Source organism: Anas acuta, chromosome 5 (assembly GCF_963932015.1).
Source record: "Anas acuta chromosome 5, bAnaAcu1.1, whole genome shotgun sequence".
Classification (NCBI taxonomy): domain Eukaryota; kingdom Metazoa; phylum Chordata; class Aves; order Anseriformes; family Anatidae; genus Anas; species Anas acuta.
Genome location: NC_088983.1, coordinates 39865257 through 40009435, shown reverse-complemented (window position 1 = coordinate 40009435; position 144179 = coordinate 39865257). Strand labels below are relative to the sequence as shown.

At 37.8% G+C, this 144179-nt stretch overlaps 1 protein-coding gene and 1 long non-coding RNA gene across 4 annotated transcripts; both read left to right on the top strand.

Annotated features, from left to right (window-relative positions):
- Positions 1–49168: 49168 nt before the first annotated feature.
- LOC137857613 (uncharacterized) lies at positions 49169–57178 on the top strand. The gene is made up of 3 exons (XR_011097179.1): positions 49169–52683; positions 52784–52853; positions 54962–57178. It is a non-coding gene; the product is annotated as an uncharacterized lncRNA (long non-coding RNA).
- A 12203-nt stretch (positions 57179–69381) lies between these two features.
- SPRED1 (sprouty related EVH1 domain containing 1) lies at positions 69382–128929 on the top strand. 3 transcript variants are annotated; one of them, XM_068684326.1, is made up of 6 exons: positions 69382–70304; positions 104206–104380; positions 111877–112045; positions 113348–113397; positions 121140–121298; positions 125795–128929. In XM_068684326.1, the coding sequence occupies exons 1-6, from the start codon at positions 70273–70275 to the stop codon at positions 126452–126454; spliced, it is 1245 nt and encodes a 414-aa protein (XP_068540427.1). In that variant the 5' UTR covers positions 69382–70272; the 3' UTR covers positions 126455–128929. The 3 variants fall into 3 exon arrangements, with proteins under 3 accessions (XP_068540427.1, XP_068540426.1, XP_068540428.1); XM_068684325.1 differs by lacking the exon at positions 69382–70304 and adding an exon at positions 71908–72165; XM_068684327.1 differs by lacking the exon at positions 69382–70304 and adding an exon at positions 72089–72227.
- Positions 128930–144179: the final 15250 nt, after the last annotated feature.

The window sequence follows — 144179 nt, the reverse complement described above, 5'->3', positions numbered from 1 at the left end:
ATTGGGAGTAAACACATGAGATATAATATTTTATTCAACAACACAATGTTGTACGTTAAGATGTCAAAGTTATATAAAAAAAGATTAAGTAACTTGCGCTAAGTCTAAGGGAAGTAAAAAAAGCACTGGAAAATCCTACATCTTCATGTTGTGCTTGAACCAGAAATGTTACTGCATCTGTGAGAGTATAGAATTTTTATTTTATTTTATTTTATTTTATTTTATTTTATTTTATTTTATTTTATTTTATTTTATTTTATTTTATTTTATTTTGAGTAAGAAAGATCATGAAGTTAGTAAAATACACAGAATATATATAGCACCCCTACTAGAAACTCAGCTGCCTGTAGTAATGTTGATTCTGAAAAAAAAAAAAAAAAAAAAGATCAAAGAAATGGGAGACACTATCATTACTGAGATTGCCTATGTAGCAGAGTAACAAATAAATGCTCAGTAATGATAAGGGCCAGTGGTATCAAGGCACAGATACAAGCCTATTATGATTATAGCCAAGTGTCACAGTAATAAATATGCTCTAATGAGGTTTTGAGTAAAAATAAGCCTTATCTATCATCTTCTTTGTTATCAGATCATCTTCAAGATAGTGCTTTTAGCCACACGTATTAGATTTGATGAAAGATTGCCCTTGGCTCCACTGTAAATATTTTAATGCCACTCTGCAGATGATCCAGTGGTTTACATAAGCTGTCTGCCAAAATGCAACTCATACCTTATCCATTCTACATATGTGTGTATTTACAGACAATACAAAGAGAAGATTCAGCCTGGCAAGATACACTGTGCCACCATATCATTTTGTTATTAATCTTGATTTAAGCAAATTGTTTGACATACTGTTAGAAGAGGATTCAGATAACAGCAGTAAAAAAGTAATATGGATTTTTAGAGATAAATACAGTCCAGAATATATCTCTAACACTACACTAGCCAACAGAGAAACATTATATTTCATTTGATAAAGCAGCCCCTATAAAAATCTATGATCACTGTTTGCTCAAAATCAGGCATTAAGACAATGTTTCCATATGTTGGTATCTTGATAACCCCTGAAAGTCATGCTTACTGTGACCAATTTAACAGAAATATATATCTAAATGAAATAGAGCAGGTTGTAAAGTTCCATATTCCGGGATAAAAAAATACTTCTTTTTTATTACTTTTTTTTTTTTTAATCTATATGGTGTTGAGCAGCCTTGTTAATATGGCATGCAGCTGACCAAATTAGGGATGCAAATGAATAACGCCAAAATGTCTTACTACACCTGTTAATTACGTCTATTATATATAACAACTTAAACTGAGTATTCTACTAATGTTACAAAATATTTTCTGTGTATGTCAGCAGGAATGTCTCTCACTCTCCTTTCCAGAAAGGAATGAAACTTGTTTGTATTTGCTACAGTTGTCATTTGAGCTTGGAACTGGCATGGATAATTTTCATGAAGCTCATGCTTCATGTTTATATATATGTTCCTATACATATGTATGTATACTTACATGCAAACACAAACTTGTATATACACCTACATGAACAAATGGAGTAATGAGAATGGGACTATGAAACATAATCTTTCTGGAATGGCCTAGGAGTAATGCACTGTAGTAAATTTAAACGAGAAGACCTTTGTTTATTTGATATCAAAATCTTGGTTTAATTTGTTGCCTTAACAGTGTTCTCTGTTAATAACTGGAACAAATACCCTAAAAAGCAATTTTGAAAATAGGTTAATTTTAACTTTCTCCAAACAGCATTCCAACAATCTTCATTGGTTTAATATCTATAGCATTGTTTTATAGGACTTCATTATGTGATGAATTTACAAGACACATTGTCAAGGTGAGTAAGATTCAGGAAGCCATTTTCTCAAAGTTAAATATTTATGGTTGATAACATCTCTGCATTGCCAATGATTGAATGGAAAACATAGAAAAGAGAAATCACTTTTTTCAAATCTGCAAGCATAATACCATGTTTTCTAAAATTATGAAAACATATTTTTGTGCCACAGGTAGCTTTAGAATAAATGCATGTTGGTCACACAGCAGATTTTGGTTCTGCAAATCCAAAAACAGAGGATTTCCCAGCATCATCAAGCTTCCAGCATTCAGGCAGGGGCTCAGGATCTTAGGCTGATTCAACATTAACAAATGTTGATAGCAATCTTTTAGACAGCTATAGTCCAAGCCATTACAGGTATCTTTATAAGAGAACACTTACACGTGAACTGAAATACAGGGGCTCTGTTGGAGAACTAATGCTTTCTGTGCCACCTAACAAGCTACTACTATCTTTTAACTTTGTCACAAATTTTTAGAGGAAGTTATAGTGATTCACATCGTCTTTCTGCATCCTGAATTCTCTATGTGTGAAACGGTGATGTTACTTCATTTCACCCACACATTTCTTAAACTCCAGGCTGTTCAATGCAGGACAGTATTATCACAGCTTTCAACCAAATTACACCACTTTTTTTTTTTTTTTTTTTCCAAGTACAACTAATATATCATTCTTTTAACTGGATTAATTAAATGAATGAATGAAGGTAGAATGCGTCCCATCTAATTTTAGCAACCTAAATTTAGGCACTGAGTCTAAGCTAGTCATGTACATTTCTGTAGTAAATGAAGAGAGGTAGAAACTCCCAAGGGGTGATTCATCCCATTCTAAGGTAAGTGCACAGAAGGAAGGAATTGCTGTCTCTCTCTTTCCCTGCCCCTACAATGAGCAGGGACAGCTGGTTGACTACATACATGCCTCTTTATAGATGAAAGTAGTTGAAATGACTTGTTTTTTTAGTACAGTTTTTAAAATATGGGCATTCATCTTTCCCAGATTAATTTGCAGTAGATATAAAGCCAAAGAATAAATTTCACCAGCCCAAGGATTTAGACAGCACATGGTTAACATTCAGTATGTGAGTATTGACAGGAGAAATGTGTACTGCTTTGTTGGATAGAATTGTTTGAGGAACAAAGTTAAGTGCATGTGAAATGGATAACCAAGTTGAGGCCTACCATATCTTCAGTTTTACTTTTGAGAAAGAGAAGTCATTGCAACCACATACATTTTAAGCTTATATTGCTTTGAAGATTTATGTAAACACACACTAGTTGTAAAAGAACTGGCAGAACTGAAAATCTCCACCTATTTCTATACCACCGTGTTAGTCAATAAATCAAGGCTAAAAAATTAGCTGATGCATCTACCCAAGGTACCAAATTTGGTGGTGCATTTTGAAGATACCTGCTTACTGGAGTTCTTAGTGTTGCTGAGTGGTTGCTCTGTGTCAATTACAGGATTAACAACAGCAACCACCTATCATGCTAAAAATGTTTTTGCATTATCAGAAATAAAGTACTGAAATATTTTCACTGCTTACTTCTACCAAAAGCTATAAGTACATAACACAGTATTATCCCATCATACATGCATATAAATATACTGGACAGATTGCTGTAATTATCATGCTATTATATCATCAATTCCCTTTATATCACCAATATTTTGGTTATTTCTTTTTTAAGCTCATAGTTTTCTGTACATTTCATTCATTTACCAATACATAGAAATTTATTGTTTTGAAGGGAATGGACACAGTTGCATTTCTAAACCTCAGGTTTGCTTTGGGTGCTGAGAATGAAGTCACTTACCACATTATTGAAACTCATTTTTGCTGGAGTTATCCAGCCATATCTTGTGCATATCTCCAAACTCATGCTTGAGCTTTTTCAGAAGTGCATGGTAAAATAGTCAATATTTGCTGAGTGAAAATTATGTGGGATCCATTTCCGTTCTTCTCATATTATCTGATAGTTGTATACTTAGAATCAGCTAGCACAACTCTGTGGACATACCAAAGTTCTGCCAGTTCCTGTGATTTTTAAAAGAGATGTGTAAGAGCGTTTGTTGTCCAAACTCTAAAGTATGGACTATTTTCCCTTTGCATAAATATGTCTACAGAAGTTCCAATAAAGTTATAATTCAAACCTGAAAACATGAAGAAAAAAAATAAAAGAGAAAAACACAAAACACGAAAGGCCATGCAGTGCAGTCAATGCTCTCTAGTTCCCAAGACAGTGTACTAGTCTAAGTGAATTCACTAGTATAAGTGAATCTTGTCCATCTCTTTCTCATTGACTGGGAAAGAGCTGTTATTGTCAAACATTATGAAAAATATTTATGCCTTTACCACTAAGTGTGACTAACTTCGAGTTTTAAACATGGGAGTATGAGCAGTAGTGGATACAGGAAGTTCATGCATGAGATGTTGATGCAAAACATGCATGAGATGGCTTTTGACACAGTTTCCCACAGCATTCTCCTCAAGAAACTGGCTGCTCTTGGCTTGGACTGGCACACGCTTTGTTGGGTTAGAAACTGGCTGGATAGCCGGGCCCAAAGAGTCATGGTAAATAAAGTCAAATCCAGTTGGAGGCCGGTCACTAGTGGTGTTCCCCAGGGCTCGGTGCTGGGGCCGGTCCTCTTTAATATCTTCATCGATGATCTGGATGAGGGCATTGAGTGCACCCTCAGGAAGTTTGCAGATGACACCAAGTTAGGTGCGTGTGTCGATCTGCTCGAGGGTAGGAAGGCTCTGCAGGAGGATCTGGATAGGCAGGACCGATGGGCTGAGGTCAACTGCATGAAGTTTAACAAGGCCAAGTGCCGGGTCCTGCACCTGGGGAGCAATAACCCCAAGCAGAGCTACATGCTGGGAGATGAGTAGTTGGAGAGCTGCCAGGCAGAGAAGGACCTGGGAGTAATGGTTGATAGTCGGCTGAATATGAGCCAGCAGAGTGCTCAGGTGGCCAAGAAGGCCAACAGCATCCTGGCTTGTATAAGAAACAGTGTGACCAGCAGTGCTAGGGAGGTGATCGTCCCCCTGTACTCGGCTCTGGTGAGGCCGCACCCCGAGTACTGTGTTCAGTTTTGGGCCCCTCGCTACAAGAAAGACATTGAGGTGCTTGAGCGAGTCCAGAGAAGGGCGACAAAGCTGATGAGGGGTCTGGAGAACAAGTCCTACGAGGAGCAGCTGAGGGAGCTGGGTTTGTTCAGCCTGGAGAAGAGGAGGCTCAGGGGCGACATTATCACTCTTTATAAGTACATTAAAGGAGGCTGTAGAGAGATGGGGGTTGGTCTATTCTCCCACATGCCTGGTGACAGGACGAGGGGGAACAGGTTAAGTTGTGCCAGGGGAGTTTTAGGTTGGATCTTAGGAAGAACTTCTTTACCGAAAGGGTTGTGAGGCATTGGAACGGGCTGCCCAGGGAAGCGGTGGAGTCACCATCCCTGGAAGTCTTTAAAAGACGTTTAGATGTAGAGCTTAGGGATATGGTTTAGTGGGGACTGTTAGTGTTAGGTCAGAGGTTGGACTCGATGATCTTGAGGTCTCTTCCAACCTAGAAATTCTGTGATTCTGTGATATGTTCATGGCCCTCAGAGCTGTCTTTCATTAGCTTGAAATGCATTACGTAGAAGTTTGTTTCCTGTGTACAGAACTGCCATGTACCCCTTATTTATAAACTTTTTTCATTCTATAAATAATTATTTGATGAGGCTTCTCTCCACTGTTGGGTTTTGTAATCTGCTTCTACATTCCTGAAGCAAACTTGATGTTACATCTTGCATCTCTTTTTCCAGTAAATGTCAAGCATAGCCTAAATTCCTTGGCTTTCTGTACCTTTGCATAGTACTAAACAAATGCCTTATATCCTCCCCATGTGTCTTTAACACTATTCCCTCCCTGAACCAGAGTCACTCCAGATAGCATGGGGATAGAGATAGCATGGGAGAGTTTCAATGGACCTGTTCTACTGTTTTGTATATGCTTGCCTCAGTTTTTGTGCATTTCTAGCATCAGGTATATTGCATACCAGTAATTCTCTACTGTCCAAGCCTGAGCTTTGAACAGCAATTGTCATGTTTCCAAATAAATTCCTGCCTGCTTTGAATATGCAGTTTCCTTTCCTCATGTGAGATTGTTTGTCCATCTGTTGCTTTTGATTTGGCTTTTTTAAACTCTGTCTTCAATGCTGGGAGAACATATTTATGGAAAGCTTATCCATCAACACATCTTTCAGTATATATTTCACTATGTGTTTCCCTTTGACACCAGCAACACGAGCTGCTCCTCCAAACTCAGCTTTCAGCTTGCAGTAAATAGTTTCTGCTCAGAAAATTTATTTACTGAGTTTTATGTGGCATCTTATGTGCAACTTGTCTTTCTGTGAGCTTCTATTAGTTCAGCTGAAAAAAAAATCAATCTATGCAAACAGTTTATGGCACACAGTATTGTCTACCTGAGAATGTTCAGTGCTTTCTCCCATGTTATTTTTATCCTCTTTGTCTTAGTTTACAAAACCATAATAAGGATCCTGCCGTGCTGACAATCCTGCCAGCAATTTGTACTTGTGTGATTGCACAAGATTACTGTGCCTGTCTTTCCATGAAACCTTCATCCCTTCCTCCCATAAGAAACACTTCATCTCACTTGCTGTTGCACTGATGGGAGCCTTTCTTTTTCTGTTTCTACCCTGAGGTATGCTCCACTGCTTACACACCAAACCGTTCTGGTCCTGCAGACATACAGATCAGGGTCTGGCATGTAGTTTCTAGCCTATATGTTTGCGTTTCCTTCCCATGGAAACAAAAGACATGGAAAGAGAAAGGAGATGTTGTTGTTGTTGAATCCACACTTGGGTACTGAGATGTGAATTTTACGTGCATTCTGTGATCATGTGCCTGATAGCCCCATCTTCACTGTTCAGCAAAATAGGCATGACACAAAAGGTATGTATTTTAGACTGTACTAAAAAAAAATCAGGACATCATTAGGAGAAGCAATAGCAAACATGCTAGCAAATGTATATTATGGAATTAAGTGACCGTTTTACACCTCAGAAAAACTTTTTCAGGCTTTTATATATAAAAAGACTCCTATTAACTATACCATTAACTATCCACCTCAAACTTCCCAACTCCAATACCACCAGCCACCTGCCTGCTTGGACCATGTGAAATGTAGATGTTCAGTGTTCTAGTATATTTTCTCACCTTTGACTCCATCCAAACTGCACTTTCCAAAGGAAAGTCTGTTGATCACTGGAACAAAGGTAAGAGTTCCTTTTGTTAAAGTGAATAGGCAGGTATTTACCAATTCTGAACTGTCATTATTTATTTCTGCAAATAATTAAATGGCATGTCTGTATTCTAAATCTAATGTTTACATCTTTCTGAATTTTCCATTACAAGATATTCAATAAATATATGCATTTCTATCCTGTGAGGAACACACCTTTATAAAGCCCTAGTGTAAGCCATTCAGAATTGATTGTTATCATGTGCAGAGAATTAAATTATGCAAGGTATATCAGTAAGAACTGTGACAGTTAATGAAACAGACGTCCTCCAGTTCCTTGGCTCTAAGTAATTTGTGAGCAACATATACAAAAAAGGTGTTTTGAACGCAAAGGTAGAGCAGCTAAAAACCCCAGCATAACAAGGAAACAGATTCCCTGAGATCATGAACTGCAGTGAAAAAAAAAATGTGCCTAATCAAAGTCACCAAATTAGCAACCTGGGAGTATTAGCATGCAAAGATGTCCAACAGATATGGAGAGTTAGTTAACTGCAATACAAATGCTGTCTTGAAGCACTCAAAGAGGCAATAAGGTGATGCTAATGTACCAACTAATACAAAGTTAAATTGTCCATAGATAATCCAAATTTCAGGCAATAGTACCTTTCTTTCATCAGAATTGGAGGACAGTAGTTTATGCATCACAGTCATTAATAATTATTAACTGTCAGTATACTCACAGAGAAGATGATCCATGGACTTAATCCATGGTCATAGAAATTTTCACCTTACTTATTATTACTATTCCTCTTTTGTTTATAGGAGGTGTATTACTGAATTATAACCTGTGTCCAAGAAAGTGGATTTTTTTAACTAGAAAAAATATGATTTGAAATTTAGTACAAGGCTGGGAGATACTTTGTGATTCTGATCAGCTGTTTGGGAGTATTTAACAAATATGAAGTGACAGAATCTAGTAAAAATTCTAACTTTAAATAAATCTATAAAGTTTGAGGAAGCATGGACTGTGACCACCAGAGCATCTACTGAGAAAATGTTCCTGGAGTCATTCGTTAGTGTTATTCTATATGGTAGATGGGCAGCGTATTTCTATCCTCTCCAGTTAGTTTAGAAAAGATCTCTCAATGCTAGAGGAGTATAAGATTATGTTTTCTTGAAACTATAAACATACAAAAATTACACTAATTCAGACATCTGTTTAACAGAAATTAAATCAAAGAATGCCAGCATGGGTAGACAGCAATGTCTTGTGTCAATGGCTGTGGACACATATAAGATGGACAAAATTTGATTATTTATTGGAATCCCAAGGCTTGGCCCTACAGGAAGAAGTATTGTGTGTATTGGTCATAGACTGCCATTACAAATAGCAAGAGGATCACAAAAGAAAATCATATGTTTGCACATGGATGTTGTTTCAAGACAGACACTTGTTAAAAAAAAGGAAGTACAGGAGGAAAGAAGCTCAAAGTGGCTTCGGTAGGATTTGAAGCAAGTGATCTCCAAAGTAGGTTGTAAACCAGGCCATCACATGGTTAAAATTTATGGCTTTACCAACATCTTTAAAAATGTATTCTTGGATACGTAGTTGTCTTTAAGATATGTTCTGCATTGGGACTTTCTGTGTTATTGTAGATTTGACTGTGCAGGATATTTCTCATGGTATGGGAAGCAAAGGGGAAAAGAGGATTGTGCACTGTAGCCAGTTTATCCCAGCTTTGCGAAAACAGAGGCCTTCTGAAATGTTTTCAAAATTCACACCTGCCTGCCAAGTTTCTGCATAGAAAACAGAGCACAGATTCTATAATTATTTTTTTCTTCTGTATGAATAAGCCCACTGGGAATTAAAAAAATAATAATTATGTTGTGACTTACTGCTTTGGATGATGACTATTAAAAACATTTTCCTTTTTTCTTGGAAGTGCAGTAATTCCTTTGGAGTAGATCAACCATGCAATGAAATTATTTCATCAGAAGGACATGAGACATTCAGAACTGTAATAACTTCCTTCCAAGGTTCAGGCCTTATCATCATAACTCAGAGTACTTCAGACTGTTCATCATTCTTCAAAGTATTTGAAAATTCTTGCCATTGTACAGAATATGAAGACTTTCCTCTATTAAAGGTAACAGCAGCTAAACTCCTATTTGATTCAATTTTCCCTCAAGTTATTAAGCTGTAGCTTTAAACATACATCGCTGCGAGGACTGCATTACATAATGTCTCTCTCGGTCTTACAACTACTATTATGAGACAACACCTATTCAAAATATGAAATGATTTTTTTTTCCCTTACAGTATAGCAGACTGGAGACAGAAGTCTTAAAGTTTGTCTGCTGAAGGGTGTGAGCTGCATCCCTGGTTACTAATTTAGTATCAAACAAAATGATGGTTTAATTAAAAGCAGCACATTGCCTTTGATAAACAGATGTGCCCTTTATTTAACTGTTACCCACAAAGTTAGTACAAATAGATTTTTTTTCTTTGTCACAGCCATTTAATTTCTGGCCCTTGGCCATTGTATCCAGATACAGGTCCAAGAGGCACAACATTCCCAATTAATGTGTATTGCCATAAATATTAGTTCATCCTTGCAAATCTCTATAATTTCCTTAAAACACTGCATCTAAGAAGTTGAACTTTTCTGGATGGACTGTATGAGTAACAGTCCAGTAAAGCCACACCTAGTTGTCAGTAGCCCGGGATTTGGGTAAACATGGTCCAACCCAGCACTCATGTGTCCAGTGACTTGGTAAACAGTGGAGCATTCAGGATTTTAGGGTCCTACCTGCTGAGTGAATACGACCCCACCTTGCTATTATTGCCGTAACAGCAAGGTAAACAAAAACTCGACATACAACTCAAAAGAGCTGCCATTGGGCCTACTTAAAAATAATTCTGTGCAATTGCTTGATAGGTTGCTGAGCAAATAAAGGCTCGGCTTTGTTCTACTTCTTTTGGGCCTAGGTAAATAACAAGTGTAGAAAAGCACTCACGAGTTAATAAGCAAATACAGCTTTTAACTTTTCAAAAATTATCTGTTAGATACTGCAGCAGATGTTATCATGAATATATTACTGATTTCACCAGTTTATGAAGAATGCTTTGCCTTATTTTTTACATTGTGTTTTATCTGTATGTCTTCAAGAGCTACATATTTTTAGCATCGAGCAAAAGGCAGAAGGTCCATCTGTGTTACACTGAAGCGAAAAAAAACTAGATGTACTTTTAACAGTTGATATTTGTCATTTGATTACTTTTTAAGTTCAGCTCAATTTCTGTCCCATAATGTTCACATAGACCAAGACGTAATACTTACCAAGGATGGACATGAACTGATGTGTTTAAGTTGCAATCTCTAGAAGGCTATCTGAATGGATTTGGTTGAATATGCATTTGTGGCAACATTGTTCCAGATTTTCAGAGCTCAGCATCTGATGTACCAGTCAGCTTTGAGAAGCTCTCTTTGGATTACATATTTAAAGTTTCATAGAAAGCCCTCTGGAAAGTCCCGCATCTGAAATTCAAAGTCTGCAATGTCTTTATTAACAGTTCTGAGGTCTAGTGGGCAGAAAATCTTCCTTTCAAGCACTCCATCCACCTCTAATTAAGAGCATTCACTTTAATGGTATTTCTTGCAGGTACATAATAGTACAGTTTCAGTTATTTTGTGCTCATGAACAGTTAAATATCTATGACCTGATCTTTTGGGCAGCTGAGCACCTCCTTGAAGGTGGTGAAGTCAACATGTTGATGGCTACTTGAGGGTTGCAAAGTAGAACTGTTGCTGTGGCTGTGCTTGCTCTAGTGAAATGCAGGGGAATAAAAGAGTTTCTTTGCCTTTATTTCCCTCAGCAAACACGCAGCTGGGGCCTGTGAGTGAATTGCAACAAAGCAAGAGTTCTATCTATCCTACATCCTGTATTTATTTACCCCAATGGGACTTTTTGTTTGAATAAGGGCTGGTAACATAAGCATTTCCAAAATCAAGTTGTAAGGTTTTCCATGTGACTGTGGTGTTTTTTGTTTTGTTTTGTTTTTGTTTTGTTTTGTTTTGTTTTTCATTACTGTAATCAACTGAAACAAACATAAAGGAAATCATATAGGCTGTAGGAGCCACTGAGTCTAAAAACTTCTGTGAGGCATACAACCAGAATACACACTTGAGAATCAAGCAAATCACAGCTATGTGAGGAGTTAAGTGATCACAATAGTAAATAGCTCTGCTACTGCAAACAAATATTGCCCTTTTTATTACATAAAATAGCTTAGAAAAACAAGTTGTGCCACCAGTAGTAATATGTTTTCATCTTAATACTTGATACAGTTCCTGCCTCGCGTTTGCGATACTGTTCTGTTTTCTCTGAACTGACTAACCCGAAGTCTCACTTATAAAGAAATGTTGTCACTGTAAATATGTACAAGGTCTCTGTAGAAGAGAGTTTTGAAAAAGAGCTCTCTGAATATTGCTTTTTCTAAAATGAATTATGAAAAGAGATGAGAGGATTCTTCATTAATAGGCCAAATCCAACTAAGCATAAACTGGAGAAGGGTATTCCCCACCTCCAGTTAGAAGATAATATGACATCCCATAGCTTGCTTGCAGTTTACCCCAACTTGGAAGAACTCAACTTACATTTTCTGACAGCTTTCTTAATTAGCAGATGGGGATTTTGGCCCACAAAGAAATTGAGAAAAGTGTACAGATGAAGGGCGAATTTGTCAAACTTTGCGACGTACCAAAGAACTTGTTTAGTGAACAGTTCTGTCCTGGGTGCACTGCAGTTCTGCTGTTACTTACAGCTTGGGTGAATTTTCAGATTTGCAGGTACTCTTCAGCCATTGTAAGATTTTTGCCTTTAACAGCAGGCCTTGGTTCTGTTTTGCAAGGTAACCATATGAAGTGTTCACATACAGTCTACACTGTATTTTAGCTTCACTTTATGCTTTTGGCTGCTCTGGCTGTTACAGGCAGGAAAATATTGCGCGGTAGGAAGGGCTGTTTTTCAGTTGCCAGAATTCCTCCACAGTCTTAATGGAAAGAAGCAGGACTTTTTGGGGGAGCCAGCATCTCATTTCTATTCCGCTCTCATACAGCCACTGTTGTATCTGCAAAGGCTGCAGAGTGCAGCCACTGCGGCTGGAGGAACAAAGACACCATTCAGCCGGGAGAGCAGCTTCCCTTCCGCACCACTCTCCGACCACAGAGAGGTTGGCTGGAGCACGCTCTCCGACAGACACGGGATTCACCAGCTGAACAAAACTCCCCGTGGACGCCCTCTCAGCATGCTGAATGAGCCCACTGGGATGAAGACTTCCTTTTCAGTGCTGGCAATGAGGGTCGGCTGTAGCTTGTCCCTGTTCCTCCACTCTTCACGCACACAAACGCATCCTGTGGGCTTTGCAAAGCTGCCATTCCTGAGCACTAGGCTGGCTGGAGGCACTACCCCAGCAATGCTCTCGGGTGGTATGTTCCAGTGCTACACAAGTTATAAGAAGACATTGTGTCTAATCTGCCACCCTGAAATCCCATTGCAGGGGTCATTTCCTGACTTTTGTGTTGCTGCAGCCCAGTCCTTTGGAAGTTCCCACCCCCTGCAACTTTCTAACTGAGTATATAATTGAGGCATCTTCCTGTATCTATTTCCTAGATTATACCCATAAAAGCATTTTCTTTAGTTTAGGATTTTGCTTAAGAAAATTAATGTAGGCATTTAGTGATTTAAATAATTAAAATAGGATTAAGTTATAAATAAGTATTTAAAGAAGAAACACCTTATTCATAGTGTTTGTTCTTTTTCAGACTTCAAGTAGATGAAAAGCATACAAAAATTGTTAAAACTTCTTAGCAAGAACTCATGCCAACCTTTAACACATCTGTTTCTTTAATAAGCAAAACCAGGTCACAGCTTTCATTTTCAAGCCCAAAATTACATGGTACCAATACTAGATTTGCAAGTCAAGTATTGCTTTGCAGATAAACAACAGATATGGCTGAGAGAGGCTAAGCCACCATAAACACAGTTTCAACAGAGTCACCATTATGAGCAATGGCAATACAACATCAGAAGTCAGCAATTAAAAAGAAAAATAAATCAGGCTAGGATTAGCGAACCAACTAATCCATTGAATATCATTGAAGCAATTGAAATTTAGATCATGGAGGAATAAGGCCCAGCATGTCTGCAGTGTAACTACATGTCATTAACAGATATGGTAGAAATCTTCTCCCAGATGAACCAGTTTAGCTCCATTGATTTCAGGGGCATACTTTTTATTTAAACTGCTACAATCAGTGCAATCAGATTTCTGGTGCACTGCTAGTCTGGCATATAGTGCAAGCAAATCTCTGATTTGTGCAGTATGTTGTGTTTCCTTCTTTATTTCCCAAAGTAAAATGAATTTATTTCTACTCATCTGCACTAAATGTGTACATCAGTAAAGCATGAGTCGCCAAGACTTGGTGGCTTAGTTCAGATATGCATGCAGAAGTTCAGTAGTTTCCAGAGTTTCCTGATCTTATCCAAAGATCAGTTTCCTGATCTTATCCAAACTTCTCCAGTCTGGAAACTGGATGGCAATCTCTTAAAAGCAGACTGTCTTGTGATTTTGCAGTACTTCCTTGTTTCATTCAGGTCAGCTGTAGTGCAAGAACAGCCTTTCTCACAGTATTTTGGCATTTCCTATTTCAGTTCTGGCTGAAACAGAGAAGTGCCGAGGCATGAGAAATAACTTTGCAATAGCTTGCAAAACATTTTTAAAAGACTAGATTTGCTTCCTGTTGGCTCAAAGTTCAGGTTAATTTTATTCTAGGTAGACTGATCTAGCCATTTCCTTCCCACACAATAATTTTTCTAGTTTCTTTGCTGACCAAATATAATTTGTCCAGTAGCATTTTCCAAAGAACAAGGCACTTTGAACAAAGTGCAAAACCTAACTGGCACATAACATAGAAAGATTACTGGACTGCTGACAAATGATTTTCTGTTCTTTTTTGCCAAACTTTAAGTTGTAGTATACTTGTCCTTAGACTAAGTGGCATATCTAGATTTATTAAGGGTACTGTTACTGACTTAATTATTTATACTACAACAAACTAGAGGTAGAATCCTGCTGCACCTTACTTGGCGACATTCTCATATGAAAGTTCTCCAGTTGAGTGAAGAAGGATTTTTGAAGCAGTTGCACCAGCATTCCAGTCCAAGATAGGAGAATAATCTTTAACAGTGATATTACTGAAAACTTATGTCTTTTAATTTATTTTTGTTGTACTTCTTATATTCCCTGTAAAAGAATAAAGAATCTTAGTCATTAATAGAAGTGGATCGATCATTTGCATAAAATGAGTAATCAACTTTCACGCTCTTCAGAACCGATGTAGGGTAAACTGCAAATAGGCAGTTAAAAAAAAAAAAAGTTTGATTTGTCCTTCATTATTTAATTTGCTACTCCAGTTTTCTGTATTTAGACATAAACACACACACACACACGTATTTGTACTTTGTTTTATGAAATCCGGCTTATGCAGGCTTCACTTAAAAGGTACACACCTGCACCACTGTTAAGCAGCAGTCTGTTACACAAGTGTCCAAACAGTATTCATACATAACACTTTCTGATAAAGAAAGCCCTGGCAATGTGGCAGGTGTATATTTGCTGGATGTGCAGACTCAGTCAGTGAATTCTAATGGAATCTAATAGGGGCACTGCTGTCGGACTACAAGAGTGCTGCAAATTTTGGTGACTGCAAAGCTAACTGATTGTTTCAGTTTTATTTCTCCTTCTTCCCTCATACTTTCAAATGACCAGCTGAATTCTTGTTAGATGTTTGTGATGAAGAGAGTTTGAAGAGAGTTTGTGACGAAGGAAGTTTGATTTAAAAAAAAAAAAAAAAATTCTTCAGGAAGAAGTTTTCAGGAAGCCAAATGATGCAACCAATATAATGCTGCTATAGTAAGGATTCCTTGCTAGGCTTGAGGAGCTTGCAAAGAGCAAGGAATTAGTCTTTCCTGTTTCACTGGGACAGAGAGCATAAGCAAATAAAAAGTCTGTCTATTTTATTGTCTTCTCTTCTGACCTTTCAGAATGTTTATAAATACATTTAAAGCTAGTTGTTGCTAGTAGATTTGCAATAGTTGGGACACACACTTTTTTTGTTGTTCGGAGAAATTAATCAAAATGCAATCTTTTCATAGAATCATAGAATGGCTCATGTTGGAAGGGACCTTAAAGATCATCCAACTCTCTCTGGTCACACCTCTTTTGATGCAGGTTTGCTGTATTGTCTATTAATCACCTGAGGAAAAGAAAATGTCCTAAAATCTTTTATCATAGGAAGTTCTTTAAAACAGTTCTCCAGACCATCTAAAACCAAAAAAAAAAAAAAAAAAAAAAAAACCATGAGAAAAAGCAACCTTGAATCTTTGTTAGTCTGATGAAAATTTCTGAGCAGCAGTCAAGAAGGAACTTATTTTTGGTGGTATTACCAAGTTTCAGATCAGAAAGTCTTCACAGAACCTGTATAAGAAAAATAGTTGACTATGCTTCAGGAACAGTCATAATGGTCCTGTCCCGCACAACTCTCATGGGACTTCAAGCTGGCTGAGGATTTTCTATCTACATGTTTTGGCCTCTCTTTTCCTACTTATGGAAAATGTAATGATGCAATACCTTTTGTTTGTTTGTTTGTTTTTTGTTTTTGTTTTCTACAGGAAAAAACGTTTATGTAGATTCCCTCCATTTTCCCATCAGGAAAACCAAAAAAAGAAATAGATACTTTCCAGTTGGCTGAATATGAAACCAAATATTCTGGTTTGCTGAACAAGTCTGAAATGTTTCATTTTAAGTCAGCATATGCTGAAATGCATATCCCTCTGCAGCTGCTTTGCTCTCATACCCATGTTCTCTCGTATGGACCAGTGTTTCTTGGTCAAACTCTCTCTTTTCAAATTAGATGGATGATGCTTCATCAAAGACATATGACTTGGGTATTAAATGCATGACTTCAGTTTGGCCATATGAAAATAATTCAGTTGTGAAAATACTGAAATTAAGTATTACCTTATTTTTGTACTGGATTTTTTTCTAAATATTCTGTTCCATAAAATAAATTGGAAATTCAGCTTTTGTTTCACTCTGAGATGAGATAATTTATTGAAATATTATAGTCTCAAACAGATGACATGCTGATTTTCATTCAGCTCAGGTATGATTAGAAAAACAAACAAACAAACAAACAAACAACAAACACCAACACCACCAACAAAAAAAATCCTCTCCTACTAGTACGAATTGAATCATTCTGGTCTGTGTACTTTGGTCCTGCATTTTCTTAAGAATCCCATAGATTTGAATAAGGTTTCCATAATCAGAAGAAGACAGCTTTTATGTTTCTTACAGTAAGACCTGAGACTGTTCCCACTGAATTCAGTGGTAGTTTTGTCACTGACTTCAATAAGAAGGGATCATCTTAAGTGAATATTTATGGGTACAAAAGGAAAGGCACTGGGCATGTGGTTATCTCCCTGTAACCCACATCCTGCTGTGTCTTTCTGCTTACAGGCATTATAAATAGGCACTGTATATATACAAAAGAACCTTTTAAAGTAGATGTACTTTTACGTACTTGTGATTAAAATTGCTATCTGGATATAGAGAAGAAGACCACTAAAAACCTGCCTTATTCTAGGGTGTATCATGGCTTCTGAATGGCTTCTGAGAAGACAGAGAAACGGAATCTGCAAGGCTGTCCTTTACCCACCCTGATGATTTTTTTTTAAAGTGTAACAACATATAGAATGTCCATCTATCACTAAAAGTACCTCCATGAACTGATGCTTAAGCCCTTCATAATTTGTTGTGGGTTTTTTTATATGTTGTTATTTTCAAAACGCTCACAACTATTTTTTCTGCTTGAGTAAGAAGTGTTTGCCCAGTACAAACTGTGTGAGATCACTTAGTTTTTAAAATTTATTGTAAGTAACTATTGATCATGTGTTGTATGACAGTGGAACATTTTTTTTCAGTATTAAGTTGAATGCCTTGTAGAAATTTAAAACTTTTCTCAAAATATTAGCAGCCTTTATCAACCAAATTTGTAATATCTTCTGTATTATTACCATATTCCTTTTGCTTCCTCGAGTGGAAATCTATTTTTTAGCTCTATGTGGTATCAAATTTTTCAGAAGGGCAAGGCAGGCCCTGATCTTGATATCCTTGAGCACTTTTAGGAGGAAGCTAGTGCCCTACTTCTATGATGCAATATTGAGTCCTGGTTGTGGGACATTCCGGGTGCTCAGCACTCCCCAGGAAGTGCTGAATTTTTTTCTTTGATAACGGTAGAAGATAAAAGATAAAGCTCAGGTAGGATGGCAGTAGTAAGACATCTGTCTGTCTTTGTTTAAGGTCTGCAATCCCAAATCTTTTTTTTTTTTTTTTTTTTTTTTTTTTTTTTTTATCGTAGGCTGTATTTTAAATTCAAGTCAAGGTGATGAGAGTTAGAAATTCATTCAGTCACAAGAAAACAGAAATTCAAGTTGGGGAAAAACCCTATTAGTCACTTATTCTGTGACCTTTCAAACTCTTCCCTAATTATATTTACTTCTAAATTTACTCACAAAATTCATTCTATTTGTTATGTATTCAATCTAGTTTTAGACATGTTGAAAGATGGGCTCTGATACTCTGACAAGCCTATTGAAACATCTCTGCATTCTGGGTAAGCCTCTAACTCCTCGCCCAAGCCAAATTAAGTAAAGCTCATTAATTCAAACTCCAGGAGACAGAAGGCTAAAGATCAGACTTTTATAAATATGCACGTGCAAAACCTGGTCTCATAAATAAAACATATATGACATTTCAATATCCATCATTCTTCCTAAACATAGTTTGCATCTTATATAATGCATCTAGCTTTAAATATTTGAGACTGAGTGCATCATGCATATAGTCTTTTCTTTTAAGAAAAGGTCTGTAGTCATTCCCAGAACAGAAGTAACTGTCATGAACTTTGTAAAGATTGTCTAAGCAACTGGTGTGAGTATTGAAAACTGCTCTCAGTGAGCTTCTCAGCATTGCTTTGGAATTCTTTCATGTGCTCCCCTACTTTTGTGTATCAAGAAAGATTTATTTCCAAGCATTGTCAACTTCACTGAAAAGCACTTCATGTTTACCTTTATTTGCTCATGTCAAGTAATTTTCAAGTTGTTCTGAGGCAAAACTTATCAAAGAAGTGGAACTAGAGATTCCATTGTGCAAATCATATCACCATTCCACAGCAGCAAAATGCCATCTTTTCATTCTTTTGTAGCACTGAAGAACTGGATTTTTGACAAGCTGAATTCCCAAGACTAATATTGTAACTGACCAGTAACACCAGGAGCAGACATAATGTTTTAGCATTTGGTGGGATGCTATTAGGTAGTTTACTATAATAGTCATTGCTGTTTTCTTTATGGAACCTTGGAAGCAAAAATGGAAAACTATAGGGCAGTGGCCATATAAAAGGAGGATACCTACCCACACTAAAAATAAGATCAATGTAATAATGTCTTACATTCATATTCTTATATTTCTATAATTATGTTGGACCATAACATCTCTTACTTAAGTCAGCTTAAAACACACACAGTCCTTTGAATTTTCCTTACTAAGGTGCAAGAGATTCAAATCTTTGACCCAGGATTGGTCAAACAAAACAAAACCAAACCAAAAACAAACAAACAACAAAAAAACACCTACCTATCAATTTTTGGCTGGTTCACAGTCTGTTCTATACTATTTTATTTTCTACTTTGGCTTTTTGGACTGACTAATTATGTTACACTGTTTGGCTTTATCATTATGTAGAAATGAAACACGGCTAATATCAATAATAAAAAATCAATAAGTGATTTTTTTCTTTTTACATATTTTCTGGCTCTTGAAAGGGGAGTTAAGTTACTGATTTCATACTTTTTTTTAGTGTCTTCACCTTTTCCCATTCATGGGTATTTATAATGATGAGTTTGAAGGTACTGGTGCACTCTAAATGCACCATTTAGATGCATGATTTATTGCATGCATTTTCATGAGTATTTATAATGATGTCTTAAATGATTATTCTTGGTTTCAAATTTACATATTACAGTGTAACATCTCTTTTGTTGATCCATAAGAAGAGAGGAGTCTAACAGGATCAACTTCATGTTACCTAAAGCTTCCCAGGAGGATCCTGCTGAGTCTCCTGTTTCAGGACAGACACCACTCTTAAAGTTTGTAGGCTAAATCATTTCCCTAGAATCTGTGGTGGTTTTCTGAAGAGGTCAGACTACAGCTAGAATGCCTTCACCACTAAAATAGGAAACTGTCACTGGTCTGGTGACAATTTCTGCTCAGAGAAAAGTTTCAGCAGTTAGTTTGCTTCTTCAGCATAGATGGGTGTTCACATTACCTGCAGTGTGTCCAACAGCTAGTACTCAGTCCATACATGCTGATGGAAACCTTGGCTGGGAAGGCTTATGCCAGATGGCATGGTGAGCAAGAAGGCAACACAAGGAGCAGTAAGGACGATCTCAGCTGGAGACCGGGTTTTCAGTGCTGTGCACTTACCATTCTATGCTGCTCCTCCTTAACTGCGAAGCTGCCGTGCTGCTCGGTTTATGTTCTCCTTGTTGTTGTTGGCAATTGCTAGATTGTGCAGGATGGATTACAGGAGCATGTGAAACCCAGGTAAAGCTATTTACTGAAGATATAACCTCTGTGCTATTACAGAAACTGTACTTACACAAAAGTATCATTAACATTTGTTCTAATAACAGGAAGGGTTGCATTTGTCCTGAGCAAGTTAAGGAAACCTTGTCCCTCTCTAGGCTTTGTGGTAGGACAGTGTTACAGTTCGGTCTCTGTCTATTGACACTCCAGAGTCATGAGAAACATCTGTAATAGAGATGGTCCTATGTTCGTTCTCACACAGAGAACAGAAGTTAATTCACTGTTGGTCATGTTTGTGATAATGATTAGTGATATTATTTAGAACACAGGAGATACAAGACTGATGCCTTTATCCGCCTACAAGGTTTGTAAATCTGCCTTTCCCTTCTCTCTGTGGCAGTTGTGTATTCATCTGCTGACAAATTGTTCTGGGTAAGATGTGGTGACACTGAATTACCAGTGAACTACCAGGTAGAAAAAAGTTATTCTTACAGGGTAAAACTCAACCAAATTTTTTTGTTGTTGTTTGTTTTTTTTTTTTTCAGCATTGAATTATCCCAACTTATAAGTACAGGGAAACTTTTATCAACATGACATTCCATGCTTAAACATAAGTGATTGTATAAGTACTGCATTGAATTAAGAGCTGTCCAGCATCAGTTTTCCATCAGGCATGATAGTTACATGGTCAAAGTATTTTATAAAAACTTACAAATTAATTTTATCCTTGCAAATGTGAGATAGTAGAGCAGTATCATCATGCTCAGTTTTAAATAGAAAAGCTGACAAAGGACATTTCCAGGTCTGTGCAGCTGCAGTGACACTGTTAGAACTCTGGGTCTTCTGGTTGTAGGATCTGTCTTTCTTCACACCACAGAATGGTCCTGCAGGTAGTTTCATCTGTAGAGAGTTCCCATGTTCACAATCTCACCAGTTATTTTTAATCATATTTTACATCGTAGAACTCCATTTCTGCCTGACCAACTTACCCTTCTGTAGTAATGCTCTCTAGTTCTGCCTCTGCCATAGGTGCAGGAGTATGAAAAGATTTCAATACTCCAAACTTAAGCTTGATGTCTAAAAGTGTATAACAATACCTTATAACAATCAGCCAACTGATACATGTTACTGTGCTGGCCTGGCAAATACTACATAGAGCTGTAAAGGCATCTTAATTCTCCTTGTACCTTCATGGAGTCCAGCAAATGGAGTACCTAGAGGATTTTGATCTTTTAATTAGCCATACCATCCTTAATCTTAGGGGAATACTAGTGTTCATTTACGTTGGTCTGAGGAAGAAATGAAGGAATGAAGGAAGGAATTCCTATGAAGGAATAGGAATGTTAGAACAAACCGAGATTACAAATGAAAAACTGTAATGAATCTATGCATTTAGAGTGCATCAGTACTTTCCAACTCAGATTCATGAAAAAAACTGATATTTATCACAGTCACTCAGTCACTATGGTTTTATCATGTTTTTGCCAGCATCTATGTACAGGAATTTTATCCTTGTATCAAATTCTGTCTTCATCTGTGTGAGATCATAATGTTATTGGCTTTGTCTGTCTTTAAAACATAGCCAGATTTATAAGTGCAATATTATATTATAAAATTATAGTAGTGCATTATACAGTTATAAATACAATAATAAAAAAATCAAAATCTCACAACTATTCCTATGCTTGGATGCAGCTGTACCAAAGAGCTTTGTGACCTTGGTTCTTCCACTGAAAAAAAAAAAAAAAAAGATCAGTGACGGCTATTTTTTATCAATATTATTTGAATCACTGCAACACCTTCAGGCACCAGTTAGAGACCAGTGCTCCACTGTCCTCAGTATTATACAGACATAAAATAAAGACTGTCCTTGCCTGAAGTTTCTTCCTGTTTTTCCATCCAATGTTAATGATTTGAAGGGGATATTTTTTCTCTTTGTTTGTGTTTAAAATTATATATATCAACATCTTTTATGGTGGCTGGGATTCTGTATTTAGACTCATGTAAACAGATCCCTGCTTCCGTGAATTCAGTCAAGTTCTATATAGGAAAAAGAATCAAATTAAAAGTTCAAGGTTTATGTGAGCGTCAGCACCAATCTATGGCAATGGCACAGTTGCTGTATGGGGAGTGACATGAAAAAATCTGTCTAGTTGGGACAGGAAAATCCTGAGCACTTTTTTCCTACCACTCTAATTTCGGCTTCTCTTCTGACACATATCTGCTGTTACTGCTGTTACTGCCTTTTTTTTTTTTTTTTTTTTTCCTTTGTGCTTTTTTTGTTGTTGTTAGAAAAGCCTGCGCAAGGCAAGATTCACTTTGGGTCCTGCCTGTTAGAACCAGGTAATTTCTTCAAGAACTGAACATCAAATTCTTCTTTTTTATTTTCCAGTTAACTGGAAGGTCAGTTTAATTGGTGGTACTCGATCACTTCTTTATAGTTAAAAGCATTCCTGAAAGAAACTGGTATTTAAAATATGTCTGATCCCTGTAGTAGACTACATCTTGCCCAGGTCATTCTTGGGAGGGGAGAATGGAAGAAGGCTTCAGGGCATTTAAATAAGGAAAAAAATGGCTTGTGCTGTAAGAAGCTCAGTGTTGCATACCACTCACAGGCCTAAAATACAGATAATTTTCCTAAGTCTGAGAATTTCCTGAAATCTGTTGTAGCTTTTGAAAAGACATGGTATTTCTCTACACTCATTTTCCTATGGTGGCAGAAAGAAATGGCAGTACTGACCAATCTCAAAGGTGAGCATTTAAGATGAATAAATAAATGTTTATATAAGGTTTTGAACACAAAAAGTGGATTCATTAGTAGAACAGTATATGTGCATATACAGTTACTATCTGTTACTTAAAGTATCACAGTTACTGAAATCTCAGCTCTTAAAAAAAGTTTAAAGAGATTTCAAAATTCAGAATATGACTCAGAATCCTGTTTTCCTCCCGTTCTCCCCTTGAAGATCCATTGCGCTGTGTAGAAGATCCACAAAAACAACAAGGAAACAGACTTTATAGGCAAAGAAGCAAAAGTGCTGTCAAAAGCTAATGTAAACAAATTTAAAGTAGGGGAAAAAAATATATGTGTTTTGCCATTCACTATGACTCAATGGTGTGTTACATCTAGTATTGTCAGCATATGTGTTTTAGGCAATGTGAATATGTTTCAGCTGATGCTCTTTCTTTGATTCCACAATATACTTGAATTCTTCCCAGCTCTGTGTTATTCACCAAGATAAAATATTAAAGCAAATGAATTGAATTTATTGCATTCAACAAATTTACTGTTGAAGACAGTAAAAGCAATGTAATCAATCTGCTTTCTTTTTTTCTAGTTTCTCTCTTTTGTTCTATACACTTCACTTTTTTCTAACAAGGATAAAGGGTAGTTAGCAGGTAGTGTAGTGCAATATCATTTTTACTGTATTTCTTTGGGTCTCATGAGAGATGATGCATACAGATTTGTCAGCTCAGTCCACTTCCTTACATCCGGCATAGCTTTGGTGTCAGAAACAGGAACATGGAATGGTTTAGTACAAAAGGGGGCAAGCAGCAGGAACAAAAATTAGATACGTGTGTGAAGAATGTGCACAACTTGGGAGAACAGTCCCTTTTCCCTGAAGTTCTCTGGTACATTTGTTTCTTAGGAAGTCACAGCTGTCTAAGTTTACAGTGATCTCTATATGAGTTGGACATTTGGGGATTTGTGAAAAGCTGACTTAAGTTGGAAAAACAAATAGTATTTATAGCATTGTGAGATCAGCTACTTGTACAGGCTTTGATTTACTGAAAAATAATGCTAATAGATGTTTCTCAGTCACCTGAATAACCAATATATTATTAAAGCAGGAGCAATAAAAGAGAAGAAGTATTACTTAATTCAAAAGTCAACATTTTTCCTACTTGTCTAGAGTAAGTTTTGTGTTTCACCCCGGAGATGGCTGCACTGCAGTGACAGATACATAAGGTTTGGTTATGAAGTATATGAGCACTTCCAAAAGAAGATATACACATTAATATAATGAATGAAGGATTTTTAAAGAAAATGATCCAGAAATGCTGTTCAGAAAAATTGCTTTCAAATTTTTTTTTTTTCAGAAAGCAGAAAAAAGAAAAAGTGAACAACAAATAGGCAATATATTTATTTTTCTACAAAGCTAGAATAGTCGGCCCTAGTGTGTTTCTTCCCCAGATGGGAAGAAACTGGTTCTTATAGGACTTTACTGGCTCTTATAGGACTTTCTTTGATAATCGGGTAAGTAGGTGTACCACTGGTGAGTTCAAATGCCCTTACCTCATGTTGATTACAAAGGATTAAAAATGTATTTTCTGAGGCAAGGTTTAGGTAGAAGCGATCTTACAAGATCATTTATTTACTGATTTAATTTCTATAAAAATGAGTTATTCCTAATATTCTGAAAGGCTTAGGGAGGTTTTGTAATCGATCCTGATGATATAGCCCAAATTCTAAAATGATCATGCAAGCCTAGAGTGCAAGGGGTTTAAAATTAAATAGGAAAACTCTTAGCCTGAGCTTTGTGATTCAGTGTTTCTTATGCAAGTAATTTACTATAATTGCAAAGAGAACACTGTGTCCTTACATGCCTGATGTAAATTTGAGCCTAAAACATGGGATGTCCCTCATAATGAAGTATGGGTTTGGGTGTGTCAGATATGTGTGTGGCTTCATTTGAAATTAGCTCCATGGCTGAACATGACAGGGAAAGAATATGCTGAAGTTTCTTCTCATACCATAGCAGAGAATGTCACAAATGAGTGACTCACTGCCAAAGCTATATTTTCAGTTTCTGTTGTGTTTGGTCATCTTTCTGCTGTGTGGGAAGGATGGCATGCCTGGTCTCCAAACCCCTACTTTATGTGCTGTAGCAGAAACATGCCCAGCTGCAAAAGTGAGGCAGTTGTCTGTAGGTATCTCTTCCCCTTATCTTTCCAATGCACACATTTGGACCTACATCAGAAATCAAGAAAACTTTCAATGAAATTTCATTGGCTTTATGCTCTCCCACATATATTCTTCAAAACAGAGATGGCAGGATTCTTCTTGTTGGCTGCAACCCTACAATATGCTATACAGTGTTTCCTATAGGCACTCAAGCACCCTAAAAAGAACTGAAGATCGTAATCATCCCATCACACCTGTGACAGTTTGCATCCCATCTTTTTTATTATTTTGAGGGGAAAAGATGGCATGTTTATGTCATTTCAGACAGAAGTACCCTTCTTTTAATATAAATAACTATACTCTCACATACAGACAGCACAGTTTGTACTGTTTCTGTTAAGAAGATGATTTTTTAGGGAAATCTTTCAGGACCCTTTAGAGTAAATGGGAAGAAAAACAGAATAATCATCATTGCACTATGGATTTTACAGACCACATTCTCTCTGTTATCTACCTTTACCACGGTACAAAAGTCACAGGATTACATGGAGTGAAATCTGAGACATAATTTCTGTCCAGTCCTTTTACCTAACTTTATTTAGCCAGCTTCACATCCTGTCCAGTGCCCTCATTATCCCTGAGCTGCACTTAAATATGTGTATCCAAGAGTCTGTGTAGTCTGACATATTTTTTTATTTCAACAGAAGATCAATCAAGTCTAATTCAAGCAATGCTGCCAAGCCAGCAATTGCAAAGGTCCTCGGGTCAGCATGACACTGTGGGTTCCCATGTACTGGCCACTACCCACTGTCCAGTACTTCAGGGCGTGAAGAGCAAACTCCTGTGTATACAATCAAAGTTAGAAGTAGGTGAACACAGCACAACAAAAGCAAATCTGCAAGTGATTAACATGTGAAACAGGAAAGAATACTTCCATTTGCATGACAGCCTGATATCTGTTTGCTCTCCTTTTGTTCCTTCTTTTGTTCTCCTTGTGCTGTCACACAAGTTGGCTGTTTTACCTTCCTATATTCTCATATTTATGCACGTATATCACTACAGTTCTTTGTGGACTAGAAGCTGAACCTGAACTTCCCTTTTGACTGTTGAAAAGATGTATCGTGTGTGTGTATGGAGAAGGGGTAATTTAGGGGTTTCCTCACTATTTTTATTGTTTTTCTGTTCCTTCTTTTGATTTAACACAGACACGGAATGTTATCACAGTAATATTTATTCTATGTAAAAAAAATGTATAGTAGCACAAAGGGGCTGATATATTTCATATCTCCTTCAATACCTCATTTTTCATCTTTACATGGCTTATATCTTATGTGTACTTAACACAAAGTGCACCTTTCATTCTTTGTTCTTAGGTGCCATCCTCCCTGCTGAGATTTGGTCCATCTCATACATAAACCTACTTCCACCAGACTTCTTTTTAACTAGTGCCATGATAGATAGTGGGACAGTTTGTAATGGGATGATCTTTCTGGCTCACTTCATTAATTTCTGTTCCTTGATGATCATTGTGAGACACATTTCTTAATCTCTGCTCACAGAACTCATTGTTTCTTCATACCTGGATGTTGCCTTGTGTGCTCAATCACTTCTTCTCAGTGGTAAATTTGTAAGACACAGATGCAGTCACTTATGATATTTCTTAAATTCCATTGCACATTGTATTTCTGACAAATTCTACATGTTCACTCCAAGGCATGATGCAGTGTTAGTCATCTTTATATATTCATACTAAAAATAGCCAACCCCACAGCCAGCTACCTCTCGGTAAGTGGAAGCTGGCTCTGTGACTGTGGAAGGGTGACTAACTCCTAGTGCAAACATTCTTCAGAATGCCTCAGCTTAGTCAGCTCTTCTAGGACATTTCCTCCACTCTCTGGATGATTAATGTGCTAGCCATTGTCTTAAACATTAGCTTTGTATTGGCAGTGGTAGTGAGAAATATTTAATATGAAACTTTGCTCCAAATTTAAGAGATACTCTAAGAAGTTAGAAAAGAGGCTGTTTACATTTGTCCTGCCTCATATTCCATTTTTGCTGAAGTACATGAGACCAAGTATGCCCCAAGGCATCTTGCACTACTGTTACAACCTAAAAACTGTGCATTGGCCAGTAACCAGTGACTCCTGATTGTTTCATGTCCAAAGCCACAATTGGATCACCCTGTCACTATAAAACTAATGGAGTTTTTTAACAGTCTTGAGGTATCAGTTGCTGATTATCATCACTTTGCATTTGTCCCACAGAAGACAGAAGAGATAAGTTGACTCACTACACTGAGTAATAAGCAAAAAATTAAAACTGTGTAAGGGAATGCATAGAGTTGTTTCACAACTACTTTTGGGAAAAAGCAGAGTAAAACAATATAGCTAGAGAGGAGGTGCTAACTTTTAAAATGGTCAAAAATAAAACAAAGGAATATCTGTCAGATTTTAACAGGCACCAGAGAAAGGGCCAAACTGATAGAAAATTTGTATATCTACCAAAAGAAATTGAGAATCTTCCTGGGAGCAGAGAGGACAGCAGCTGTGGGTTTTTCTGTTCTGAACTAACCCAGATCTCCACAATGCCAAGTAATGGTTACAGTAGTAACAAAATGTAAATTGCCACATCTATTATACATATATACATGTTTGTATATGTACATATATATACACATATGTTTGCATGAGTGTGTAAAATACTTCAATATAAATACACACAGTTCATCCATATATAAATATAGACAGATACATATAGACATACAAAATATAGAGAAATCCATACACATAAAAGAAAGAGCATGTGGATGAAAGCACCACAAAATATCTGAGGTTCATAAAAACGTTGGGGAAAACATTTTTAATCAGCTAATTGAGTTCATATGGTTGCCTCCAACTCTTATCTATGACAAACCTCATTCCAGTTCTTAGTTCTGAGTCACTATAGGTCACTATTTACCTGAAACATATTGTCAGAATCCAGGCTAGCAGATGTTAAACCAACCTGATTAATCAGAAAGTTTAAGAAAACACCATATTGAACTTTCATCCAGGACTCTGATAGACCTGAAGCTGTAGGATTGGAGCCATAAATACCTAAAATTAGTAAGTTCCCAGGAAATAGACGAAGAGCTACCCTACATATAGGATGTTCAGTGTTTTGATGGAAGGTGGTTAAAAGGTGTCAGCATGGAGAGGGGGCTGTACTTTCAATCCTCACATTTAGAGCTAATCATGTGTATCTATATTATATTTCTCTTTTAAATGAAAGCTTGCACACTCAATGAGTGTGCAAATCTTGTACATATTCTTTCAAGAATTTAAACAAATAGAGCAGATGAGAAACTGTTTTTAGGTCATTTCTTTTCATTGCTAGCACTTCTAAAAACAGATATCTCCACAAGGACCTCAGAAATGAACAATTACTGCTTTTACTGCATCTTCAAAGTAATTATTTTTTATTGTTACTAAATGTACTTTTTGTCAAGGACACACTGCTCTTGACTAGTTTCCTGACTGCTGTTGACACAACAAAGATCTAGAACAATACTAGCATGACAAACAAAAATAATATTGAGGAGCCTGATATACAAAATAAGTTAATGGCTTTTTCCTCACTGATAGCCCAAATTGTCTAATCAGTAAGTGATACTCTGGCTTCCATTCAACTCCCTGCTTGTGGCCCTAATAATGATGTCAGAGACTGTGTTTCAATATATACACTGAAAAGATATACACACAGACAAAAGAAAAAAAAAAGTTTGTAAAACCATATTTAGCTATCTAAACAGAAATAATTTCATTTGGAAAAAAAAAAAAAAAAAAAAAAAAAAAAGGAGCAGAAATCCCTCATCTGGTCTGTACAACAGAATTTTAAAGTAATATACTCCAGAGGATCGAATTATCCAGGCAGCAGAAAGAGAGACAAAACAAGCAGCCAAGGATTTTGAATAAATACTACAGCTGTGGGAAATGAGTTGCAGAAATAAAAGGAGGAGGGACCAGCTACAGAGTTTGGAGGGTAATAACCATATTAAATCTACAGGAAACACTCAGAACAAAATTTACTCTGATTTATACCCTAAATAATTTCATTGAATTCATTGGCGTTCCACAGGATACCAAATCTCAGAAACTGGTTACTATGTGATGGCTGTGAACAAGGAAAGGGAATTCTGCAGAAATACCACTGCTTTTGTCTTACCATTTTTATATTCCACTTTTTTTTTAGAAAACTTGGAAAGTGATGATCTTGGAGTGGTAGCTAGAGCCAATGGTATTGCAAGCCGGTGTTGCACAACTCCCCAGCTCCCAGAGCTCTGGTGTTCTGATTTCATCCACTGCTGCTCTACTTTTGGATTGCTCATGAAGGACTTCAGGCTGTTAATTCTGTGGTGAACTGGCTAGTGTGCATATTATTCATACAGATGTGAAGCACTGACTAGAAATAAATCTCAGGATTTAATTCAGTTTAGGCATGCTGACCTTCTTTTGCCTGAGCCTTTCTGTAAGCATGGATGCTTTCCAGTCATACATGCATGTAAGGTGAAAAACAGAATGGGCTGAGCCACCCAAGAGTGATTCTCACCCAGGGACCCTTTTTCTGCTTCTGCAATTCTGTTTTATGCCCCCTTCCTTGCAGTTAATTTCACTGCTTTGGATCTCTCAAGATAGTTCCAGTGAGAGGATTTTGTTGCCTTCCATACGTATTTCCTCCTCACCATCCCTATATGTTAGCGTATGACGAGGCTAGAATTGTTTCAGCCAGAATCTTACCTGCTGTCTGTCATAAGTAGACAGTGCTTCTCTTTTCTGCCAAAAGGTAGAGAAACAAATAGTTAATTCTGATTAGCAGGGAAAGCATGTTTTATTAAAGCTATTTTCTGTCTGAAAAGATACATGCAGCAGTAATTTTGACTTTCTACAGCAGGCTTAAATGTCTCTGTGCCTGAGCCATCCATCTGAAGTGGTGCTTTAAAGTTTTAATTATTTTAATTATTTCCTATGAGCTTCTACAATTTTTTCCTAGCTGTAATAGAGACTGGAGATGGAAATATGACATAATCCCAAATAAGGGGGGTTACTATTCAGAAAGATCAACAGCTGCATAGGCTTATTTTCAGGTGTTCTCCTGCCTGATTGTTAAACCAAACAGGTGGAATCTGTGCCAAAACCCTCCTTTCTTGTTCAAATGATCTTTTGGTGCAGCTTCAGGGGCCTGGAGAACAAGTCCTACGAGGAGCGGCTGAAGGAGCTGGGCTTGTTCAGCCTGGAGAAGAGGAGGCTCAGGGGCGACCTTATCACTCTTTATAAGTACATTAAAAGAGGCTGTAGCGAGGTGGGGGTTGGTCTGTTCTCCCACGTGCCTGGTGACAGGATGAGGGGGAATGGGCTCAAGTTGCGCCAGGGGAGTTTTAGGTTAGATGTTAGGAAGAGCTTCTTTACCGAAAGGGTTGTTAGACATTGGAACAGGCTGCCCAGGGAGGTGGTGGAGTCACCATCCCTGGCAGTCTTTAAAAGACGTTTAGATGTAGAGCTTAGGGATATGGTTTAGTGGGGACTGTTAGTGTTAGGTTAGAGGTTGGACTCGATGATCTTGAGGTCTCTTCCATCTTAGAAATTCTGTGATTCTGTGATTTTATCTGCTTTTTATGTACAACTTAAGCCAGGTCCAGATCTTTAAAGCTAGTGAAAAACTAAAAGCAATTTAGGACAGACTGTATCGAAATAACACTTTGTGTGTTTTCAGTCTTTATGTTAAAGGTGAAGAAACATTGCACAGTTCATTAGAAAGCAAATGTCTTCTAAATAGAATCATAATATTCTAATCTTCAATTTACCTGATATCCTCAGTGTTTCCATCATCCCTGGATGTCTTTAAAAGACGTTTAGATGTAGAGCTTAGGGATATGGTCTAGTGGGCACTGTTAGTGTTAGGTCAGAGGTTGGACTTGATGATCTTGAGGACTCTCCCAACCTAGAAGTTCTGTGATTCTGTGATTCTGTGATTTAGAAATACAAGGTTACTTCAGCCTTATGCTATATGTCACCAGACATAATAATGGAAAAATTTATGGGTGTATATTACCAAAGCTGAGACCAGAAACATTTAAAAAATATATATTATTAATAGGGATCTAATCACTGGGCAAAAGACATAGTAATGGAATTATATCCCAATCTTTTTGGATATGGTAAGGCTACAATGCCATTTGCATTGAGAAAAGACTATAAAAATAAAATGTTGCATTGGAAAGCAGGGTTGAGGATGAAATCCTGTGAGAAACATATTGTTGGTGAAAGATAGGGGAAATGAAACACACTACCACCACAAACTGAAAAGTCATACTATATTACTCGTCCCACTGCTATTCACTAGCAAAACATTGCTTTTGCTAATTCTCTTGAATTTCCACAATATCTGCAGAACAGACATGGAAAGTAGATACATACTAGGATGCCTGAGTAATACTGGTGGTCTGGGTATTTTTAGGCCAAAATCCACTATTGATAAGTCTGGGAAAGGCTTAAAATCAGGATTTTCATATTGATTCATGCTGTTGCATTTACCAATAGCTGAATATGATGTTCATTAATCGTGCCATTTGTAAAAATTGTCTTATCTGTTAGTCTGGCTTTACAACACACGTAGTAAACAGTGAGGGCCATGGGAATGGGCTAGTGCATGGAGGCAGACTCTACTGCTAATGTTGGGCAAGATGAGTCAGCTTAAGCTGTTATCATTTAGAGTAGAACCAGTCTGTGCAGGAGATTGACTCAGCTTCAGTGCTGAATGTACTGCAAGCAAAGCCTAAGTCATGTGTTGACTTTTGCCTACAGTTTCTTCAGAATGAGAATTAACTCCATGTGTGATAGTTCAGTCACAGCCATAAATACTGGGAGTCCAATGTGTTTGGTACTCGGGCAAAGGGTTAGAACAAAGCAAATTAAAATAGAGGAAAGGATAGTACAAGTAATGTTTTCTACTTATCACCCATATTTACAGATGAAATTTCAATAAAACACAGTGAAAGCATGAGCTGGAAAGATATTTTCTTTCTCACTAGAGCTATTTCTTTTCTGCAGTAAACTACTAAGAGACAATACATGTATTGGTAGTATTGGCATCCGATGAAGTAGGCAAGAAAAAGCAACTGTAATGTAAGCTGTTTAGGTGGGAGGATCTTTTCAGGATGAACTGGCAGTCCAAGAGGTTTGCCATAAAGACCAGAAATCAACGTAAGGGAAGGAAAACACTGGTCAAATATCCTTGCAAACTGTGTCATTACAATGACCTGGTCTCATGAAATCAAGGTGAAATCCATAGGAGCAATGAATATGCAGGACTTTCAGATCCTTGCTTAGATGCTTAAAAGCAGAAATACAAAAGGCAGTGGGCACACACTGGAACACAAGAGGTTGTCTAAACATCAAGAAGTGCTTCTTTACTCTTCAGGTGACAAAGCACTGGCACAGGTTGCCCAGAGAGGTCATGAAGTCTCCCTATTTGGAGATAATCAAAAGCTGTTTGGACATGGTCCTGGGCAACTTGTTCTACCTAGGTGACCCTGCTTCAGCAAGGAGGTTAGACCAGATCTCCTCCAGAGGTCCCTTCCATCCTCAACCATTCTGTGATTCTATGAAATATAGCTTTGAAAACTTTATAGTTTTTTCTGTGATTCATTGAAAACCATTGTGAATATACTTGGAAAGCCAATTGAGGGCTTCATGCCACTGGGTTCTTCTACATATCTTATGATGTTTATCATCTTTAACTACAGGTGTCTTTGTGCAGCATTCCATCATGACTTCAGGAGAAGGGCAAAATACCAGTTTTATCATCTCCTATTTCCAGAGGCTTCTCTCCCAAGGACCACCCAAAAATCAGACCCTATATCTGAGTGCATTGTCCAAATGCTTCTTGAACTCTGACGAGCCTAGTGCCATGTCCACTTCCTTGGGGAGCCTGTTCCAGTGCCCAAACACTGTCTCAATGAAAAATCTTTTGCTAACATCTGACCTGAACCTCCCCTGGCTCAGCTCCATGCCATGGCCACAGGTCCTGTTGCTGTCCCCAGAGAGCAGAGCTCAGCACCTGCCCCTCTGCTCCCCTCGTGAGGAAGCTGCAGGGCACCATGAGGCCTCCCCTCAGCCTGCTCTGCTCTGGGCTGAACAAACCAAGGGACCTCAACTGCTGCTCATACATCTTGTCCTCTAGGCCCTTCTTTGGGCACTCTCTAATAGCTTCATGCCCTTCTTATATTGTGGCACCCAAAACTGCACACAGTACTCTTGGTGAGGCTTCACCATGGCAGATCAGAGCAGGACAATTCTTACCCTCAACTGGCTAGCAATGCCATGCCTGATGCACCCCAGGGTACGGTTGGCCCTTTTGTCTGGCAGGGTATGCTGATAGCTCATGCTCAACTTGCTGTCAAGCAAGAACCCCCAGATTCCTCTCTGCAGGGCTGCTGTCCAGCCTCTTATCCCTGTCTGTACACATATATATGCAGGGTTGTCCCTTCCCAGCTGCAGAATCTGGCACTTACTTTTGTTAAACTTAATGCAGTTGGTGATCGCCCAGCCCTCTAGTCTGTCAAGACCTCTCTGCAAGGCCTCTCCACCCTCGAGAGAATCAATAGTTCCTCTTAATTTAATAGCATCTGCAAACTTACTTAGTATACATTTGAGTCCTATGTTCAGATTATTTATAAAAACATTGAAGAAATCTGGCCCCAAGATGGAGCCCTAGGGAACCCCACTAATTACTGACCACTAGCCTGATGTAACCACATTTACTACATGTGCATGTATAACCCTTAAAGCCTGACCCATCAACCAACAGAAGTTGACAGTATCTGCATGGCAGGAAGGAAGGAGGAGCCTGTATCAAATATGTGAAAGAAAGAAGAGGGGGGTTTTGTTTGGTTTTTGTGTGTGTGAGTGTGTTTTTAAGAATAAAAAATAGAGTCTTTCCTTTTATATTCTTTCTTATATGGCCATTTGAAATATTTTCTGCAGAACAATTTTTAAAGATTATACACATACATACACTGAGGAAGCTTACAGTCCACACATGGGAATTTGTTCATGGACCTCAATAAAAAGGAGAAAATCCTACTCTCACATCTGGCAGTCATTTGTTCATTGTGGAATTGTGCATCTGAAGGTATTGCATAATAAATATGCAGGGCCAAAATCATCCTGGGTGTAACAGTACTGACGTCAATTCCCTTACACCACGAATGAATTTTCTGTGAGGAATGCAAACTGTTTTCATGACAGACAGAGAAACAGTTTAGTACGGATACTTCTTATTTTCTTTAAACAGCTGGCAGCTGGTAGACGCTGGCGTGCTGGCCAAGTGCAATAAATGAGATAGACCATGAAAAAGAACAACAAAGAAAATTAAGAAGGTTGCTCAGATAAGAATGGGTCTGTATGAGTTTTCCTGCTTGGAAAGAGAAGGGGAATATGGGAAGATGGTGAAGAAAAATGATAACATCTTATCTTTTCCAATAAGCAATTATAAAATCAAATTTTTTATCACAAGCAGAAGCAGAGTACTATCTCCCATTCCAGACACTTCCAGACTAACTTTCTTCTTAGTGTGGTCATACCAATTAGTGCCACAGCCAGTGCTCCATATTATTTAGCATCTTCATTAATGATCTGGATGATGAGAGTACTTAGAAAGTACTCTCACAAGTTTTGCAGATGATACAATATCATGAGGAGTGGTTGACACACCAAATGGTTTTGATGCCATTAAGAGACATCTCAACAGGCTGATGGAAGTCTCATAAAATTTGACAAAAAGAAGTTCAAGCTCCGTCACCTGGGGCAGAATAACTTTGTACACCAGTACAAGCTCAGGACAATTGGCTTGAAAGCAGTCTAGCAAAAAAATGAGCTGTACATTCTGGTGGATAATAGCACAAGCCAGCAGTGTGTCCTTGTAGCAAAGAAGGTTGGGCTATGTTAGGAAGAGCATTTCCAACAGGTCAAGGAAGATGAGTATTGGGTAAGTATTGGAAAGTCCATATTTGGAGTGCTGGGTCCAGTTATGGCCTCCCCAGTACAAGAGGCATGGACTGAGTGGATCGAATCCAGCAAAGGGCCATGATAATGGTTCAGGGACTGGGGCATCTTCCATGCAAGGAGGGTTTGACAGAGTTGGTATTTTTCAGCCTGGAAAAGAGAAGGATGGAACAAGACTCTTCTCAGTAGTGCTCAGTGAATAAGCAATGGGCATGAACTGAAATACAAGGAATTCCATTTACACATAGGAAAAAACTTACTTTGGAGTGAGTTGCCCAGAGAGGTCATGCCGTTTCCATCCTTGGAGATACTCAAAACTCAACTGACCCTGATCAACGTGCTATAACTGACCCTACTTGAACAAGGGGTTGGACCAAGTGACAAGAGGTCTCTTCCAGCCTCAGCCATTCTGTGTTTCTATGAAATTCAGCTAAGGTTTTTGTGAGCCACAGCACAGAGATCATTACAAGATCATACAGGTGTGGCCAACACATAATATAAGGCAAAGATTTTGTTTATCTTAGGTTGGAATGTTGTAGCAACATGAATCTGTTTCCTTCCCTACTTCTTCATGTCTTTGGGCTCCTGATCCTGCACAAAAAAGATTCCCAAACTTCACAGAACAGAGGCTGAGTTGCTGCTGGTACTTACAGTAGCCACAAAACTAAGAGGTTATGGAAGTCACAGCTTAACCCAAAATGCTACGATCCTCCCAGACAGGAATATTACTAAATTGAAATGATTTTTTTTAAATATGTTTAAGTCCTTTTTAAAGTCCATGTTTGTAAATGCAGATCATTTGTATACTTTTCTCTCAAGCTTCAGATGCTTTAAAATGTTCTTTCTTTGATTCTACTTAGAGGGGAAAAGATCAAGATACAGGCCCTGGATCTGTATCTGTATATGTAAAGAACACATAAAGGATATACCCTTAACAAAGAATACATTGGAATTGACTTCAAATTTATGTGTGTGTATTGTTCAGCTAATTTGCTTCAACTGAAGCTTAATTAAATAGAGCTACAGCAGTATAAACCAGTCTACACAAAGTAAAAGGAAAATTGTGTGTGTGTATGAACAGGTTTTAATTAAAACTGAGATTTTAAAGATTTTTTTTTTTAATTGAGCTATTTCGGACTGCAAAAATCAACACTTGCAACTTCAAACACAAAACAAAAAAATAACATCCTCAGTCTAGTCACAGTTAACCACATAGTGACTAAATATAGCATCAGCTAGTCCTCAGGATATGTCCACAATAACAGATTACTCAAAATGTTCTGCTGCTATTCCCTACCTAATATTATGCTTACAACAAAATGCGGAAGTTTAAAATATCTCTGTAATTATGGTAAACAGACAACAATCAGTAAAATTGCAGAGTACTGTCTGCTGTTCCTAACCTACAGGCTGTATATAGAAAGCTAAATTAAACAATTTTGCCTGCCATGGGTACTCATATGCATACTAGATTCCAGGTGCTGGTGAAGCATAGGGAAATCATTCTGAGCTGGATATAAACTATAGTCCAGATTTTCTTGAAGATTTTTAGACGATTTCTAATTCTGAATAATTAGTGTGTGTTCCTTACTAACTGTGTCAAGAATTTTCACAGATATTTTTAAATGTAGGAGTCATTAGATAGAATGACACTATTTCCTTTTGCTTTCTTACTTTGGAATTGTGATATTACTCAGTGTCCAAAAACCTTTATGCTACACTCAAGCCAAATTCCTCTTGGAATTGAATACAAAAAGAGGAATGTATCTGCCTGAGGTTTCCCTCTCCCTGTGTTTTGAGGAAAGCAGTATTTATTTCAGGGCACGGCTTCCACCCCTGCCTGCCTGCGACCCCCCAGATGGCCTTCTGCTTACGTACTGCAGCCTCTGAGTGAGAACAGGAAGAGGCGAATCAAGGAAGCAGCTGTTCTCTGAATCACAATCCTCTCTGGATTTCTCTTTAAAAGAATCATAGGAAGATAACTATTAGAGCAGAAATATATTCCTTGAAGCTACCTCTGCAGCTGCTACCAAAAGGACTCACTAGCATGGTGGTAGAGGTGCAATTGTGAGCAAAGAATTGCAATTTGCAATTGTGAGCAAAGAAGTTTTGCTGTCACAGATTGAGAAAATCTCTTTCTCTTTGGTTGGTAGGATCTACAGGGCTGGATGGCTACAACTTCACAGCCTGTACAAAGCTGCCTTTGATTGGCTCCAGAGGATTCCCTTGTATCTCACCCTGAATAAAGACTTCCCAGTCAGGGTTGCTGGAAAACTTAACCTAACAATAGATAGAGCAAAAATTCATTAGGGATTTCAGCATCCAGTGATCAAAGTGAAACTCGGGTTTGATAACAATATCTTATATAGGAATAAATGGATACACTTTACATAACAGAGAAACAGAATCATGTTCTAGCATCTCAAGATGCCAGAATGCATTTCGTTGTTGGTAAGACTTTCATCTTTAGTGACATATTCCATATTACTCTGTCTAGCTATTGGTAAACATTACCAAAAAACATGAGTTTTTGTTGTTATTGTTGTTGTTTTAATGTGGAGAGACAAATTTCTGGATGTCTCATGGGCAAAGAACATCCAGTTTGTGCTTTCTTTTAAAAATTTCAGAATTCTTCAATAGCGTTAAAAAGGTGACTAAAAGCTAAATTACAGAAATACTTGCTCTATTAAGGACATACAGTAGACATAAAGGAGTGCACAAGTCCAGTTTCTGGAAATCCTTGAGGTGTGTTACATACTCACTGTACAGCAGAGTTTTCCCAATACTTCCCTGGGGGGCTGCACTTCTAATATTTTCAAAGTCTATATTGAAGAGTCGTCTCTGTCTTAACTCAGCTATTCCAATACAAACCCATGCACAGCTGGATTTGAAGAAAATATAGAAACTGTATCACTGTTTAATTGAGCATGTAGAGGCCAAAATTGAATGTCAATAATGGTGAACAGTTTTTGGTCAAGATACCTATGAAAAATATAGATTTTGTTAGTCATTCTTCAAGTTTAGGAAAATCTTTCTCATTTTAGAAGAGAACAACTTCTGAAGGCAGATATTATTTGTTTCTTAATTACCCCCAATGTTTATTTTATGAATGGAGCTATAAGATGTACTGAATTTCAGAGTAAACCTTTTGCCTTTCATCTCACAGATGAACTAGACCATTTCTGTACCAGATACTCTCAAGATATTTGTAAAACAGCCAAAAATCTGAGCCATATGTTCAGAAATGCTTAAAAACAGCACTGAACTTGTAGTATCTAAAAATAGCTTTGGTTTTCTGGTCTGAGACCTGACATTCTATTCAGTTTTTACTTGGAACTTTATCAGCATTTGGAGATAGCTAGCAAGAGCTAAAATAGCAAAATGAGTATAAGAACTCCTACATTATCAGAGCCATAAATGACTGTGCTTTTGCATCTTCCTTCAGGAAATTATACCAAAAAATGACAGGTACATTAATTCACAACAGATCAATTCCCATGTAAACTCCTGAAAGCTTCTTATACTTGATTCCTTCTCAGATCCTCTCTCAGCCTTCTGAGATCCATTTCCATTATGTTATTTTAAGGAGAGGAAAAACAACAACAACAACAAAAAAAAAGACATTACTGGCTCTCCTTCCTGGCTCATAGTTCCTTCCTGCCTTCTTGCCCTTACTGAGAAATTGTCTTGATCTGGTTGAAAGCTAGAGTAATACAGAAATTCAACCTTTGTAGCATTTATGCATAAATCAAATGCAGATTTAGATAGATTAAGGGATTTTAATATTCCCTAGTTATGCCACTTGTTACGTGCTTCCTCAATATAGCTGTTAGTTCTGAAGTTTTACCTATGCTCTCCCTCTTTTCTATTTATCTCGGGATGTTTTCATGGTCAAATGAATTTTCATTTACAAAGTCCAGGAACTCATTTCAGTGAGTCAATATGAAAAGAACTTCATATATGTAGAGGCTATGTACAGGATGCTGAAATTGGATGTTTGCTACTTTGTTGCTTGCTATCAGTAAAAGTCACCAAGGAACTTTGGAAACCGTTACTTCTGCTCACTGTATTTTATATGCACAGATATAAATACATTTCATAATTTACATTAGTAGAAGACAGTGAAAAAACAAGTTTCTCTGTTCTGACATTATTAAAATTGCATTTTTAATTCCCATTCTGTTAATTTCTAGATACCTTTTCCCATATATTTTGTATGTGTTACTAATATGGACAGAAAAAAAACCTTTCCTACAAGCTTAGTTGGTGACCTCAGATGACACTTTACATTTCAGTTTGAAAACAGACCCAGTTAATTACTCAAAACATTTATTTCCTTGATTAAACATCTCGTGAAAACAGAACATCAATTTTCATTGGAACTTAGGCTTCTGAATGCAGAAGTCACTTTTGAAAAAGAGCTTAGATGCCTGACCTGGATGTTTCTTGAAAATCATGCTTTGTTAGCTTTAGCATTAAAAAAAAAAAAAAAAAAAAAAAAAAAAAAAAAAAAAAAAAGTGAAGTACACATTCCTGTAATATTTCATCAAGTTCTGACTAACAGAGAAACAGAAATGTTCTAAAATGTGCAATTACAAACAGGCATAAACTTTGAGACATTTTTGTGGTTTCAGAGAAAACTGACTTGAGTACATACGTCTGGAAAGTCCCACCAAGAAGCCACTTCTGTATTTTCAGGAAATTAAGTAAAAGGGCCCACTGCATTTTTTTTCCTATTGTCCTGTGTTTGTTTATTTTAAGCGACAAAATAAACAGACATTTGTGATCATAGGTACAGAATTTATACCAAAAGACACTGTTTGAAGATAAAAAGGTAGTTTATGAAAACAACAGTTCTTAAAAGTTTTGAGACCATTTGTAATGGTCTTATATTCTGTGAGACTGTGAATAGTGGGGGGATTTCAAAGCTCTGCAGTTGTGGAACCAAGCCACAATCGCAGTCATTCTCCCAAGTACTCCTTTTTTACTTCCTTCTTCTGGAATTACCCACAGAGATTGCTTGACATATGAAAAGTAGTAGGATATACCACAAGATGCCCCTGAAAGGTTATGATAAGAAAGGTGAGTGGAAAAGTACTATCCTGAATTAGATCATCATTCCTGAGCATGAGATACTAGATCAGAAGGTCCCTGTAGCTCCATGTCCTGTCTCCAGCACTGGTCAATAGCAGATACCTACAGAAGAATGTAAAAGCAAGACAAGCATATTGTCCATATTCTCCACTATTTGGAAGACCCCCATATTCAGTACCTCGTAATTCAGAGATTTCTTTACATAAGAACAGAAAAGCCTTGTTGGTTCAGAACTAGGGTTTGGCCCTTGCTAATAAATGTTGAAAAGATTAAAATTACAGTCAGTTGGATCCTGATGTAGCTCAGAATCACATTTCCCCTTTTTACAAAGCAAGTGGCTCCATAAGCTCCATCAGGTCTGCATTGTCAGAATAGACAGCCTCTTTCCTTTCTTTTGGAAGGTCTTCCAGATCAAGGGCTCTTTTCATTCCTTCAGAATTTCTTGATTTCTAAATGCCCCTGGCAATCCAGAAGGCAGGCTGTCCACTTGAAAGATTTCAAGCACGAGTACCTTCCAACCTTGAGGCTAGAGATCTGGAAGTCTCAGAAACAAGACTTTTTGTGATGATAGTGATACCAGGCATCAGGAGACTCACAACTGCCACATGCACTGTCCGATCATGCAGAACTCTGTCCCTGCTGACTCCTTAGCAGTATTGCAAAGCTGTGACACTTGGAATGAGCCCTGAGCTGCACAATTAGTGATCATGCCAGAGGCATCACAAGTGAAGGCATTAAATAGAAAGTATATTTCACATTGTAGCTGAGCAATCTTTGCTGCTTTGTGGTGAGGAAAATGGGAATTCAATGGAACTAAAAGAAAAGGAAAGAAAAGGAGAGTATTCCTCACATTGGCATCTCAAGTTCCACTGGATTCCTGCAATGTTTCTCCCACTGAAAGAATGATGGGATTAAGGTACTTCATGTAATCATATTGTATACTTGCCTATACATACTGTTGAATGTCCAGCAGTAATTAATGATATTGTTCCTTTGTTCAGCTCTTCCTTTAGTGTTGTGAAAACAGTCTTCTAATAATATACAATGCTGTTTCATGTTAATATCTTACACTTAGTTCTTCCTTTCTGTTTTTAAGAAAACAAGCCCAATGTCCTTGCTAAAGGTAAGAGGTTGCCTAGAAAAAGCATTTTCAGAAGGCTTTAGTTCAAAAAAATGTAAGCAATGATGAAGAGTTATGGCAGAACCATCCTGTCATACTGCTGCTGCACCCTGCTACTCCCACATAAAGCACGGTGCTAGGGGCAGCATCACGTCCTCACCTCGCATAAGCCTCTGTTCCAACAAGATGTGACAGCTGAGCTCGCAGACACAGTTATGTCTTACTGAAATATTAGGGTTTGTTGTGCACAGTGACATGCTGAAAAACTCTTAATTAGCTGCTATTTACAGTATCTGCTTTTACAGTAGATCCTAATTCATTGCCCTCTGCCTATACTATGTCTGTATATGCCAAATGTAGATTATATTGCAGCTAATATCCTCTTGTGTATGCATATACAAAAGATGATTAGCTGTAAAGCCTTCTGTGAGACATGTTATGTGGAAAACTACTTACAAAATATATCAGGTTGCACCAGACAGCTGCCTAAATTCTGGAACGAATATCTGCTAACCATTTATATGCCAAGATTGTTGTATCTGCTAACCATTTATATGCCAAAATTGTCATTCACAGTTACTTTGTAACTGTATCCAAACCACTAAAGCAAAAACTTTATTTGGCACATAACACATTTCTGATCCACGGTTGCACTGGTACTAAATAATATACCAGCCTAACACAAGCATGTTATTATGCTTTTTCCTTGCTTTACCAACCTCTGTGGTCTACCATGCCCTCACTCTAAATTTCAGATGTCTGTTTCTAATTGGATGCTTCCTTCTGTAATGATAAAGATGATTCATATAGTGTCTTAAACGTATACAAGACTTTTCGGAACATGCTCAATACTTCTGCTTTAAGGCTGCTCTGTGCTCTTCCGTAATTATATAAGGTCTTCTCAAAAGGGGATTGGAAAAGGCTGTACTTTCCAGAGAACAGCAAATAATGTGATTTATAAAGAGATCGATGTGAAAAAGATATAAACACAAATTTGTTCTCTTTGCAGTGGAATCCATGAAAGCTTTTCTGATACTATTCCTTTCGTGACAGTATGTAATATTCTAGTCTTTCTTCTTTCAAAGAAATATGACTTTCTTTTAGAAAACATTATTCTGTAAAGATACTGAATACAATTAAACTTTACCTAAAACTTAGAAGCTCTTTAGGGCAGAGATACCTGTTATATTTTGTCTTTAAGTAGAAATGAACACAGAGAGAATCTGTGCCACTGCTGGAGTGCCTTGGCACTTCCACAATAAAAACAACAGTGACTGTGGTGAGTAATGTGACCTCGACTTTTATTTATACTGCCTTTTTTGTATTTACACTTGTATTTAAATTTCCCTCCTCTTTAAACTTCTCTCCCATAAGTCATAATTTGTTTCCCCAACCAGTCCTTTATTTTGCATCTCAATCAGTGTGAGGCTTATGAAGGGGGAACACTGGAGAAAGAAATGAAAAATTGTGCTGGCTGTTTTACCAGAACACGGGAGTTTTCCCTCTTCAACTACCAGGAGGCTTTGTCCATGAAACTCATGAGTGGCCCTGTAAATGCACAGATAAACTACTATCCTGATTTCCTAAGTTTAACAAGGTGGAAGAGGGTCAGCAAATAGGCCCGTGTCTTGTGGCAAAATTTAAGCATTCATTGATTTCTGTGAGTGCTTGAAAGGACAGGTAGAAATAATATTCACCCCACCTTACCACCCACCTACATTGCCCCTGTACTGCTTTTCCTTGTCTAACGGATGTGGCAGTGACTGCAGAGCTCTCTTAGTACAACTGCCAAACCTTCTTTTCCTGTGGGAGCTGGGAGACCTATTAGTAAAGGCATCTTCTGCATATTCAGATTCAAAGGTCATTATCTGCCTTTAAGTTCAAGATATACAGCAAGCTCAGTATATCTCAGATCCTTTCTTTGAAGCTTTAGCCCCAAAAGACACCATTTCCATTTGGCAGCAGAAGCTGATTCACGTGTTATCAGAAGCCGGCCTTCCTCTTCTGGGAACTGGAGGAAACCGGATTTGTCATTCAAAATGTCAGCAGCCTTTTAGGTAGCAAAAATTAAAAGGCAAGGGAACTAAGGCCAGTAGTTTCAACTTGTATAATAACAGTGTCAAGACATCTGAAAACAGGAAGAAGAACAGGTCTTGGGATGTTTTAAGTTAGGTGCCAACCTGGTTTCAACCTATGCCTGTTAAAAACTACAAGTCATTAGGAGCATAAAACACTGTTGATTTATGCTTCTTATTCTCCTCCCAATGTCATTTTATTCTCATTGTACAATTGACTTTACAAGCTCCAGCTGAGGACTAACATCACCAAGGACTATGGAAAGCTCTGCTCATGTACAGACACACACAGAGAAAAGGCTGGTCTACTCTCTCAAGAGCAACTGTACCTATTTTGTCCTGGTGTGAGACAGGAACCTGTCATGTACTCATCATTGCCAAAATATGCTCAAAAAGAATAAAAATTCAACACAGAATGGTTTTCTGTAAAGTATTTTGTTAACAATCTGAGAACATTATTATCGGGCAGTCAGAAAATTAGTTGTTTTTGTTGTTGTTTTTTGTCAGAATAAAGTTAATTACAAAATATAAAGCAATATTTATAACATTTACAAGCATGGGTGCTTAATGACAGTGCAAAGAACTTCTATAGGGGGCAATTCTATTGTCTATTACAGGAGTCTGATTTGGCCTGATCTCAGGAAATCGACCTTGAATCAGGTCAGCAGTCTGGTGACTTCACCCATTACTGAACCACCTGATACAAACAGACATGAAACTAAGGACTCCATAAAAATAAAATCTGTGGAAAATAGAGTCTGAGAGCAGCACTCAAAAAACTAAGGTGAATGAAATGTTTGTAGATGTAGGAGTGTTACTTCTTTGACACAGGATGGCAGATGGGTAAAGGTATGATTCATAGGCATTTATCAAACAGAGGATTAGCCTCAATATTATAAGTGAATTTGTGCTAGAGAAGAATGTCTGAGAGGAACCATATGGCTTTAAGTCATGAAAATAGCAAGTTTGCTGTCCTAAAAATAATAATAATAATAATAATAAAATCTTAGTGAGGTATGTGGTTTTGATGGCAGATTTAGAAAATGATTGGTAAACTACGTTAGATTGTAATTTTAAGAACCACTGAATTATCCTACATTGGTGGTACTTGTCTTTTATTATATGGTCTGAATTCTCAGCGTGGCTTTAAATGTTTGTGTCTACTCTAAGTGCTTTTTATGATATTCATTTTTGGCCAAAAAGAGGATATTTTTATTTAAAGAGATGTGTAAAGTGTCAGAGATTATTTTAATTTATACATTGAATGTAGCTTTATTTATTTGGAAGACAGTTTCTAAAAGGAAATTATTTCCATTTGGAAATGTGAATAGTTAACAAGACAATTCCGCTAGTTTTGCATGTAATTCCTTTTTATGGATGCATAATTCCAAGTTTGGAAAAAATGTAAGGTGGACATATTTCTTCCAGTTTTGGAGGTGAGAACACTTTCCCTCACAACACTTGGAAAAAGTAGTTGGGGTGAAATCAGTAATATTCTAAATATGTTCAGTGTTTATACAGGAAAAAAATAAAATGTCTGACTTGCATCCTACAAAGGAACTGACAGTGTTTGTGGAAACTGGTGGTGACAGCTGTCAAACAGGAAACGCGTAGCAGGGAACAAAACGTGGCAAAATGGCCTCCAGACGTTTTCTTAGAACCAGGAGAAAGGGAGTTCAAGTCATACTTCAGCTGTGCAAGGGACTCGAGAGCTACTGGACAAAAGTGCATTTGGTCCTTTCTGTGGAGAACACCAGCTTGGCGTCCTTCTCCAGTGACTGCACCAAACATGAAGGGAGCCCCAGCTGTGCAGGGTGGCCCCGTGTCAGCTGGAAGGGCATGCGAACCCCCAGACAGCAGCCCTAGTGAGGAAGAGGGGAGGTGTGGGGGTCCAGCGTGCCATGCCCCCAGCCAGAGGACATGTTCCAGGTCCCAGTGACACTGCATTTCCTGCTCAGCCTGGAATGCATCTTTCCTAACCATACCCACACTACTGACAGACACGAGCAAATTACATGTGTGAAGTCTGCCTTTAAGCAGATTTCCTGCAGCAGTAGGGATGTAATTTGTGACGCATCTTCTCAGTACTTCACCCGAAAGTAGACTGGCCAGCTGAGGAAGAGAAATGAGCAATAGTAATTCCCCTCAGAATATAGTCATCCTCTTCCCAGTACTTCCTCATGGTCCTAGTTTGTCATCTTTTCTTTCTGAATGTAGAAATTCAAATATATGCATGCATAATTCAGTATTTCATTGCATAGCTTCTTCTGTGATTTTTCCTACTACCCTTTTTTTGCCTTAGCAAGAATCTTTCCATGTTCCTCAAACATGGGACTAATCAAGGAAAAGAAAGGCCCCTTTTTCCAGGACTAACATAGAAAAAATAAATCTGAAGCACTTCCCAGCAATTTTGGCACTTCCAGGATGATCTGCAGTCTTCAGTGTAGCTCTAAAGAACTTTTATCTGGTTTCTCAAAATCTCTTTTGACCACTTCTATAAATCTACCAGGGGTACCAACTTGAGCACATAACAGCAGTCCTAAGTGCCCCTAAATTACCTTCAGAAAATACCTGAGATGCCTCTCTTCCATTTACATGCCTGATTAAGTGCTTATTTGCTATGTAGAGCAAAGCTCTTGCTTTGAAAATTCTGTTTACTTAACAATTATCTTTTTGAACTAGAGCAATGCTAGACGTTTCTACTCTGGTATTTCCAAATCCCTCCTTGGCTCAGTTAATCAATCCCAAAGCCCTTTTCTTCTTTAAATAGAAGACTGGATTTATGAACGCCACAAATCAGGGGTTTTTACTTGATGTTATAGCAGTCTCTACATTTCTCTTCTGTAATATGAAGACACTGACCCTCAGGCAAGTTTAGCAGCTCTGCATTACGACAGTGAGACAAAAACAGTTTTAACTGCTGATAGGCTCTGTATAAAGACAAATCTCAAGTTCTCAGGGGCAGTTCCTGTGCCTACGATAGCTTCCACTTTCCCTTTTCCAAAGACTTGGCATAAACAGTTATCTGGGAGAAGGTTGAGTATGTTTCTGTCGGCTTCATTGTGGCATGAAATGCAGTGGTTAAGTAGTTGGCCAGGAGTGGGAGTAGTGTTTTTTTAATTTCTCTGAATTAAAAGTCTTTTGCTTTGTCCACTCCTTCTTCTCTAGAATCACTTCATTTGAAGTCAAATGGGACCTTCTGGTGAGACTGGATTGTATTGTAGCCATGACATTTAGTAAAAACAAAGACTTTTTTTTAGCTGTGTTCATCTCCCTTTTCTGCTACCCTCACTTCCTTTGATTTCAAGCATGTTTTACTGTTAGCCAGTATATATGACACAATAAGTATACTTTCATTCTTCCAAAAATAACCATAAATCAGCTGGAGACTGATCTGAACTGAGACCACAATTGAGATTTAAAACTCAAAATTGCAAAACTCATGGCAGAATCCAATGTTTGAATCTCTTCTATGCAAAATGATATAAAGCCCTTGTGAATGTGGCTAAAATACTGAAATACACAACAGCTTCAATTATTTCCTGTCTCTGCTTAGCTCTTTTCATGGCCTTGGTCTCATCACTTTGATTTTCTCACACTCAATTTCTCCATCTATAAAATAGTGTTAAACTTACTCCTTTGTTAAGTATTATGAGATAAACTAGTAAAGTGCTTTTATAGTACCTGGCTATTATAGCGAGCATGGATGATACTTAGAAAATAAGTTAGCCTAAAAATTGCACTGACTATAAGCAAAAGATTCTTGCTCAGAGATGTGGGTTTATATAAAGCAAAACAAAACAACAACAACAAAAAGCCACCTCCTTTGGACCAGCCTAATGACTATTACAAACTATTGTTTAGGTAGTAAGGCAAGATTTTTTTTAAAGCTGAATATATTGTAAGCTTGAGATACGTATATTTACTCATCAAGGTGAGAAGTAGGATGACAACTATACAAGAAAAGAAGAAATATTTAAATGTATGACTCATCATAGGCACAAAACTAAAGCATTTTTGTGGGTGTCAAAACTGGCTAGGCCACATTTGTTGCCCTCCCAGTAATTACCCATTCATGAGTGATGGACATACTTGCTGGCTGATGTATAGCATGAAGGAGTAGCCTGATGAGTTCCAGCAAAATGGATACCCTTGTTCACCTTTAGTCCATTATATCTGGCATATAATTGAAAAGTCAGTGGATTTAAAAGGTTTCCACATTGGTATGTGTGTTTGTAGGACTGAGACTGGAATTTGTAAGGTATTTTTTTAATCAGAAAGTACTTCCACTTTAAAAGGCAATGTGCAGATCTGGCACATCTGGCTTCTGTTGTAAGGGACAATGAATGAATCCTTAGCTGCTTTGTACACACAGGACATTGACAATTATGTAAACAGAGTAGGTAAGAAACCAAAGAATCTTAGGTGGGGCAGTGTTCTTTCAAGAATAAATAATTCAAATAATAATAATAATAATAATAAATAATAATAATAATAATAATAATAATAATAATAATAATAATAATAATAATAATAATAATAATAATAATAATAATAATAATAATAATAATAATAATAATAATAAATCCAGTGTAAGAGAATTAGGTTTATTTTTTTTAAATTACAATTTTTGCGGTGAACTCAGTTATCCAGCCCTTGCATCATGTTGCCTTACAAATTGGCTACACAGTTATGCTAACCTAAATTACTGGTTTGTAATTGGACAAAACCTTTGAAAAGTTTCTCATATAGAACTGAACTTTTTATGACCTGTGTCAAAAACCTCTATTTGAGAATAAAAGCTCCAGTTTCAACTGATGAGTTTTGCTCATACAGATGCAACAATTGATTTGGCAATTCAATTTACATGGAGGTCATTCCAGAGAGGGTTTTACAAATGGGACAATTATAGATTATTTTTATTTCTGTGACTAAAAAGTTAAATTTTCAGGGGTCAATTGGTAAATCTGTCCCTCAAAAGCATTTCAGGCAAACGACCTTTCATGTTATATGAAGCGCATAAGAAGTCCTCCACCTAGGGTTTCAATGCAAAGACAAGGTCACCAGCCTAACTGCTCAAATTGGCTGGTAGGAATGGCCTTTGTTGCAGTGATAAATTGGTCATTTGCTAAATAAAACTATTCTGTGCTGCAGATTTACTTGCCGATGTTGGGTTTATGTATGGGTCATAGAACAAATTTGATATATAGCATACAAGATGACTAGTTGCTCTTTGTTTTAATAACAAATATATGTAGAATATTTGGCCATGCCTAGTCTATAACCTGAATGTCTGTGCTGTTAAGTTACACTGCCCATTGCAGATTTCTCCCAAACAACTCCTAAGCACAATTTAGGAGTAAACACAGGAGAGTAACCACCTGCAATAGTAGTTTGCAAGCAGCCACTCTGATTTGGAAGGATAAAGAGAGGTTAACAGTACTGAGAGGACCAGACCATGCCAGTTGACTTAAGGCCCAGAGGATACACTATGGTACTATGCATTTTACTAGTATGGATGTAACTTTAGCCTAAGAGACCAGATAAATAGCTTAATATGCTATTACCGAACAAAAAATAGGGTGCATTGATGCAGCATCTGAAGTCAAGATATGTTCCTTGATATCTGTAGTCAAGTAAATAGTTTTGTCAATATCTCCATGTTATTGATGTAAATAGCCTTGTCCTCAAATCAAGATTTATGTCCTATGTACACAATAAGCCTGAAAATGTGGATTTTGTTGAACCAAGATGAATCTGGACCCAAGAGTGTTCAGAGGCTTTATTACTTGCCAGCTAGATCTAGACAAGCTCTCTATGGGTCACATATAGAGATACATAGCCTGAAAAGTAGGGAGGCAGTGGGTAGGACGTACTTCCCTTACAGCTCTTCTTCAGGCTATCTCTCAGGATAGTGTAGAGAGTCATTAAAATCAAAAATCTACTCAGCAGAGTACGAGTGACTCATATAACCAACGGTTTGCTGAATCATCCATTTTTACAGTTGAAAGGCTTCACTCATTGTTCTTCTTGCATAGCAATTGCACAACTGCCAGCCTAAACTGGGTATAAAATGCTCCTAACTCTGGAGATGCTATTTTACACTCTGCACTCAGTACTAGTGCAAGTCATTGTTCAAGATAAAGAACAATGGAGAGCTGGGACTTCAAAAAGTAGTCATGAAGTCTCTTTTTATACATGCAAGGCAAGTATTATTCTGCTTACACTACAAGCTCAATGGGCTGAAATATGTACAAATCCAAACAGAAACAGAGGATTGTTTACTGTCATTTATTTTTTACCTTCATTATTTGGTGTACTGCTTTGAGCCAAATATTCTATTAATCAGGGCTTAGAAAGTATTTTATGTTTATGAAGAAAAAAGAAGGAACAAAATGGATTAACTGATTGATGCTAACTTAGCTTTAGAAAGATCTTGTTTTTTAAAAAAAATAAATCTGAATATGTTCACTTGATTAATTTTTTGTTGGTAACATCATTTTTGAGTTGTACTGCGGGTATTCAGCACACAAGTAAGAACTGAGTTTCTTCTTTTTAATTGACTTACAAAATAGGCAGAGGGAAATCATGTTTCAGAATATCAAAGGATCACAGTAAAAAGTTTTGTTACAGAAAGCAATTTCTACCACCACTATGCCTTTTACCTAAAAACTTTGTTTTCATTTGTCTGTGTTGTTCTTTCTTTCATGTGCAAAACACCAAAGAGCTTCTGAGTCCCAAGAATATCCAAAGGTTTAGTGTCCCCCTAAGAAAAGTTGGGCCACCTGACAAAAGCTAACCAGCACTGATTTATAGCAGTGTGGAAGTGCATAGGTTGCTGTGGTTACAGAAATACCAAAACCTAGCTTGGGTCTTTGACTACGGTTGGAGGGAAGCACTGTTGCAGGTTTCTGTTTAGAACTAACCGTGTTACCAGCAGCAGTTTTTGTAGGATGTATTTCCTGAACTCTTAAAAATAATGTTCTTAAGATAAGTGCTAACACATTAGCAGCCAGATGCTGCTCGTTAGGAAAGAAGAGTGACTAAGCTCAAATCACCAGCAGTATCAGAGTGAAAAAAAAAAAAAAAAAAAAAAAACTTTCTGGATTTATTTTCTTTTGGGGCAACACAATTATTTGCAAAGTTCTGTCAGGCATCAGCTGGCAATATATTTGTGCTCAGTTTTAAAATGTGTCTGTATTCTGAAATGGCCTGTTTTTTTTTTTTTTTATTATAATCAAATAAAATCAATTAATGTATTTTTCATCCTTTAACCAAAACTAAGCACTTTTTGAAACCCCTAGTGACTGTGCATTCAGCACTGCATTCCCTCTGGGAAAAGCTGCTACTCTAAAGTCGTGACACAATTACATTGATTCACTTTTCCTCAGCGCTAAAAATGGGCAAATCCAGGTTAACTGTGAGCATAAACTCTACAGCAAAAAAACTCCTTCAATGAGCAGCCTAAACTTTCCTTACAGGGGCTTATTTGAATATTCCTATCCCTGTTGTAAAGAACAGACAATTGATGCAGTCTGCTTCACTGTGGCAGAACTATAGATAAAGCTTTTGCCTTGTCCTTAAGGTAGCATTCTCTTTGTACGCAGGTGTCCTATCAAGTTACTTATTTACAGCTGAGTTACAACATTCCTTTCCGTCTTCCACTGCATACGTGTGTGCGCGTGTGTGTCTACAGAAACACACACTGGAACGAAGAGGGGTAAATATGCACTGATATCCTGTCTACGAATGGCACCCAAAATTGGTAACACTTGAGTCTCAAAAGTCTAACCCGTTTGATCTTGTCTAGGAAGCAGAAGTTCCAGGATAGTCATGTAATGCACAAGCAGAGTTTTTCCCTGCTTACTGCATGAAATGTGGATTTAAAACTTAAGCAATCTTTACTGTATGTTCCATTACACTTAACTATAGCTGAGGTCTTTTAAACAGCACGATAATTGCTAATGAAATGATCAAGTTTTCAGTTCATTTAACATGTAATATTTGTATGATTAGGCATTATGCATTTCCTTAACATTCTTATACTTAGCCAGTGAATATACTATGCAGAATTAATGAAAGAAATTATATGATTTTCTCTGTAATGTTTATTCACAGTATTATCACCATGTGATTTAATTATTCTGATCAGTATAGGTCTGACTATCATAACACTCATGCAAAGGAAGGGCAAGTGTTCAGAGCTATAACAGTAATATTTTATCTGCTCTGTACAAAATTATAGAAACACTTAAATGTCCATGTGAACTTAGAATACTTTCAGCCTGAGAATACTTTTGTTTTCTCAGGTTTTCAGGACTTGGGGTTTGCTTGTTACCCTGGTAAACAGCATTATTTTTAAGTTAAATGAGTTCCTTTAAAAATAAGACTTTTGCACATGTATGGATTTGTATTTGAATGTCTAATAAACAGCTTTTGTTTGGGAATTAAAACTGTCAATTGATTGGACTGTTCTAGAGAGTGACGCAGCTCCCTGAACTAATCAGAGCTATTATTGCTTGTCCTGAAATAAGGAAGTGCAAAACTGCAGTTCATATACAAGCACCTTTCTTAGAGAGCTAAATGACAGTTGCCCTTTCATGAACTTGAACTTATCTGCAGTTGAGAACAAAAAAAGTGATAAAAATCTGGGTAATGAAAGTGCATTGGTTTCGATTTTCAGTGGTTTGTTTGAGAGCTAATCTTGATCTTTCTGAAGTTGCTGGTAAAAATATTGTAAATGAGTTGTGTGGGTACAGCCTATGGTGGATTAAAAAGTTCTTGCTTGTACCTGGAGATGTCAGCTATTGGCCCACCTGAAATAAAATCCTGTGTAAGAAAACATTAACAACCTGAGCCTGAGTGAGAAGTCTCATTCAGTGTTCATGCTTGTGGCCTGGGGAGCATGAGGCGATCTGACATAAGATACACAAGCCAATTACTACTTAATGCTTACTGAATAATTCACTGAAAAATGGATCGTAGAAGTGTGCTTAATGCTTTACTCAATTCTGAAATTGTGATTAAAATGTGTGACTGAACCAAGCAGAAGCTTGGCACTAAATCTGCTTGTTAGTATTGGCAATAGATTATTATTGTTGTTTTTTGTTGTTGTTGTTGTTTGTTTGTTTGTTTGTTTGTTTTTGTTTTTTTAAGAGGAAGAAGCTCAAAAGAGCTGGAGTATTTTGATTTGAAAATTGGCAAATGTGATTGCCTGAGGGGTGGACAGGGGTAGAAACTGTTTTATTGAGTAGATAAGAATTCTGAACACAGCAGGAAACATAATCTACAAAGCTTTCCAAAAATGCCAGCACTGATATTAAATATGTATGCCTCACCCCATTTGAGTAATAAGAGTACTGTGAGTTAAATTTATTTCTCACAGTGGTGAAAAACACATCCCACACAGATATGATAAAGCACCAGAAGAACAATGAGACAACCTGGGGGATGAGCACTGCTGTGCTACCAACCAGCAGGGCTACGGCCCCTCCAACCTCTTCCCGCACCCCCAGACGAAGAGAATCCCAAGGATAAGGCTGTGGGCAAGGTCCCTGTGCTACACGGCTCCCATGCACTTCCTAGAGCCTGCCTGGCCCAGCTCCCTGGACACGGGAACCTCCACTACTTCCCTTGGTGAGCTCAGCACAGCCCCACGCATCCGGGCTGCAGGATGCTTGACCTGACCCGAGGCTTCTCACAAGGACAATGTGGTTTTGTTATTGGTCTTTTCCAGGATCAAAAGAAAAAATATGCTGTCCAAAGTACTCCGCTACATGCCACAGGCAAGCAGACCATCCTGCACAGTAAGCAATGCTCTCTTCTCCTTCTCTCATCTGTATTAAGTGATAAATGGAGGGGGCTAGAAAGCACAGCCTTGCCTTGACTAAGAGGAAAACTTTCTTACGCAGTAGTCCCATATCACTGGACTGGGATAAAGATTTATCACTCTTTAAGCTGAAGTATAGAGAAAGCAGCCATCAAGAATTTCAGCAAGGACAACATACTTCCAGTTATGCCTCCCTGCGCTTGGCAGATGACAAAGGCATTGAATGTCAATAATTAAACCATATGGACTAAATTTTTTACCCTCTCCACTCCCAGCTCCACACTTTTTCTTGTGGCAAAGTATGGTTTCAGCATTTGATCTGTTCTACTCACCCCTCCCATCCCTTTGAGGAAATTAGTTGCATATGTAGATTTGGTTTTGTGTTTTCTAATCTCAAATAGGATCTAAAACTGTGTTTCAAACAAAAGGAAGATGAGTGGGCACAGAGCATTACTTTCTATCAGTGTCTTTCACTGCCAACTTCTCACTGATCTCCACAGACTTTTTTTTTTCTTTTTTCCTCTTCATCATATATCTTGCTTAGCTTTTTGTGTGTTGGCTTCTGGTAGCTAAGCCTCCTGCAAATGAAAACTTAAAAATTGAAAAAATATACAAATGGCATTAAGAAAATCACAACAGACAAATATGATCCCACACCATTTCCTAATTTGTTATGTATGAGGGAGTTATGGACTTCATGTTTTAAGTGTTTTATAACTCAACCAAGAAATACAGATGGTATTATTGCAGGGTTATTTCAGACCTCAAAAGCCTAAAGATGGCCATGCCAAAATAGAAAAACATGGAAGAGGTTAAAAAAAAATGTGAGAGAGAAAGCTTTCTCATGCAAACAGTCTACTGGAAGTCTCAGCCTAGTGTACTAGTGTATGTGTCAATCTTAGTGGAAAGGGTTTGCATTTCTATTCTCTGTGAAGTTACAACTCCTCTTTCTGATTGTTAGGAGCTTGTTTGTTCACATATTTTTGCATTAGAAAACCTGACAGATGTATACATCATATTCAATATACTAAATCATTAATGTATTGCAGAAGAGTGTCTGAAGTAGAAATTATGATCAGTGAAACTGTGAAGAAAGTATCAATCATTTGTAGCTTTTTTCATGAGTATTACTCTAAATTTCACCAAATCCAGTTCCCATGTAAGAATTACAGACCACATTTGTTTGGAAGAAAGGATGTGTGGTACACAAAACAATGATTCACAGAAGAAAAGATAGAAGAGAGAAAAACCTAAAACTGATAAAAGGATTGAATGTTGAAGAACAGAATACAAAATCAGAGAAGTACAAAGTGAACTCAGGAACAGTTTTGAAATCTAGAAAGACAGCTTTCAAGTGACTATGAACAAGAGTAGAAGAAGTCATACCCTGTATAGTGGGTCTCTCCTGGAAATATTTTCTGCAGGCAAGGTGATCAGGAAACAGATTTTACGTTAAATGCTGGTCACACTTTGTCAGGTGCAGTCTGAGAATTATGATATATGCAAAGAGCTCCCACATGAGTAACGACATACTTATTCAGGCTCATGTTAAAAATCTAATACTAAAAATAGAGAGAACTATATGAAGTTAGAGAAAAACACCAGCTCAGAGTTCTTCATCACATTGGTTGAAGTATATTGACTTTCCTGCCTTCTGTGCATAGCTTCATACCTTCTACTGCATTTTCCAGCTGGTGATTATTCAGTTAGCAATCAGAAGAGAGAGCATCATATCTATTGTCAGCATGGTAGTTATGTGATAGTAACAATTTTGTTCAAAAAGATTCAATGATTCATCCAAAATCATGGAATGGGGTATCCTGATCTGAAGGTGGCACAGAAAAGGCTTCTGAGTCTCTCTGGGTTTTGAGATAAAATACGATTTATTTGTGATTATACAGCAAAGGGAATGTTCTCAGAACTGTTTCTAAGAATAGCAGGATGACTTCTTCAGCAATTCTCTGAGTAATTTGAGAGTGGCGTATATTGTGTGTTTCTCTATCCCATGAGAACCTTTTGATCATAAATATATATATAATTTTACATCAGCATTTTGGCATTTGACTTTTTCTTTTTCATTCACAGTAGCTTGACTTGCCTAAGAAATTTGCTTTGCTCTGTAGTGTTTGAAGAATCTTTGTGGGATTTTTTGTGGGAAAGTCATAACATGCATTAACTCTCGGACTTCACAATTCTTCACCTTATCTGCAAGCAAATAAAAAGTCTGTGGAAGTCTAAATGGTAGATTTGAAAATGAAGGATCTGAGAATGATGGCAAGGAGTAAGAACCACAAGAGAACTGTTCTCAGAAGATTTACTACAATGCTATCAAAGCTTCTTGCATGTACTTCATTTAATATAAGTAATCACCATACAGTAGCGAGCATATATGTAACCAGTATATATATATGTGTACTGTGTATATATATATATATAGTGTGTGTATATATATATATATGGTCATGGCCAGCATAAGAGATAGTAATAGTCTGATAGTTTGGGGTAATCCCAAAGCAAATGTCAGCTCTCACAAATCCTGAAAGCCATTGATTATGACTCTATTACTAAAGGAAGATAAAATAAAAATCAACAGCATTGACATTATAGGAAGAAGGAAAAAGAGTTGTGGAATGATTAAAGGACAAAGGAAAAAAAATCTGATTTAGCTGAATCTGAGTGAATCCAGCTGAAACATCCAAAGGTTTAGTAGTGGGGAGAAGATGTTCCTTTTACATTCACCAGCTCTTGAAGTTGTTTGTAACCGAGTCAGATCGCTTCAGGGCTCCCTTAACGTAAATCTAAATCACAAGATCAAGAGAGTACTTTGTTAGCAAACTATTGCAAAAGTATAAATTCCCAGTAACAGTGTCTTTCCTACTAAATCACAAGATCAAGAGAGTATTTTGTTGGCCAATTATTGCAAAAATATAAATTCCCAGTAACAATGTCTTTCCTGTGATAATGTCTCATGCACTGTTGGGCTGGGCTGAAAAAGATATTAAAAAGATATGTTCTTTAATTTAGAAGAATATGTTCTCTTTACGTTTCATATACATGTGTGGCTGCCATAACCTAATGCTTCTCCAGTAATACAACATCGCATCTTCATACAAGCCAAAATTTGATGCCAATTCTTTTGTAAGCTATACAAAACAGAATAAAATTTCTAAAAGGAAAACTGAAAATTTACAAATAAACATAACCATATTTGGCAGTATGAATGTTTGTACTATTTTTTAGAAAAATTAGATACAGTGGAGGATAGAAATTTCCTGCCAATAGGATTCATAGCAACTGAAAAGCCAATATAGCAATAAAACCTTACACAATTATTGTCTGAAAGTCCAAGTTAGCTGTTATAGTCAATGTTAACTACATAAATGTTAAACTAATAAACCCTGGAAAATATACTGCTAGGCATTGCATCCACTGCAAAATGCAGCAGCTAACCTTCGAAAACTTGTAAGTAATAAGAGCTTTAGCACCAGACCAAAGAAAATGCCCTTACTGATTCATTCCACTATGTCTTTGTCCCAGTTTTTCTATTCCTGGACTTTAAAACACTTTTTAACAGATATAATTTATCCTCTGAGACCACTAACACTGTGAAACATACCACAGCAGTATCTTCCTGATAGTTTCAGATCAAGGAACATAAAACAGATGAATGTGCTAAATGACTGTTTTGCTTGACTCCTCCTCATTCCTGAAGATAAATGTATTTTCTTCTGCTGTTTTGAAACCTGAACTATACTTACAGGAGTGCTGCTGAGATGGTAATCACAATTTGAATAAAGGTAATTGCTAAGTTTATTCAGGAGGACATATCAGCAAACAAGACCTCAAGACTTCATTGACAGGAATCTAAAAAGACAAGAGTTTGAAAGACAGCATCAAAAGCTGTTTTCCATTGGATGACCTTCTGCAGCTGTCCATGTAGTGTCTGTGCTGTAAACAGCAAGTTTCCTTCTAGACAGGTAGCTGAAAAAACAAAGGTTATTTTCTCTTACATTAAAAATGACTCTTGCACACTGGGTTGATTGGAGTCTTCTATAAAATTTATGCCAATCAGCTGCTGTTTCCATTGACTTCCAAGAAAATCTTGCCGTTTGATTCTCTCTTAGGGCTTTTAAAATTTCTTAATTTCCCCAAATGCTTTACCAATCCATTTTCAGTATTCCTACTCTTATTGTTCTAAATTGATTCATAGCCAGTCAAGACAAATAACAGTTCCCAGCAATTTCAGATATATGGCGTCTTCAGGTATGCATTTTCTAGTAACAGCAGGAGAATAATGTGTGGTTAACATATTAGATTGAGATCAAGAGGTCTGGAATCAATTCATGTTCTTACCACAAAGACTCACTACAACCTTGGGCAAATCACAGCAGGAAAAAATGTACAACACAAATCTTTAAGCATGTGATCTAGGTACCTCAGCTACAATCTAGTCTCCCTGTGCATTTCCTGTAGGCAATGGATAGATAATAGTTGTAGGTACCTCCCATTTCTCTCTGCAACCACTATTGGACTTCCATTCTTTATTGGATTCCTCTTCTTTATCTGCATATTCAAGGATGAGCTCAATGATATCTTTGAGTCCTGTAGACACACTGACACCAGCAGCAACAAAGCCTGCCCAGTAGGTATAATACTGTGGGAGAAAAAATGCTGAGAAGGTTTATTAATTTATAAATGCTTCATTTTTCTGGAACCACTGAGATAGGTGTTCATGCATATGTATGCATATCTGTGCAAATCCGTGTGCATGCAGGTATGGCTACATATGCATCTGTCTGTGAATGGCCATGTGTGTATCCGAAAGCTTAAAAACAAGGGCACTTTGCAGACATTTAGGAGAAGACTGATTTAGGGATGGAAGATTTCACCAAAAACACAGAGCACATTTCCCACCATGTGTTCTGCATTTTGCTTGTCTACATTTCCCATTTAGGATGAATAACTGGAAACACTCTGTCAGTATCCCAGATCACAAGAGGAGCAGCATGCTTCTTGACTGCCACACATTCTGTGAAGGAGAATAGGCTGTTTGCTGTAGTGTAAGTCAGATTAAGCTGAAGAGAAGCAATCCTATCACTTTCTCCCGCACGCAGACAATTTACACCTGCACTATTCAGCTATGCTGAAGCATTTTAATCAGTCTCAGAAAATCAAGAATATAATTTTAAACCCCCTTGTTCTCTTATACAAATCAGAGATCCAGAAATTTCATAAGTAGATGTCACAGCTTGTGTGTACAATGGAAAGAATTAAAAATAGCTTCTAAAACCCGATTAAATTTTTGTATATTTGTGAACTAGATTTGGTCATTATATTAACCGTACAGTGGTATTTGTACAGCAAATACATGTACTTTGTTATTTGCAGTGTAAGATTAATATATATATATATTTACACATGGATGATAAGAGGAAATATGTAAAACATTGATATTATCCATGATTCATTGACAACAGGGCAGTTTTTGTCCTTACTTCTTTAGAAATGGTGTTTCCCACGATAGTGCCAACTAAGAATAAGACCCTATTTTGCTAAGCACTATGGAAACAGAATAATCTCAAAACTAGCCCTACCTCAAACAGTTTACAATCTAAGAAATGAGAGAAAGCAGATAGTAGGTGTTCGTTTAGTCTTTATGTCTTGCCTTGTATACTGGAACTGTAAAGAATGATATAAATTGTTGCTAGTTCTGATGCAGCTTTGTGATTTGCAGATTAAACTGAAACAGCAAGTATGGTTTCTGCCCTACTGTTCCAAGACGTGTTTGAATCTCTGGATCTGAATGAACCTGACAACCTTTCTCCTCACAAAGGCTTTATTTTGACTTGCAGAGTTTTGATTCAAACTTGGACAGAAGGGGAGAGAAGCTGTAGATTTTCTCATGCCTTCCAAACTGAATTCTAGATCAGATCAAGCCTCAAAATTATATTCTACTTTATATTTATTCCAAATATTATTTATTTGTCTTTAAATGTCCTGAAATCATTAAACCACTCTGATACAAACAGGTCAACAGCAAATGTTAGCAAGCTGTGGCAGTGGGGGGAACATCGAAGGGCTGAAGTGGCATTAAGGCCTTCAGATGAAAGAATCTAGCCTCTGACCCTAACAAAATGTTTTTTAAAATCTCATTAAAAAAAAGATAAAATACGTGCAGGAGCATTGTTCTCCATGTCAGCTTACAAAGTGCACTTGTTTCTCATCAAATGCTGAAAGCAAAGCATAAAGCTGGAGGGAGGGAACCAGCAGAGTTCCTCCAGTACTGTTCTCGGGATGGGTCTCATTTGCACCTACATGAGCGTAGGGGGTCACAGAACATGTCTGTTGTAACTGCTGTAACTGAAGAAAAAGAGAAATGCATTCATAGGCTGTATTGGAAGGACTAATACCTTTAGTGCAGATCTCTGGCAATATTTAATATAAAATATTCTGTAAAGTTTCTGTGTTTCATGTTCAAGAAGTGTGAATTCAAGCTCCAGGAAGGTGCTGAGATGGGCTGTTCAACCAGTCCTGGAAATGGAGAGCCTGTCATGAGAAGAGACTGGAAGATCGTGGTCTGGTTTATCCAGAAGTATGGTGACTGATATTATGATGGTCTAGAAATGCCTCAAGGGGGAAAATAACTGTTTAAGCTAGCCAGCAATGTTGTCATGAGAATACATGAGTATAATCTGATCGTGAATAACTTTATGCTGGAAATTCAGATGTTTCCTCCTAATTAGGGAATGAAGATAGAGATCAGCTTCCCACTGTGAGTATGGAGGGGAAACATGCTAGGGAGTTGTAACATGAAGTTTGGTTAATATAGAAGAAAAATTATATAATGTGGTTGCTCATGTCAGCACGGCACAGCTACATAAGTCAAATTAATATCTTGCTCCTCAATGCTCTATAGAATATTTTTTGCTTATCTAATGCAACACTGAATTTTTAAATTAGTGTTTCACAGACTGGACTGAAACATTTTAAGGTCATCTATATATCCAACTCCCTTTTAATTCATATAATTAAGATATATGGATTAAAACGTTGGGAACTCAAGCATTTTTCCCCAAATTATTGATGGGAGCCACACTGTGATGTGGAAGCTGAGGGAAAAACTTTTTAGTCGGTCATCTGAAAAAGCTGTGATATTATTTCTAATAATATTGCTTTCCAGGGCCCCCCAATGGACAATAGCTTAGTTCTTTCCTACTTGGTATGTTTATCAACCAGTGTACAAAGATCATCTGTGCAACTGTCAGCATATAAAAATTTTTTATAAGTTTTATTGTTTACACTCTGAAGATGTTAAATATTCCTAGACAGCTGGCGAGCACTCATTTTACTTTCATATTCCTGAAATACAGTGAAAGTAACTAAGATTATTTTGTGGCATTTCCCACTAAACCTGTATGCCTGCAATCATTGTACTATCAGGCACTGCCTCAGCAGCCTGATGAACTACAGACAGCTTCAAAATCTTTTTCATTTGTAGCTGTCTGTGATGTCTCAAAAGAATTAACATGACCATTACTGATTAATTTCTTTTTTGATACAGGAGAGAGAATGATGCAAAAATACTTTTGAGCCCACCCTTTTTTTCAAACAGATTTAGCGTGTCCTTTTTCTTTAGCATTCAGTGCTCCTTGAGATCCAAGAGTACCTTTTTATGGTTCACAAGTTGCTGTTGTAATCAAGTTGGCTGCAGGCCCAAAGCAAGCCGTGTGACTCAGTGACAGTTGCAATCAGTGCACCAGGAAAAAGACAAAGAACCGATACATTGGGAAGCCACAGCTACGGATGAAAATGTTTGGAGAGCTTTTCACAAAGTCTATTGGTTGGAGAGCTTCAGATTTAATCTGAGGTTTAAAAAATTCAGTACCACTAACAATGAACATATGCAGCATCTAATGCTGTCAATTTTTATACTTAAAAAGTATTGTTTGATTAGATATAATATTGTTAATGTCTCATTGTAAAAAAAAAAAAAATATATATATATATATATATATATATAAAAAGCCATCAAGGATGTGCTTAACTTGATGGATTTGCTTAATTCTCAGAAATACCACTGAGATTTAGATGTGAACTAGATAGGAAATAATTTGATTTATACATTGCCATTTACTGTCCCAGAGCCTGATAGATTCTCATGAAAATGTGAATTTTCATTTCACAAGTTTCCTGCCTAGGATTTGACGAATGTTTTGAAATCAATGATATTGTTTCAGTAATAAAGGTATCCATCATTTTTCTGCCCATAAAAATTCCCTGATAGAGATCTCTTTTGTAAATTCTTTCAAATGACTAACAAGCATTTTGGTAGTACTTCTGTGATCTACTTCTGAGAGCCCTCAGGAATCTATGCTAGCTCAACTCTGTAGGGAGGAGCTCAATCAAGGGTAAGATATGGCCAATGTTCAATAGTTACACCTGCTCTGCCCTTTCTTTGAAGAAAGGAAAAATGCACAAAGCATATGAGAACAAGTCAAATATATCCAGGATAGCTCCAGCTTATGTAATAGTACTCCCACCTTCTCTGCCAGCGATTCATTGCTTCTTCATGAACAGCAATGTACTCAGAAGTCACCCACAATCACACATATGAATATAGGCCCACTCGTTTGCACATTTGTACAGCAATTCCTCGAATATTACCTTGTATCAAGCAGCTTAAAAATGAACTTTTAAGGCAGAGTATACAATATACATTTTAAATAGCCTTAGGAACTCAGCGGATACATCAGTGAGAACAACGACATGTACTCATGTCACCAAGAGGCTTCATAAAAATTACATTAAAATTGCCACATTGCCTCACATTCGTTGTCCATCGAGTCTAGAATCCTGTTGGTGAAGGTGACAAGTACCAGATGCTTCAGAGGCAGGTGCAAGAAACCCCCATATCAAACACTTATGTAATAGAGAGGGTTCTTCCTAAAATCAGGCAGTTAGTGGGTGGCTTATGCTTCACAGCAGGAGAGTTTATAATGCCGTGAAATGTTTATCTTCATTATGTAACTGTGGATGTGATTACCCATCTATAGTCAGCTTGGGTAAAAAGTGCCACAGGGCTTTTAATAAACACTACTAATCAAGACCTGGTGTCATTTCTAAGCTCAGAGACATCAGAGCAATTGTGGCTCTGAGATACCCTGAAGTATTACACCGATTGCTAGACTGTTCATTTTTTAAATTATAGGAAGCGCTTGCAAGTAGGGTTCATTCAGCCATCTCAAAGTTGGATGTCTGGTCTAAGCTAGCCACTAAACCAGAGATTCACCCTAGTCCCAGCGCTACTAACTCACAGTGGTGAGATTCAAGGGTTACATGTGCTGAGCTTGAATTGGGGAAGTAAGCAAGAGGACTTTTTCCTTCAAAACCTTCTAATTCAAAAGAAAAATCTCTTAGGCAATTGACATTAAAAATAGCCCAGGTCTGAAGTACATTACAGTTATAAGATAACATTCATAATCTCTATTATTCAAGAAGAGTGAGAGTGCTATTTTAAATAAAATGATTGATTTGCTTCATAGTAAAGGAAATTCACTCCTTTCCTTTGTAAGGCAGGAATTTAAACATCCAATATAAATACCGAAAGCCTTCTATACTGCGTGCTTAATTTTAAAATTATATTGTTGTTTTAAATTGCAAGTCTCCTCCCCAAGTTAAAGCTTTTCTACAAGAGGCAGCACACATGCATAACAATTTAATTGAATTTGTTTGATGTTATAATCATGCCATTAGTTAATTTAGCACAACTCTGTGTGGGTCCTAGGAATAATGGTACACACAGCTTAGTTGTCACACTGTTCTGCAGCACAAGCAAGAAGGAAGGAAAAGAAACAAACCCCACATGGGAAGACTCAGGCTTTAACATTAATTTAAATTAAACCATTTCATTAAAATGAGAGTAGCAGACATGGTGGGAGAAGGTAGCTAGGTGGTGGCAGTGGTACAAGGCAAGTTCTCTGCATTGCCAGTGCTGGGCAGAATATTTCCTGAAGTGCAGGATACCTGCAACATCTGTGTGCACGTGAGCTACCATTCCTTTCAGATCCTGTGTATCCATTTCTGATTTCTTTTTGATAGTACTGGAAAGGAGGAGCTTGGGAGAAAGGGCTCCTTCACAGTTATGTATCTGTTTGAATCTCTGAAGCACCTTTAAAAACAGAGCGGGCACGTCCTGTCTCATGTTTTGAAGTGAGAGAAATTAGGGTGGAGTAAGTATTGTCCTCCCATGGTGGTTACAGCTGCGTAAATGCTCCCTGGCCATTTCAGCACGAAAGAAACAGGTTTGCTGTAACTCCCTTCAATGGCAGGTTTAAGCTAATTTCCAGCTGTGCACTGAAAAGTGTGCATACAATTGACCACAACATCTCAGCTGCAATCTCTTCAACCACATCATACAGCACGGATTTCTACGTGAATTGACAATGATCGCCCAGCCCAGGGGTGGCCAGGCTGGGAAAAGACCCAGAGCTGCTGACAGGGTATACATTGTTCAGTGTATCAGACCACAGTTTCCCCTAGATAACACGTTTCTGCGTATGAGACAGAAATCTGCCCTTGGCTCCTATTTTATATAGACTGAAAGTACTACAGTGAATCTGTCCTCTGCTGCTGGCCAACAGACCTTCCATTAATATCTGAGTATCTTTGGGACTTTCCCTTTTGAGGATCCTGAGGAGTGTTTTTTTCTGAGTGAGCATTGATAATATGGCCCCAAAAGGCCAGAAGATAAATATGTGAAATATTATATTAAATTTAGAACGAGATTCTAAATAAGATTTGTGTGTGTTCTTCACAGAATATTTACTTCTTAATACAACCATTAGCAAAGGGGAAAAAAAAAAAAACTTTAGTAATTTTCCATGTACTTAGATTGTCTGGTTTTTTTTCCTTCTATTTACCCACATTTTGCAGTATTTTGCCCAGTCTCAAAGCAAAGGGCTGGAACTACAGACCACTGGGTTTTCCCACTTGGCATTTTTTGTGTATGTGTGCATCCCATGAATCTGGACAGTGTGGCTTAGTCTAATTAAAGTGACAAAATGCATCCACTATTGAGAAACAATAAAATAGTGTCCTGCTCTGTAAATGCACCACTCTGGGCTTGTAATCACCCATCATGACTAGAAATAACTAGGGGAAGAAAAGGGGAAGGTAGGGGAAAGGTTAGAAGATGAGAGGATATTCTTCCATCTGTGCTGTTCTTTAGCATAATCAACCTTAGCAAAGATTTGGAGTATACTATGAGAGGCATAAATTATTCTGGCTTGTGCTGTCCTCTTTCTAACTTTAAGCTTCCAAATAATCTAAATTAGAAGTATGCTTGCCTTAGGCTTTCTATGGAGTCAATGAAGAGAGCAAAGCATCTCCAGAAGATGACTCAGATATTTCACTGCTTTTGTGCTTGGCAGGGATGGATGCACCTCCTCCAGCCGGACGGCAGCAGGGAGCCAGGGAAACCCAGGGAGCCCCAGTTGCAAGCAGCAGCCACTCTGTCTGTTCCCAAACACATTCAAGGAGTGCTCCTGCACATATTGCAATTACAGTCACAGTATTCACAAAGAAATAGATGGAAGGAGAAGTATCTCTAGCTGAAGGAAGACTGGTGTACAAAGGAGACATTTTTGTTTCCGGCTCTACCTTTGCCTTGAAGAACTACTTAGAATTAAGTACTACTGCTGGCATGTAAACACAGACAGAAACAGGAAACATACATCCTGAATTAAAAGCAAAACATTTTCCTCATCGTATTTTCTGATTGCTTCCCCCGAGCAAGAAAACATCTCTTATTTTTATCCCACCTGATCCTGAATACAGCATTCAGCTGCAGCGCTTGAAACAGCAGCCCAATTCTAAGGCCCCAGTTTGCCTTGTTTGACACACACAAGTGCTGCACTTCAGGGCAGCACAAATTGGCACGGCCTTCATGAAAAGCAGTTTTGCACTACCATCGTTTTCTTGTTCACCCCTCTGTGTTATCCCTTATCTCGGGCAAGCATGGGTGTTTACCCTGTTGCATATTTAACTGGACCTATTGAAAGACTAATCAGGTTTTATTTCCTACACTGGTGTTAGCCTGGGTGCATTTACTAGTGCAGTTCATTGCTCAGCACACAACTATTTGGGCCCCTAGGTAAGATGCAAGGTAGGGAAGGGAGCAGAGTAGGAGGAAGGTGAGGCTGCGTCTTCCAGAAGCAATGCTGACCCACACCTTAGGGCCAGCAGGGCTTCAGCAGCAAGGAGGAGCCAGGGTAACCTTCAGTCTCCCCTTTCCTGCCATTGGCCTTATCTGAACGTCGACAAAAGAAGAAAGAGGTCAAGTCTGACCTCCATACCTAAGCACTCACAAATACCACACGTTTATCCCCAAACACCCAGCAAGAAAAGATGGAATAAAGTTCCTGAACAAGAGCTATCACAGATCACCACTGTGATTGTTGTGCACCACCAAGATTGTTGTGCATCAGAGGCAGACCAGCTGATACATCTGAAAATTCACAAGATGTCCCCCACCTCCCTAGCTGAGCCTCCGTTCTTCCAACACAAAGCACCAATTGCTAGCATTTTTCTCTGTACTGTAAATACTTCTAAGCTATTCCAAATACATAACTGGTATAATTTATGAAATTCAGATATTCTGTTGGGTAACAGCCATCTAAAATACACTAAAATGTACACAAATTATGTATACAAATTGGATTCTAATGTGTTGTGGGTGTTGTTTTTTTTTGTTTGTTTGTTTGTTTGTTTGTTTTTCTTTTTTAAATCTTGCTAGAGAACATCTTGGAGACAGTCGGATCAAACAGAGCATGTTTTTATCCTGTATGCAGTAGCAGGATTCCTGGTTAGAACTTAACAAAATCTGACTTTGCTGAAATACTAATACAGATTTAATCAGCTCACTTTGGCTAAATCCTTACTGGGATGTGTGCAATGACCACCCAGCATTTAACTCACACTAGGACTCTGGATGAAAGCTATTACAAAAGAAATTCCCTAATGACCACTAGTAATTTTACCCCAAGGTGGTGGGGCACCCATACTATTTCCAATTTTTGTAAACTTATCATTAGGATCTGGATATATGTAAATAGATTGCTGTTTTGTGGAGGCAGATTTTGCAACTTTTATTCTTAGGAGTTAAAACCTCAAGCAAGAATTGGTCACTTAAGTTCTGCAATGACTAACTAATCTGGACAGCATTACTTCCACTGATCCTATTATGGATTTTAAGATGTGAATGCCACGCTGATCAGAATTATGCAACCTAACCCCTGTAATACATCTTCTATATATAATTCTTCTGCCACAGATTTGTGGCCTGCTACATGACATGGCCACTCCTGACCATCTGTTTCATTAGAAATATTCACAAACACAGGTGTAGTCATTTTAAGGAATTGTATATAAGCATGTTGGGCCAGATGCATGCTGGCTCTACGTTGTTAATATAGGATAAATACCTTAGTCTTGCTTAGTCAAACAAATGTATTTTCCAATGTTGAATGGATTGACTAAGTCAAGCACTCCTGGTTACCTGACCATTTTGAAGACTAAGGAAGGCAAAAGCAGATGAGTTTTGCATGCTAACATATGTGAAAATTACAACAAATAAATAAATAAATAAATCAGAATTCTGGTTATTATTTCATTTCTACATATGAAAAGGCAGCCTCGCACATTACATGACTTCCTAATTAAATACATTGACTTCATTTTCCCTCAGTGGTAGCTAATGCCCCTCTGTTTCCCATTTAGAAAGGTCTCTAGAACCAGAAACAGAATATTTACACCTCAGAGGTCCACAGCTATTAAAATGTTCCAGCAGAGCAATGGCTTTGAGGTATAAACTAGTTTTTGTAAGGTGGAGCTAAAGATCTTTTTCAAATCTGAGAAGGCCAGACTGCAACTCAGGATGTTTTAACTGCAAAGTCTGTGACAACCAACAGCACAAAGGCACAGACTGGTCCTGGATCTGTTTGAGTTTGTGTGATTACAAAGGAAGACAAGCCCCTGAAACGTGTGACACTTGTGACATGAAGCGGTCATTTGTCTGATGTTTCTGAATGGTGTCACCTGTGCTTAGGGCACTTCTGCCTTGTTTGCATGGGCAGGGCTCACGCATACTTTTCACATAAGCCATGTACACTGAAAATGCCCGATCACGATCACTTACTTCTGCTCAAAAAAAAAGTCCCCAAACCTGGAAGGCCCTGAAACCAACTGCTTCTCAGCAAAAGAACACTAATACTCCAGGACTGTGTTCTCTGATCTTTCCAACCTGGGCCAAGACAAAGAGGATTTTGAAACCAAGACACAGACCAAAACAGATTTTCTGTCTTCTTTGTGACGTTCAGATAAAGGGACGGAAACTGCTCGTAAGGCCTTTGTGGCAAGAGATTGCCTTCAGAAGCTGAAGAGCTTCCCCAGGTGAAGAAGCAGTGGGCCTCTCTCCTCTTACCCTCTCCATGTAGACCACTACAAGCTGTGGGATGAATACCACATTTTCATAACTGAATACACACTTTATTCTTAATGTGCACATTCCTGAAACCTTAAGGAGACTGACATCATTTGAGGTATGTTAGAAAACAGTTAATTTTATTGAATTGTTATGGTGAAAAGCATTATTACAACAAATATATTTAAGGAATTAAAAAACAGCAACAGGTTAATGTTTATTGTCATCATCATGTCTCTTCTCCTGAGCTGGCTCTGCATAGAGCTATATCACCGTCTTACAAACTGAGCTGATTCCTGAACATTCTTGTACAGGATAATGTTAATCAAATTATCTTAATAAACTTAGCTTACAGAATGGTAAATATAATGACTTTGAAGTCAGTAGAAAGTCAGAAAGTAACAGGAAGTCACAGTATCTGCCAGTCACGAGACAGAATACGCTAAAGGAATTCTCATTGTTAAGTAGAATAATATCAAGTCCCCACAGCTGAGCTTCAAAACACTTTTTTTCAAAGGAGGGAGTGAGGTTCCTAGAATCAAATTGTGTATTTGAATCAATGAGAACCATCAAATTGTACAAAACTGGGTTTCTAATGTATTTTTAGTATTTAGCTGAGATTGTGCCATGAATAACTGATCCATTTCAGTGTACCATTTTAGGAAAAAAAAAAGTTTTTATAAAACAATTAGAAATTTTCCTCCAAAAGTGGCCCAGATAAGGAAGCAAGCGTTATTACTGTGGGTTTGAAATGTGTGCTGCTTGAAACACGTGCTACGGGCCATTTATCAGGGCAGGCATGATAGCAGTTTACTATAATTGTTCCATTATGCTCATGGTAGGACTCTTCTACAGACACATGGAATTTTGATCCGCGGGAATATTACCAAGAACAGAAACCACCGAAAAATGCCGTGTGCCTTTTCTTGCAATGTATGATAAAAATAGGTTTTCTGATTAAAATGTTTCAATGCTTTACATACCCCTCCCAGAAAAAAAAAAAAAAAAAAAAAAAAAAAAAAAAAAAAGAAGCTGTATATGTTTTTTTTTTTTTTTTTTTTTTTTCTTACTTTAATATTTTCTTGTAGTTTCAATTACAAAGAAAAAGTCCTCAGGAAAAATCTCGGGACACCACTGAGCCAAATTTTACTTTCATCCTGAAGCAGAAACGAAGTTTTTCCTTAACCCCTGGTAAAGGCGGTGCTGCCCGGAGCCGGGCAGCCAGATGCTGCCAGTTTGCAGCGTGGCCTGCGATGCTGTGAGCCACCCGGGTGCCCTGGAAGCAGCGACACCTCCTTCCTCTGCCTCCTTACGGAAAGCAGCCGAGGCGACCCCCCGGGGAGCTCGCCCCGTCGTTTCCAAGCAGGAAGGCAGAGCTGGGAAGAAAGCTGGCATTTCCAGGGGAAACTGGCACGGGCCGAGAGCTGACGGGGCAGGCTCCAGAGCAGAGCCGGGCGGACGCTCCTGGGAGACGATCGATGCCTTAAACTCCAGAGCCCCGCGGCGACCCCTGCCCGCACCCCGCCGCTACCGCGCCCCACTCCGCTCGCCTCGTTCCTATGGCCCGCGGCGCCTCCGGCTTCACCCTGTTCTGTGGTTTTCACCCCAAAACTGGAAGCTCGAGACGGAGCCGCGCCAGGCTCCCCACGCACCCCACCGGGACCCCCCAGCACGGGGTTCTCCCACCCGGGGGTGCTGCCACCACTGGGTGCTGCCACCACGGCGTGCGCCCACCCCGACCCGGGTTCCCCCCGGACCCCCGCAGCAGGGGGGAGGCGGCGGCTGCGCAGGGCGCGGATCCCTCCGCGGCGGCGGAGGCCCAGGAACGGCGTGAAGAAGCCGCCCCGGGGGGGCCGGGGGGCACGGGGACTACTTTCGGGAAACTCCGGCGCTGGGCAGCCGCCGGGAGGGAGAGCGGGCGAGGGGGCTGCTTTCTTCCCCTCGCTCGTCCCTCCTCCCCTCTTTTTCCTTTCCTTTGCCTTCCCTCCCCCCTCCCTCCCCTCCCCGCGGTTATTTTGGATCAAGCTGTGGCGGCGGAAGGAGCTTGAAGCCAACGCTTCCGCCCAGTTTTCCTGCGAGGAGGAGGAGGAGGCCGCTAATGGAGTTGAGGCCGGGGAGGGAGCGGCGCTGCTGAACTCGCCGCAGGCCGCCCGCAGCCCCGTCCGGCGGCCGGGGGCTTCCCGTGCCCCGCAGCCCCGGCTCCCCTCGGCCAGGGGCCGTGACGCAGCCCCTCTCCCCCCGGCCCCCCCCGCCGGGCTGCCTTAAATCGCCTCCCTCCCCCCGCCGCCAGCCTTCTCCGCGGGGCCGGCTCCGCTCCCTCCCTCCGCAGCTCCCGGCCTCGCTTCCGAGGGGGCGGCAGCGCCGGGCCCCGCCGCTCGGCCCCTTCTCTTCCCTTCCTTCCTTCCCCTCCCTCCTCTCCCCTTCCCCTCCCTTCCCCCGGCCCGTGGCGGCGCCGGCGTCCGGAGGAATTTGTGCCCCGGCGGGGCGCGGGAGGCGGCACTGCCGCCGGGAGGAGGAGGAGGAGGAGGAGGAGGAGGAAGAGGGGGGGCAGCGAAGGCGGCTGCAGCGGGAGATGAGCCGCAGCGGGAGGACGGCGCGGTGCAGCCTTTGGCGGCGGGCAGCCCTGCCTCGGCGCCGCCGCTCCGCGCCCCTCTAGCCGGGGTGGGCTCTACCCAGCGCCGTCTGCACCGGCCCCGGCCCCGGCGAGCAGGAGGGGATCCGCTCCGGCGCCCGACAGCGGGATCTGGGGCTTTTCCCGGATCGAGGTCGCCGTCCCCCGCCTCGGGCCGCGGCTCTGGCCCTCGCCGGGGAGGGCGGACCGGGGGGGTAACAATGGTGAAGTTTCTGGTGAGTTCTTGCTGCGCCCTGGCCGCCTCGGTGCTGCTCCGGCTCCGCCTCGGATCACGGTGAGGAGAAAATGAGCGAAGAGACGGCGGCTTCTAACAACGAGTAAGCTCCGCGCCGCGCGTGTCCGGGTGGCCGTGGGTCTGTGTGTCTGTCTGTGTCTGGCCGTGCGCGTTCACGCGTGGCCGTGTCCACACTGCGCATTTCGCTGGCGGAGGTGGAAGCCCCGAGGCTGCCCTTTGTGAGGGAGCCTGGTGCGCGGGGAGTGCCCAAAAAGCGGGCTTCGGTGAAGGGGGAGAGGCCGGCGCAGGTAAGGAGGCTGCGGGCGGGGGGCTCGCAGCGCCCGGGGAGGTGCGGGCACGGCCCGGCCCCGCTAGCAGCCCACTGCTCGTAGACGTTTCGCATGGAAACTAGTGTGTGGGAGCTTCATCCTGCAGGAAACTGCTCCTGAATTTTAATTGGATGAGTCAGGCAGTGTAAATACAGCTTAAACCTACCCTAAAGCCCTGCTTTTTTCTTTTTTCTTTTTTTTTTTTTTTTTTTTTTTTTAAATGGGCACTTGGGACTTCTTTTTTTAAAAGAGGAAGGGGACAGTTCAAGGATCTCTTAATATTTTTAACGTGACTGGTCTGGAGGAAATCCAGAGAATGTGTATGCGTGCGGCCGTAGCCCAGTGCATGTAATGGCTTTAAAAAAAAAAATAAATACGGGGATAGGAGGGGGAAAATACTTGTCAGAAAATACGGGAGTTGTTTGTGGCCGTGAAAAACAAGCAGAAGATATTTTGAAACTTTTGTTTTATGATTATTAGAAGAAAGTTGAGGTGCGTGGCTGCTCGCTGCCCGGCGGAGCTGCGCGGGGCGGCCCTCTCGTTATGAATGGTGCGGGGCAGCGCCCGACCACGGCCCGGGGGGAGCCGCTCCCTGCCGCGGGGGTCGGGCCCGAGGGGCGCCCCCCTCCCGCACCCCCTCCCGCACCCCCTCCTCCCGTTTCCCCCCTCCCACTCGGCGCGGGGGCGACGATGCCCGCGGGCGCGCCCCGGGTCCCGGTAGGGCCGGGGTTGGGGTTGCTTTTGGGGTTGCTTTTGGGGTCGGGGCCGGGTTGGCGATGCGATGCGATGCGATGCGGGCCGCGCCGCTGCGGTGTCAGCGGGGCCGGCGCTGGAGCCGCCGCCGCCGCCATGTTTTCTTTTTTGTGAATCGCTCTCATTTGCATACCACAATCTCCATTCATAAAAAAAAAAAATAATAATAATGGGATAAAAAAAAAAAAAGCGGCGGCACCGCCGACCTGCAGCCAAGGGCTCCCCGCGAGGCGTGCGGGGCCAGGCCCGCCTTGCCGAGGAGCAGCGGGCGGCCGGGCAAGCGGGCGGCGGGGGCCGGGGGCTCGCCGGGCCCCGCGGCGCTGCCGCTCGGCGCCCGTTGACGCGGTGCTGTGGGAAAGCGCAGCTCGGGGAGGTGCCGCGAGCACGTGACCCGCTCCATTCATAAAATACCTGGCTGCCCATTCACAGCGCGCCGCAGTGCCGGCGCCCAGCGGGCTCCCGGCCCGGACGGACGGACAGACAGACAGACAGACAGCTCGCAGCCGTGAGGGGCTGGGGTGGGGCCGCAAAGGGCTGCCCCCTGCCCCTCTTGTCCGAGGGAGGGCTGCTTCGGTAAATGTCCCCGCGGCGCATTTACCTCCCCGGACCGCCCGGCCCCGAGGTGCTCTGCTCGGAAACCCCCGGGCCTCCCCCTCCGGCAGCGCCACCCAAACGTGGAACAGTGAAAACCGACCTCGGTGTAGGGACGTGCTTCCGAGCCGATTTTTGAACCGGTTTTTGGTCGTTTGTTCCTGACTGAGCTCTGCTAACTCGTGTCTGCATGGGAGCAGCGCAGTGTGGAAGGCAGGCGGGCACACCTAACGAGGCGGCTGCAAACGTTGCCTGGAAGAAATGCAGGCGACGCTGGAGGCTGCTACGTTGGTAGAGATCGGCAATGCAGCCTGTCGTGGGCTGTTTACTTTGAGAATTTGATTGCAGATCAGGTGTCAGCGCTTCTCCTTAACCTATACCTTCACAGAAAGCACCTCTAAAATATCAGAATTACAGAGAGATGTTTTTAACGTGATGTAAGCTATCCGGAGGTCAAAATACTAACTTTGGCTTTAAATATTCTGAAATGTGCCTTTAAAAATAGTTGACTGTAATTCAGCGATGAAGGATCACTACGGCAGGCAGTGCAGTGGTTTGATGCAACTGTTCTATGGTTGCCAGTGTTAAAATGGTGATGTTCATCGCTCGTGAACACACTGTTTCATTATCTTAACAAATTATACTGAAGTGATCCTTAATTATACGTTTGTGGAGTGGAGGAGGCTTTGTCATTATTGAGGGCTAAGACAATACCTGAAAGGTTACTGATCTTTACTTAAAATGAGAAAAGAAAGCTCACATGCAGCATTTAGTTTGAGTTAATCCGGTGTTGCTAAATGTATATAACCTAACAATGCATTATCAACAGCAGGGCTTTTTCTCACAGAACAGATATTTTTACTTCAGTTCTTAGAATATCAAAAGCAGCTCTAACTGGAGAGGAAAAAAAAATATTTCTCAGTTTCCTTTACTGTTTTGACAGCATTTCTGGCAAGGCCAGAGTCGTCATTCCTCTTTGGTTGATTTTGCACGTAGCACAGACTGCCACTGTAAATGGAGGAGAAACATGACTGAAGCTCTAAATAAATCCTTTGTGGAAATAGGGCAGGTCTACAAATTGAAATACATCGTATACTAAAAGTTCACTGTGTTTAATTGTATTGGTATAATTGATATCATCAATGGCCTTGATTTCATTAACAAATCTCTCAACATGCAACGGTGAATACGGGTACTTTGCAACACACTCGTGTCATTGTGGCTACCAGGAATATTCTGGTAATTGAGCATTATTCTTTGTTTATAAAACTTAGTTTCATGGAGTGAGACACAAAGATTTGTGGTGTCTAGAAATTGACCTCAGTTAATAATATTAAATTCTCAATGTCTTTTAAGCTGTAATGTGTGGTGGGAAAGATTAATTAAAAAGCTGCAGTAAGGACTGTTTGGTTTCTTGTCGGCTGTGAGCATGTGGAAGGCAGTTGTATAAAATTCTGATTGCTGTGGCTGAATCTTCTTCAATGTGATTTTTTGATTGTTCTTTTGATTGTGTTTGTCAGTTATGTGTTAGTTAACTGAGAGTACTGCTATACTTTTCCGGATGCGTATCTGTATTTATTTCTTCGGTGATGTTCTGTGACCAGTGTGGTCAGTGTGAACAGAATGTGGTGCTCACAGATGCCATTAGTTTTTAAATGAAGGAATTAGTAGGATGCGTGGCCTTGTGGGTCAATCTAATGTTCATGCAACTTAACATAATAATGTCAAAGTAAGCAGATCAGCAGGCACTGTACACGATTCCTAATTTGATGGCAGATTTTATTGGTGTCTGGAAACGCTGCTGGGCTTCAGTGTTGGGTAATACAGAAGAAATGTTACGTTATGTAGTGCATATTCAGTAGGGATGAAGGATGATAGGATTAAGATGGAGTCCAAGTTGGTCCATTAAAAAGTAGGAGCACTGCTTGTTGACTTTCCTCTGGGGTGCAGGTCACTCCTTCTCTTTCTGAGGGAATGTCTGTGCTCTTGAATTGGATCTTGAAGGGTTTTTATGTACTGCGTTTGTATAGATTCAGGCTGTCGTACATGAATCGTTCTGCTCCTCTGGTATAGGTAACCTCATGCTCATTTTCCTAGATAATTTGATTCTAATGCTGAGTATACACTAATGCTGTGTGCTTAACAATATCTAGATTATGATGGTCTAAACAGCCTCACGTGTTGATTTGAAATAAAATTCTTGCCATATTCATATATCTTTCTTGAATATTAATGAAGATACTTTTATGCTTCATATGGGCTTCAGAATTCCTTGTAGCACAAGCCCAAATGCTGAAAGATGAGCATGAGATCATATCCGAGACAGAGAAGCCATCTAGCTTGTTTTTATTAGTTCTGAAAGGATTTTAACATGTTTCAGCAGGCTAATTTTATTTCTGCTGCTGAGGGCATATACAGGCTTCAGAATTCTTCATCCCTTAATATAAGGAATTTGTGTTTAAAAAAAAAATGTTTGTTTTGGGGGAAATGTCTTCTAAACCACTCAGTTACATGATGAAATCATTGAAATTCAGATATATTTTCTTTTGTGGGGATGGCTCTTTATTTAGAGTCCCTGGGAGGCTTTTCCAGTTTTGTGAATGGCTTCTTGCTGTCTCTTTGGCTTTATGCTACGCAGTGTTGTTCTGAAGGTGAAACTGAATTTACATATTACATAATCTGGAAGCCAAGACTTTTTTTATTTATTTTTTTAAAAGGTTCAACTTAGCAACATTACTTGGTTATTGTGGTACTGCATAAAATACGTTTTCCATCTGTTTCAGTGTAACTGGATCCTGTGATAATATTTGAATTTTGAAATGACAATTTTTTCCTTGTTTGTTTGTTTAAAATCTAATGTGCCTGAGCTGTTAAAATGGCAGTGACGGCATCAGTGTATGCTTCAAAAGTAAAGATGTTTCTTGAAAGGAATATATCTTGACGGGATCAGAAGTCACAGGATTAAAGCCGAGGGCATTCATGGTGTTTTTAGGCTAAACACTGGCATTTTTCTTTTTTTTGTTTGTTTAGCCATTCTTGTGAACATTTGAGAAAATCATATGCATTGGTGATGACTTGATGGGATATGACAAACATCAGAAACAAAAAATACTATTCAGAATACTGATGCAAGTTGAAAAAGGAGACAACAGGAATACTTTTGTCAGTTTGGGTTTTTACGTCTGATTTTGATATAAAAAATAAACAAAACAAAAAACCTATGATGTGGTTTACAACATACATTGTCTTAAATTGAATTTTCTGATGCTTAAATGTTTGCTTTCTCCTTCTTACTGTTCTCTCCTGATTGAATGGGTTGCAGTTTCCTTAAAGGACCCAGAGAGCTTGCTGGGGGTTGCCATGTTGTTGAGGTTTGCTGTTTCTTTATCGGTGTTTTAAAAATGGCCCATATTTGTCTTTTTCCTCTCTGTTCACATGTTCAGTATTTAAGCAAACAGATTTTAACTAGCATAGCTTGCACAGCTACTGAACTGCTGGAATTGGTTGCAAACAAAAATTGAATGGATCTATCGTGGTTCCTCAAAATCTACTCCTCCTTTCCCTTGAAAATACTTGTTACTCAATCTGAAAGCTCTTCTAGTTGCAAAATACTTATTTAATGATTGGTGGCAATGTTTATGTCTTTATTAAAGTATTGTATTTTATTTTTCAATATTTGTACCATGTATTTGCAACATTTTTCTGTGCTTTGATACCTTGTTAAGGGTATTCTCCACCCAGCCTTAGTATTCAGCAGAAATAATCTTCAGCAATACTTCTCATTTAAAGGAAGGAAGAGAACTGGGTGCTCTTTCGGTATGTTGTATTAACCAATATTTCTAGACTTAAGGCAATCCATGCTTTTTTTTTTTTTTTTTTTAATTTACTTTTCCTATTCCTGGTAAGAGACTAAGTCTTCTGCTGATGATTAAAATATGATTTCATGAAATCTGTTGGCTGGCACTACTCCATGTGTATTTTTCATAAATGATGCAGTATCATGTCCTATATGGTAACATTTTATGGTATACAGTACCATGGTAAACATGGTATATCTCTCCTCCTCTTTGAATGGTATCTGTTACAGAACTCGGTCTCTAAGACTATGGTGGTTTTGAACAGCACCTACTTACTGAGCAGACATTTTATGTGCATGTTTGCACATCTTTTCCAGCTTATCTTATTCATTATGCTCATTCTGATGTTTCTTGTATGAATTTGTGGAGAAAATACTTATTATTTTTATATTCTCTGTGTTATATTCACTGTTCTTCTATTTGTGACAAGAAAATATTTTTTAAAAAAAGCAAACAACAAAATTTTAGATATGCTGAGGGACAGATAATATGCATTTGAGCGTTTTGAGTACTGAAATTGATTATAAATGTTCCTCTAATTAAATAATATCAGACTTGTTGCACACTGTTGCAATCCATAATTCCCACTGCTCCAACTTAAAGCAGGCAAAGAATAAAATCCCAGTGCAGTCATGGTATCGATGTAAGGAGCTCATGCATATTTGTCTTCAAGAATTCACTGTCATGTGATAGTAAGTACTTCAAACAAGGAAAATACACCATGGATATGAATATAAGTTTGGTAACAGCAATGCAGAACAGAGCATAAGAAAATACTTTTCTAATATGTGCTGCATGAGAATTGCCCAAATGTATGCCACCAAAACATCTAAACCACATTAAAAACGAGGTGGTAAGTTATTCCCCCCAGATTCTTGTGGTTGAAAAATATGACCACTGTTCCGTGGGATACTTTTGTTGGGTGAGGAAGTCCTATAATCCATGCTTCTACTACAAGTCAAACACTTCAGCTCCTCTGCCTTACAGACATGATGTGAGCCATTTTGCTTGAATGGTTTGTGAGAGCAGGCTTCCTTAAAGTCTATGGAAAGTCTTTTATCTTAAAAATAATTAACAACAAAAAAAAAAAACAACAACAACAAAAAAAAACCTAGATCTTCCCCAAGAAGGTCTAATCACTGTTGCCACGTGCTCTTTTTCTTTGACTTGCACTGACAGGTTGCGACACTGACAGAAGTTTGCCAAAGCAAAAATGAAAGTGAGTTATTTCAGTTTTAGTGAAGTCAAACACTGTCAATAAACGAATGTAATGACAAGAAGTATCAGGAATTTCATTAATAAAACAAATACTGAAAACTAAGGTGCAGTTTATTAAAAATTGCCACTGAAACTGATTGTCTAACCTAATTAAAGGCAGAATTGGCAAGAGAGAGTTCTTGGTGAAGGCTCCTGTCTGCAATTTATTTTTTTTTTCAGAAACTGCAGAATTGTTTTGGTGAAGTGGTATAAACCTTGAGGGCACAAGTGACTTTTCTCTTTAACCTTTTGAAAAGATTAAATAAGGGTAGTGAAAGGTGGGAGTACAGAGACAGCTCTGATGTAGGAATTTTTATGTAGCTTCCTCGAAACTTGTCAGCCTCTCAGACGTGACGAAGTGCTCAGTGCCCTCAGGTATTTCTCTTCCTGAGCATGGCATGCTTGCTCTGGCTCCCAGTACAGCATGCCATAACGTGAAGCCTGCGATTGAGGCCAGTATCTGCTGAGCTTGGAGAGGAATGTGGTTTTAAAAGGTGTAGAGACTAATTCAGGAGTGGGAGTTGGGTCCCATGCCTCTAAAATAGGAAAATCTGTTTGTTTGCTTGTTTGTTTTCTAGGTGAGTGGCTGACCTTATGTATGAAATTTCTGTGTTTTTTAGCTCTAGTTCCTGGTCTGTACTCCCTTTAAGAACAAGAAAAATTGGAACTTTCTTTGTAGGGTAAGCTTTACAATAGCAAGTTTTGTCCCTCTTCAGGGGCAATTATCTATCTCATTACAAATATCGTTTGTAGTTTGAGTGCTGCTGATCTGTGCTGTGGATGTCATAGAAAAAAAAATCTGTCTTCAGTCTTGCAAAATTAAAAAAAAAAAGTAGAAGTTTTTCGATTACTGGTTCCAGTATTATATAATGGGTGTGCTAAGAGAATGCAAAGTTGTAAAATGAAATGCTTGAGAATTTCCAAGCTTCCAAAGAGAAATTGTGAAATTATAATCCATGTGGCCAAGGGGTATGAATTTTGATGATTTTGGTAATGAGACAGAGATAGCACTGTAATCACACAGCCTGGGTTCTGCTCTCAAACCTTCACACTAGGAAACACCCATTTTCCCTTTTTTCAGCCCCTTGCCTCACTTGTTGTTCATCCTGTGCCAGGAATGAGGGCAGCACCTTCTGATCAAGCACAGGTGGTTCTTTCTCATTGAAGACTGCATCTTAATAAGGGTGCAAATTCCGTAACTATTAATAATTAGTAATTAGAAGTAAAGCAATGTTCCTCTAACAGGCTTGTTAGTTTGTTTTTGTTTTTGTTTTTTGGCTTGGTTGTTTCTCCAGTTTCATCTGGTTTTAGTCTTTAATCTTCACATTTCAGCAATGGGAGTATTTCAGATGCTGGTAATATTACTGTAATTCTATCCAGACTTGTTGCCTGTTTCTTATACCCCTTCTGCTAGTGTGATTTTCTTAATCCTTATCTGAAAGATGGGTTTCTCTTGGTTTTGTTGGTTTGGCTTGTTTTTTCCCCTCAGTTTGGAGGCTCTCTCTGTGAGAAGTTATTTGAGGGAGTAATATATTATGTTGAACTTTCCTTCTGCTTTACTTCTTCCAAGGCAGTAACATCTGTTAGCAGAAGTCATGACACTAGCAGCTATGTACACCTTGCGTGTTAGCCATGGTGCCAGTTAGGCTGCTGACATGGGCACATGTGCTGTGGGGGCACCCACAGCCACTACCCCATTGGTGTTGGGCTGTTCCCTAGCACACTACCTGTGTGCTCTCTGTATCCGTGCAAGCGAGCGGTTCCAGCTCAAAATATCTCCCATTGTCGTAGCTGAATGCAGCTTGAAGCATCCTTTCCCAGAGCCCCCGTAGCACCTTAAAATGTACGCACTTTGTTTCCATGGCAATGGGGAAGTATCATGCACGTCGGCAGCCCCGCGTCAGGTAATGGAGGGTCTGCAGAAGGCAGCCCAGCATCTCCGTGGGGCATGCTACAGGAGCCACCTGGGTCTCACAGGGAGAGCAGGTGCTGCTCAACCTACGGGGCCTCTGTCGGGCCGAGGGGACCTCTTCAAATTGAGGTCAGAAGCTCAAGCAGTGTTGCCTTACTGCATGCTTTTAAGCACCTTGTGTCATGGTCCTAGGGTGCTCTGCAGGGGTTGAAGCGCCAACAGGCTTGTGCACAAGTGTTGCCAGTATGTTTGTCACCAGTGCATTAGCAGGTTTGGTTTTTGGTGAGCTCCATTGGCTTCTGGAGCAGGAGTTTGCCACCTTGATTTCTCTCTTGCCTAGTCCTGCAAAGGGAAAATGCGTCCGCATTTATCACCGTGAAGCAAGGCAGAAAACGTGAGCTCTTCATATTACTCCAAATCTGGATGAAGAGCAGGTCTAGTAGAAGAAGTTATTCCAGAATAAGACATGAATTCCAAGTACTGTAGTTTAGTACAGTGTTATTTCCTGTTGAGTGTCTTTATTCTCCTTCTGAAGTAAGTTGTGGTTAACTAGGGGAAAGCTGATATGCTCGGTTACCTGAGGAGATGAGCTTTTCAGGTTCTTTTCTTCAAGCCTTTCCTTCTATGCTACACCTATTCAAACTCTAGTTCCGGTGGTTTTCTTATTTTGTTTTTTGTTTTGCCTTAGACATTTATTATTTGTGGGTGTGGGGTGGTTGTTGTTGTTCCTTGGGTTTTGTTTTCATTTCCTCCTAAAAGTGGCATATCTTTCTGGGTTTTGAAGTGGTGAGGCCGTTTCGGTTTTTGTTTTTTCTTGGACGCTCTGGGACAGTACAAACAGAACCCAAATAAAAGTATGTGTTTCCTTTGTTGTAGAAAGACAAAATGCTTCCCACAGACTATGAGTTATGTGTATAGAATTGTGTGTAACCTCACTTCTGAACAAAATCTATAGATTAAACTCCTGGAATAACCAGAAAGAAGCTTACTGAATCTGTTACTGTTTCAGCTGGTTTTTAGGTGTGAGCAATTTCTGGGAGGTACAGGTTTGGCTTTTTTGTCTTTTGGCTTATCTGTGCTGCATGAGCTTGATCCTTACCACTGAAGATAAAAGTGGAAGTAAAAGCTTTAATGTTTGGTCTTCGTGCTCCTTCCAACTTGTGGGTGCGAACAATGAGCTTTGATCGACATACCATCCCACATAAGGCATGATGATCCAAATCTCTGCCATGTGCTTCAGGAAGAGATTATTTCAGTAGAGAAGTTACAAGAGAGATCCTGTGTAACTTTTACATGTCGAAGGAAGGAAGGAGTATCATTTCTGAAGGGCCAGAGTGATTTTGACCAACTGTTTTCTAAGGTTGCTTCCCTGTTTGTTTCTCAGGCAGTGACAGCAATATTTGGGGCTGGGAGCTGAGTACTCTTAAAATATTCTGAAGAAATATTTAATTGTTTATAAAAATGAAAGATTGCTCTAAATCATTATGCTCTTTATCTTGCATTTGCTGAAGTGTAGAAATTGCCAGATGAGATGCACAAAACCACAGTCTGAGTGTTAAACCAAGTTTTCTTAGTGGTTGTCTCCTTAGGAAGTGTTGGTTTTGTTTTAGATAATTCAAAGTTGAGAAACGCTGCTGGTCTGGGACAAGAAGAACATAATCCTAATAATAACAACACACGTCTGTGATTCAAGTCAGTTTAACTTAATTCTCAAGCTTCAGTGTCCAGGATACAAAACAATAATTCACCGTTTTCCACCCTAAAGTAAAAAATCAAGAATATAAATATACCGTACAATAGTACAAAAACACAAGGAGGCAATATGCCTTCTGTAGTAAACATTACTAAAAAAAAAAAAAAAATGTATTGCAAGGTTACATTCTGGGGTAGATCAGTAGTATATTTAGGTTACCAATCTTGCTACCAAATGGTTACCAAACAGTGCTAGTAAGCCTTTCCTCAAAGGAGGAATGAAATAGTAGTGAAAGTCACTACAGCTTAAATCAGTCACGTTTTTCAGCTTCTGGTAACTTGAAGAGTTAGTTATCTTCACCTTGTGAAGCCCATATGTTATCTTGGACACCAAAGCCAGAAAAGAAACCAGCAAGCAGCTGAGATGTCAGTCAGTGCCTCCAGTGGTATCTGAGCATTTTAGGGGAGGGTTGTTTATACATGGCTTTACTTCTTGTGAAGTTAAAGGTTTACTTTTTGGCAGTGTACAAAATATTTGAAGTTTATCAGCAGTAAGTGTAGCATCTTTGGCAGAGCGCAGATTTCACAGTATCTGCACTGAGTGTAACCCTATAGTAACATGACCTGTTTTCTACTTTTTTTCTTTGACTCAATTATAGTTAGGCATATTTACAGTGGAGAAAACGTAACTGTCATTTCCCAGTTTTAGCATGAACATCTATGATCTAGGGTATGTTTGAGAGGACTTCTTTTTGTATGCTCCCTTATTTTCCTGTGTTGTCAAAAAGGTATATTTTATTCTAAAGAAATGTAATCTTAGCAGTTAAATTGAAAGGTGCCATTCAAGCTTTTATCATTGACTAGGAAAATCAGTTTGTTGTATCATTTTCAGTTAGGATGCAAATTTTGTTGTCTTTATTTAAATGGGAAAATTATGTTCTTCAAAAGACTTTCTGCTTTCCTCTGCCATGAGTTTTGTCAGGGAATGCTTCTTTGGAATATATCCTTTGGCAATAACAGTGCTGGTCTAAAAGTAGCAAGTTCTCTTAGTCTAACCTTTTCTTGGTGCATTACTTCAGTACATCTCAGGAAGTTCAGATTGATACTTCTCAGGGTTAAAATTGGCAGATAGTATTTGTATGCCTTCAACCTCCACAGACAGCATGATCAGAAATTGTTCTAACACGTCAGTGGAAGTAGGCAGGATTACATATTACCTCTGTATCTTTTTTCATTTTTTTTCCTAATGACAAAACTTCTGTTTATTAATCTCCTGTCTTGCGAACTCCATTACATACCATGTTCTTCACCAATTAAAATGTTTTGTGTGTGGATTATTAATTGCAATCTGTAGCCTTGCAATGGCACTTCACAAATCTAGTTGTTGAGGCTGCTACCAAGTGAGGTTCCAAGATCCACAGGAGATGAGATGAATTCAGTATTACTGGTAGCATTTGAGAGTGCATGAAGTTATCTGTCTGTAGTTCTGAAGGTCTGGAAGTTGATATTCCTCTGTAAAGCTATGCAGGACAGGGGTATTCACAAGCAAATCTGCATAATTATGATGTGTAGTTTTTTGTTTTTGTTTTAAGAGGTGTTAATCTGAACTTCTTTTTAAAAGCCTTTCCCAAATAGTATGAAGTTTTTTAGTTGTATGACTGATAGGTGCTAGAGGTGAGTTTGTTTTATTGGGTTTTGATAGACTATTTACATAAGTTGAAATACTTAACTCTTCAGAATATTTTTTTTTTTTTTTTAAATCCTTTCTGTCAAACTGTGAAGTGTTTCAGTATAAGGTAAAGTTACATAAGTACACAAGCCCTTTAAAATAGAAATAAAAAGAATTCCATTAATACCCAGCGTTTCACCAACACTGACAAATCCAGTTTTCACTGAATAAACAGCACTGGTACTGTCATTTTGACACACAAAATAACTTTGCCTCTATGTAGTTAATAGCCACCTCTTAAAGCATCTAAAGCAAATTTACAGTTGAGATTAGTTAATGAGGGAGAGTGGGAGTAGATTTATTTGAAATCCACTGAACTTAACTGCTCACTTGTTTGCTTTTTAATGGTAAAGCAGATTTGTGGTTTGAAACAGTTTGGGGAAGTTTTTGTGACAAAGAAGATGATGGTCAGAACTACCTTAAAGCTGCAAAAGGGTCAACTAAAATTTTTCCTCTCTGAGTTTGACATTGCTTAGAAATGACATTGGAAATCTCCCTTTGAAAATCTTCGAGAAACCCAAGATATTGAAGCTCTTCAGAGATGGTCTATTTGCCCGAAGCATTTAGAGGACATTATAAAACAGTAAAATACAGCACTAAATCATTGCTATTTTAAGATGTTAATGCTTTACATAAAAATGTAAGAATTGCTGTAAAGGATCTGACAAAAATTCTTGTTGACATCCTTTCTCTGACTTTTCCCACTTGCTATACGTGGTTAAATTCCACGCATATCTGTTTCCTCATCAGGATGGATTATATTATTTGTTCCTTGATCCCTTGTTGGAAAATTTTACCTTGTGGTTGTCTGGTAGTACTTCATTTTTGCTTTAGTAGCAGTCTAGCTTTAGATGGTTTATCTGTTCTCAGAGTAAATGTTGTGTTCTCAGGCATTTGGAAGTTGAAGTAAGCTGAAACTGCTATGCCAGATCATTCAGTTTCAGTCTCTTGGTACGCTTAGTTTGCTGTTCATGTTTGTGTATTAGAACTTGAAATTAGTTTTAGTATCTAAATGGATTGTTTCAGAGCATTGTGTACTGCATGGATATTTCTTTTCTCGAAACAGTTCGTTTCACAAGAACCACGTGAATAAGGTGATGAGATGAAAAAGCAGTGTTTCCAGTAGCTACACAAGGTTCAAGGGGAAAACATATCAATTCAGGTTTTGTTAGGAAATGCATTGCATTTATGTTCATGTCAGTGTCAACAGCTTGCTTTCTGATGTAAAGTAATATCCTACTAGGAGGAGAAAGGAAATTGGCAGTACTGGCACTCTTGGGCTTTGGCCTTGAACGAGCACCTCCTGAAGTGGGAAGGGGACTTCTGTGCCCTCTCCTTCAGTTTCCAGGGCAGGCAGGGCTGGCTCATGAGTGCTTCCAAGCTGCTTTGTTTCTACCTCAGCTATCAGAAGGGCAGTTTCATTATGCTTCCAAGACTGTACGTGCTTATCGTCAGATCTAACCTACTTTGTGAGATGCAGCTTCACACTAGATACGTAGTCTGAGGTGCAACGAGAAGGCTTCTAGATTTTAGAAGTTAAATATATCCATATTTATCTCTGTGTTCCATAGGTCGGTCTGTCATTTTTATACCTGAAACAAAATGTATTTAATAGAAATTGATTGAATGAAAGGAATTTCTCTTTGTTTGGGCCAAAGCAATACAAACTGTAAATGTGAAATTGTATTCAATTATGATAGCTGCCAAGTATTTTAAATTACTTTTCCCCCTTGTTGCTATTAATATTGTTGAATTTCTTATACGCAGTTTCTCAGAAGTAAATTGTACCTTAAATCTTGCTGCACACAATGCTTTCTCAACTGTAAAATCTCAAAGATGTATCATCAGCAAATCCGTCTCATTTTTATCAAGGTGGGATTAAAGAAAGGAAGGTATCTCATGGAAAAAAATTGAGTGAAGCAGGGGGAAAAATGGCAGGGTGAGTAAATGTGCTGTGAGAGCTACCTGTGTCTACAAAGTATATTAATTCTTCTCCCCTTCTTAGAGCTGGGCCCCCTGCCATAGAGGTCTCAGCCCCAACCGGGGCTGGCAGGAGTGGTGCTGCCTGCGGGAGGTTATGGATGCCCTGCGTACAACTCTCAGTGGCATTGGCACTCACCAAAGCTCCCTTTTTTTGCTCGAGTTTATCCCTACTGGAAGTTAAAATGAAAGGCAAAAGAGACAGGAAGACAATGCTGAAAAGATGAAGAAGACTGACAAGTAAGGAGAGAAATCTAAGGCCTAGCTTTAGGTATGCATTTAAAAGTCAATTAGGCAAACTACCAGCATTAGGTTTCTAAAATTATTTCAGATGCCTGTCTTGTTATTTGATAGCTCTTCTTGTAGCAGATTTTTAATTTTTTTTTTTCATTGAAGTATAGTACAGTGAACATTAGAGTCCTTTATTAAGACTGTTTCTCGTATTGAGTTATTGCCCTGTCACCCAGTGCATTAGGTTCTAGAAAAATACCTAGTAAACCCCACTGCCTAATTGATGTGCTGTTTGGAAGCTATAGATAGTTTGTCTAAGAACTGCTTCCAGTCCTACCAGTGGTATCCATGGCACTAGTAAGAAGGCATTTCTAGGCAATTTTTGTAGGCTTTATTCATTAGCTTTCTTGCTACTTTAAAAGAATGCCCATACGCTATTCTGAGATTTTAAAGAAAATGCAAAGAGAAGTTTAAATGTCTCTGTGGGCTCTGCAGCTGCCATTCTGTATATGACGAGTGACAGGCTTCACCAGAGCTCCTGCTTCTGAAGGCAGGAGACCACGATTCTGAAACACGTTATAGCGGTGTTATTTATATCCTGCCAAAAGCAATTATCCTGCAAGGCTTATAAATATGTGTTAGCATTTGTGTGTGTGATAAACTCTGTAGACTTCCACAGAGATCTGTAGGTCTACTCAGACTGATATATTTAAATTTTTGCAGGACTGAAGCCCAAATACTTGCATAAAAAGATGTTTCTAGTGCAGGCATATGCTGATTATTCAGTAGTGCGTGGCAGAAGTCTTTCTTTGGGACGGGTCTTTCATGATTAGGCTTATTATTGTAACAAGGTAAATAGTTTTTACATTCAGTAGCATTTGATAAAAGTTGTTTTTAAGAAATATGTTTTGATCCACGAGGATATTTCCAACAACTTCTAAGCTTTAAGAGCCCTTATCTGTCTAAGAACCCCATTTTTAATTCCTGTGAATCCTGTATTTCCTGATGAAGATTTTTTTTATTTTTTTATTTTATTTTTTTTACTCCTTAAAAGTGCCTTCAGTTAGCTACTTTAAGCCCTAAAAGTGGTCTTGTTCTGCACAGTGTCTTTTCGTCACCCTGTGACTGAAAATGAGCTCCACTGTTGGAGGAAAAGGCCTGTGCTTTGGATCTCGGCTACCAAATAGAGCAGCTTTTCTGTTCACCCCGCAGCTGCTGTTACTGTTTCATTCTGCAACTGCTAGAGGATGGGCAAGTAACCATCCTCATACGAGACAAAAATATAACTCCATTAGTCAGCTGGCGTGGGTTGTTGAAGCAGAAATGCAGGCAGTATTTTCTCCTGGTGGAGAAAAATCCATCACATCCTATTAAAGTTGCCATTAGCTGACTATGGGGGAATGTACATTTCCTGAATCCGTGATTGCCTGTTCTCCTTACTTTGATGGCTGTCTACTTTAAAACTTGTAATTTAGTCATAACTATTATAAGATCATGTTACATCTCTGGGGTTAAATCTATTTGACATATAATCTGTCTGAGAAAAGCCCTTAAGAAATAATGGTGCTTGACACTAACTGAACCTTAAATTATTGCGGCGTGAATTAGAGAAACTTGTTTCTAAAGAGCTTTGGTGAGCTTTCTGAAATCTTTATCACCCCGTTGGACTTCTGCATTTTTAATATTTTAATTTTAACTTTTAGACTACTTAATATTTTAACTTGTTGCTGTTAAACATCAATTTCAAGATTTCTTTTGGAGTTTTTTTTAACAGTTGTCTTCTGAACGTTGGAAACTTAACAGGCTAGCGACATCTTCTACTTGCCAGTGTTAAATGTAAGGCTTAAGTGAGGGAGAGTTAACACCCTTAAGCTTTTTCACAGTAGCATTTGAACACTTTTTAAGTTTTTGGATCTTAATCGTTGTAATTCACAACTATAACAAAAAGCAGAACCAAGAAAATAAAAAGGTTCCTTCTTGTAATTGCTGCTTATCAGGTACAAGAAAATTATTTTTCTTTGTTATTCTGGAAGTAGCAATCTTTAGTCATGGCTACAGGAGTGTTACAGTAAATCATTTGCATCTTTAGGGCAAGTACAGCTGTGGTTAGGTTTCCTCTTAGTTTAGGGCTCAATTTTGTTAAAATCTTAGCCACCCGATTCCTTATCTCTGTCCTTTTTTCTTTTTTTTTTTTTTTATGAACTGTGCACAGATAGAAATGTTTGAATTTCTTAATTTCCAGAGGGATAAATATTTGACCTTAATGTAGAGTGGATGGTATTAATATAACAGGTGTCACGATCTGTGATTGCACTTTGCAGATGTACTAGCACTTGTAAATTAAAGGCAGAACAATGTCAGTCATACCGTGTAAGGCCCGTGTCTGTCTCTATATTATGTACAACATTAAATCTGAAGAAGAAATGAAGCAATGGCAAGCTATAGTCAAGCTTCAATTCTTATTGTAGTTATATTTTATTTTAGACAGGCCCCAGGTGTATGTCCAGTTAGTTGGCAGTCACCTGTCTCAGTGTGGGTTTTTTGCCCATTACCCTTAAGCTGCTTTTGGTTTGCTCATCTCTCCCCATGATAAATTTGCTTCTTGGTCTCAATAAGCTATCTATATGATATTAAAGAAGTTCAAAACGTGATACTGAACAGTAAAGTCAAAGTAAGAAAATTAGATTATTGTGTTAGGCAAATATAATTTAATTACTTAATGACTCTACAAGTTTAATTCAACTCTTTATTAAAAAGTAAAAATTGTGCAGTTCTAGCTGAGGGAGCTATTTTCTGGCAAGTCAGCTTCCTGTATGTTCATTTAAGTAATGTTTGCTGAACTTTGGTATGGCAAGGTAGACAAAGTTTTGTACCATTTTACACGAAATAGTTGGTTGCCATGCTAAAAAATGTTGTAAAATTTAATTATTACTTTGTAAGATTGAAAATCAAGTCTCTATAACAACCTGTTTTTAACTTTAAAGAAAAGGAAATGAGCAAGATCCTATTCCATTGTATTTGATCGCATTACCCCTTTTTACCAAAGAGCTAAATACAACTTTATATATGCAAAGGTTGTGCCCCTTTGAGATGCCTACACGTTCTTGTTGAGCCTGGGTAATGGGATTTCTCGTGAGGTCCTGTGACTGAGTGTTGGGTTTTATTGGATTTTTGCACTTTGGTGTTCAATAAAATGTTTAAAATCCATCCTGATGTGATTCTGGTTGGCCTGCCCCAGTCTATCAGGTTCCAGGCAGCAACAGAGGACTCTTTTCAGCTTTCAACCTTTCCCTTCAGCTCTGCTTTCTTGTGAGCAGGATTGTCCTCTGCATGTGTTGTTCATTAAACAGGTACTGGTTTTCATTTAATACGTAATTTTCCTCAAGTCAGAGCCTTCCTGTGTGCTGAATTATAAATCCTAGTCTTCAGTTTTTCTCCAGCTACTCCAAGTTGCATGTAGGCAGCCGGCTAGTTTTGTGTACAAGGGAGAGAAAACCTGGAGCGTGCTGTAAATGTCAGTAATGTCAGCTGCAAATGTAAAAGTGTGAATGTGTGTGTGAATATGGCAAGTGTCTTGCTGTCCTGAAGAATTCTGGAAGCAAAACGTTACCTCAATGGGCAGAATTTAGGAACTGGTCTGTGTGGATGCAGAAACATGAGCGCTCTGTATCTGTAGCTCTCTCTTATCTTGATCTCTTTGGATTGGGCTGTTAGGGAGCTTGTTTTGCCTCGTACAAATTGTAAGAGATTGCCATATGGTCTGGTATAGTTCATGTACACAACTGTGATCCAGTAGAGGAAAGGCAAACTCCCTACCCCCCTACTGCTGTTTCAGAGAGGAACAGACAGGAGGAAGTAGGAGTGAGAACAGATTTCTGGATAGATTGGTAGGCAGCGGGGTGAATTCTTAGCACTTCCCACCAGAAGTTTATTCTAATAGCATCAGTTCTTAACTGTGTAGCTGCTGCTCGGGAAGCTGGAACGTAAGGATCAAGAGCAAATGAATAAACACACTTATAGGGCTTGTTTCAAGTCAGAATGGTAAATAATTTACTTATTATTCTGAAGCAAGGCTGCAGTGTTTTCAGCCTCTAGCTTGATTTTTTTTTTTTGTAAGTGCAACTGAATGTTAGCACTAATAGATATATCTGGAAAACAGTTGTAGCAGTGTACTGGCTGAATGAGATTTGGCTAAGATGCACACCTGGTGGTGGAAGTGTGTGCTTAGTATATCCACATTGATTGAAATAGGTCACATGCAAGAGGAAATTTTTCTTGTTTTCTGGGCCTTTTAAAGGAAAGCGGTAATTTTGAGTAGATTTCCAATACTACATAGAAGGAACAGATGGATTTTTATGTTAGACACTCTGCTACTCCATTGGTCATCAGCTTCAGATTGATTTAAACCAGAGTTAAAGCAGTTTAAAGGAAAGGGGGCTGGGGGAGAACCATTTAGAATTAAAATTTATATATGGAATAGAGAACAACTTTTATGTCTTTCCTCTGGATTAAAGGTGAATTTATATAAATGCAAAAATAATAACAATAACATAAGCTTTTAAATCTGTAAATCTGCATTTCTCGTGATGAAACTTTCAGAGGCAGCCCAAAATGAAGCCCAAAGGGGGAGTTACCTTTGTTTGCATTCACCAACAATGCCTTTGCCTTAGATCTGAGGAGAATGACTGCAGGTGATTGGGGCACTGATCTGTCAAAGCAATGTTTTTGGGTTGTTGGATTTTCTGCTAAGGTTGCGCAACCAGCTCTCTTCACCGTTGCATAATAGTTTGAGCTAACACAAAGGAAGTAGCAGAATTGTGCCCCGAGACTGAGGGAGGAGAAAGGGGTAGGGATTCATTCACGCTGGATTTAGGTGAGCAGGTTTAGTTGCCTTCCTATTATCCCACAAGGTCAAATAATTTTTGCTGCAAACCTACAAATGCTGAATCACTGGTAGAACTCTGTGTATATGACTGTTTAGACAACTCCTTTGAATAAAATCTTACAATTAATCAGGAGGTCTGAAAATGAGAGTTGTATATATCATTTATGTGTTCTGCATGGTATACTGTACTCCTACCATATGACTATTCAATGGAGCATCGCCCTTTAATTTGTCTCATGGCGATGCATAGTCTGTCTGTGTCAAAATGCTTGCATGAGTATAATCTGGAAGCTGCTTTTCTTCTGAGTGCCAATGTACTGGAACTCAGTGTTGAAAGCTTGAAATTCATGAGGTTTGTATTTCCTTGCATTCTCAACAAATACTGAATAACCTTCTGTAAATAATGATCCTTATTAAAGGATGAATACATGAAAACCCTTCAAGTTTTGCAGCTACTTTTTTCTTCTTTTGAGGAGAGGAGATTTGTATTTCCTCTCCCTTATGTGCCTGGCATAATAATGCAGGAACACAAACTAAAGAAGTGGTAACAAGCAGCACTGGTTCATGATGCCAATAGCACTGCAGTTTGGAAAATATGTTGTACCACTAAATTAACCAGTCTCAATTAAAATGTAAAGAATCTACACTACAAATTGTTCACTACTAGTATAGTCATCTTTATCTTTTTTTATCCCTTAAAATGAATAAATGTTTTCTAACAAAAAGGTCAGCTGTCAAATTTTCTAGGTTGTTCTTAAAAGCTACTTTTCTATTTTAAAACTTTTTTTTTATTATTATTTTAAAGGGAATATCCTTTAATGATCGTGATTGTAAAATATATCAGCGAAGATGAGCTGGTGAATCACTTCAAACAAATCATATTTGTATGTTAAACTTTATTCAAAATGCTGGTTGCCATAATTCCTTTCCATTATAAAGGTCCAGAATTGGTATTCTTAAGCTTTGCTAAGCCATTAGAGTTTGGATCCAGACTTCCTAATTTGTACAGTAAGGCTACGAACTTTAGTATTAATTTACTGTAATATTATTAAGAGTAAAATTTTGGTTTTAATCTGCAGCAAGATAGTACTTATTATACTGTTTTAGGTGGATCAGTTATATCAAAATCTAAAGTTACAAGCATGTGCTTGTAATTGATTCTCATATTGTGATGTATTTTCAGTTGTATTTCACTAAAATTGTGGTTTCTTTGCCTCTCAGTTTTCACCACATTGTGGGATAAACTTTTTGCAGTGTTCAGAAGATCCATTTTCTGTGCTACCAGAGCTAATCCCCTTGCATCATCTGGAATCAAGAGGGCTTTCCCTTTGTGTATTCAGTCCTTACATAAAGGAAACTCAGTCTATTTTGTTAGCATGTAAACTAGGATTTACTAAATACAATGAGGGCCAAAACTTCTAGCAGTAAGAATTTATAGAAAGAAAATGTATGTTTCTTGGGAGGAAGAAAACTATTCATAACTGCTTTACACGTTTGGTGCTCATCATTCCACATGTATGAAGCCAGAAAAGGGGGACATTTAAGATTTAAGTTACGTTGATACTGCAGAAAGAATGTGCCAAAATTTATGACTTAAATCTTAAATATCCATATTGGTAGTTGTGGATTAATCTCAAAATCCATACATAATGCAGAGAAACAGCCAAGCTCTGACTGGGCTTTAATGTGACTGCCCCATCCTTTCCTGATCTAAACAGGTTTATGTGAATGAGCTTGGCAGCAGTTGCTGAATGTGAAGCAAGCTCTCATACATGTGTTCAGGCTCTGCCATAGAACTTGTGTGAAATATATAATCTGTTTCCAGAACCATTTTGAGCAGTTACAAGAGAGCTTTGATACCAAAAATCAGTCGTTTACTGATTAAGATTGGATAATTGTTCTGGACTGAAGTTATCCTTTTGATTCACATCAGCATGCTGGTGTTGATTGCTGCCTGCTTGCAGAAGCAGTGGAGAAAGTGCATGGCAAGAATAAACTATTAGGACAGGAGAAGAGTAGAGAGAGGCTGGTACTTCTGGCAACAGTACTAAGTCATTTTACTTTAAGTGCTTGAGATAACAGCAGTATTAGTGCAGGTATGAAGGGGGCCCTGGACCTGTTGGTAGAAGATAGTGGAGAACTATCAGCAGTATTGAAAGACTTTCTGAAATCAGGCTGCAGAAAGTGGTTACAAGAGATAATTCTGACTGCTGTCATTTTCATAATCATGCTTACTTGCTGTATAAATGCATCTTAACCTTTCTTTCCATTCAGTCATTATCCCTAGCAGTTTTCCACCTATGTTATTTAAAAAGATTAACATGATACAGCTCTACATTGTAATAGGACAGCTTGTATTTGTTGGAAAGGATTTAATCCATATGCACTTACAAATTTAAATTTCAGTGTTTCACTTTTTCCCCTATTTTCTGGAACCAATTTAAAACAATTTTTACTGGTTCAGATTTAGCTACAAATTTTATACTTCCCTTTTAATGCAGAAGATATCAGTATATTATAGAAAGTCACTGCACACAAATTGCATGCTGAACAAGGATATGGTTTGTGATTATGTTTCTCCCACACATGGGAGGGATATAGGTACCTATATCATATATACATACATACACACATACATATATACACAGATGCACAAGTAGTGTTTGTGCTGCATACATTGAAGAAGGGCATCCAGTTTTTCCTCATTTCTCTGCTTATTTTTTGGGAAAAAGGGATGTTGTTTGTGTTTGTTTTTTAATTTACGTGGTAGGGAGGAATTTATGCAAGCAGTATTCCCTACCACCACCCCCAACCCTGATCTGTTCATGTAACTGACTTTTGAAACATCTATTACTTCATTTTTGTTACTTGAGTTCTGGCATTTTTAGCTCCCCTTTCTTCCCCTTAAATAACTCTTGGGCAATCTTTTCTTTTTTGCGCTTCCTAAAGAAACAACTGTGTCAGCTGTTTTTCTTTAAACATCAGCTTTTCATGTGGAATAGTCAATACTGGTTTTTACTAAGTCTTCTGTGAAAATGCCTCAAATAAATGGTTGCATTGAGTACCAGTCGCACAACGCTTCCCAGTCAACATACAGACAAAGAAAGTAAGTAGGAGCCACGTTAGTCATAGGTAGTTACAATGCGGAGTAGTGGTTCTGGAACCCGTAAACACAAACCAGCATTTCTCTCTTGATTTTTCTTGCAGTCAATAAGCTTAAAAATAATAACAATAAAAAAAAAAAAAAAAAAAAAAAAAAAAAACAAGTCTTAACCTCTCCTGCAAGTGTTATTTAAAAAACTACAGCCAAATGAATTCTGTCTAGGAATTACTGTATGACTAGGGAGTATTCTTTCATCCATTCAAACACAGTAATTTTTTGTCACTTGTGCAACCAAATTCAAGAAGCAGACTCCTCAAAAACCCCCATCCACCATGACAAACTCAGATGTGACGAGTGCATTCTTAATTTTGGGTTGTAAACAAAGTCTAGAGAGTTCTCAGATGAACTTTTATAATACAGTCGGTCATTTAAGCTCAAATTCCTAAATAGGGAATTCTATATAGTTTTTAAAAATATATATTTATTAGCATCATGGAAAAAACTACTTGTAATGTGTTATTGGTCGTTTGACCTCATTTTTTCAGGATGCTTAATAAAATGCTGATTACTTTTCTTTAGCTAGTAAAGCAGTTAATGACTTTTCCTGGCTTATTGGGATTATTCAGACAGTCTCATTGCAGATAAAAGTACTCAGTCTAATTTTTTAATAAGATAAAATTATTTGTAATTCATACTACTTTTCCTATTAGATCTTGTGCTTGGGGCATAAGTAGAGAAGGCCCTTCTCTTGCTAGAAGAGCAGAAGTCTGTAGCAAAAAATAAAGATGAAATTAGTAGTTTACCAAATTCAGATTTCTGTTCCTTGTATTTGAGCTTCACCATCCATTTTTGTCCATTCTGCCAGTCTGTTTTCTCCTTATATTTATCAAATATATAACCTTTTCTTCTGTCTCTCTAAGCAGGAGTCTTTAATTCTCTGTTTGTATTTCTTCAAATATGCAGTCAGGATTCACTGTTAGCAGTTCTGTTAAATACAAGCCCACAAATATTTGTGGAATGGCTCAGTATATATCTCACTACATTGACCTAGTAATTTTTTTCAGATTTATACTTTATACTACTTTGCTATTTAATCATGCTGTATTTTATGTAACAGAAATGGCAGATAGTTGTACTTAAAACGTTTTTAGGGTGGATTGCCATATGTATTGTCCAGTAAAACTATGCAACACAGATGTCAGCTGCACAAAAATCTGCCTAATTGTTCTGATGTGCCATTTCTGTCTCTTAGATCGACTGAAGCGGGAGGACTTCTTCTTTATTCCTTGTCTGGATTCTGCTGTCTAACAATTGCTTTGAGCTTTCATTATGGCCTGCTGTACTCCAATCATAGGTTTTGTGCAGCTTCCCTTAACTATCTCCAGCACCCTTTTCACCACTTCCCCCTTATGGTGAAGTTCTACCCCAGGCCCATAACTTCTAATGGCATTAATGGTTGTGAAAAGTTCAAAGAGGAAGCAACAAGATGTTATCACTACACTAAATCATCTCATGATCTCAGTGTTGTAACTTTTTGTTTAGAACTTTGTTGTTGCCAAAACAAGGAAAAACTAGCTTAGGGACCCATTTTCAGTTGCTGAGTAGACTTTGAGAGATTCAGTGATTATTATAGGAGTTCTCATGACTAGATATTAGTTATGAAGTGTGAACGTATTCTTATTTCGATGTTATATATTTTCAGGGGAAAACACATGCGTGACTTGTATTCTTTTTCTCAGTAATTGGTTATAAGCTTTTAAACCTCTGGAATAGCAGCAAATAACACAATTTAAGTAGTCTTCCTTTTGTACTGAGAGGCCTTTTAGTTATTTTGCTGCTTGTTGTGTTCATGCATGAACTATGTATTCATTAAGTATTGCTTTTTGTAGAAACTCATGAACACTGTAGTTGGAGTAGGGAATGCAGTTACAACAGGATTTGATTTTTTTTTTTTTTTCTGATGCTCTGTTAACATTCTGATGTTCTCTGACCTTAGGACTTGTGAATCACTTCTATGCTTGAGACTACTGGCTAAGGATACTAATTATTACTGAGATTATCAAACATAGATCATACAGTTACATATTGGCTAAGTAAATCGTAGTGTTCATTCTGAAGTGTTGCAAACGTGAAGGGCACATTGTTAAAACATTTTGTATAATCTTGTTAAACTTGTTTCCTCTCCTTTGATGGATTATTGTAACAAAAGTCTTCCCGTTTGTCTTTCACTTATCTGTCTCAGTTCTTCGTCTCTCCCTCTTGTGTGTCTTTTGAGGGGGGGAAAATACAAAAAAAAAAAAAGACTGATTCAGACTGCAACATGTGGTGCTGCATAACAGGGGAGTGGTAACTTCCTTTCAATGGCTGAACAGAAACTCTTAAAATAGAGCTGGAAGTTGACAAGTTATCGTCCTTTAAACTGGGTTCAGATTTTCTTATTTACTCTGGCTATGGTGCTAGAGTAAATAAATTCTGTTAAGCATTTTGCAGGTTGGCTTCTTTTCTTTCTGATTTGTTAATGTGGATATTTATGATTTGTCCACTTTGTTTCTGTTTGAAACATAATTTTGGAAGCCTGTTTTTTTGTCATCTTACATTTAAAAAAAAAAAAAAAGTAGCATTAGTGATTGTTTTGCAAAGTAAATTGTGTTCCATGATCACTTTCCTATGGACAAGTTAAGGTCCCTGAAAAGTCATTTCAATGTAAATGTTGAGACAAGCTTTAGATTTAACAATATTAACTACAGTTTTAATGCATATAGTTTTAAAACTTTTTTTTCCATATTCATTAGTAACATCAAAGCTCAGCAAGACACGTAAAGGAAAATTATTTTTTTATAAGCTGATGTGCTTTATTTGATTTTTGATTCTGAACGTTTTTAGTGCAGGGAAATGAATGTCAGGAATGATCTAGGTAGGTCTTTTACACATTTGTTCTAACACTGCAAGGTTTAAATTTAAATTTGTGGTTGCCCTCCCTATGAAGTGTTGCTTGAGGAGAATAAACTGAGTGGGGCGTGTATTTTTTTTTCCTTCGCTAAATATCTTGGCAAAAGATGTATGTAGCAGTTCAGAAGCTAAACTATATACTGAATATCATCATGCATTCAGGGCTTTATTGAATTAAATTTATTACAGGCGGTTGCTGTCCCATACTCCAGGATAAGCTGAAATAAATTCAGATATAGTGAACGTAAAATAGGAAACTGTTTTCCAGTGTGTTAGAGAAAGTATAGCAGTTTATAGTTTGTATCTTTTGTACTTATTTTTGCAGAATAATTTCTTAGATGTGCTAGGTGGCAAGTAATAGTTTTTTGGACGTTTGTGGAGTACTATTTTTAACTGCAAGAAGCATAGAAATTACATAGATGCTTGTTTGAAAATAACATATATGCAGTACAGGCAGTCACACCTTCTTAGGGTAGCTAAAACTGCTCATAAAAAAATTCCATAGTTTTATTTCAGTGTATTAGTTACCTTCATCTTATTTTACTGGTCAAGAACATTATTACAAAGTGACTTGTTGATTAATGCATTCATATTTCCTGTTAACAGGGATTCCGGAGTCCTGTCATCCTTAATCTTGATGGCTAGATGACTAATAGCTTTGACTACAAGCATAATCTAATTGTACTCGCATATTTGAGTGAAGCTCAGGGGCTTTGTATGTAAGAGTGGAGGAAAATGGTCCCGAGAAGAGAGAATTCTGACTTGTTTTTCAGATACTCTTTGTGTCTGAACTTTATTTTTTATTGACTGTAGTAAGCATTGCTATTCCAAGGAAAATAAGTCACAACTGAATATGTAAGCTTTATTTAAAAAAAATAATAATAAAAAAATTTGACTGGATGGATGTTGTCTGAGTATATTTACTAAAAGTGTCAAGCTGTGTTAGTTTTGGTGGAATCTGCCTCAGGCTACAACCTTGTCCTTGTCTTAAGTTTACTGAAGTGCCAGAGCTCATCTTCCATCTTTTCTTTAGACATTCCTCTGCTTCTGCAAGGATTAGAAGAGACAAACTTTTCTTAAATTACTCTTGTTTTGTGTTGTTTGTTTTTTTTTAATGGATTTTTTTTCTCTACGTATCAATAGTAAGCAAGTTGCAATTAATGCATGGCCTTAGTACCCAATACCTCAACTGCTATGTGGTAAGAAACAAGTAGTGATTCCGTGAATTTTGAAGAGTCATTGGCAGTTCTGTGCTATAAATGCAGTGAAGATATTTCTCTGGATCTTTAGAAATTCCAGGATAAGGTGGAAGAAGAAACTAATGAGAATATGTATATATATATATATTTAGAGAGAGAGAGAGTAGAAGCAGGACTGGGATGAAGAGACTGGGTATTTCTGGAGTTCATGGCTGTCAGTGTGTAAAGAGAAGGAGAAATAACGGTTTTCTGCAGGAAGTCTGTTAGGCCTGGGGAAGCATATGATTAGCAGGATCTAACCACTTATATTGTTGTCCCACCTGCCTAAAATTGGAAGGAATTTAGTCCAGGAGCACCTAGTACCAACACTCCTCTGTTAAACAGGTAGCTGTGGAAGTCCCACTCATTTCACTCACTTCTCCAAGGGAGGAGTACTCCTTACTGTTTCTGCTGCTTCTCTTAGTTCTGCTCTTTATCTAAAACATGTTAACCCATGTTTGAATGTTACTTCGGTTCTTTTTAACTTATTTGGGAAAGTTTTTATTTGCTTGTGTATTTGATATCAGATACAATTTTCCAAATAATATGCTATTATCATACTGTGTTACGAAAGCCATACCATTACAAAAACTTCAGCCTACAGAAGGCAGTTTCTTTGAAAGAGGTGCAACCCGGGTTTGTGATGTGACCTCCTTCAATCTACTTAAAGGTTATTTCATGTAACCTATGATCATGGATGACATACAGTTATATATAGTCATAGAGACTATCTACTATTATTAAACAAGAAGAGCTGAGAAGCAGGGTTAAATATTATTCACACAAATGTCAAATTTCTACTTGGTAATTTTCATGGTTTTCAAAATTTTTCGCAGCTTCTCAGTTTGTCATGCATTCTTGCTTTTTGTAAAAACTCTTGCAACAATAGCCATTCTTCCTTGCATCCTCAGTTATTTCGCACTGTCACAAATCTTGAGTTTTCTGTATTCAAATAGGAATGTGATTCTAGTGCTACCGTTTTTTAGTTTTTTTCCTTGTGTTATGTCCAAGACAACACTTAACATCAATATACTGTTTAGACAATTTCCCATTTTGGACACTCTTTCATCTGTCTCATTTTTCCCTTTTGACTGTCAAACACATTGTTTTACAAGTTATATTGCCTCTCCTACTAAATAAGCACTGTATGTATTTTTTTTTTTTTTTGTCTCTTCTGGGATACCAATTATTACCTCCTTAGGTGATATTGTTTCCCATGTAGCCTTTTCTATCTGCCATATTGGGTTCAGGCTAGGTTGCTTGGTAGCTCAGGCTTCTGTAGGTATCTTTTTGCTCAAGCAGGAATGTCCAATTCATTTTTTTTTGCAGAGTCCAAAGTGTGATGGGAACCAAACTATTCATTTGTAAGTTAGTGTGAGTACCAACATCCTAAATATACCAACATTTGTCTATGGTTCCTCCTGAAACTCCATGTCTTTTCTTCCTAAGATTCTCAAAAATAAAAAGAAATAAAAAATAAAAAAAAATTCCTAAGCATGGCAACCAGGCATGGTTGCTGTACCTTCTGTCCTTATAGCATACATTTTACCTCTCATTTCTTAAAAGAGAAAAGGAGATTTTTCTTAGAGGAGATTTTTCTTAACAGTGAAAATCAACAGAAATACTAGAGAAAGAGAAATACTACAAAATCTAGTTTTGCCTTTTAAGAGTATGACAGCTTGGTATGTGTTCTGATAGAATGTTGAGAATGGTAACAGACATGTCAGGCAAAGCCTGGTGTATAGTTATTATTATGGCAAAAAAATACATAGTTTCTTTTACACACAAAATAATAGGATATGCTGTCATTTATTTTCTTGTTGTAAATTATGTTTTGCTCAGCATTCTACTAGTGCTATATTTGCATCTCCTGTTGCAGATAATTCATTAATGTTTCATGCTGGTGGTAGTCATTCTCTAAACCTTTTGTAACAACAGGCTTTTCATCATCAGTAGGTTACCAATATGGTCAAGTGATACTGATGAAATTACTTACTTTCTTCTAAATTGAATTGATACTCAACAAACGTTATCTGCAAGTCAAATAGACTTTAGTATGGTGGTTTGGTATTACCTTTTGGTATTCCTGGCATGCACTTACTCATTGAACACTTCTCTAGTTGGGAATAGTAAAATCATCTGCAAAGCTGCTTGGATAATAAGAACCATAAAAAGCCAAGCTCTTTGGGTGAGGCTAAAAACATACAAGCACCAGAAGCTGGAGGGGTTAAAGTACGTGTGTAAAGTGCCAACCAAAGGTAAGGAGCCTTGATCCATGACAAGTTCACACAGAGATTAGCCTGGAGCTGTTCTTTGTATGCCAGCAAATATAGTGTATTTTCATAGCGAAGTGTGTCAAGATTTTTCAGAATTCAAAATCACTTTTTTTTCCTTAGCCTTGTCACAAGTGTTTATCTAGTAGTTCTGTGCAATAACAACCCATACTTCAAAATATGTGAATTTATGATAAATTAACCTATAATAGCTATTTTTTTTAAGATGTTTTATTGAAGTTGTTGTACTTTGAAATATTATAGTAAACGAGCAAACGAATTGCAGAGTGGTTGAGGTTAGAAGAGACCTCTGGAGGTCACCTGGTCCGACACCCTGCTCAGGCAAGGCCACCCAGAGCGGGGTGCCCAGGACCATGTCCAGGTGGCTTTTGAAGATCTCTGAGGAGGAGAGTCCACACCTCTCTGGGCAACCTATGCCAGTGCTCAGCAGAGTTTTTGTTGTTTTTTTACTGAAAGTGTTTCCTGATGTTCAGTTAGACCCTTTCTGTGTTTCAGTTTGTGTCCACAGCCTCTTGCGTTGCACGAGGGTGCTCCAGGCCCTGAATTACCTTAGTAACTCATTGTAGGCCAGTAGCTCCATGTCTCTTGAACTGGGAAGCCCAGCACTCCAAGTGCAGCCTCACCAGTGCTGAGCAGAGGAGAGCACCTCCCTCCACCTGCCGGCAGGTCTCCTCCAGGATACTGCTTGCCTTCTTTGCAACAAGGTCACGTTCACGGTTCGTGTTCAACTTTGGTGTCTACTAGGACTCTGAAGTCCTTTTCTGCAAAGCTGCTTTCCAGATTGGAAAGAAACCATAACACTAAATATTTTTCCTTAAGCTAGGAGGGTCAGTTTCTTGTACGGTTCAGTTTTTAAGTTGCAGAACCATTTTTTGATGGTGACTTGTAGTAGTTTCATAGCACTGAAAAAAAAATTAAATACAGTTGCAGTTCGGTTGCCTTTACAAACGTTTTTGGGACCACTTATTAATTTTCAGTCCTACCTTAAAATAGAACTGTGCAAGATGCAATATAAAAGATATGTAATGCGTAATATAAATCAGCATGGAAGCCTTCCCTTTCCTAGAAAGTGGGTTAAAATAAATGGAATGCAACAAGATAGCTGCCTTTTTGGTTTTGTTCCTCCCCTTCAACATCTCTTCATCTTTTTCTCTGGGAAAAATATTTTGGCAGAAAATTCTTAACCTTCATTCTCTTTTGGATCGCTAATGGAAGAAAGGACAAATGTTGTAATAATGCTTTGGTGTCTTTAATTGGCTTGATATTACAAGTAAGAAATACCCTGAACTAACAAAGTAACTTTATTATAAAAAAAAAAAAAAAGGGGGGGGGGGGGGAGGGTGTGTCTTTTCCCCTGACATCACCCGATCCCCTGCCAAAGGGGTTATTCATGAGTTGCTAGGCTGAAGATCTCTGCTGGTCAGGGTCAGTGGAGTGCTTCCCAGTATGGAGCAGCAGTTTGTTCATTCAGGTCATAAGTCACTTTGGGCCCAGGAGCATTACAACAATGTACAGTACAGATTTTGGAGGGAGCTGAGAGCCCTTAAAACCTGTACAGGGTCAGATCATAATGCTTGATGTTCTTAAAGTTGTTAGCAAGCAAGGACTGTGTCTTCGGTATCTTCCTAGTCCACTTACAGTTTGTAGTTCTTTGTTTCTGCCCTCCCAATACATTCTCAGGTTACTTAGCTCACCCCTTTCCATCATTTGGTTTTAATACAAGAATCATCTTCAGTAATTGTGTTATGATAGTATTTTTAAAATCAAATTTTGCAGATCCAATATCTGAGTGCTGAGTAGAAAGTATACTATGTTGTCTTAAAATTACTTTCTTCCAAGTTTAATAGGAGTACAGATCAGACATGCTGCACTTTTAGTGGTACCTAAGTATGAGGAGAAATTCAGTATGATCACAATTTCTAATTTGTTGTAATCACATAAGAATGCAATACTCATCTCCTTACCTGAGGCACTCTTCTGTTAGAGAGAAGTCCCATTTCCCTAACTGTGAGTTGGTGTTGGGTTTCCATGTGCTGTTGGGTTTCCCCAGTCTTCACTGCTGTTCAGGGTTTATTATTGAGGAGCACCTGTCTCCTATGGGCAACATCCTGTTTTGTGTTTCCCATAAAGCTTGCCCTTGACTCAACAGTTTCCAGTGACCACAACCAAAATCAGAGCCTCTCAGGAAATGTTGAATGTGATACAGTAGGTCTGGACCTGCTCTTGCAGTGCTGCTCTTCATGCTACACTTCACATTTGTGGTAGTTCTAATAAAAGGTTTAATCAGAGCAGTGCTCAATTGATTTCCTTGTTTGGCTGGTTTTCTTTTGTTTAGCTGCTCTATCAGCAATATCTGAACGTGCAAGAGCAGGTAAACATGTCAGGCTCTCAGGTTTTAAAAATACTGTAGGGTTGGTGCTGAAAAATACGGGAGCACTGTCTGTGCTCTTTCTCCCAGCTAAACCATCCCAGCATTTTAGCAGCTTGTTATAGACATTCTGAAATGTAGATAGGGCTCTCACTTATGAAGACACAGGAGAGCTGGGTGGCTTCAGTAGCAGCAGTGGTGTGCTTTGGTTCAGCATCTTCAGTTCATTTGTAGGGGATTCTAGAAATTTAAATCACTCTTAAGACCTTCTGCTGCTTTGCCAGCTTGTATCATTACTAAAAATAGCTATCATTAATAATTGTCAGTTCCTTTGAAATAAAATAACTAAATAAAGCAGTCTCTTCATTGTTTTGGGCATTGTTAAACAAGCACAGTAATGAATCCATCTACTTAACTTATAAGGTAGTTGTCATTTAAAAAAAAATATATTATTTAAAAGATTATTCATTAAATATTACAGATTTGCCTGCTGGGCACTTTTATTTTTGTTCTTGCATTAATGGAGTGGATTTGACAGTTTCTAAAATATTTGAAAGGATACATATTGTTTCAAATAGTCTAAAGAATACAAAATATGGAAGCGAAATATAAGATTGTTAACTAGACACAGATAGGCTTCTTGCAATAGGGAAGGGGGGAAAAAATTCCAGAAGACTTCTCAGAAATGGAAGTAGCTATTGATATATTGATACTGAGATACCTATTGAAGTTATATGCATATTCTACCTTTGCTTCTCCTTCAGTTCTTGAAAAGAAAATGGTTGTGGAGTGCAAACTACCATTTAAAAGTAGTGTTTTAATTTATCTCATTTAGCCCAAGTGAAGTTCTGTGACTGTCCATAAAAGACACTAAACTGAACCTTTACTGCATCTTAAATACCATCTTTAGTAGTTCTAGTATGCCAAAGAAAACTTATTCAGCTAAATTGACAGCCAAATTTATAGATCAAATAACTTTTTAAGCTAAATTTGTAGTTAACTTGAAGGAACTATAGTGGAAATATAGTTTAACCAGTTAGTGCATCCTATTTCTTACTGTTTCATAGAAAAGTCCTGGTGTCTTCAGTTTCTGTCGGGGAGGCTCTTCACCTGGGACAATAAGAGATAAATGATTACTTTTGCCTTAAGTGCACAGTTGCAATCTTGAAATTATCTCTGAGTTAAGTAGTGATTGAAAACAATGAACAATTCAACTTTCAGTAATACTGTTAAGCATCAAAATTATAGCAATTTTTATTTTCAGGCATTAGAATTGATAGATGCGTACAATAAATATAATCAAGAAAAATCCAATCCTTTATCTGCTGTATGGGAGAAGTTACTAAGAGATACTGGTATAGGAATGCTGTAAAATGTTGACTGAACTGTCATTTTAACTGAGTTTAGGAGGAGGAGGTTAGTTTGTGGGGTAAACGAAGTCTCTACAAGCAACTTCACTTGCCTATAAGCTAAAATTGGATAGTCTTGTTTTTTCACCATTTTGCAGACCTTTATGTATTTGAGCAGCAAAATTATTTTATATTTACATACACATTTACACAGATATATATATATATATATATATATGAATCATGTGTGAATCATGCGTGTGTCTGCAAATGTAATATATTAATTATGCAAAAGAGCTTACCTTCTGTTATTTTGGGAAAAGACCTTAGTCTTTTTCAAACACAACAGTTTGGTAATGGCTATAATGCATGTTTATGTACAGAAGGAATAGCTTTGTTCCCTTTTAAGGACTGAACAGGAAATACTAAATTCTACATAACTAAATGCTGACTGGTGTAAGTACTCAAGCAAGGTATCATGAAGCTTATTTTTCTTGAAGTGGTGGGATACTTGTTCATGCAGTAAACCATATGTAAAATGTAGGATAAGATCATATAAATTCCATGACAAACCACAGGGTTTTCCAACACATGTAGCTGCAAATTCCTACTCAAAACTAAAATGTGTCGTTGAAATAAATAAAAGGTGAGAGAGATTACCACAAACTATTTTTCTGGGATTCTGCAATAGAAATCGGGCTTTTAAGGAACGAAGTGATATCTATTTGTTTATTTCATAAAAATGCTAGATGATGGAAAAAGCCATTAAATTGTAAAAAGTAATTTTCCACACGCTGCAAGCACTGGAGAGAACCAGCTAATAGAAATACTAGTTTTTAATTAGTCATAATCAATTCTGCTGTCAAACCCCACAGCACGTGTGTTCTGACTTACCCCTTCCAAAGGAGGGGCTCTTTATGTGGGAGGGAGGGAGGAGGGAGCAGCATTTCTGGCTAGAAGCCTGTTCTTGTTTAGATTTCAGTGGCAGAAGGCCTGACCTCTTTCTGCTTCCTTGTTCTCTTTTCTGTGTGATTTCATGGTGGCTGACTCGGTTCATGATTAGTCTAAAATAAATCAAGAGCTGATTTGTACTCTTTTCCTGCCACTGGCCCTCTCTAGCTAGATCACTGACTGCAAAGTTTCTAGAAGAATATAAATTTTGACTCTGAGGAACTACACTGTCTGGTTAAGTTTCTTTGCAAGGAACCCACATGTATACTCTAAGTAAAAGAGGATACTTGTGAAGTCGTCCTAATGAGGGCATAAAACTAGGGAGGAATGTTTATTAGAATCTCAGACTGGTTTCTCCTAGGTGACAGTTACGAAAGCAGTGAACCTCCACTACATGAATTATTTTGATCTTGGTTGTGGGTTTGTTGTGATGTTTGTTTTGTTTTGCTTCTTTATTTGTTTTGTCATGTTTCTTAACTAGTCTTAGCTGTTTTGCATTTATGTAAAACTAATTTTTTCTTTTGCATCTCTTCCAGTAATAGTTATGCACGAGTGCGAGCTGTGGTGATGACCCGGGATGACTCAAGTGGTGGATGGTTACCACTTGGAGGGGGTGGACTAAGCTGTGTCACAGTCTTCAAAGTCATTCCCCAGGAAGAGAATAGCTGTGCTGATTTTCTTATCCATGGAGAACGACTCAGGGATAAAACGGTAACAATTTACATCTGTTTAGTGTTCAACAAAGAACTTAATGCTTGCATATTGTTGCTTGTAGACTAGAAAGTAAATTTACAGTCTCAATCTAATGCTGTTGCTGAGCTTATTCATATGACTATATACCGAGACATCCAACTATTTATTTTAGGTAATACCAAACATTTCTAGAATTAAAGATTTTGATCTTTCAGCAACTTTAAAACATAATTTTTCACTGTAGATTTTCATCCATTTGCAAAAAACATTTTGCTAGTCATTTTTTTCCAATGGAGGGTCAAAGTAAAATCTGTTTGTTGACCTGTTTATACACTGATGATACTGTGTTTATTAGCATTGTTGTCAGCATTTAGAAAATGAGAACTTGTTAAGAACACAAAATCAGAAGGAATTTCTCAATAATTGATTATGGTAATTAAAAGGTAGCTGTTCTACATTAAAGCCACTTTATTGGAAGAAATCATGAAGTTATTAGCAGGTCCAAAAATGCATCTGGTTTAACAAATATGTAGACAGTATTAATTTATCAACTACAATAAATAAATAGCTGTAACAAACATGTCTTAAATAGCACCATGAAAGGCAGCCTCCCAAAAGGAAAACTGGTGTAGAGTATCAGCTGTTGCTACCTGCAAACCTATGGAAGATGGAATTGGCTTACTAACATTTGCTGGGTTACTTGTATGCCAGTCGATTTTTGAAGGGAATGTCTTACACTGGAAACAATGTGGGGAAAGCACAAAATCTCTATCTTAGCGACTTCTATCAAAGGCTTACTGTTTTCTGCCAATAATCTACAACTCCCTAAACTTAAGCTGTGTAAGCCTAAAAGGTAGAATTACTTCTCTACGCCATGCTGCTGATTCTTCTCAAGCATACCAATTTCTCCCTTGAGGCAGGACTGCTGAGTTTTGTGCCTTGACTGTGACTGCTGTAGGAAGAGAGCATATAAATAGAAATTCTGCTGACTCAGTTGTTTCAGCGAGGCGTAGTGCTGTTAGCAGAGTACCCTGTGTTCCCGCACAGCTATGTGCACCTGCAGTTCCTTCCTCACTTTGCAGTAGTTCCCTTTAGAACTTTTTTTAGCCGTACTGAAGCTGTTTTTGAGCAGCTTAATTGCATTTAGAAGTACTTGACAATTTTCTCTTAATTCCTAATACTTTCAACATTCACTGTTTGCCTTCAGAATCTAAGGTAATAAAATGCTCAGAATTGAAGGCTGACTTGAAGTTTCTCCAGCATGCATATGAAAATGTTGCAGGCATGAGTGTCCTGATCTGTTTGTGTTCTCTCTCCCAATTCCCCTGGGCAAGCCTTGTTTCGTTTCCGCTTCTGGCAGAAGGCTTAAATGTGTCTGCTCATCTTCCTGTCCAAAATCCAGTCCATATTAGTATAAATATGTTTGCAGATTCCTCCCCCATAGCAGGGACAGGAAGAGAACTTTTGTTAGATAAGGATCAGGTCATCGATTCTAAAAAACATTCTGCTCTTTATTTTCTGTGTAGATAATGGCCCTATGTTTGTTCTTAGTGATATTCCTGTGGATTCACTTAAGGCACAGCTTATAACCTTTTCTTAATGAAGCCAAACAACTGGTTTTCTAGTCCAAATAGGTTTGACAGTAGACAATTATGTTATGCAATACAAGGAAAACACCAAGAAGATGAAATGTAATTGTTTGTTCAATATGTGTTTTTAAAGATACACAGAGGCATTTCTGAAAATACTCCAATGGATTAACACCAAAAAAAAAAAAAGGAAAAAAGCTAATCCTTACAGATGGTCTTTTCTCTCCTCTTCAGTCACATTATACACTGTTAAAATACCTTTTTAAATGGATTATATTTTGATTTCCTCTGACCAGCAGTTTTTTGTTTTGTTTCGTTTTTTTTTATGAGCTACCCCAGCTTCCAGAAAAGGTGCAGAAATTCCCTTATCCTGGTAAAAATAGTAAAAAATAAAATACAAAACTACTGTAGCATGGAAATGTGGGCACTTTTTCTGTGAGATGGGGAAACATGGGTTTTGAAATGCCTCAGCAAATACATTTAGATCTATGGCTTTTACCTAAGATACATGGAAAATATAAACAGTATAACATGAACAGTAATACAAACAATATTACTGTTCAAGCCTACATGTTGAAGAAAGAATTTATTCCATAGCAAAAAAATCCATACATAAGATAATAGATTAGCCATTGAAGAAGTAGCTAGATACCTTATATTCAAAAAGAATGAGAGAGTTTTTCTTACTGTTTCTTGTAAACTGGCCTTAGTTGCTTCCTCTCCAAGTACTGCATCTGATGCTACTGACAATTGTAATTCCATTCTAAAGTGCCAAATCTCTTCATATATGTTTTAGCATATGTGGGCATCTAATTAAGACTGTAGATCTTGGTCATCATTATATAAATCACATAATTTGGGATTGAACATCAAAATACTGAAGTACCTCATCACAGTTGCCCTGGGGTTTTTCTCATAATTTCTTTATATACCTGAGATTTAGATTACTGTCAGCACTGCTATGAACAAACTTCAGACTGCATGTAGAACATAAAATATATATATATATTGTGCAGTGTGTAGCTATTTAAACATCTCCTGGGTTGACAAAAAGCATTCTTGTCAACTGAGAAGGAAATCAAAGTGGTGGCACCACTGAATTAATTTAGAAGAGGGAATGCTTCCTGCTGGTTTACTCAGGTTGTTTAGATCTGTGTTGGAATGTAAAGTCTTCACAAAATACCCTTGACATAATTACACGTTTCCTCCTTTATTATACCCACCTTCCTAGATCTGGCTCCAGCCAGTCTGCTGGGAACAATTGCACTCCCTTCTAACCTGGTCACTCTGCTGCTCTGTTTTACTGTGTTTACAGTAGTTCTCTTCTATCTTAATGGCAGCAGTGTTAAACATATACTACACTTACAGGTTTTTAGACTTTGAGAATCTTACATTCTGAAACGAAAAGTCTAACAGAGTTTCTTGGTGTACCTTATGTTCTTCTTCCGTCCTTTCCTATGCAAGCTTTTACTGAAAAATGTGTCTAATAAATTTTGGATCACTAGTCAGGGTGGCAAGTCTAAGTTTAAAATCTTTCTTTGAACAGCAAGTAATTGTGTAAATGGAAAGATGCAAAGCTGAAACTGAATATAAATGTTACTCTGTTCTAAAAATCTGCTTGTTGAATTACTTAATTTCAAACTTCAACACCAATTAAAAAACTAAAAGATTGATTCTGATAGCTGTAGTATAGTCCTCGCATCTTTCTGAACTGGGAGAAAAAAGCATGCATAGAAAAATAATTGTCATGGGGTCATGGTGGCACTGAGGTACATATGCTTTGTAACAGTAATATGATCAGGTCATGCTGCTTGGTCCCAAGACTAGAGAAAAGTCTTTGATTCTGTTATAAATAAAGTCTCATCTCAATCTGAATTTAGTAATATTTATAAAAGAATATTTATAAAAGGTATAAAAGGCAAGTAAACAGCGCTGGGTGTGCGGAGAGTCTATGCTCTGCCAACACGCACGCACGAACATCAAACATTCTAAATATACAGAACATTGATTTACATACTAAACCCGAGTATGCCTATACAATCAGAAAAGGTAAAAAACAATCCTTTAAGTTCCATGACTTAACAGTCTCCATTTTCCATTCCTTTTGAGCAATATGTCTTGCTTTAAGTTGTCAAGCAATATGGTCTTTGAGCCTTATGTATCCCGTTCTTCCCGAATCGAAGAAAAGCATATCTATCTCCTTTTCGAGGCCAATAGGGCCTGGGTCAAAAGGCACGTCCAGGGGGCCTAACAGCAAAGGCCTGCGATGGCTGTAGCGGGAGGGGAGGGGGGGGCGATGGCGTAGCAGTCACACAGAATCACAGAATCAGAGAATTTCTAGGTTGGCAGAGACCTCAAGATCATTGAGTCCAACCTCTGACCTAACACTAACAGTCCTCCACTAAACCATATCCCTAAGCTCTACATCTAAACGTCTTTTAAAGACTTCCAGGGATGGTGACTCCACCGCTTCCCTGGGCAGCCCGTTCCAATGTCTAACAACCCTTTCAGTAAAGAAGTTCTTCCTAACATCTAACCTAAAACTCCCCTGGCGCAACTTGAGCCTGTTCCCCCTCGTCCTGTCACCAGGCACGTGGGAGAATAGCCCAACACCCACCTCGCTACAGCCTCCTTTAAGGATCCTGTAGAGAGAAATAAGGTCACCCCTGAGCCTCCTTTTCTCCAGCCTGAACAAGTAAAGGAGCCCGCAGCTCCCTCACTGCCTGGCAACCCACACATTTCTGACTGTGGTCCCACAGGGCTCTTTAAGGCCTAAGAGACTTGCCAGGAGCCGAGCAATCCCACTGCAACCTTGTCGTTTTTAGTTGCAGAGTCCCACACCTTGACCTCAATTTGGTCCTATATTTCAGGCTCATAAACTGTCCAATTGTTAATAAGGAGAATAAGCTGTGAGGTTACCAGGACAGTCTTTGTTTATAAGGACGTATGATTCCCCATGACACACAACTGCTTACCAGCGAGGGGCAGTTGTGTGCATGGGTCCGCTTCTCTCCAGCTCCAGTGCGCCTATTTCCAGCGTATGAGCGGTTTGCTGAGCCTATCTTCATGAGGCAATCAATGTGCCTGTTCCCGTCCTGGTCTTCATTCTGCTAGCCTGTTCCTTTTCTTTCCTTCTTTCTACTTCTTTATTGATGACATAACTTCATCGGGTTGCCTTTTTTTTTTTTATCTTGAGGACAGGCTCCCCTCTTATAACCTTTTCCCCACATCAGTTCTTCTCAAAACAACTTTTCATTGCTCAGACAACTTTGAATATAACAACAGCAAACACCCAGAAACTTCCATGCCTTAACGGCTGGAGAACAAGAAACCTGAGACAGCATGGAGTCTCCTGAATCACCCTTCTGTGTTCCCTCTAAACTCTTTTACATTCCTGATGGACTCATCGTTAAGAGTCTAATGTTATCATTAAACACGGGGCTTTCCGACTCCCATGGCCACACTCTCAAATCTCCTTTTTATCAACCATTTTCTCAGCACTAATTACCACTGCATATATAACAATTCTATGTAGCGGTAAAAGTATTCAAAAATATGATAAAAAACGATATGCTTATGTGTTTCTAAGTTTGGTCTGTAAATGAGAAACTGTGAAACTATCTGGATGTAATGTAAGCTGTGTAGAACACTAGAAACCAGTAAAATAGTAACTGGCTCCAGTTTATAGAGATGCTTGATTATAGGGTCTGTTACCAGAATAGAAATATCTGTCAAATATGATAAGTTTTTCTCATACTTGTTTCCAAAGCAAGATAAAAATGCCAATATCTTGAATATTCATCTCAAATTTGTTTGAAAACACTTGTCTTGGAATTGTAAGATTGAGAAATTTGTCCATACAAGTCAAGTAGATTTAATACCTTTGAAGAATGTGGCTTGTAGAGATGAAGAAAGAAACATACAGCAGGCAAGTATGTTTGAATAATTATGAACTCATTAGTGTTGCACTCAATGAGATCTGGATGCTATATTAACAAAGTATTTTCATATTAAATAGTAGTAAATAGGTACACAGTGCTACATATGCTCTGGGAATTGAGTGTTTTTTTTCTGCAGCTGTGTGCTTCTGGAGTTTGCTATCATGAGTTTGAGAATTCTGCAACATGAATGAATGCTGAGGTGTCTGCTTCATACTGGCATGGAAGTCTTAGTGAAGAGAACTATCAGAACAGTAGCCCTTGTTTATTAAGAAATGCAATTATTTTGAGACATATTCATTTAATTTACAATTTCACAGATTTTCCTTGTGCCTATCACTGGAAATCTTAGGGATGGTCTACTTAAAAAGTTTGGGAAAACAGATTTTAGTAGCCACATGGGAGCATGATACTCTCTTTATGATACTATGCACATACAATCTGGAGAGATAAGAGCCATAACAAAAAAAAAGTGTAGTAAAAATTAATTGGAGTTTGGGATATTTGAGAACTCAGAAAGATGCAACTGTTTTTTCCCCTTTCAACATACATCTGCTGTATTAACTGGTATGTTTTCATACGTTTCTAGTGCTGTAGAATCAGTCTTGTCCTGTCCTGTCAAATTCATTGTTTCCTTAAATCAGGCTGAAAATAATTATGCTGGTGTATAGGATGCTTGCTTGTTTTGTTAATGGTTGTTTCCTAGAATGTCGTGTAGGTTGAGCTTTTGTTTGGGGGGTGGCAGGAATTGTTTGGTTTGGTTTGTAAATCATACCCTCTAAAGTTCTATTCCATTCGTTTATCTTCAGTGCTACTATCTTGTAAAAATATTTATCTTCCAGATAAGTATTTTCAGTGTAAAGAAATCTGTATTAACTCCTCCAGGAGCAGGTGTTCATTGAGATACTAAAAAATCAGCCTTATAGTGCTGTTTACTGATTTTGGATGAAACTGCATACAAAATATAGTGTGAAAGTAGTTGGTGTCTAATATAGCAGAGATCCCCCCAAAGTGATCACAGATGAAGAAAATGTGATGGTGTGAGAAGTCTTCATTTTGAACTGCTTTTCTTTTTGGAGGAGGCAAGATTAAAATCATCAAAAAATAACAAAGAATGATCAGTTACTACACTGTAGAACTGCAGAATGATTTTTGTTGCTGCAGTACCTTGTAGGGAATTTTTAGGCAGTAAAAAAAAAAAATTATATATATAGAACTCAGAGTTGAGGAAAAAAAAAAGATTTTAATGCTAAAAGGGTTTGTATGTGTGGAAAGAATGCCATCCTTCTAGAGACAGGGATAAGAGACAGTAAAACTTGAAAGGAGATGATTAGCAGTGGGATGAAGTTTAGGGGGAATAACTAATGAAGAGCAGGAGGAAAAAAAATACTTGCCTATGTAATAAATAGACAAGGAAAGGAAAGGAAGAATGCGAAGGATATATAAGAATAAGTACAGGCATTTTTTTTTTTAACTTAGAGATTTTTGTTATGTTTTTAATTAACTTAATTTTCCCATGTCATAAGAAATCTTTCATTTTTCTGTCACCAAAAAAAAAATTCATACATAACAAATCTGAAACTCAAAAATTGTGTAGAATAAGTACACATATAAAACTCCCAGTACTAGATATTAGCATACTGTTTTTTTTTTCAAGGTGTGTCTTATTTCACTTGCTGAGCTTCTAGTAAGTGTGTACTGACACAAGTGCTTGCTTGCAGGTATGAGAAACCTCAGAGGCTGGGACGATTTGCTCAGTACACAGTGTCCCTAACCCATACTGCCCTATCAGTAGCTGTTAGTGCATAATTTGGCCATAATGGCAACTAAGTTAAAATTACATCCTTGTAATAGGAAGAAATTTAAACAGAGGCTTTTATCTGCTCTTTTGATGCATGTTTTCAGGTAATTCTTGAAGGCTACATTTTGTTCTCAAATTTGCTGTATTAATTAGTGATACCTTTTCCTTCTGTCTTATTTCTGGAAGGTGGTCTTGGAATGCACGTTGAAGAAGGACCTCGTTTACAACAAAGTTACTCCAACTTTTTACCACTGGAAGATTGATGACAAAAAGTTTGGCCTCACATTTCAGAGTCCTGCTGATGCAAGAGCATTTGATAGAGGTATTCGGAGAGCAGTAGAGGATATTTCTCAAGGCATGTATTCAGATGAAGGGGCATTGATGGTTTTTCTTGTGTTTAATAATGGAGATGATACTATGCAAAGTCCTTTGATTCAGTGCCAACAATATTTAAAGATGTGGATTGATCAATAACATACTGAGATTGTAACAGTTTTAAAATAGTATTTCTGGCATTTTGAAAGTACCATTCATCCAAGCATCTTAAATTGTTTCACAAAAAGTACTGACATAATTCCCAAAACATCTCTACATGAAAAAGGATTGCCTTATTTTTTTTCTAGAGATGATGAAGTAGAGGAAGCTGGAGTGTTACAGTGTCTTATTTCCATCTTCTCGGAAGCTTGTTACAACTTCAGTGTTCTTAAACTATAAAATTCAATGACTTGAGACCTTTTGACATCTCTTTATCTACTGAAAATTTCAGTTCATAGTTGAATTTGTGTACTAACAGTTCACACAGTAGCTCTGAGGACAGATTTAGATGGGACTGTAGAAGAATTTTCTCTAATAATGGTATGTCTAATTGGCACTAGAGCTTCACTGACCTCATGGAAACTAGGGAACAAATTGAAGTTTTTAACGCCTCAATTTTGAGATGTATGAAAAATATATTTTGAAAATATGACATATATATAGTGTTAGATGTGGGGAGAGAGGAATGGCAGAGAACAGGTATCCAGAGTGGAAAATGCATGTCTTTCAGGCTTGTGTTTAAAAAAAAAAAAAAAAAAAAAAAAAAAAAAAAATCTGTGCCGTGGATTTAGGGGGGCTTTAATGTGTGATACTGTATTAGCAAAGGGTGAAATATTTTTGAAGGAAAATGCTTTTTGTCATACTAGAATGACTTTGAATTGTGCTGATCACTGCAAGAGAAATGATGAGACACTGACTCCTTTTCCGTCTTAGGGTCTCACAGTTGCTATTTCTTCTGATTTATAGCAAAAGAACATAGCACAACACGCATTCATGATAACCAAATATTATCTGTCTTTAATTTTCATAATGCTACGTTAACAAGGATTAATTTCTTCCTTCAGACTTACAATGACTCTTTGAAAATCCTTCATAAGAATGGTGTGAAGAAGATAGTGTGGGTAGGAATATTTAGTAAAAAAAATAAAAAATAAATCACAGAAAATAGTAATTAATAATACTTACTAAAATCAACTTGAAATACGGTGATCTTCTGGTTAAAAAAGTAAACAAACCTATTTATCACAGTTAGATATTGAAGGATGTTGTTGATTCTTTTATTTACTGTATACTGCTTTCAGAATAACTTTTTCCATTTTATTTTTTTTAACCTTTTTTGTAGGCTATCCACCCTCCCAAAATGATGTTGAAGTGGCAGAAGACTGCTTTCAAGTAAGTATTTTAGTTTTTATATTAATCATGCAGTTATTTTTTGAAGAAAATGTTTGATCAATTTGTTTAATTATTCTAAATAAGCAAATAAGAGGCACAGCAAAATTAAATTTAATGAAATAAGTTCCAGAAGAGTGATTTAGAAGATTTATGTTATTGTCTGTCCTAAGATAAGTAGTCAATATTTAATCAATAGAACGATTAACCATCATGAGTTTCAGTTTAAAATACATCTTCTAGGTTATGTCATCTTTGGAGTAAAGATAAAATTGTTTCTATTCAGACTAGCTTGAGGGATCAGGATCATCTTTTTCTTTTACAGGAATATCCTGTTTGTTTTCCTAGATTTCACTCTGCAGCGATACACACCTCCAACACTGAATGATTGGGGTTGAAAAGATGCTGAGATAATGGCAGAGGAATCTAGTCTAACAAGGGCAGAAGTTCAGATAATTTTAAAAAATTCACTGACTATAAAGTAGTCATTTGTTGAGATTCAAATTTTGTACAGATCCTTACTTGCAGTATTTGATTTCTAGAGGTCATAATAGCAGGAAAGTTGATAACTTATCACCCATTATGCTTCAGAGTTACAATACTTTACACAAATACCATATCAAATACTGCAGGACTGCCTGGTAACATGCAAGAATCTGTGTAAGTAAAAAGCTAGTAATATAAACAAATATTGTAGACATATACAGTAAATAGCTGTAATTCAACTGAGTAAAAGCTACTTGTTTCTGTGTGTGCCTGTAATCTTGTATTCCTTGTTCATAGTTTCAGAGAAAGCCTTTTCTTTATTTACACAAGCACTGACTTCTCAGACTGAAGATATTTAAATTAATGTGAAGCTGATGGAGAAACAAGTTGGCTCAGGGGTCTTAGTGAATTTTCAGAAAACCAGTAATATTCCCAAGAGGTTTCTTGAGGAAAGGAGTTTTGTTATTTATGTAATATTAAATTCTTTATCAGTATGGATAGATGCAGTGTAGAACCTCTGCAACACAAAATCCAGAAAATTAGCAGCCTATTTTGAAGAAGCAAATTGTTAACAAGGCAGTGGAGTATTTTGAAAGGAATGCTGCAATGCAGTAGCAATGCAGAAGTGTCTCCTGATTTCCTTCTGTTTTATGGTGGAAGAAATTTCTTTGTGTAAGAGTTGGCCACTCAACCACCTGTTGTTCCTCTTTATTTGCAGTGCTTTGTCTTACGGCATTTAAAATTGCTTTAAAATTGGATATTTTGGATTTACAGTAAGAATGAGTTCTTGACAGGGTAGAGGAATGTGGGCCAAAGTTAATGCTATCCTTAATAAGCTTTAGAAGACTTGTTTAAACATGCTTTATTGCAAAGATTAATCATTGAGCAATTTCTACAGGCCTAATGAGATTAGAGGCAACTAATTACCTCTTGATTATGCTGCCTAGTTACAATGTTTCTACATAAGGATGCCAAAATTGAAGCAAGTATCTGTGATTTCACATGTTTACAAAGTTTGGTTTCAGAAAAGTGGAAAAAAGATAATTTACAAGATCTATTATATGTACTTGTGGGTACAGTCCAATTTGGTGCAAACTGCTGGTAAAACTATCAGTCACATTTTATACAGGAAAACATATTTCAAGACTTCACCAAAACAAAGACTTTACCAAAACATATTTCAAATTTCAAGACTTTACCTAATTGTGGATTCATTCTCTGGGTAGATAAGAATTACCTGTTTTCTAGAGTCAAGAAAGCTAGCCAGCCAATTTCTTTTACCATATCCCTCTGCATACCAAAGTGAAACGAACAATACCAGAATTGCTTTTCTACTACCCTACCAGAAGGGTAGGGGGAAAGAAGGGGGATGGAAAGGGATAAATACAGGGGAGGCTGAATAATCCCTAGTTTTGCTATGCTTCATCTAAATAAATTTTATGTATTGATAACTAATCCATAATTACAGGGTTATGAATGTCAGCATAGAATTTTGGTTACAAAATACAGGTCTAGTCATTGAGAACAAAATCCTGGGAAATACTAAATAGTGGACATATTCTGCTCAGTGATTAATTCCTTCCTTCTTCCAAGAATGATTCTCGTGCAAGTGGAATTTACTCCACTGTATGTGTGCATGTGTATAAATAAATATTTGTTTACTTGAAAGACTGGTAAGACCATTTGGTTTAACTTACATATTGGGGAGCCTGACATGTTCAATCCCTACACATGTACATACACACACAAATAGTTTAAAGGCATAATGATTTCTTTTTTTTTTTTTTCTCTCTTTTATTCTATGAGCTGTTCTCCCAAGTATCTAATAGTAGTTTTAATTAAAATATTAAAAGTTTTGAAGTATATTTATGGAAGGACATTTTAGAGTGAGGGCAGAAGAGTAGAGGTTTACACCTGAATGTAAGCATCTCAGCTGCCCTCATACACTAACATTTCATCAGTACAATATTCCAGAACTGCCATTTGTAACCTCTGAGGAATGAAGTACAAAAGATCAAACAGTTGAACTTACGACTACTTAGTGTTTTTAAAATATCAGAATATATTTTTCTCAGAAAGAGAAAAGGGTTATTTCATGCTTACTTTTCATAGCGTCTTGGTTTATGGATTTATTTCTGTTTATGCCCTGTAGTAACTGGCACATCTATTGGTATTCTTCAGTTTCATTTGTACATCATTAGTTAGTGTGGTAAATAAAGTCCCCAGTATGTCATTGAGGTATGTTTGAAAGCTTGATTTTTAATAGATCCTTAAACAGTTAATCATCTGCTGTCAAGGTGTTTTGCCTATGCTGTTCCAGGAATCCCATATTTAGTGCATACGTTTGAAATATGAATATAGTATTAACTCTGTACATAAATTTCATTAGCAGTGGTTTGTGTTTTTTACTTGTGTTTTGTTGGTTTTATTTTTAAAAAATCAAAATGATTAGTGATGAATAAAGCAAAACAGACTTCATTAATTATTTTACTGGCCAGTTGTAATCTGTGCTACAGAAAGGAAAGAAAATCTAAATACTATCAAAACACGTAGCCTTCTGATCTAGTCAGGCAAATTGCTGTTACCTCAATACCTACCTGTAGTAGGTATTTTCACATCTTGTAGATATAGCAGGTACAAATACAGGTTGCTCAAAACTTGTACGTGCAACTCTTAAATGTATATCAAAAGACTGAACTCCTGTATTGCACTTTCTAGGGTAGTGTTTTGCTCATGTTGTTGGATCTTGGCTTACTAGACTTTATGTACTTGAAGTACAGTCTCACAGAGAAGGCATCCTTTTTAATGAAGATCAAATCTGTCTTTTAAGAAGACATAGTTTCATTGTAGCTTCATAGAGATGTTAACAAATAATGTTAAAAGCTTGGTATTAAAAAAAATCGTTTAAGGTGTTCATACTTGCTTTTAAAGATTGCTTAAATGATGAAAATTACTCTTAGTTATTTAATGAACATACTATGTAAGAATTGTTTATATCATTAAATAAGCCTTTCATAGTTCTACTAGATTAATTTGAAGTAGAAATATACACGCGAGCTAATGCAGAGCTGTCTGACTTCCTGCAGTGTTTGTAAATAAATACTGCAAATGTATATGTATTTATATGGAAGCATACACTGGGAATTTGTTTTGGTAGGAGGCTTGGATTTTTTTGGTATAAAACCAGCTATTTTGAATGCAGTAGACAAGCAGCTTGTTGAAGTCAGTTTGCTTGTTTGCTTAGAGATTGGCTCAGATTCTTGTCCTCTACCAAATACAAACTTCTCACTCTAAATCTGATCTAGCTTAACAAAACAAAACAAAAAATCAGGATTGGTGTTTTTTTTCTTAGAAGTAAATTTAACTAAATGAAATATAGAGTTCTTGCATTTAAAAATATTTTTCTGTAGGTTTCGGAAACTAGAATGCAGAAGTCTTTTGAGAACTGAAAAATTTTGAGTCTTGTCAGTTTGTTGATTCAGACGTTGGTGTTATTTAGAGGCTATCAACGTTTTAACAGTTCTGAAGTAAAAAAAAATGAAATGAAGCACTTAAGCTCATGTTTCTTAATACTGGCAGAAGAAAACTGAAGGCTTATAATTTATAAGTTTGTGGGTTATTTAAAAAAAAAAAAAAAGATTGTCTTTCAGAAATATGTACATTGATGTTTTTGCAAATACAAATGGGAAAAGTCCTGTAAATTAAACACAACTTCAGTGGTTTTGGTGCAGTCAAAAAAGACCTAAATGGTTCCTGTGCCTCTTTGCAAATAAGCTATTTTAGTGAGCATTTGCTTTATTCTGTCTGTAAACAAAGGTTTGAATAAGTTTTATTTTACAAATATAATTTGACGCTATAATTTGTAAGGAAATCTGAAATAACTTACACTTGACATTATTGTTTGTATGGAGAAAAACGTACTACATGATTGAGCACTAAAGATTAGCAATATTCAGTGTACATTATTTTACTAGGTGTAATTCCTGGAAATAAAAGTAATGTTAACTTATTATCAACTTAATATAGAAGCTACATAACTAATAATATAGGAGCTAAAATTATTTAGGTTTATTAGACCTTTTTGTGGTGTAGTATTCAAAGAAAAGGTATTTCTTTTTTTTCTTGCGAGTATCTATAACAGCCTGTTTACATCTCCATCCCTGTTATTTCCTCAGACTTACACTTTGTGTCTTAATTTACTAGCTTCTTCCTTGGAATCCCTAATAACCTCTAGTATGCTTTATATGTTCAGGTAGAACAGCCTTGGAAGAAATATGTCAAATACCATATATATATATTTTTTTTAACTTTAAACTGCATAAAACATTCAGATTAATCTATGTAATATCTCAGTCCGTATCAGAAATACATACCCGCTTGTAATAGAATTTCTTTGCCAACTATAGAAGCAATTGCTCCATCTTAGAAGTAGCTAAAACAGAAAGACATTATTCAAATATCTTTGAAACCTGTATCATTATTCACAATTAAAAGTTACAGACAAAAATGTAAACTCTTTTTGTGTTGGTTAGCATCAAACAGCAGATTTTCAGGCCTCATGGGAAGTAAAAACAAGAGCTGGGATGCAGCGGAAATGTGGTCTCTCATACATCCTTCTGTGTAATCATTAAACTTACTTAGAGCAGAACATTTTTAACAATGTTTGCAGAACAATGTTGAATTCTCTCCCAGACTTAACTCTGGCAAACTGGGAGAAGTAAGGAGAGAGAACTTGAAGAAGAAGAGAAGCTCAGTCTGGTTTTCATTTTCTCTACAGCTGTCATCTGGCTTTGAATTCTGCTGGAGAGCTACAGCTGGAGTCATTTTATTGCTTTACCCAGCATCCTTTTGCCTGTGCGCACAGAAATGTTTTAGTAGTCTTGGAAAAAAAATTCAGAGTATCTCTTAGCAACCATAGGACAGTAATTATTATACCAGCAGCTGGGAGCAAACCAGATTTCCGTTGTGCATTAAAAACTGGCGTAGGTTACTTTACAGATGATACTGAATAACCTATGCCAGTACTGTACTTTGCAGACTGTGGTTAAAGGATATTGAATGTGGGCGGTGTAATTGCTTTGGACAGTAGAAAAAGGGAATGTGTGCATCTGTGTTTGTGTGTAATATTCTGTATATTTAATGTACCAAGTTTAGTTCTTGTGGAAAACTTCACATTTGCTTTTCACTTGAATGCGTTTCCAATACAATAGCATTTTTGTTTCTAGGGCCTCTTCTGTCAGGTCATCAGTATTTCCATTATAAATACGGGTTTTCAGGTGTTTATAACCTGGTCATAAAACATTGTATTGGAGCAGAAAGTGTCTGTCCAAAGAAAGCCTTTTTGATACTAGTAAATGTGCTTTAGCTGTGACTAAACTATCACTTTGATTAAAAATACAGAGTTTGGGATATTCATCTAGCATTTCTGTAGTGCTGTATAATGAATATTTACAGGCTAAAGATGGTCAATGACCTACTCACTTTTAGGTCGTAGTAGAAGTTAGGCTGTATCTACTTACCTGCAGTGTCCAGGTTGGTAAGCTGAGCATTGTTATTTTTTGAACAATGAATTGAATTGTTCATTGCACAGCTCACCCAGTGATAATGATTGGCATGTGAGCAAGTATCTGTTTTTCCCTGGGAAGGAAGGAGTAGCAGTTTTTGCATCTCCTTCATCCTTCACACTAGACCACTCAAATTGATAATAGCTCTAAGGAACCTCAACTTGTAGGTTAGGTAGTGCTTTTTACTGTGGTTTCTGTAAAATGCCTTCTAGCTGTTAAGTGTGTTTCTAGCTTAAATAGTTTCTGCTTGTAAGCATTTATAACATTGCTTAAACCAAAAATAGTTGTAGGCATTTCTTCTTCATTCTGAATGCAGGTCTCCTGTGGTTCAAAACAATGTTTTGGAAGCTTTTTATGTCATTGGGCAATGTACCTGCAGGATTACATCCTGCAGGCAAGATGCTTGATATTGTACTAATATTTGATGCTTTTTTGCTCTTAAAATAAGTATACTTCCTTGAAATCTAACTCTTGCCAGTCATTTTAACATTGTTTTGTACTCCTTTCCCAGCAGTATTTGACCAGAAAAGACAGGGTTGATTGCTTAGTAGTGCTGTCATGCTGAAGGACCTTTTTTTAGGGTTTTCAGTCTTCATCATTTTTCAGCTGAACTTTGACCTCATTGAACTACTGTCTTTCCTTTCATGGGCTGGATGTTCACTGGTATTAATTAAAGCTGATCTTTAATTAAGTACTCAATTTTATTTTTTTCCACTCAGTGCTTCTGAATATTATATACATTCTTAGTGATGAGATGATTTTCTTCTAAGCATTAGCAACAGAGCAGCTGCTTCAACTAAATCCAGATGTATTATTTGATGCATAGGGCTTTTATCTACATCAGGTGCTAATGCAATCTCAGAATAAGTTCTTACGTATTTTGATAAACGAAGACTAACAATTCAGTATTAGTACTTAAACCTGCCAAAATTTCAGGTTTGCCTATTCCTCAGTAGTTTTCTGCAGTATTTTTTTTTGTTGTTTGCACCATTCATGTTTTCTTGATGTGTGCAAATCCTTATTAAGAAATCCTTATACTAAAACTGAAACACTCTTATTGCCGGAAGTGGGATGATGCCACTTTTCTCAATGCTATCAGATGGTGACAGCCAGTAAACTGCCTGATGTAACCTTAATTTCAGAGACAGCCATTAGTTGTTTAATACACACTTGCTGTAATTAGATATTTTAATTGAGCCAGTATATGCTAAAATTGACTTTCTGTTCCTTTCCAGCTGATCTGTTAAGCAGTATTGCTTTTTAATTTATTAAAAGGTCTGATTAACTTTAGCCATATTAGTCTCAGAATTGTTTTCCTCCATTTCTGTGTTTGTAAATATTGTCAGCCTGGTGGGTAGCTAGAGAAAGCATCATCTCAGGGCCTAGGCTTAACCCCTCCTACCTTAAAAGACATTCCTCATGTCTGATTTGGCAAGCGAGTTAAAGGCCTATGTCTTTAACCCCCAAGCTGTGTATGCTCTGCAGAGAGTCAGCTCTCAGCTTCCAAGGCTGACTCATCATTAAGAAAGTACTTGCGCATTTATATGTACTTAAAAATGTATTTTAAAAAAACCTGTTAAAATGCTTCTAACAAACTGTGTAGTGTATTAATGCATTTATGCATGAACTTGGTGGGTTTGGTACAGTTTTTGTGTAAATGCAAAAGTATTCCAGCAGTGTTCTTGTTTATTCTAGAGTACTCAAGAAAACACATCAGGTTCATTAATGAAAGATCACCTTTTCCAACATGAAACTGTAGTAACCAGTGAACCTTACAACAGTTCAAATTTAAGGCCTTCAGCATTTGAGGATTTCAACACGAGGAGAGCCTGTTTTCCTAGCCAACCTAACCAGGTAAGACCACCACCAAAAGCAATTCTTACTTTGCTTGCTGCACTACTGGCACAGGATGCAGTTTCTGACAGGAAAGCATTTTTATTCTAATCCCTGTTTGTAGTATTATACTCTGGACTTCTCAAAGTGATCAATATAAGCTTTGCAGCTGAAATATGACAGCATTATTATGGCAGAGGCAATGCATTGCAAAAGTATTTACTTGTAGCAGACTACGTGAAAAAGTCCTCCACTTTATTCAAAGTCAAATTTCTGTGTTACAGACCTCTGTATTTGCAGCTTTGAACAGTTATTTAAATTTGTTTAGAAAATGTAAACTGGCCATGGACTCAATCTCAGTTATGTGTATAGTAATGATAGTGATTTGATTAGAAATATTTTAAAGTATCTTGAAAACGGGTATTTAGGGTGCATTACACAGTGGGGCACTTCTGCTGCATATTTTTAGTGAAACTTTGTTTATGCTCTCTAACTGATTATTAAACTGAAATATTCAGCGTTGGTACAGAAGGAAAAACTGTAGATTCGTTATGCATGAAAGGTATTAAGTATTTAGCAGACATTCTTAAAAGAGGAAAGATCACTAACTTGAAGAAGGCTGAAGTACTGACAGTTTTGAAAAGAAGTCATGTTTATATGACATGAGTTCAGAAAGGCATGTTGCAGCTTTTTTTTTTTTTTTAACAATACACATTTTGCTTTTTTCTCTCACAGAACTGATTGTTTTGGTAGAATGTAGAGGTAGACTTATTAGTGAGAGAGATAACAAGTAATTTGAGGGTCTAATGCCTAGAAGCAAACAGATTGGGAAGCTTTTAGAAGAAGCTTAATATCACATCAAAGTACAATGAAAGTTCAAGTAGTTGTGAGCACTTCATCAGAAAATATTTCTGCACCTTGAAAAAACACTTTTTTGTGCGCTGGGTCATTCTGCTTTCTAACTGCCTTATTATGCAGAAGAAACAGTCCTATCTGGAGAACTAATGAAAGTTTAAAATTAAGAATTTTTATTGTTGATCTGTGCCAATTATCATCTTGTATAAGTCGCTTCATATGTTTGCTTGTTCTGTTTGTCAAGATAAGTATTCCTCCCTCTTCCCATTTACTTGCAAAGAGAATTTAAGAATTTCTTTGAGCAAGATGGGTGATGAGGTTATGATAACTAATACTTTTTGGCTGTGCTAACTAGTGATGTATATGCAGTTAGTCTTCATTGCATTGTAAAGAAAAGTACATTAGCTTAAACAGCATGTATGCTCTGAGAGCACATATAGAATAGGCTAGTAAGGAAATAATTTAAGCTGTGATATAAAACATACCGTGCTTTTTGCATAGCTATATAGTGCACATTAGAACATAGACACGTCAACAAAACCTCACAGTCTGTACGTGCACACACTGCGCTCTCTGCTAAGCTCCGTGCATGTGGCCACGTGGCACAGCAGATTTTGATGTAAATACCAATTTTGTTTCAATTAGCTATAAATAGATCTGAACACTTACTGTGCTTGTAAGTCAACTAGTACATGCTGAAACTAAAGAAGTGATTAATGACCATTCAAATCCTTTCCTGTAATGCTGTAAGAATCATAGAATCAGTCAGGTTGGAAAAGACCTCTGAGATCCTCTAGTCCAACCTTTAACCTAGTACTGACAAGTCCATCACTAAACCATGCTATTAAGTTTTACATCTAAGCGTTTCTTGAAGACCTCCAGGGATGGTGACTCAGCCACCACCCTGGGCAGCCTATTCTGATGCCACACAACCCTTTCTGTAAAGGAATTTCTTCTAACATCCAGCCTAAACCTCCCCTGGCACAACCTGAGGCCATTTCCCCTCATCTTATCACTTGGTGCTTGGGAGAAGAGCCTGATTTTCCCACCTCGCTACAGCTGCCTTTAAGGTAATTGTAAAGTACAATAAGGTCTCCTTTGGGCCTTCTCTTCTCCAAGCTAAACAACCCCAGCTTCCTCAGCTGCTCCTCATAAAACTTGTTCTCTAGACCTTTCACCAGCTTCATTGCCCTTCTTTGGACACACTCCAGCACTTCAATGTCCTTGTAGTGATGTTATTTAAAAAAAATAGTAATACCTAAGTCCTGCAGTTTCTCATCTTTGGGTGTGTGTTTCAGTTAAATTTTGTGCTTTGCTATGTTATATTCAGCTGCTGTTGTCACATGCATCCATTTGTTTGAGGGAACTCAGGGAAGGCTGCAGTACTGAGAAAGTGTCTATGCCTTGTGTAAAGGTGAAACCCTTCAAGTAAGGTGTAGTACTAGTAAGTTCAGCCATGTCAACAACAATTTTCTCCCTGATTTCCAGCAGGCTAATTATGTTCATAATGAGTTTCTCTGTGGAGTTTGGCTGTAATATTCTTCCTTCCTTCCTGCTTCAGCTCTTACACAGAGTTTTGACCTGCACTGAGATATTATTGTGAACATCTAGAGGACTAGGTTTGTTATTTTCATTGAATTTTGCTGGTAGTTATGCCAAACGAAGTCTGGGCTTCATGTAGTTTGTAAGTTTATGTATCTTATGCTTTCAGACAGATCCCATTAAATACCCAATATGTAAGTATTTTATAAATAAAGTTCTTCCAAAATTTTTCCTGCATTTATCACAAGTTTTCCAGAATTTATCGCTTCCTTTCTTAATTAATGATTTCTTGTTATCAGTTGCCTACATACAGTTGTAATATGTCAAACCTTAAGCATTTTAGTAGGTGTTTGGCTGGAGATTTAAAAGAAATAAGTTCTGGTAATGTGTTATGCTCAAACAAATAAAAAAGACTGAGGAGAGATCAGATTTTAGAGTTGCTGGTATTTGTAGTGATCTTTAACAGCTATTTAATGTCCAGGAAATGGGAGGTCTAGGGTGGATTTCTTTATTTGAGTGTTTTTTTGTTTGTTTGTTTTTTCATATAAACAATTCATTTACTATCTTACATGCATGCTTAGTTCTCTGTTTGAGTAGTGGGGTAAGGATCCTTTGTGCTGTAACATATGCAATGACATTTTTGATACTTTTTTCCCCTTAAATTTATGCTGTTAATGGTTCAAAAAAAGACAATTATCCATAGCCTATTGTTTTAGCATCAATAACTCTTTCTTGTTTTTGAAAACAAAGTCGAGTTTGGAAGCAGTCTGTTTTTATAAGTAAAGGGTTGGCCGGCTTGCATCAGAGCCTGGGAAAATAAGGATGAGCAGTGATGTCAGCTGAGTAGGATATGGCCTTTCTTCACACCATATCCTCTAGATCTCATGGAAATCCAACCAAGTGGCTTGGAGCCAAGATAAAAATTGTTCTTGTTAGCATACTGCAGTTGAAGCTCAGAGGGCAAAGCAGCTCTAATCACAATTCTGTAATTAATGTATATCACACAAGGATTACCAAGCAGGGAAGTGGTGATTAGAGCAGGCTACAGATATGCCAACTTCTGTTTATGTAGGAATATTTTAAGAAGCTATTCCGTCCTCTTCTGCCTTCTACTGCATTATTGAGACATGCAACCTTCCAGGTAGTAGGAGCATGGACACATGCAAAGTGAAACTGAAGTGTAAACTTAAAACATCATCTTCAGTAACGCTTTGTTTCACACTGCAGCAGATTAGGGACATGCTAATTCTCATGAAGTTCATCAGTACTAATAAAGCTATGATATGGATGCCAAAGATGTGTTCCCAAGTAATTCCTGAATCTGGGAGAATTTTTCAGGCTAATGGGTTAGGGAGTGCTTTTCAGTCTTTTCTGTGAGATGTTTTGCAGACTGTGCACTTGACAGGAGGAAAAAAAAGGCGGAATTAGACTTGAAGCTCAGTTATATTCTGGCTCTGATTATAATAGCCCTACAGTGTAGGAAAATAATTGCCTGTCTGTAAGGCAGGCATACTGGGACATACTGAGACTTTTGCTGTTTTGCTGGATTATCTGCTGTTTTCAGAAGCTCCTTCCATACATGTGCTAAATTTTTACCCTATTTGTCGTTATTTGCACGTTTTCTTAGAAGTTACTTGTAATGTGATTTCAGTGACATTCCATGGCAGTCTGCTATCTTACATTTGTATCCAAGATCTGCAGTATTTCAATTCTGATGTTTCAAATTTATCACCTTCAAGAACTTTTTCATACCCCTTTGCACTTTCATTGAGACAGAATAAACAAGAACTCTCTTACCTCTGTTGTTTGCTTTGTATGTGTTTAGCGCATTCCTTGTTACTTGTCCATTAAGGTAAAAAGCCTTAAATTACGGTCAGTTCCTTACAAGTTGAGAATTTTAAAAGTACTTGCTCCTTTGTCCACCGGTGTCCTAACCTAACCAATCTCAGTAAAGTATTGTATGTATTTGTATGTAAGGGTGAGGCATTTAGAAGCCACTGTTGTTAAACACTTATGTTCATGAGGCAAGGAAGAAATCCTGCGCTCTAATTTTTACATTGTAGGTGGACATGAATCTAGAACTTCTCTATAGTAAACTAATTTTGCCTTTGCCGTTTCAGGTCCCACCGAAGTCCATCAGACACGTTAGCTTTCAGGATGAAGATGAAATCGTAAGAATAAACCCTCGTGATATTTTGATACGTCGTTATGCAGACTACAGGCATCCTGACATGTGGAAGAACGACCTGGAGAGGGATGATGCAGACTCAAATATACCATTTTCTAAATCAGACAGTAAAAAATCTGACTATTTATACCCATGTGGGGATGGAACTAAGCTGAATTCCCTGAAAGACTCAAAGAGTTCTGTGGTATTTAAAACTCAGCCTTCCTCATCAAAATTTAAAAACTCTAAAAGAAGAAAAGAGGATGGTGAGCGCTCCCGCTGTATATACTGCCAGGAAAGGTTTAATCATGAAGATAACGGCAGAGGAAAATGTCAAGATGCTCCAGATCCTATTAAAAGATGTATCTACCAAGTTAGTTGCATGCTTTGCGCAGAGAGCATGCTGTATCACTGCATGTCAGACTCTGAAGGAGATTTCTCTGATCCTTGCTCATGTGACACTAGTGATGACAAGTTCTGCTTACGCTGGTTAGCACTGGTAGCGCTGTCATTCATTGCTCCGTGTATGTGTTGCTACCTCCCCTTGAGAGCATGCCATCACTGCGGTGAGGTATGTGGGTGCTGTGGAGGGAAGCATAAAGCTGCAGGATGAATCAGTCTTGTGCCAAACAGAGCTGAAAATCTTTGTTTCCAGGAAGCATCTAACTTGGATTTGTAGAAGCTTTTTGGCAAGCTGAAGGGAATCTTCTTTCATGTAAGAGATGCTTGATGTGGAAGAAGCAAGGAGACTTGTCAGACCTTGGCATTTTACAAGTGCTAGCCATGCCTATTTCCTTTAAGCGCGTGGCATTTGTTGCAAGTTGTGAAGGAGATTTTGCAAAGGAAAGCCTGTTCTTATTATTGGCTATAAAATGAGTATATAAACTATGATTATACTAAAAGGGATTAACTTTTGCCACTTTGTACATTCATGGTTTAGGTGAGGGGGCTCTTTTAAAAGGATTAAAACTTATCTGAGGGGAAATTTTAACTAAAAGTGCACTAGTGACAGTTGATTTAAGATTAAGAAAAGTTAATACTCAGCAAATGAGAAATGAAACTGATTTTAAGTGCAACTAAATCACTTATTAATAGTTTTTTGGAAGCGACTTTATGTATAAATAACAAATGTTTATATTTAACTAAATGTGTAAGGTACGAATTATTACATGTTATACTTCCCTCCCCTCTGATCTAGTAGGTATGGACCATATCTACTGTCACATTCCATGGTAGTATTTTAAATATTTAATTAGTTAATTTAGTTGCATTTTTATTCCAGATGGACAAATTGATATGTTCAGTCCTGTTTCCCTTCAGCTACAGTTTGTGTTGAGTTGTATCCATACATTCTGATAATCTAAAAACCTTTAAAATATTAATTATTCTAGTCTCGAGTGACCAATATTTTTTGTTAAGCACAGATGTAATTGTCTAAAATGTTCTTGTTAGAACATAACATTTATTTTTATATATAAATGACTTTGATTTCAACATAATAGCAAAAAGGAAGTTGTTTCTGTTGCTCAACCAGCAAGTTGTTTTCTTTTGGGGTATCCTCCAAAAATACTTTTATTTACATATGCAGGTGTTCATTAAGCAAAAGGTACATTAAGACAGTTGTAACGAGTTGTCATCAGTGTTCTTGTTTATCCTTCTGTTAAACTAGGATCCTGTTCAGCTGTTTATCAAGTACTATGATTAAAACAAGATTAATAACAAAATTGAAATTGTTTTCATTATTTTGAACTGCAACTTTTTCTTACTTGAACAAAACTACTGTTTATTTGAACAACAGCAAAAGACAACAGAAGACTTGAAAATAACTTACAGCCCAGGCAAAATTGGAGTGAACTTAACTGAGTGAATTTGGAGGGAGGCTGGGGAATGGGAAGAGGGTGAGAAGTGTGTGTGTGCGCGTGCACGTGTATGTATGCACATCTGATATTGAGCACGACGTTTGTTATGGCTTTGTATTTACTAAATGTTTAACTTTCAAATAAGAATCAACCAATTAACCCTTAGATATTTTTTTAAGAACATTTCATGTTTTGCTGTCATGAAGTAAGAAACAGTTACTTCTCATTGAAGATATGTGAAACACTAAAAATAGTTCATTGGGGAAAGTGCCTATTTGCTATCATGGCTGGAGTGGACAGATTGTCCTCAGAGTACCCTTCTTGTTAAACTTAAAAAAAAAAAAAAAAAAAAAAAAAAAAGATTCACATGACTTACTTTTCTCCCTTCCTATGCATTTTCAGTATATTTTCTGTAGCTTTTTGTTCCGCATGTATCAGTGCCCTGAATTTTCCTTTGTAGCCCAGAAGTAAAAGAAGCAAATGTGTATCATCTGTCTGTAAGATACTTTTTAAAAGAAAACATTTATATTTATATTACAGCTTGAATTGACCACATTGTGTACATAGATCATCTCAAAGTATTATTTCACATTGAAAAGAAGAAACGTATATTGATAACTGTAGAAGTTACGAAAGAGCTTCTAGTTTTGTATTAAGACTGCATGAATTAAGTCCAAGAATATGACACTGTAGCAGCAGTCTTGGTTTTTACTGTTTATATATTTGAAAGCTGCTACTCTGTTTGATTTTCATGCTTCACACATTTTCAGCTTAACTTGGTTGCCTGGAATAGACTGTTAACTTAAAAAAAAAAAAAAAAAAAAAAAAAAAAAGTAAAATGGTAATGTCTTTCTTGTGAATGAGAGAAATTGAATATTTGTAAGTGCTTAAGTGCTAGGTTCCTAACTCAAGGTGAAGAGAGGTATGAACAACCTAAGAAAAGAACTTGCTGGCTGTATATAGGTAAATGCTGTAGAATCCTGTTCTGTATATACTTCAGAAAGAAATGAGTTTAACAATTTCCTCTGAGCACTATACAACATAGTGTAACTCCTAGTCCTGTACTGTACTTTATATGACATATATGTTTTAATATTTTTTTAGTGTGTGCTTTAGTATTTTCATCTTGCATTTTTAACCACTTCACTGCTAAAATGTTTTCATCTTTTGTTTTCCTCTTTAAAGGCTTGATCCATCTAAAAAAAAAATAAAATGAAATGTCATGTTCACTTTTCCTTCTTGTGATGGAATATGCAGTCTGCCAGTTTTTAAGATCAATGAAAAACAGTGCAAAAATACAGTTACGGAAGGGTTGGTTTTAAAATGATTCACACACACTTTCTTCTTTTTCTGGTGTTAGAGATCTTATCCATGTTTGCAGGTATGCAAAGGGTAATGAAAGGTGTAATACGGCAAAACCAGTCCAGAACTGGCTCTTAAATCCATGCATCTTTTGTTTTTGACAGCAAGTAAAATTTATTTTTCCTCTTACGAACTACTTTATTAAGCATTTGGGAAAAGAGACCTGCCTTTCCCAACCTTTACTTCTCTCCCTGGACATCAGAGCAGTAGCTTGTCAGGCGTGTAGTAGCAGAGCACTGTGTTGCTTGGAAGGGAGACCTAAGCCTTGGGAAACCATCGTTGCATATTAAGTCCCTCGCTTACTGAAGCCTCAGTTACCATGAAAATTAAATATTTCCCCGTGAAAGGAAGTGAAGGAAGAAGTCAAATGACAGCGGCGCTCGTGCACCATCTACTGGTGGAGAAACATTCAGGCTTTATCCAGGCACAAGCTCTGATTGTGAGGTAATTTAACGGGCTGTTGGTGCAGCACTCAACTTATTTTTGAGCTTATAACTATGAATTTACAAAATAGTATCCTGGAATCTTACGGGGATTCTTTATTTCATTGTTCCTATTAAATTTCCTTTGAAATTTTACTAATAGTGTTGATTGAAAGTAAAAATTACTTAATACGTCTTGTTAGGCTGTTGTAACTATTTTAAATCTATTACGTAAGAGCCTAAAAATCAGGAATGAAATGAAAATTCTTTGGGTTCTGTCAGTAGATGTAAGAGTTTTACTTTCTCCTAGAGTTCTTTCCAGTAGCAAGTGAAGGCATATGGATATTCATGCAGAAGAAATCTGGCTTTTTGCTTTGTGATGTGAATTAAGTTTGAATATGCACAGGTGTGTCTGTGCACTTGCACATGCAATTCAGTAGTTACGAGGGTGCACCTAGAGCTGTGTGCAAGATTAAAGCAATATTCTGAAAATAATCTACAATTACTATGGTAACCGCTTAGTAAATAGCAGCAAATGATGGCATAAAATTCAGATGCCTTTCTGAAGCTTATGTAACGGATGTTCTAGGCAGGCTTAACCAATTGCTTCTAAGGAAACAGGTATTTTGAAGAATGCCTTAATTTTGCATGTTGGAATATAACATTCCCACTTCAGATGTGTTCTCTTTAGAATGGCCTGTTCATGTGTACCTGGAGGGTAATGTTCAACTCCCACGTAAATAATGCACAGGTTCAAATTAGACTTTAAATCTTTTCAGAGCTTATGGCATAGTGTGCAGTCAGTACAGTGATACATTCATCTTAATAAAACAAAAATCAAGGTGATGGCTGGCAACGAATTAGTTTTTAAAAGATGCCTTATGGTACTCTTAGTCTAGCAGCTGTGTGGATAAAACTTCCATTTCCTTTGGTGCACTGATGAATAGAAGGAGGGGTGGGTTTGAGGGGTGAGGAAGCTTTGTTTGTTTCTTTTGTTTTTTTTGAAAGCCTCTCTTAATTGCAAACTTCATGATTAGTTCAAGAAATAAATGCATTTGATGGAGAAGAAGCCTTCATGATCAAAGCTGAGGTATAATCTGTACAGAATTTTTCTCCTTTTGCTTGGTGCCATTTGCTTTCCACCCTAATGACCTCAAAGTGCCTCATGTGTATGTTGCTTCCATTAAACCTCAACTGCTATTTCTTTCTACTAAATGATGTATAATTTAGTTAACTCATCCCATAGGCGTTTCTTTTTTGTACATGAATATAGCTTATTACTTTGAGTATATAATGTTAATATGCCTTTAAATTTGTAACTGGTTTATTACATCCTATTCTTGTAAGTTGACATAGCAGATAACACCATAAAAATTGTTTAAATATTTTTTTCTCCTGTAATTACTTAATTAAAACTATCTTGAAATGAAACAGTTGATGTTTTTCCATTCTGTGTTGGGATTACGCCAAACAGTGCATATGAAGTCAAGCATTGCAGCTCAAGAACAGAATATAAAACTATTTCAATACAGGTAACATTTTACCATAGTATTTTATTTACTGGTTAAACAAAATCAGATCATTTTCTGATTTTTAAGATTGATCAAACCTAAATACTGTATTACCTTCAAGGTCTCTCATCTTTCACTCTAAGAACTGTTGATAAGAGTTGCTACGATGTTTTATACAAAAATGTCCTTGCTTTGTGTCTCCAGCAGTGCGTGTTCTTGGCTCATTCTTGCCTTTATGCTATGCAGGTCAAGATTCCTTTATATAAATCGTATCTATTCTAGCTTCTACTCAACTCCCATCACAAAATATGTGTGTGTTTAGATATAATGTTAAGCTTTCTGCAAATTAAATAATAATACATTTATGTGTACACCAAAAAATAAAAAATAAAGGAAAGTCCCTCCGTTCATGAAGAAAAGTGGAGTTGAAGATTAATGTAGAAATCTGAGAGACTTTGCTTTTGAAAGCTCAGTGGTCAGGATTTAGGGTGGATTATTCTAAGCTGAATCTTACTTGCCTCTAGCTTTTGTAAATGTTTCCTTACTTGTTACAATTGATAAAGTAATTCTCAGTGTTCATTTGATCAGTTTCTAATGTGAAGAACTTTGGTTGCTGGGGGTAATCATTAGGTGGACAATTAACTGTTGATACTTGAGCTTTTAACTGGTGATTTGAAAGTGCAGCTCTGCCAGAAAAAGGAAAGAGGCACGTGATTTAAGGGACAACCAAGGGAGGGGTTAATAGGCAATGTTATAGAACTATTGAGGACCACATATAAGAAAGTGTTTCAGCGTTAAATGTGGCTTTATAAGAATTGAAAACCTAACTGTAAGATCTCTGTCAAATCCCCCTTAATGTTATGGATAATACACAACCTTCTGGTTTTGAATGAGAGAGAAGGACAGGTAAGAGGGTCCTTTTTCATATTTTTTTTTTCGGAGGAGAGTAGGGTGGCAGCTAAGTCAACCTTGCCTGCTGGGTTTTATAAATTAAATCCAAAACTGGCTATGGCACACAGATATAGTGGCCAGTTTCTAAGGAGACTTCATAATAGTATCCCAATTAGTCTTTGCTGTATTCCAATTGATGTATTAACATAGTACTTGTGTGTCACCGTTTCTTGAACCTTTTGGCTTTCTGTCATGGATCAATACATGCTTATATACCAGAACGGAGACTTTAGACTGTGGTGTTATGTCAATACTTGCATCATTTGGGAATGCTGAGCTAATGAAATTCAATAGTTTAGAGAGAGATTTCACAAGTAAATGGATGGGAATAAAAATGATTCCTGCATTTCATACCTTAAACTTGAGGCTGGAGAGTATACACATACACACAATGGGCTGTTGCTAAACTATGCTTTGAGTACAGCACAGTGTGAATGACTAGGAATATTTGTTTTTACATGGGAGGAAAAGAAGAGGGAAGTCAAATTCTTCAAGAAGCTAATATCTGTGTAGTATCCATGTTCAAATATCTTTATAGTATCAATGCTTGATTTGAGAACTTTAGGAATACTTCATGAAGTCCAAGGTAATGAACTCCTCTGATAGAGCAAGTCTCTCAGATGGATTGTGAATTCAGTTAAGTAGGGATTTGCCAAACTCTTAAGAATATCTTAGTACCCACCAAGCTATATCCGATGCATTTTTAGCAGCGTACAGTTATTTATGTGTCATTTTGAGGTAATACACAGGAACAATTATATTTGGCACTTTACAATTTACTTTAAAACCACAAAGGAAAATCTCTCCTGTGTTCTGGATGTTGAGTAATGTGTAACAGGATAAGGTAAGATGACCAAAAAGCTCAGTATTTGGTGGGAGGATGGGTGGAAAGGAAAACAGTCATGGCAAGATGATGGCTGTTGCCATAGGACCTGCTCTTTAAAACTTGAGACTTTTCCTATGAAGACAGATTTAGCCTAGTGGCTTGTCATGTTGGACTATGAGAGAGTTCCAAGCAGCGTGAAGGAAAACATGCAGATGTTAATGAGTTTGCTAACCCTGGAAAATACAGCTTTTTGTGACAGTAGAACCTTATTTAGCAGGATTAACAATATCTGTTTGAAAGATCAATACTGGATCTATGTTTGAAAAGATTATTGCCCATGTCCTGACTCTGCTGTAATAGGCACCATCTTTGAAATCCATCAAGTCATAGCACAGACCACTCCCTTTTGTAAAAGCTTGTCTGTGATTTGCACAGATGAATAACCGATATTGAAGACTGACTGCTTTTCAGATGTTTCAAGTAACACCCTGTTCTAAAGTGATGGTGTTCAGATTTCTGAATAATTCTAGTTTGTGGTGGGCTTACAAAGCTAGTAATGTAAACTTATGTTTCAGAAGTCTGGGTTATGAAAGTAGCATACAGAAAACCTTAGTGTGTTTGGAGCTGGTTGCCCAGAGAAGGCAGTGGAGTCTCCATCCTTGTAGACATTAAAAACATCTGTGCATGTCCCTGAGCAACCTGCTACAATTGACCATTCTTTGAGCAGGTAGGGTTGGACATGGTGATCTCCAGAAGTCCCTTATGACATCAGTAATTCTGTGACTCATTTTTCAAGAAAATGATGATTTTGGAGAAGGAAGACAGCAGTCTCAGAGACTTTGTACCAGAAGAACTTGTTTCCTGATTTGGAGGCAGATCCTACTGTTACTGCTTAAATATTTCAAGTACCATAGAAGGATTGTCTTTTTAGTCACATCATCGCTATATTTCAATGTTTTTCACTGACACAATTATTAAAATATTAATGCATTTCATGAACGAAGTCTTCAACATACATGTAAGTAATAGATATTAGCATAGCATTGAGGTGAGGGGAAAAACTGTTCCAACTGTTAATAAGTTTAAAAATATGCACAGGTGTTTGCATAAGTACTGAACAGCAGCTTGAAATGCTCTTCTGGCACAGAAAATGTTTTCCCAGAATTGCTAGCTAATTTTAAGATAGTTCAGTTTAAATAAAAATAAAAACTAGGTCCTCCAAATCTTTTCCAGATTACCGATCAAGTTTAAAAGCTTCTCTAAAAACTGGCTGGAATCTGAGGTAAGTTTGCTGAGTGAAGACAGGCAAAAACGCCTGAGCAGACTGTGCTTGGAAGGAGTGCACATGCTCAGACTGGAGCAGCAGCAGGGGGATGAGACTGGACTCTGGTTTCCCAGCTCATGGAGAGTTGGCAGCCTAGTAGTGGCTGTATCTCTGGGACCCTGCAGGGACCCTGCACCTACTTCACAATTTATGTTGTGCTCAGTGGCCAGAGTCAAAGGACAGGTGGGGACTTGAGAAGAAGTTTGAGTCATTTCTTTTCTTGCCTCTCCTGAAAAATCAAAGTAATGTTTCTGCACACAGACATCCATCCTGTCTTCAGACAGACATTTCTCTCAAATGGTTCATAGAATAATTCTATTTGTATAATGGCCAGTTCAGAGTTCTTGGTCATGTTTGTCTCTTACAAAGTTTAGAATTATAAAATATTCTAAAAACTTTGTCTCTTTCTTTGTTTTTAGAAAATTCCAAAGTACCTGAACTTCACCATGTGCCTGTCAGTTATCTGGTTGTCTGTGGATGTCTGCTAGCTTACCTCCAGCCTGTTCTGAAGGGGCAGCTCCAGCTCACCAGTTTATTCACAATCGTGACTCAAGCCCTTCCTCACTTCTTGACTTCGTTCTCCACAGCTTTCCTCTGCATTGATCTACCAGTCTTTCCAGGAAGTGCTCAATTATTTGCTGAAGTTTCTCTTCCCTTTGGATGGGAGGGTTCAAAAAACTGTTTTCCTCTCAGTCCTCATTTCTTCAGCCTGATACCTCTGAACAGACTCAAATATTTGTAATATGGCAGCAGTCCTGGCCATACAGTACTGTCTGTCCACCAACAGCATTGTCTGCCTGCACCTATTAACTGCAGATCTCATCTCTTGGTAACCACTGCCTTTAGGCTTAACAATAGTTTTAGTAAAGTAGTGTGGAGGATCCCCCCAAGACTAACAAAAAAATTAAAGAATCTCAGTCTCTCCTTTTAGCAAGATGGGAAGCAAGCTGAGGGGAGGGGGGAGAAGATGTGTGTGATGTACTTTCCATGCTCTCTCTCCCCAGCCTTGCAACAGTAGGTCCTTGGACAGGCGCAAAGGTCACACAGGCAGCAGAGTTATGATCTTTGCACACAGCAGCTGAGGCTCTGCCTTCACACCATTAGCCTCTTAGGCAGGCTGGTAGCTGATGGACATATCATTATCAGCATGATTTTTGGCTTCCTGAACTGCCTGTCTTACTAAAACCTAAAGCTAACCCTATCTGGGCATGTGGTCCGTAAGTATCTACTGAAACTCTTTCACCACAAAGTATCTCCATTCTCTTTTCAGCTTCCCTTTTTCTAGCTTTCCATTTCTTTAAAATACACATTTATATTTAATTTTACATTTTGATGCTAAAATGGAATGAGAATGCCTGCAGATTTTTATTGTAACAGGACACTTACTATTTAGAAAAAGTTAGAAAATGGGCACAACCTGTTGAGCTTTATAGTTCTAGATCATCTGGAGTAGTTTCAGATTTTCCAGACTAATCTTTACAATGTACTTTGTTCAGTGCAAGTATTTATAATCTGCTATGTATCCAGTGAGGCATGGTCCAGAAGTTACCTTTAACATACGCCTAGGGTTTAGGTTTCAGTTATATCTTGAGTACAAAGCTATCTGCACTTTGCAACAGCTTTTTTGCAAGTCATAGATCCCTTGATTTGCATTTTTTTCATTCTTCCCAAGCACCTGCACCTGACAATCTACTTTAAATCTTCTAAGGAGGATAAGATTTCCTGCAAGCAATCTTTAGGTCAAACAGTGGAGATTTTTTTGTAGATGTGTACAGAACACCATATGGGTTTCCTCTTCAATTCACAAGTGGCAAGTACTAAATTAGCAATGGTTTGTGTTGCTATCATTTATCCACAAATGAACCTTTAACAAATGTAAGTTTCCTTATCGGGCTTTTGGTTACAGAACTGTTCTTTGCAAGACACCAAAGCTAAGTAGGCTTCTAAACAGTGAAACTACAGCCCGCTATGTGTGGGGATCTTCTCTGAGATTGCATCCCTTGTGAAAAACTTGTATGTGTGAAAAACCACACTTTGTGTAATTAATGATAATATTGTAGAAAAGATCTTGAACTATGCCCAGTTCAAAATAGTGTGTGTGGTAATTGGGCATAAGAACATGAAAGTGAAACAGCTCCCACGTGTTGCCAAGGTCATTTAGGAAAGGTTGACATCATGAGTGATTCATGTCTGCAAAAACAGGGTGACTGACATACTATCACAACATCACTCGAGATGAAAGTCTTGGCTGTCAGAGTGTTTGGTGACCGCACTGCCAGGGCTTGGTGGAACTTGGACATCTGTGATGAAGTCTAAGACGACTTCTAGTTTGCATATTTACACGGGTGATCAGATGGCACTTCATCAGCAGCAGTCAATCTTGCAATTAATTTTCTTTGCCCATTTCCACTACATCGTATGATTAGGGCTTAACTGTTATATTTCTGACTTGGAAGAACTGCTTTGTGGAGATATATCATAAGAAGTTTCTTTCCAGTGGGGCAGAGCTTAGTGAGCCAGAAAACATCCCCAGGAACAGACAAAATGTCAGCTCATGTCTTGATGCTGAAGCAGAATGTGTTATCCCAAGCAAAATCTTTACAGTCAGGTCATTCTGCTCCTCTCCTGTCACCAAATACATCGCAGAAACGTGGTTGTTTTTCTCGGTTGCTTATTTGCTTACATACACTGTCCCCTGAGCAGCAAATGTACATGGTTAAGGTCTTTCTTATGCTGTCTGCCACCTGTGGCATGAGTATGGAAGTGTTTATACAAGTCTCTCTTCTATATGCACGCTGCTTTAGATTCCTACCGACAGTCAGTGCCAGCTCTTCAGGAGGTCTGTTATGAGCTTGAATCTTTGACAACAAACACCAGACAGCAACATGATCAATATCACTTGTGGTCTTACAGGTTCCTGTGGTGTGACTCAAAGCTTCTTCATGCTTTTAGTTAGTCTTGCTGCTATAACAGCAGCGACAGCATTGCATTTCATCAAGGACCTTAACAATGAAATTGCAATCTTGTGCCAGGATGTAAAGACTATGACAGTTTTCAACCATCCCCTAGAAATAAAGAGGAAAACCTTGGGGGATGGGGAGCACCTCCTAAGCAATGTTTCAGGAAAGAGAAAGATTATACAGCTTATATCAAGGTTTCCAACAATAATATCATGTAATTCTTTGGTTAGCAGGTTAGAGGGCACAGTACCTTCAGCTTGAGGTCTCTGCAGAGGAAATTGTTCCATTCCTTTTGAAATGGTGAGATCTGATTACACCAGCTCCCTGATCTCAAGCTCTTTTTACACAATCTTTTTTTCTTGTCTCAGAACTTCCACTGTGCTCATACTCTTGCCATTTAGTGATGTTAATTTTTATTATTGTCTACATGTATTTATGTACATTGCTAAGTGTGACCTGCACAGCTCAAATGATCTTAGAGGTCTTTTCCAACCTAAATGATCCTATGATTCTACGATTCTAAGCTAGCTTTCTCCTGTTCACTCTGTCTCCTAAAAACAGGTCCTTATAGGCCAGGGAGAGCCCCTCACCTGATTCCTAACCCACCAAAGCTCCCAAATCCCTCCTTTAGTCTCTGTAAATTGGATCACTACAAAGCCACCTGGCAAGCAGTAACCCTCCTGTGTGCAGCCTTCCAATGGCATTGTTGTGCTCTATTTTAGTTCATTTTCAGGCTGTGGCAGTCCCGAATTCAATTTCTCTCTTTGTTTTGTCCAGTACACCCATTCCAGCTGGTAGCAGGCCTCTGAGTCTGACATTGCTCAGTGAATGAACCACATTGATGTTTTTATAAGTTGCATGGATAAACCCTGTTGTGCTTTTCCTCCTTTACTCCCTCTGCTGTGAGAAGCCTGCATAAATTTCAGCGTCACTTAGTCAGAGATGAATAAGACTCTTTCAATGCCGTGAAAAAAAAATGTCATTGGAAGGCCAGTTATGAAAACAAAATCAATTTCCCTTAAATCCAGTAGAAGCTGTAAGTATTAATTTTATCTCTGGATCAGGTCTTTAGCTGTTAGAACTTATATGGGTGCTCTTATTGTGATATATGTCTCAAGTGATTACTTTTTTTTAGTTTCAAGGAAAAATGCATAACTGGATAATGTATGAATTTCATTGTACAGTTGAGGGTTGAGGAATGTAAGCAGAGGAGCGCACTGAATATTTCCAAAATTTTTTTAACCCATAAGTGGTTAAGGTTAACATTTGTCTAGTGCCAATAAAGTTAAATTTATGTGGCACGTAATTTAGGAAATTGAGTAGGCAGAGAGCTGGTGGATGCCTTCTTAGCTAAAAAAAAAAAAAAAAAAGAAAAAAAATGTTCACTTTCCGTTAAACGCTCACACACATTTGTCATAGCAACCTTGAAGGTGGCCATAATGCTAAGCAAAATAAATAGTGCTAGCATAATGTTCGCTGTAATAACATGTCTCATGAGCTAGTTCAGTACTTCTTTTTATTACCTTATTTTCATTGCTCATTCTCTGTGTTGGAGTTCTGTTTTGTGGTTTAATCATTATTACATCATTTTCCTTTCTTAATTTAAAGCTGCTGCCCTGTTCCTGTCATTCCATGCCACCTCTTTACTACGTGCACGTATCATTTCTGACTCGATTTCTTAATAGTGAGTTCTCCACTCCATTAGTTCCCAATAATGACTAATTATTGGATAAAATATATATAAATCTAAATAGCTGATACTTTATCGTTAGAAGAAAAAAAAAACAACATGCAGGATTAACAGGAAAAGGGTAGTACGTTTAACAAAGTATGACAACCCAAAAGGCACAGAAAGCTTAATCAAGGTGCATCATATACACTTTTACATGAAGCAAAGCTAAGCAAGATTCTGAAGTTTATAGTTAATGATCATTGAACGTAACAAATCATGGTCAAAGTAACCAATATTTTTCACAAATACTGAGTTTACAGTAGGGGGAAAAAAAAAAAAAAAAAAAAAAAAAAAAAAAAAAAACTCTCTATTCCAGTCTTCTTCCTTTTTGTAGATGAAGAAACCCATGTAAAAACAGGGCTGGATAAGTATTAATCTGGATTATTTGCAGAATAAAGCACCAGAGGTTTCTAGAGGATTAACAATTGCTATTCTGTGCACCTTTCCAGTCTCTCCTAATACATATGGCAAAATCCCTGCTGACATTCCCTGGGAAAGGCCACTACCAACTCAGGATACAAGAGGGACAGGAGTCCAGGGCTGGCACCCTATTTTATTCTTTTTACTGTTTAATAACTGAAATAATGAAATAACTGAACTGCTTGTTCTTGAGCAACATATGTGAATGGAATAAATAGTGGACTTTTTTTCCTTTTTTTTTTTCCTCCTACCTTTTTAGGAAAAATGTGCTAGTTCATCATATTGGTAGATACTTTTTATCTACCTCATCTGAAAGGTGAAACTCTGGTTGCCTCAATGGCTCATGTAGAGGAAAAGAAATGTTTGCTTTCAAGAACTTTTCTAAGTTTCATTCACTGCATTTTGACATAAATTTTGTTAAATGGACAATTTTTTAAAGGTTTCATATTATCCATTATCCATCTTCTGAAGTTCTGTCAAAGTGTCCAATTGTGTATAAATGTATGAAAATTATCTTATGTGAGTTTTTTTTTTTGACATAATGTTTATTCACAGTGTTATATTTATGGAAAGACTTTGTGTGATGTAAAGAACAGCAGAAGGAACCAACAGAATAATAAAACATCAATCTAATAATATATTACTTACATTAACTTTATATTTTCTTTACAAAACAACAAAAACAACAAGGCAAAACCAACTAGAAAGGTCACAAAGTCCTCTCCTACCCTCCCAAAATAAAAATATAACCACCAAAAATGTGCTTGTTTCAGGTACTGATAATTCTGTGACTACTTGCAAAAATGGTGCAGTGTATCTAAAGCAACAAAGTTGCTCTTATTTAATCATCTGCACTGAAAATTAATATAGTTATTTTTGCAATGGCTGTATGATTCCCCTCTCTCCTCACTAATCTTTTCAGGTACCACCACTCTCACCAAGCATAGTTCCCCTCTCCTTGTGCTCATCTAAAGGAACAATGGGGAAGAAACACCAGCAGGCAAAACTATGTCCAAAGGTCTATCTGCATGAGTAAGGACATCCTTGCAAGATTGTGAGTTGACAGTCTGGGTCACGTTCTGCTAAAGCACGGTAGTTTCATTTACAACAACAACAAAACACTCAATTTCTCATTTCAAATGAAAAAGAAATAAGCAACATACTAGAAATGGAGCAAAAGACCTTGACTGGTACTTTTCCTTAGTACAACGTGACAATTCATTTATAGAACTGGGTTTATTTGAGAGTATGCATCCTAACCTTTTTATGCAATGGTATGCAGAAGAAACTACTAGATTAGTCAAGAGCTCATGGGCTAATGCAGTTTGTCTTTGTTTTATGATGTTAATTAGGTTTACTTGAATGTCTGCCATTTACCTCAGACCACAGGATTAACTGAGCGCCCTTGGTATTAACTCTCTCATCAAATAATTATCATTGCTTTTTCCATGTGGTATTATTACATACAGCATTTACTTTAATTTCCTCCAAATACCGAATAAAATGCGCATTCATTATATATTTACTCTCAGAGTCATGCAGTCATGAAATCATTTTAAGGACTGAGGAAAAGAAGCGCATATAAAATGATTATGGGCAAGACACGCTGTCTGCCTCAGCAGTCAGTTTAATGTCTATCATGGAGAAGCGTGTTTTCCAAGGCCAATTGTGGCACAAGTATTTTTAACTTGTCCTTGCTTACACTGTTTTAAATCTGGAGTAACTCACTAAAGTTAAAGGAGAAGCCTGGAAAAATTCCACTAAGTGAGAAAAGAATTTGGCTACCAGCATATAAAACTAACACTGTTAATCTTCCTTTTGGTTCTAGAGTAGGTCATTTCTTTATGAATGTTTACTACAGTTGTAGTATCCAGGAAGAAAATTATTTAGCATTTTTGGCTGAAAATATAAATTCTCATCTTGAAATGTGTATCTCAAGTGTTGTATTCTATCCAATATGTTTGCCTTTTTCCCTTCCCCCAACTGTATACTTCTCAATATTTCCAAGAGATTTTCTTCAAAATGCTTCCAGGAAGTAAGGATGTGATAGTATTCCCATTTTAGGGACAGCCAGCTGAGTCCCATAGGGATTGTGGTCTAAATTCAGAGCAAGGATTTTTTCCAAAACTGCACTGTCTCTGTGAGGACTTACATATACGTTCAGGTCTCTTATTTACTCAATGCTGAAAGGCACCTAAAGTCAATATCTAATATTTCATTTGTGAAGTCATATTAGCTGTTGGACCTCTCACAGAATCATAGAATAATTTGGGTTGGAACTTAAAGCCCATCCAGTCCCAAAACCCTGCCACAAGCATGGACACCCCCCCCCGTTAGATCAGGCTGTCCAAAGCCCCATGCAACCTGGCCTTGAATACTTCCAGGGATGGGGCAAATAATCATCAAAAAATTATGTGCAGATGCATCAGGTTGCAACCATATCAACATAACTAGCTTCTGGGCAGTTCCTGAGTTCTGTCAGGATTCCCAAAGAGAAGTTCCTTGTCTGCATTTTGTCCACGAGATTCAGTTCACTACCTAAATCGGTAGTATAAATTTTACAGAAAGACAGGGTGGTCACACAAGGTGGTCCTGGTGGTTCAGCCTAAGTATTGCCTTGGGCTCTGGGCCCTGGCTTGGTCCCCACTAGCGTCTGTATGAATCCTCACCCCCAGCTTCTAGGCGATTGCTCCATCCACCAGGTGCTCTAGCGATTTACTGCAGTGGGGTTTGCTTTCTGTAAAACACATATTGGCTATGTGAAAAGGCATATTTACTTGACAAGCAGATAGACAGGAGAGGGTTTATCAGATAGACAGGAGAGTTCTAGAAATTTCTCTGTGCAACCAATTCATTCATAACTGACGATCGATCTTCAGAGTAGAGGTTTGAGATTGGCACTCCTACAATGCCCAGAATGCTGGAATACTGAGTTGAAGTATACCTCCTCCATCTCTCTTGTCTTAGCTGTTGATAAAAGAAATTGACCACTGCTTAGAAGAGCAGTGACACCGATCATTGCCGACCCCTCCATTATCTCCCTGGACGACCATGCTGCCTCCTGCTCAAATCACTCAGTCTTATGAACTTCACCCTTCAGCATCTAAGACCTTACATGCTTTATGAGGAGAATGCTGGGCATTTATATCAGGATGTACGTTGCAGATGGTAACTAGAAAATCAAAACCCAGACATGCAAGACCCAGCCAAAGACTTGAGCACTGCCATCACCTTGCGGGCAAGATTGACGGAGGTGAAAACTAACCTGGAAAATCTGCTCCAGCGTGTTGTCCCAGTTTTCCCTGACGTCTATTGCATTTTTATTCTTGAAACATAGCAGCGTCTCAGTGGCATTGCAAAATATGTTAGTTTTTTTTTTTTTTTTTCTTAAAAAACAAACAATCAAACCAAAAAAATCACCACCAACAAAACACCATCTCACCACTTCTATTTTATTTTATCCTTATCTTTAGAAAGACAGCAAGGAGAGCAGCAACCATATGTGAGAAAGGAGTGGTGAAAAGATCTTCAGTGCATATGTAGCATGCTTAATTTGTCATGGAGGAAAGTAGCTTTTCCACTGTCATTGTGAAATTGAGAGTGAGCCATTGTCAACTTGTATACTTTGTACATGCTGTGATTTGTAACTGTTCCCAAACAAAGAGCCTCCTGTCTTGCATGATGATGAACTTTTCATCTCAGTAAAGCCAATAGGAAACAATACATTTCAAGGTTCAGTTATGCCTCAACACTATTTTTTTTATTATTTGTATTTATGATTAGAATTATTATAGGTAGTCTGGTGTGGTCTGAATGGGTGTCTATATGGTAAAAAATAAATAAGGATGAGCAAAAGTCCCTACAAGAGTGCTCTTAAATAATTCTGGCACATGTATAGGTGTCATTTAACGATGGGAACAAAATAAACAGAACAATAGTGCATGATAATCAACATAAAGGGCTAATATAATATATATTAAAGGTAAGTTTATTGCTAAAATATGGTGTTTTTTTTTTTTTGGCTTTTGTTTTTTTTTGAAGGACTATTAAGAAATATCATTCTCAAATAAGGACCTAAGCAGATATACATATGGAGCTACATGTAGTTACAGTGAAAATCAGTTCAGTTGGGAAACAAGCTTGTTTACGGATTTGTTTTCATTTACTACCTTATATGATAATACAGAAGCCAGAAGATCCACTGAAGCAGAACCTGCCTAAGAGTACCTCAACTGAAAGAGGAGTTAGAAAATAAGAGATAAAACGTGTATTTTTAAGTTAACATAACTAAAATGATAAATATTTTTTAATTAAAATGTACTTTTTCTTCTCCAAAGTCCTTTCTGTTCCATTTAAAGGAAGGCTATATAACGATTATTTCCTATAAAACCACTCGATGCACATACGGTGTGTATGTAGACAGCATATAGAGCACCATCTACTGGCATGCAAAGAGTATGAAGCATTCGTCCTTCCTAAAGCATTTTTACTACTCCTGGTAACTGTGATTTTAGTTTTGTTACAGTGCACTGTTTGTCCTTCATTTAGCTTGCTTTCTAACTCCAACTCATGCAGAAGGAGTATAAGGCAAAAGGAAATATGCTGGGAAGTGATCAGGCTGAGGAGTTTCTCATCCTGTATCTCAAACCAGCACATGCTTTGTCCTGAATGTGGTGACTTCTAAGAGTAATTATGTTTATAGTAATAAAAGCCACTATTTTAAAATATATATTTATACATAGCTTCTTGCATTGTCAGGGAGTAAAACAGGTATTTGTACAGGCCGTTCATCTTCTCTGTCTGCATGCGTAACTCACACCAAATCCCTGCCTGGCTAATCAGCTCTTTCAATGACAGCAGCCTTAACTTTGCTTGCTTGTGGGAAGAGCCAGTAGCAGGTATTATATGACAGGGATCACTGTATCTGCCTCTCCTGTTAAGATGAATTTTAAGGTTTTAGTCTGCCATTTG

What these genes read in the sequence shown, in the direction of transcription:
- SPRED1 (XM_068684325.1), top strand. Translation starts at nt 72,065, where the DNA reads ATGGGAGCAGCGCAGTGTGGAAGGCAGGCGGGCACACCTAACGAGGCG. An exon ending in AGTAGAGGATATTTCTCAAG is followed by an intron (nt 112,046 to 113,347) that starts GCATGTATTCAG and finishes CCTTTTTTGTAG; the next exon opens with GCTATCCACCCTCCCAAAAT. An exon ending in TGGCAGAAGACTGCTTTCAA is followed by an intron (nt 113,398 to 121,139) that starts GTAAGTATTTTA and finishes TGTTTATTCTAG; the next exon opens with AGTACTCAAGAAAACACATC.